The 144,179-nt window shown below is 39.4% G+C and overlaps 1 protein-coding gene across 1 annotated transcript; it reads left to right on the top strand.

The window, feature by feature from the left end:
• Nucleotides 1-30,861: 30,861 nt before the first annotated feature.
• On the top strand, nt 30,862-135,183 carry MTCL1 (microtubule crosslinking factor 1). Its single transcript, XM_070747538.1, has 15 exons — nt 30,862-31,316; nt 51,449-51,673; nt 54,891-55,049; nt 76,745-76,804; nt 84,865-86,190; nt 88,075-88,230; nt 101,510-101,602; nt 102,690-102,920; nt 103,959-104,147; nt 106,343-106,510; nt 107,567-107,815; nt 111,363-111,665; nt 115,899-115,930; nt 116,293-117,832; nt 134,029-135,183. The coding sequence occupies exons 1-15, from the start codon at nt 31,137-31,139 to the stop codon at nt 134,209-134,211; spliced, it is 5,094 nt and encodes a 1,697-aa protein (XP_070603639.1). The 5' UTR covers nt 30,862-31,136; the 3' UTR covers nt 134,212-135,183.
• The last annotated feature ends 8,996 nt before the right edge of the window (nt 135,184-144,179 follow it).

The following is a 144,179-nucleotide window of genomic DNA, read 5'->3' as shown; positions in this document are numbered from 1 at the left end:
GCTTCTCAATGCAGACATACATATTATATTTTTCTACAAAGGACTTTGTCTGTGGTTTTCTGATTTTCTTCATTTCCTTCTTGAGTACTAGGTGTGTATCCCTAAGCTATTCACCTCAGAATTTTCTTGACAATATTTCACTAGATTTCTTAACTACTACCACCATTAACTCTCTTTATTTGCAGAGGTTCGTGTCAATTACTTGCTTCTGGTCTGTCTGCTCAACTGCTTTCTTCAATCAGGAAATTGTGAGTTTTAGTTCTGCCCTAGGCATGAAAAGCCAGCTGGGTGACTGTGCCAATCACTCTTAGCCCAACTCACAAGGTTGCAATTGTGGAGAAAATAGGAAGGAGATGTTTGTCATCTTGAATTATTTATAAAAATAACAAATACGGGATTTTAAAAGTCGATTTTAAAAAGAACTATTTTTTTTCTAAAACTTTGTGTAGAATTTAACAATTGGTATCACAACACAGAAAATCAGTTGTGCTATATCAGTGGTCCCCAAACTGCGGCCCCTGGGCCACATGTGGCCCGCTGAGGCCATTTATCCGGCCCGCTGGTGATTGACAGTAGCACAGGGAAAAGAGAGCAAGAAAGAAAGAAAAGGGAAAGAGAGGGAGGGAAAGAGAAGTGGAGAGGAATGAAGGAGGGAAGGAAGGAAGGAAGGAGAAATGGAGGGACAGAAGAAGGAAGGACTTTTTTCTCTTAACATACATTCAAACAATACAGTGTACCATCTAATTTTCCATGAATAAAATGCGGTATTTTGTTAGTAACTAATATCAATCATCAAAAAAGTTGCAAAAGTTTTTCTAATTTTGTCATCCAGTTACATTCATTTTTTAAATTAAATTCCCTCCTTAATGTTCCTTCAAAAAGTACACCAATTATTTTTCTAACTTATTAACCATTATGCCAAAGTGCTTCCTTCTTTCTTTATACATTTTTCTATAAGCCAAGAAAATATTGTATAGCCAATCAGATGTTAACAAAAGAAAATTAAAAACGAAACATAAACATATATGAATTTCAGACTTCTTCCCACCCTCTAAATCAGTGTTTTTCAACCAGTGTGCCGTGGCACACTAGTGTGCTGTGAGACATGGTCAGGTGTGCCGCGAAGCTCAGAGAGAGAAAGAAAGCAAGAGAGAGAGAAAGAAAGAAAGAGAGAAAGCAAGAGAGAGAGAGAGAAAGAAAGCAAGAGAGAGAGAGAGAGAGAGAAAGAGAGAGAGAGAAAGAAAGAAAGCAAGAGAGACAAAAAGAAAACAGGAGAGAGAGAAAGAAAGAGAGAAAGCAAGAGAGAGAGAGAAAGAAAGCAAGAGAGAGAGAAAGAGAGAGAGAAAGAAAGAAAGAAAGCAAGAGAGACAAAAAGAAAACAGGAGAGAGAAAGAGAAAGCAAGAGAGAGAGAAAGAAAGCAAGAGAGAGAGAAAGAGAGAGAAAGAAAGAAAGCAAGAGAGACAAAAAGAAAACAGGAGAGAGAGAAAGAAAGACAGAGAAAGCAAGAGAGAGAAAGAAAATGAGAAAGAAAGAAAGAGAGAGCAAGAGATAGAAAGAGAGAGAGAGAGAAAGAGAGGGAGGGAAGGTGGGAGAGAGAAAGACAGAGGGAGGGAGGGAGAAAAAGAGCAAAAAAGAGGAAGGAAGGAAGAGAAAGAAAGAGGGATGGAGAGAGAGAGAAAAAAAGAAGGGAGAGAAAGAAGGAGGGAGAGAGAAACAGAGCGAAAGGGAGGAAGAGAGAAAAAAATTTTGTCCAAACTTTTTAACCACCCACCCCCCTCAATGTGCCCCAGGGTTTTGTAAATGTAAAAAATGTGCCGTGGCTCAAAAAAGGTTAAAAATCACTGCTCTAAATAGTACATTCCCATTTTGTTTTTTACTTTAAAATAAGGTATGTGCAGTGTGCATAGGGATTTGCTCATAGGGATTTTTTTATAGTCCGGCCCTCTAACAGCCCAAGGGACAGTGAACTGGCCCCCTGTGTAAAAAGTTTGGGGACCCCTGTGCTATATAGAGTAACACACTGAGGAGGCATTCTGATTTTCTGCAGTTATTTTCAACTATAATTTCCACAGTCTCTCTTAGTCATGCTAGTTGGTCTGACAAAATTAACTAAGTTTGAGTTTACTAGGTGACCTTCTTTGCTATAATCTAAATTGATAATCTAAAGCAGTCATACACAGGATGCATTCAGTTCAGTAACTAAAGTATAAATCACGTATCATGTTTAAGTGTTACTGATCTGGGCCATGCAAAAAACATTTACGGTACCTCAAATCACAGAAGAGAAAATCAGTTGACTTAAATGGATCCTCCAAGTCTGTTTAAATGCATGCTTGTGTCACAGCCCTGTAAAGTTTCAGGTGGATAATACATTTCATAAAAACAAACCAATGGCATTAGTGCTTGTAAAAGAGGTTGGAATACCTTACTAGATATAACAGAGAGCTTTCTCATGGGAAACAAGGTCATCTCCATGGGTAATGGATAAGGTTGGGGAAGGAGTGCCCGGAGAGCCCACCAATTGACCTAATTTGTCCAACGTGGCCTGTGGCACTTGGAAATGGGTTGATTTCCTATTTTAATTTTACTGAAACCGTGGGAAATATTTAGAATTGGTTTTCCTTTAACCTGTACCAATATGATGTACTCAATAAAGAAGACCTTTTAGAAGGAGCCAAGTCTCAGAGTTCTGATTGCTTGGACTTGGAACCTCCACACTAGGATTGTGGCAGCAGGAATAACTTGCATTAAGGAAGTCTCATTTGAAAATAAAGGAGGAGATATGCATGTATCAAATAGATCATGCTAAGTTTGGAACAGACAAAACGGAAGTGGGGGGGAGAGAGAAATAGGAATGCCCTGAGAAATCCTGAAATAGGACAGTGGGGAGCACTTTAGCAATTAAAATCAATAGCTCTGCCAGGAACTTGTTTTTTAAAAATGAACCATATCATTTAAGCCAGTCTGGTATATTTCAGCATGGTCAGCCATCTCTGAAATGGGCTTCTATTTTTGGAAGATAAAGTACATAACATTTCTAGAATATTTGATGAAGAAAAACCTTTAAAAGCCGCATGTCCTTAGCTTCAGTTTTCTTACTGTCAAATTGTATTAATGCCTCAATTTTATCTGTACCTAGAGTTAAGCAGGACGTAACAATTATTTTATTATATTAAAGACTCCAGAGCAATAAAACAGAACATGTGCTTTTATATGTGTGTGTGTGTGTGCATACACACACACACACAGATGAAACTCGAAAAATTAGAATATCTTGCAAAAATTCATTTATTTCAGGAATGCAAATTTTAAAAGGTGAAACTAATATATGAGAGAGATTCATTACATGCAAAGCCAGATAGTTCAAGTCAGGTGTTATGGCTTAATTAGCTGATTAGAGTGAACCTGGAATATTGCATCTTTCACAATACAGTACTCTAATTTTCTGAGATTGTGGATTTGAGATTTTCAATCACAATTATGACAAATCACGATATTCTAATTTTTTGAGTTTCACCTATATGTGTGTAGGTGTGTGTATACACACACGCACACACATATACACACCATGTTTCCATGAAAATAAAACTTGGACTTATTTTCTTCTGGGGCCCAAAATAAGCACCTGGTTTTATTTTGGGAGGATCCTCAGTTTTTCTGTTCCATGATTAATATTTAATCTGGCTAGTAATATGTTATACAGGAAATAATAACTTCTGCAGCCGCTTGTGTCCGCCGCCGCTCATGGCAGGATGCAGCATGGCACGTGGCACCATCGCCACTGCTCACAGCAGGAGGCCACATGGTGCATTCCACCAATGCTGCCACTCTTTGGCAGGAGGCTCTGTGATGTGTTGCAACATTGCATGTGCGAGCAGTAGCACTGGTATGAAATCCCTCCTGGTGTCCTGCCACAAATACAGTGATCCCTTGATTATCGCGGGAGTTACGTTCCAAGACCTCCCGCGATAATCGATTTTCCGCGGTATAGCGGCACGGAAGTAAAAATACCATCTGCGCATGCGCGCCCTTTTTCCATGGCCGCGCAAGGGCTTGCAGGTGGAGGCGGGGAGCGACGAAAGTGCGGAAGCCGACAGATTGCTTTGAATGTCGGCTGCCCCGGCCCCCCAGCACCCGCCCGCCCGCCGTTCGCCGCTCGCCCGTTCACCCGCCTGGCCGGCTGCTCGCTCGCCGCTCGCCCGTTCACCCGCCCAGCCGCTTGCCCGTTCACCCGGCCGGCCGCTCGCTCGCCGCTCGCCTGTTCACCCGCCCGGCCGCTCGCTCGCCGCTCGCCCATTCACCCGGCCGGCTGGCCGCTCGCTCACCGCTCGCCCGTTCACCCGCCCCCCCCGGCCGCTCGCCCGTTCACCCGCCCGCCCGGCCGCTCGCTCGCCGCTCGCCCGTTCACCCGCCCAGCCGCTTGCCCGTTCACCCGGCCGGCCGCTCGCTCGCCGCTCGCCTGTTCACCCGCCCGGCCGCTCGCTCGCCGCTCGCCCATTCGCCCGGCCGGCTGGCCGCTCGCTCACCGCTCACCGCTCGCCCGTTCACCCGCCCCCCCGGCCGCTCGCCCGTTCACCCGCCCGCCCGGCCGTTCGCCCGGCCGTTCGCCCGGCCGCTCGAGAGCAAGAGGGGAAGAGATAGAGAAAGAGAGAGAAGGAAAGAAAGATGAGAGAGGGAGGAAGAGAGTGTGAGAGAGGAAGAAGCAAGATAGAGAAAGAGAGAGAAAGAAAGATGAGAAAGGAAGGAAGAGAGTGAGAGAGAGGAAGGAAGAGAGAGAGAGGAGTGGAAGGAAGAGAGAGAGAAATGATAGAAAAAAGGGGAGAAAAAAAGAAATGAGAAAATGATTGAAGCAGAGAATGACAGGAAAGAAAGAGAAAGAGACAGAGAAGTGACTCTTGGTGATGACGTATGACGTCATCGGGTGGGAAAAACCGTGGTATAGCAAAAAAACCGTGGAGTATTTTTTAATTAATATTTTTTGAAAAACCGTGGTATAGCGTTTCGCGAAAATCGAGACCGCGAAAATCGAGGGATCACTGTAGTGGCAAGTTGGCATGATGCATCATATGGCATTCTGCCACGAGTAGACATAAGCAGCCATAGAAGAAGTCAGGCAGTGGCACAACAAGTGTCGCGGTGTAGGAGCCTGACTGTGGCAGTCCTAAGGTAAACAGATGCAGGGCATTATTATTATTATTTATTAGATTTGTATGCCGCCCCTCTCCAAGGATTCGGAGTGGCTCACAACAAGGAAAACAATACAATGAATACAAATCCAATATTTAAAAACAGTTTTAAAAACCCTTATAAAAAAAATGTCATCCCAAACAAACAAACCATGCATAAACCTCAATAGCTAAGGGGTGTGCTAATTTCCCCATGCCTGGCGACATAGGTGGGTTTTCAAAAGTTATTTGGGACAGCTCTAGCCCCCAACTTAGCTTGATTTTTACTCATGTCTCTTGACCCACCTGTACATCCACATGGTGGTCAGGGCTTAACTAGGGCTCATTTTGGGTGGGGGAGGTATGGTTTATAATAGGCAAGAGCATGAAAATCAGGCTAGGGGTAGGTCATATTTTCGGGGGGAAATGGCACTCTAAAATCATCTATCAAAAATTAAAAAAAGCTATGCTTTATGGGATACTGGGTTAGTTTAGATGAAAAGTCTGAAAAAATGGTTGTCAACTATTATGTTTGTACAAGTTTAACATGCTAATGAGCAGGAAAATGCATAACAAGATTAAAGGAATTTATATGGAATAAAATATGAACAAATGTAAGATTGTGCAAAGGAATTCAGGGTTGCTGGAATACCATGCCAGAAAAATGGAGAAAGTACAGAAAAGGAAAGAGGAAGGGAAGAGAGGAGTTAGAAGAAATAAGAGAGAGGGGGTAGGAGGAAAGAGAAGTGGGGAGAAGATAGTAAGGAGAGAGGGCAGGAGGGGAAGTAGGGAAGAGAAGAAGGAGAGAGGGAGAGGAAGTGGGTTTAGGAAGAGAAAGGTGAAGGAAAGACAGAAGAAAGGGCTGTATGAGATAGGGAAGGTGGTAAAAAAGCAACCTTGAACTAATAAGGCAATAAGATAAATATAGAATATATTCATAAAGATCGTGTAAAAGACTGAAATGAGAAATGAGATGATGGATATGTGAAAATGTCTGTATGGTATTAAAAAATATAAAAAAACATTTTTTTAAATCACCAAAGTTTAACCCCAAAGGACATATTGGCCTTGGAATATTTTAAATGCAGAGGATATATATACAATAGTTGTCCTCCTTTAGAAATAGAACCATTCAGAATAGTGTTTACTGTATGGTAGGCAGTTGCTAAGAGAGTAGTTAAATGTGTTTTCTATAAAAGGGACTTCGGAAAGATGATGCCTAGATATTTAAAAGAGATATTACTCCATTGGTTGGGCATTAATTGTCTGCCTATGTTTAATATTACTTTAACCAAAGATTACTACCTTTGTTTTATTATAATTTATCCTCAGTTTTTCCCTTCCATGGTAAATATTTAATCTGGCTAGTAATGTGTTATACAGGAAATAAGGACCATGACATCAGCATACATTAACATACCCATTTTCTGTGCATTAAGTGAAGAGGAGAGAAACATTGTGTCTTGATGTACACTGGGACTAGGACAGAACTTTGCGGTACCCCACTGTTTATTTCTCTCCATGTGGATTTGAATCCACTGAGGACTACTTGTTGGGTATGGTTGGTCAGCCAGTTGTTAATACATTTGGTTGTGTAGCTGTCTATCTTGCTTTTTTTAAGCTTGTGGTCTACTTTGTCAAATGCTTTGCTGAAGTTCAAGTATACTATGCCTACTGTGTTTCTCTGGTCTATTAGTTTGGTGACAGTGTTGAAGAATGAAATGAGATTCGTTTGGCATGATTTGTTTTTAATAATTTATTTATTTATTTATTACTTAGATTTGTATGCCGCCCCTCTCCGAAGACTCGGGGCGGCTCACAACATGTAGAAACAAATCATAAGCAAATAAACCGGTGTTTGCTGTTGGTTATTACTTTGTTTGTTTCTAAGTGGTGGCAGATCTGTTTCTTAATTATTTTTCCAGTATTTTTCCAGGTATTGATGTTAAGCTGATTGGTCTGTAGTTACCTGGGTTTGGGGGGGGGGTTGCCTTTTTTGTAGATGGGGATGGGGGCATAAGGAATTTCAAAGTGGCACTAAAAGTAAGAGACATATTTTTCTTCTATTCAACCATTACTGATTCTGCCAAGCCCCAAGAAGCAAGAGCAACACTGTGGAATTAATTCTGAACCATTTCCTTTATTATTCCTCACTTATAGACAAAATATAGTCAACCTAAAGCAATTATTTGCAGCACTATAGATAAAATTCTGGGAAGAGCCATTTTAACAACTATGCTTTTCTGTCTTTTTCCTTCCTTCTGTGAATCCAAATTTCCAATCTTCTATGCTTTAACCACTGGACCAAATTGGTTCTCACTGAACTACATATATTTTTCAAAGTAAAAGTGTTTTACATACTCTCTGAAGAGGAACCACTACCACAACAAAAGCCACTGGTGTTCAAACGATAGCAACGTCTCTATTTTTGAGTCAAGTAATTAAGTATGTTTATGGCAGAATAAACAAATACTTACGTATCACTTTTTCCAGCTTGCATGGCTGGATAGAAACGCATAATTTCTTTCTAGGCGAAGTTCTGTCTTTTGCATGAGCTAGAAGAGGCTCATTCTGCTCATGTATAATAGAAAGGCATCCATTTCATCCAGCTGCTTTGTTATTTTGTGCAGCATGAGTCACAAGAACAGAGCTCAAAATTAGTAGGTGGAACTGATTACATAGGCTCTTTATTTACCTGTTATGCAGCTGCTTAGAATAGGAGCAAAAAGGCCCCGGTTATAGAAAATCAGCAAGGATGAAAGACCTAGGGTTAGGAAAAGCTTGGCCTTTTAAAATGCTCCATTTTTTTTTTCAAATGCTGTTTCTTATCATTCTTACTGAAGAGAAAGAATTTCAATCCAAATCCAATCTAGAATCCAAATCCAATCCCAAATGCAAACTAATCAATGCAAGAAGTGTAGTCAACAAGTTGTCAGAATTCCTCCTCCTCCTAGACACTGTTGTGGTTAGCTCTGGCCCAGCTCCTGCCCCAAGGAATGTGGATGTGGATGTGGGGGAGACATCCACATGCCGCAGGCCCGTTTTGCTCCCAGTAGAATCTGCCGACGGAGTCTCCTCTAACCAAGGAAGCGTGAGTGACAGGGAAGAGGGGAGTTTGGCAGACAGCCCAGGAGGAGATCAGTCATCTGTATCATCCCTGGATTCTGAACAAGAATTAATGACACATCCACGCATGTGTAGAGTGATGCATAGAAGACAACAACTGAAGGATTATTACAAGAGAAAATGAGGCCACCTGTGGTTGGGTGGGGCTGCTGTAATTAGTGCTACAGATAAAAGTGCAGCCTGGTGTTTTAGCCTCATGGTCGTTTATCTGATTCATTGTTTCATCAAGATCGTGGTTTTTGCTGTTCAGGATTGTGTGTGTGGACTCTCTGGGCTTTAGAATTGGACTCAATTTCCCAGTTATTGAGTGAGCAATTGAACTGTATTTAACCTGTGCCTTTTGTGTACCAGAAAATCCCTTTGACGTTTAAAAAGGGAGCTGTTTCTGTTTTTCTGTTTATAACAACTTTTGGGTTTTCCTTTTATCGTGTGGTGTGTGTCTTCCTGGACTAATTATCCTGTAATTACGGGCGGTTGAGACCCACCGGCAGAACAGACACCGACATCTTTGACATTATCTTTATCTGTGAAACATGGCTAAATGCATCCTACCCAGACTCCATCATCACATCAAGTAACTATCTTGTCTTTTGGTGAGGAGGCAGAGTAGCTATATTCTACAAAAAAATCACTAAATTTAAAAAACATCCAAGTTGCACATGATCTTATCCTCCCTGAAACTATTACGTATGATCTATCCCTCAATGCCACACTTCGCTTCCTACTGTGCTACAGAGCTCCTGACTACGACATCACAAATAAATTAACATCACTACTTACGTGGGCAACCTCCTGCCCATACCCCATTATCTTCCTTGGTGATCTCAAGCTACCACACATCAACTGGACCATAAACAAATGCAGTACGGAACCTATCCATACCACCATATACAACACTGTCACCAGTCTGGGACTTGACCAACTAGTATCTAACAATACCAGACTCAACAACTGTCTGGACCTCATATTCTGTAATAGCAAAAGTGCAATTTATGGTCTACAAATTATAGAACCCTTTTCCAACAGTGATCATTGTATGATTAACTTCAGCCTCAATTTACACCACTCTAACATTCACCAGAATAATGCGACACCCAGATACAATTTTAACCTATTTTTTTACCTATTCTAAGGTAAATGTAAGTAAAATCAATGTAGTGATTGCCATCTTTATATATGTGCATAAAGATGTATGTGTGTAAGAAGCATTTCATTTCTGGAGCTAGACCAATGTACAGTATTATCTACTGTGCTATATATACACTATATCTATATTGATAGAGACTCCTGTATTCTGGATTATAAATAACACTTCCCAGAGGCATTGGAGGAACAAATTCAAAAATCAAGATGGCAAGTGCAGCCACAAAATTGAAGTTTTGTTGCTTTTTCTGTCACATAAGGATACCTTTTTTGACGCACAGACTACCATGGACAACCTGAAATGTGTTTGGAGCCTTCTGAAAAGACAACAGTAACTACAATTCCTAGGCCTCGTATTTTTATATACAATGGTATTTACTGCTGTACAAGACATACTACAAACATTATTATTTAGATCAATCAACTTATCACCTCAAAATTAGTTTCATTAAATTGTTATTCTGATAGCAAAAGAAAGGGAAGAAAAGCAAAATGGAAAGGAAGAAACTGGGGTATATAATGCAACAAATTATAACATGAAGTGATAGGTAGGAAGTGAAGGTGTTGCTACCTATTAGACATTTTGCTAAAGAGAAATTATTAAAGAGAAAATGCTGATACGTTGTCTCTTTTTTTCCTAGTTTATAAACTAGGACAAATTTGACATTGAAAGATAATTGAATAAGTAATCTGATATTGACAAAAGAAATAAGTTAATGTAGATAATTTTGCTAAAGTGTAACCAGAGCATACATCAAACCCACTTCTCTATACTTTAATTTTCCTTAAAGATAACCTTTTACTAATTACATTTGTTTGAAAGTTTGGATCCTGCTGTCCTCCCATTTAAGTGTATGGTGATGCTCATTTAAAACAGAGTATAAAGGAAACTCATTTACTAAATGCAGTCTTGAAGGTTTACTTTAGGTGAAGCACAGCAATCATGGAAGAACCAATTAAGCAGTTAACTCCATAATCCCACATCTACTTGAAGTAGACTCCTATGAGATGAATGGCATATTCAGACAAAATTAAAGAATTGGATTTCAAACTTTGGCAAGGACAAAACTGGGACTCCTATAGTCAGTAAAAATATAATACAGTAGTCCCTCACCTATCGCTGGTGTTACGTTCCAGACCTGGCCGCGATAGGTGAAATCCACGATGGGGAATTTATCGACTGATAGTACAGTACTTATTTAAGTATTTATATTGTAATTGTTTTCATTATTTTAAGTGTTTATAAACCCTTCCCACACAGTATTTATTTTAGATACAGTATTTAAATACATTATTTACAATTTAAGATTTTTTTTTTTTGAAAAACCTGCCGATCGAGCTCGGCGGGCTGTTTAAATCTGCCGATCGGCTTCCTCAGAAACCCGCAATGAAGTGAAGCCGCAGTAGGTGAAGCGCGGTATAGCGAGGGACTACTGTACAGTATTTAACTAAAAGAAGCAAGATATGGGGAAATACCAGTATGAATTCTATGTTATACAAATTTATAGCATGACAAAAATCGCAGAGGTATACCATTTTTCTCATGCTATATGATAGAGTGCCAATTTCCATGTAACCATCCAGAAAATAATTTGAATGAATTTAAACAAGTTAACAATGAATGCTTGTATGTATTGAAGTACTATAGCTTTAAGCGATAGTGTTACAAATTGCCATAAGAGGGAGGCAGAAAGCATGATTCTCTTTCTGTTCTTTCTGCTGATTCAGTGAGACTGATGTAGTAAGCTCTCTGATAGTTTGATGTATTTGTAAGGTGTAATGTATGTATGATATGTAAAACAAAGACAGGCTTGTAATATTATTATTGTGTTGACGGTGCTATTTGTAAAGTAAACACTGTTTTATACACTTTAATGTATCTGTCTTGTATGACTGAATAATTACTCATATCTTCTGGATATCTAAGAGCCGGGGTGGTGCAGCAGGTAGAGTGCTGTACTGCAGGCCACTGAAGCTGACTGTAGATCTGAAGGTCAGCAGTTCAAATCTCATCACCGGCTCAAGGTTGACTCAGCCTTCCATCTTTCCGAGGTGGGTAAAATGAGGACCCAGATTGTGGGGGCAATAGGCTGGCTCTGTTAAAAAGTGCTATTGCTAACACGTCGTAAGCCGCCCTGAGTCTAAGGAGAAGGGCGGCATAAAAATCGAATAAATAAAATAATAAATAAAATAAAAATAAATATCTGCTGGAATCCCATGTTTTCCTCTGTGCATGTCTTTGATAACTCAAGGGTTCTGCACACTCCTTAACAGTAATCAATGTATGATTCCTTGATCAAGAAGACCCAACATCACCTTGGACCTCAGGAATGGTATATCAGTCTGAGCTGATTAAAAAAGCCACCTGGAACACTAAAGTGTAAATTATTTGGTGCAATACTATCTTGAGCTGTGGTGGCACAGTAGTTAGAGTGCAATACTGCATGCTACTTCTGCTGAATTCTGGCTGCATGCAATTTTGGCAGTTCATTTCTCAGCAGTCTCAAAGTTGACTCAGCCTTCAATTCTTTTGAGGTGGGTAAAATGAGGACTCAAATTGTTGGGATCAATATGCTGACTCTAAACCACTTAGAGAGGACTGTAAAGTGGTATATAAGTCTAAGTACTATTGCTATTTTTCTTAACAAAAATATTTTTGTGATTTTTTAAGATACTGTATACTGTATTTATATATCAACCCATCTTCACTGATTTACAATAATGTCTTATGCACACATTTTGAATTTCTGTCCCGGAGCCCACCTTTAATATGGAGCACTTATTTATTTATGTATTTATTGGATTTGTATGCCGCCCCTTTCCGTAGACTCGGGGCGGCTCACAACATAATAAAACAATTCATAACAAATCTAATAATTTACAATTTAAAATTTAAAGTAGTTAAGAAAACCCCATTTTTAAGCAGACATACCCACAAACATACCATACATAAATTATATAGGCCCAGGAGAGATATCTCAATTCCCCCATGCCTGACGACAAAGGTGGGTTTTGAGGAGTTTACGAAAGGCAAGGAGGGTAGGGGCAGTTCTAATCTCTGGGGGGAGCTGGTTCCAGAGAGTCGGGGCCGCCACAGAGAAGGCTCTTCCCCTGGGGCCCGCCAACCGACATTGTTTAATTGATGGGACCTGGAGAAGGCCCACACTGTGGGACCTAATCGGTCGCTGGGATTCGTGCAGCAGAAGGTGGTCTCGAAGATATTCTGGTCCGATGCCATGAAGGGCTTTATAGGTCATAACCAACACTTTGAATTGTGACCGGAAATTGATCGGCAACCAATGCAGACTGCGGAGTGTTGGTGTAACATGGGCATTTTTGGGAAAGCCCATAACTGCTCTCGAAGCTGCATTCTTTAAAAGTGTGTTGCTTACCAACTTCCAATTGATGTCACGGCAAGGTCGGACACAAGGAGTGGGTCTCTGCACTCCCATGCTGGATTCTGCATGTTGGTGGGCTCCGAGAGGAGCCAAAAGCTCTGTGTAGGGGAGGCAAAACAAAGATGGATGCCCTATGAGGTCGCAGAGAATCTCAACTCTTCTGTCTGACACAGGTTTTCCCCCCCTCTTTTCTTTCTTCTTTTTTCTAATATAATGATGGCTGGATTAAAAACTAGAAATAGAGGTAAAAATAAGAATATACACCTTTATATAAAGGACTTCATATTAACATAAATATGTGGCTTAACATTAGGATTAGTAAGAGTGACCTGACTAGAAGCCAGAATAGTGGTAGAAATAAGAATTAGGAGGAATATTAGTAGTTATAATTTCCATATAAATTGAAAATAATAATTAGATGGAAAGATAAGAGGTTGAAAGATGGTATTACTATGTATGTTCAAGAAGATCATTGGCATTAGAATGGAACACTGAAATATTGAATACCTACTTCAAAATAAACAAGTACATTAATATTAGGATTATATAAATATGATTAATGTAATAATCAACTGTTGTTATTTGTATAAATATGAACCATATCCAGAGGCCATACTGTTCATGTATTGACGTGGATACACGTTTAAAAATAAAAACCCAATAAACCATGAAAGAAGTGTGTTGCTTACCAATTTTTAATATTTGCATTCACATTACAACACATACGTCATTAAATGCAGAGATAGTCCTCAGCCTATGACCAAAAGTGAGCCCCAAATTTCTATTATTAGCAAGTCAGTTGTTAAGTAAGTTTTGCCTCATTTTTTCCACAGTTGTTCAGCAAGTCATTATGATAGTTGTTAAGTAAATCATGCAGTCTTTAAGAAAATATCGCTTTTCCCATTGGTTGTAAGTCAAAGACTATCTATGTTAGCTAGACAAGGATTTGAGTAGAGGTTTCATAATTTAGGCCTCCCCCATTGCCAGTCATCATGAAGAAGTATTGATGTGATTTTCTAGAGACTTTGTTCCTCTGAAGGAAAAGGGGGGACATGATCGAAACATTTAAATATGTTAAAGGGTTAAATAGGGTTCAGGAGGGAAGTGTTTTTAACAGGAAAGTGAACACAAGAACAAGGGGACACAATCTGAAGTTAGTTGGGGGAAAGATCAAAGGCAACATGAGAAAATATTATTTTACTGAAAGAGTAGTAGATCCTTGGAACAAACTTCCAGCAGACGTGGTTGGTAAATCCACAGTAACTGAATTTAAATATGCCTGGGATAAACATATATCCATTGTAAGATAAAATACAGGAAATAGTAAAAGGGCAGACTAGATGGACCATGGGGTCTTTTTCTGCTGTCAGTCTTCTATGTTTCTATGTTTCTATGTTCATTTGACATGCAAATTGTTCAATCCAGTTTAATCCAGTTTAATCCAGCCATCATTATATTAGAAAAAAGAAGAAAGAAAAGAGGGGGGGGGAAACCTATGGATTTGCAGCTGGCTGAAGCGTAGACATCAGAGAGTTATTGTTAATGGCGAGTATTCTGAGCAGAGTCAGGTTACAAGCGGTGTGCCACAAGGATCTGTTCTGGGTCCTATTCTTTTTAATATATTTGTGAGTGACATAGGGGAAGGTTTGGTAGGGAAGGTTTGCCTATTTGCCGATGACTCTAAAGTGTGCAATAGGGTTGATATTCCTGGAGGCGTCTGTAATATGGTAAATGATTTAGCTTTACTAGATAAATGGTCTAAGCAATGGAAACTGCAGTTTAATGTTTCCAAATGTAAAATAATGCACTTGGGGAAAAGGAATCCTCAATCTGAGTATTGTATTGGCAGTTCAGTGTTGGCAAATACTTCAAAAGAAAAGGATTTAGGGGTAGTGATTTCTGACAGTCTCAAAATGGGTGAACAGTGCAGTCAGGCGGTAGGGAAAGCAAGTAGGATGCTTGGCTGCATAGCTAGAGGTATAACAAGCAGGAAGAGGGAGATTATGATCCCACTATATAGAATGCTGGTGAGACCACATTTGGAATACTGTGTTCAGTTCTGGAGACCTCACCTACAAAAAGATATTGACAAAATTGAACGGGTCCAAAGACGGGCTACAAGAATGGTGGAAGGTCTTAAGCATAAAACGTATCAGGAAAGACTTAATTAACTCAATCTGTATAGTCTGGAGGACAGAAGGAAAAGGGGGGACATGATCGAAACATTTAAATATATTAAAGGGTTAAATAAGGTCCAGGAGGGAAGTGTTTTTAATAGGAAAGTGAACACAAGAACAAGGGGACACAATCTGAAGTTAGTTGGGGGAAAGATCAAAAGCAACATGAGAAAATATTATTTTACTGAAAGAGTAGTAGATCCTTGGAACAAACTTCCAGCAGATGTGGTAGATAAATCCACAGTAACTGAATTTAAACATGCCTGGGATAAACATATATCCATCCTAAGATAAAATACAGAAAATAGTATAAGGGCAGACTAGATGGACCATGAGGTCTTTTTCTGCCGTCAGACTTCTATGTTTCTATGTTTCTATGTTTTACCTTAGCAATTAAACATAGTTTATGCTGCAGAGATCAATTCTTGCTTATCTATTATGTAGGCTGTGTTTAATATTGGCATAATCTTCTTCAGAATTTGTTAAAATTTGTAATACATTATGATGTAATACTGTGGCAACTACAGTGGTACCTCGGTTCTCGAATGCTTTGGTTTTCGTACATTTCGGATACCGAACAAAATTTTCTGCAAAAATTTGCTTCGGTATCCCAACAAAAATTCAGATACTGAACAGAAAATTTTGTTTACTATCCGAAATGTAAGATCTGAGAGGACGGGATGAGAGAGAATGGGAGTCGGAATCCCGACATGCCCCTCCTGGCCGCCCTCTTAACAGCCTCCCAGTCTCTACCTTGTAACTGCTCCAAGCTGCAGGAAGGGTAGGGCTGGCTGCAATACTGACAGCTTTGGGGGGCTCCTTTCCACAGCGGTTCAGTTCATTACCTCCAGGCAGCTGCACCAACTTTTTCTTTCCCGGCTCCGGCGGCTTCCCTTCATCACGTGACGTTCCTGACGCTGCTGCTGCTCCTCGAAGGGAACCCGCCGGAACCAGGAAAGAAAAAGTTAGTGCAGCTGCCTGGAGGTAACGAACTGAACCGCTGTGGAAAGGAGCCCCCCGAAGCTGCCGGTATTGCAGCCAGCCCTACCCTTCCTGCAGCTTGGAGCAGTTACAAGGTAGAGACTGGGAGGCTGTTAAGAAGGTGGCCAGGAGGGGCGTGTCGGGATTCCGACTCCCATTCTCTCTCACCCCGTCCCCTCAGATCTTTATCCCATAGGAAATAGAGGAAATACTGTAGATTTAATTGGTTCCCAGCAAGTCAATGGGCTGGGAACCAATTAAATCCATTTCCATTATTTCCTATGGGATGAATTAATTCGGTTCTCGACCAAATCGGTTCTCGACCACACTTCTGGAACGGATTGTGGTCGAGAACCGAGGTACTACTGTATCTGCAGTTTGGGTCAATATTTATATGTTTGTGTTTTGTTTATTTGCTTGTTTGCTTGCTTTGTTTTGTTTTGGTTTGGTTTGGTTTGGTTTGGTTTGAAGACTTGTGTGAAGGTATTTAACATTCTTTTTACTAGTTAATATTTTTTGCTTGTTTTGTTTTGTTCTTAGGAAAGAAGTCAACATTTTTGACAAGTGGAACAAAGGAAACCTGAAATTGTCTATGCTGAATAAAATATTTCTTTTTCAAAATAAAGTACAAATAGTGATTTGCCATTGTCTTACAGATACTGAGAGCTAGAGGCATACATTGGTAGAGTTTAACTACAACACTAAAATATATAGGGTTTTTGTTATGTTGTTTTACAGAATTTTTGAACTAGCATGGCACATTTGTGTCATAATAATATGTGTGAACCCAGGTTTTTTTTAAAAAATCCATAGCTTGGCACAGCACTGGACTGATACGTCTTCCATGCTCTTATTACTGTAACACAAACAAGTTTGAAATAGTACTTTTTAAGTTCCTATGGTTAATGTGAAAAAAAACCCTTTGACAGTCTTCCTTCTGAAAGATGTAATGCAATGAGGCACCAGGAATAGTGTAGCTTTATTGCAGGGCGAGGAATTGTATAGAAAAGCATATATGGTAAAAGGCAATCCTCTGGCTTACAACTCTGAAAACCTCTTGCCAGCAAAGAAAGATAATATCTTGTAGAATGGGATATTGATTTTTCTTATGGCAGCTTTTCAAGATTAAATTTGTTAATAAATCTGATTTCTATTACATGTGAGCAATCATAAATAAAATGTGATTCACTCCAATTTGCTATACAATGTAGCTCTTGTTAATGGAGTCAGTGAAAGGTAAACAATTATTCTCTAGAAAATCTGCATTTGAATGGATTACATGTCCAGAAGTATCTTTTGCTATAAATAAATCAAGATAGGGCTATTTAAGAGTTTGTTTTTCTTATATTACAGTACAGGTCTGTGTTTTTATAAGATTGTGAACTATCAACAGAATTTGCTGAAAACAAGTGATTGTTATATTAATGTTATATTAATTGATAGAATAATGTTAATTGCTTTAGCTTTGACATCTGAATAATTTTCTGAATTTACATAAATTAATTCTCAGATAAGATACAATACTGAAATGACTTTGTATCAAGGTTTCATTCTCAAATACAACAATAAAGTATTCCTAAGCAAATTTAAGAATATTAACTAAGTATATTCATTGTAGAAAATTATAGTAATACATATATTTATCAGATAGATAGATAGATAGATAGATAGATAGATAGATAGATAGATAGATAGATAGAATATATATTCAGTCCACATTCCTTTAAACTGAGAGACAGGGAGAGTATAGTAATACATATATTTATCAGATAGATAGATAGATAGTAAATATATAGTAATACATATATTTATCAGATAGATAGATAGATAGATAGATAGATAGATAGATAGATAGATAGATAGATAGATAGATAGATAGAATATATATTCAGTCCACATTCCTTTAAACTGAGAGACAGGGAGAGGGAAGGAGGAAAAGAGAACATAGAAACGTAGAAGACTGATGGCAGAAAAAGACCTCATGATCCATCTAGTCTGTCCTTATACTATTTCCTGTATTTTTCCAAATCATTGTTCACAGAGGTGGGTTCTTCCCAGTTCGGACCAGTTTATAGTTGCAGCCTGGGTCACTAGAACTGGCAGCAACACAAGCCTCCCACGCGCCCAAGCTGGTTCTCTTGGCAACGCAATAGGAGCTGCCATTTTGTTTTAATGCACATGTGGAGAACCTTTTTTTTAGTACCACGCATGCGCAAAGAATCATTTCTGGAAAGTGACGCACATGCACAAAATATACCCTTTGCAATGTGAACCGGTAGGGAAGGTAAGTAGAACCCACCTCTAATTGTTCATAGTATCTTTCTGGGACATATGGCAAGACTGGGTCTGTTTTGTACGGGAATTGGTTTGTCCCAGAAGTCTGTATCTAGAAGGTGATATTGTAAGACCAATGGTTGATATCTCAAACTATAACATAAGATGACACATAGGTTTCCATTTTGAACCCGACTGCAGGCTCTCAAAGTTTAGTAAGCTCAATTAACAGGCACAGAAAGGATTCCTGCAATGTATTTTATTGTTGTAAAATAGAATGACAGAATCTTGAAATTATATCAAAATTTCTCTTTAGTTTTCTTTAAACCAGTGGTTCCCAACCTTTTTTGGCCATCTCTGCAAGCAAAACCACTCCAACATTCTCTTCAAAAAGTTAACTCCTACTCACAGGGAGAAAGCCCAAAAGGTCATTAACTTGGTTTAAACAATTAAACACCCATTAAAAACACATGGCCCCCCTGTGGGTTGTAGGCCCCCACATTGGGAACCACTGCTTTAAGCAAAACAAATCAAGGCAGGATTATCTTGAGCTTCTTTCTCATGCTTTTCTCTTTCTGAGGATTAAGCAGTCTCTTCTGAATCTCCCTTTTTAACAGTTCACTCATCTCTTACTCATCCCCATAGTCTACTTGCCTTCACATTTGTGCTTTTCAACTATAAGAAACTGACAGGGAAAACTGCTTGTTACAACCCAACTCCAAAAGAAAATAAGTTTATTCTACCGATCCGGATTATTGCTTTCATTGATGAATATAGATGATTAATGATAGCAATTACATTATGCCCAAATTTCCAGTAAAAAACAGTCCAGATTTCTTTTTTTGATAACCATCTTAACTGATATAGAATACCTTGACTTAAGCAAAGCCTTCCATGAGATTCTACTTCATAAGATTACAAAATGTGGGCTGGATTTCACTACCATCAGATGGATGGAGAGCTAGTTGAACAATTATACCTACGAAGTATATGCCAATGGCTTTGGGTTTATCTAGAACAAAAGTGGCATTCAGCTGGTTCAGACCACTTCAAGTGAACCGGTAGTAGCAACCTATGGGTGTGTACCTGCCCCAGAACTATGCCGGCCTATTTAGCCACATTTTCAAGCCACATGCATGCATGCAAGCCATGCGTGAAAACAAAGTTCACATGCAGAAGGTGCATGCACGACCGAAGTAAGTATGCACATGCTGAGCGAACCGGTAGGGAAATTATAAGAATCCCATCTCTGAGCTGGGAGGAAGCATTGAGTGGTATTCTGTGGGCACCATTCTGGCATGTGTACTGTTCAATGTGTATAAATGATTTGCAGAAAATAGGGGTTAGAAAATGTGGTTATCAAAACTAGAGGAATAGAAAACATTCTAAACAGCATTAACTTCAGAAGAACCTTGACAATGAGGAGAATCAGTAAGATTAATTTTAACAGGAACAATTGTGGACCCTATATTTGGATAGGAAAATCGTGCAGAATGCAGCTGCGAGAGCAATCATGGGCTTCCCAAGGTATGCCCATGTTACACCAACACTCCACAGTCTGCATTGGTTACCGATCAATTTCCGGTCACAATTCAAAGTGTTGGTTATGACCTATAAAGCCCTTCATGGCATTGGACCAGAATATCTCCGGGACCGCCTTCTGCCGCACGAATCCCAGCGACCGATTAGGTCCCACAGAGTGGGCCTTCTCCGGGTCCCATCAATTAAACAATGTTGGTTGGCGGGACCCAGGAGAAGAGCCTTCTCTGTGGCGGCCCCGACCCTCTGGAACCAGCTCCTCCTGGAGATCAGAACTGCCCCCACCCTCCTTGCCTTTCGTAAAGCTCTTAAGACCCATCTCTGCCGTCAGGCATAGTGGAACTGAGAAATCTCCCCCAGGCCTATATAGTTTATACATGGTATGTTTGTGTGTATGCTTGCTTTTAATAGTGGGGTTTTTAGTGTTTTTTAAATTATTAGATTTGTTACATTGTCTTTGTTATTGTTGTGAGCCGCCCCGAGTCTATGGAGAGGAGCGGCATACAAATCTAATAAATAATAATAAAATAATAATAAAGGCATGAGAGAATCACTCTGAGAGACATACATTCAGCAAGGATTTATCTGGGTGTCGGTGCATCATAAATGAACACGAAGCTCAAGTATCAGGCAGTTGCAAAAAAGCACGTACAATCCTAAATTGTATTAACAGAAATACAAGCAGTCATTTGGAAACCCAGGATATATGTCACTTCCAGAAGAGAAGATTGAAGAAACATATAACAGCTGCCTTCAATTATTTGGAGAGTTATTATGTAGAACATGGGGTAGAATTATTTTGCATTCTTCCAGAACAAAATATAATAAGCATCAGGCTTTAATTGTAAGGGGGCAAATTTTGGTTGAACAACAGGTAAAATTTTGTAACAATGAGAATTATTCAACAGTGGAAGATACTGTGTGAGGAGAGAGGACAGAGTTTCTTCCCCTGGATGTCCATTTATGAAATGAGGCTGCAGTAGATTCCTGTATTGCATTACATCACTCCAAAGTATCTTTTATCTCTTATATTCTATTATCAAATAAATCAATAGAATTATCTGTTTAAATTTTTAACAGAAATCATAAATGTCTATGCTGTTTCAGCACTGAGCAGCTATTTCTATATCCCACTAAGGTTTTTTTTAGGATTGGAAACTAGAGAAGGTTCTGCCACTAAACTCAGTCTCTCCATTCTAAAAAAAAACAAAAAACCACCACCATCAAACAACTTTAAGCTGTTAACACCAGTGCTAATTTTATGAGGTCCAGGCTGTCAGCAAAGTTTGTATTCAAGGGTAAGTAGATAGAACTCAGATCTATTTCACTTGCTTTACTTATCTGCACATACATCTACAAATATCTGCACATAGACCAACAAGAACAACAGCGGCAATTGGGCTCAGAGATGTAGATAGATATTTTGCTATGTACCCAAGGTTATTGTCTTCCCTTTGCACTTTTTATATTTATGTTTATAGCCTCAGTGGTGCAGTGGTTAGAGTGCAATACTCTAAGCTACTTCTTCTAGCAACCGGCTGCCAGCAGTTTGGCAGATTGAATCTCAGTAGGCTCAAGGTTGACTCAGCCTTCCATCCTTCCAAGGTCAGTAAAATGAGGACCCAGACTGTTGGGGGCAATAGGCTTACTCTCTGTAAACCGCTTAGAGAGGGCTGTAAAGCATGTGAAGCAGTATATAAAGGCTAAAGGCTATGGCTATGCTAAATTTTATATTTATCACCTGGAAATACGGTGCCAAAGTATTAAAATATTCAGCCAAGACATTATTCCAAATGAATCAGGTTGTCTTTTTATTTATTTATTTTATTTGTCATACAAATATAGTATTGTAGTATGTTTAACATAATATAAGTATAAAGTAGAGATAGAAAAGATAAAAGACACTAGAACAGGAATGGTAGGCACAAAGGTGCACTTGTGCACACCCCTTACAGACCTCTTAGAAAAGAGTAGAGGTCTATTGTAAATAATGTAAGGTTGAAGATTTTGGGCTTGTTATAAAAAATGATTTAAAACAGCAGAAGATGTTCAAATAGGAGTGCATTCATCAAAGAAGCAAGATTAATTATTTTTTCTCTGCAGAATGTAAGTTTGTACTTCTTCAGTACAAACAGAACAAACCTTGACTTTATTGATTAATAAATATGTAAAACTCAACTGCTTCTAAAAAAATAGCTAATGACCTTAAGCTTGACATCAATATGGATTGGAACAGCAAAGGAATGGATTTTGTTTTCATCTGGGAAAAGGGAAGGACTTTTTAAGTTTTGCAAGACTTGAGGACAGAGGAGGTGTACCACACTGCCAAAAAATAACAACTTTACTGCTCAGGCTTATTGTAGCTCTGGAAACTGCAAAATGGATTTAGGACTGCAGGCTGACCATCCCAGTTCTATTGATTCCACAGCTCTACTGACCCTTACTTAACAGAGGGCAACTGTCAGCAGAAACAAGGGATGGCCAACTGATTAGTTGCATCTTCCCAAGCTCTTTCCAATCTAGTGCACATTCACTTCACAAATGAATGCTAACTGTGGAATACCTAATCTGAACTATTGAATGGGCAAAACATTTTAGCTCTTCGGCTAAAAAGACCGTGTCAGAAGATCTTCCGGGAGTCTTACTCCTGGCTCAAAGATTCAACGAAGATTATAATAAGATCAACTATTATTTTTTTTCTAGATGTACTGATATAAAGAAAAAGGCAAGATGTTTGTTTGTTGGCAAACACAGTTTTCTTAAAATAAAGATACTGTACTTCCTAAGTCAAATTTCAGTTGTTGTTGTTGTTGTCTATTTATTTATGCTTTGTACAGGGAGTCCTCGACTCAAAATATTTATTTAGTGACTGTTTGTAGTTACAATGGCATTGAATCATCCCCATGGTCATGTGATCAAAATTCAGACTTTCAGCAAATGACTCTATTTATGACGGTTGCAGTGTCCCAGGGTCATGTGATCATCTTTTACAAACAAAGTCAATGGGGAAACCAAATTCTCTTAACAGCCAGGTTACTAACTTAATAACTGCAGTGATTCACTTAACAACTGTGGCAAGAAACGTAGTAAAATAGAGCAAAATGTTCTTAGCAATAACATTTTTGTTCTGGTCATAGATTGAGGACTACCTGTAGTTAATTTCGGATGGAAAACTACTTCAAACCTATCAGAAAGTTAATATTCAAGTGTCTTGTGGAAGCAACATGAGGAAGCATGATATTAAGCAGCTCATTTTCTAAAAACAAACGATATCACAGTTACCATATAAAAATCTCTCAGCTCCAACATCTCAGATCCTAGGAATGTGCAAATGTAGAGTTCACTCTGCATATCTTGGCACTTCCTTATAAATGCTCAGCTGCCAGAAAGTTCTCAACTTTTACAATATTCAAAAATAACAATCTCTTTCACCTTTAATCCATATATTCGAAGCACCTTCCAATGCTAAACACTAAACGAAATACAGTACACACACAACTGCCTTTTTTTTGAACATTTGAACAATTTCCTGCAGCCGCCCGATGTACAATACTGTGCTTTTAAACTCTCCCCTCCCCCAGCTGACCAGCTGACCTGCTTCTTTAAATAAAAGCTCCACCCCAGCCTCCCGATCCCTCCCCTTTAATTCTTGGAGCGTTGGTATGCTCCACTTGAAGCCGAGCCTTACTGCTGCCCACCGCCGTGCAGCAAAGCCCCCAGCTTGCCACCCCATTGCCCCTGTGGGTTCTGGGGGTAAGTAAAACCAGGAATGGAGGAGGGAGGGAGAGGAAGGAAGGAAGGAAGGGAGTGTCTCTACTTTGCAGAAATTTGACTTTCGCGGGCGGTCTTGGAACGTATCCCCCGCGAAAGTCAAATGACCACTGTATATATAATGGCTTAATATGATGTCCTTGGTAATTAAAAATACTGAAATAGATTCCAATTTAGCTACTCTTCTTATACAAATCCATCGACACAATAAAATATATAGTTTCTTTCATTTTATGATATTCCTTCCGTATTTGTAGTGATCCCAGATTACACTGAATTGCTGTGGTTCACAAGGTGGCTAAAGCTGATGTTGCAACAGATCTATAGGAAACAATAGCATTCCCTTACATATTCTACACAAACAACATTCTTATTTTTTGGTGGTGCAGTGATTAAGGTGAAGTATTGCAGGCAAATTCAGACCACAGCCTGGAGTTCAATCCAGCTCAAGGTTGATTCAACCTTTCAACTTTCTGAGGTCAGTAAAATAAAGATTCAAATTGTTGAGGGCAATATGCAAATTAAGCTTATATTGTAAACTACCCAGAGAGCGCTGCAAAGAGCTATAGGGCAATATATAAGACTAAATGCTATTGCCATTGCTGTTTATTATAAAAGTATCCTTGATCTGTAAAATGTTCAAAGATCTGGTTTCAGATCTGTTGAGGGAAGTTTAAAATATTTGATAAACGGACTAGGCATTCTTATTCCACCTGTGTACAACTAGCACATGAACTTTTCATCATGTACTGTAGGACAATTTTCATGCAGGATCAAGAGGAAGGATAACTTGTAGCCTATGGGAAATGACTTCATCTTCATGAGAAGAGACTGTGGATCCAAATAGCTGTGGAATTTGATAAATCCATAGACCTATTTAGATTGTCTGAATGCAAGAACCCCATATATTCCATAGGAATGCCCATTGCATGCTCTCAAATTCTAAATGTACACAATAACCCAGATGAACTTGGGACATATGATGAAAGAAAAAGGATTAGAAAGTATAACTTGTTTAGTCCAAGTCTTGGTGTGGGTTATAAAAATTACTTTTTACGCGAATTTCTTCATGACCTTTACTCAGATATTTGATTAAACTGTTCAGTCTGAAGATTTAAAGTCAAGTATTTTATCTTAGAAACAGATACTGGCAAAGTTCCTTTTCAATTCTCTTATACAGCCCCCCCCCCAATCAAGTGAGTTATCAAATATCAGGCATTGTTAACATGCTGTTTTATTGATCTAAATCTATTTTGTTGACCACAATATGTAGATTTCTCAGTAACAATCAGTTATGTGTTTTATTTCAGGTTTATTTTTATTTTCAAAGCCAAGGTAAAATGATACTACTTGCAAGCAAAATACAAAGAATAAGAATGATTCAATAATTCAAAGTTTTAAATTTTGTATGAAAGCATCATGAAGTAATCTATGACCCTGACCATGCACTGATTTGATTGGCTAATTCAATTTTCATTGAGAAAGTGATTTAAATAAAATGCCTTCTAATTAAATCTACAAATTTAATGTATAGGGTCCCGACTACAACATTTGCAGACTGGGGACGGGGAGGGGAACATTTACTTCATAATATTCGTGCCAATACTAAAGACTGACCTGAAACTAATCTTCCCTCGGCTCTTTGGCCTTCTTTAGTCCATCATTCCTCTTGATTTAGGGTTACTTTTATGGTGAAATGTAAGTACTGTATTCTTAATACAAGGAACTTTTCCAGAAAATAAGCTGGGTGTTCACAGAGTCTGCAATACCACTGGAGTAATTCATAAATTATCACAGATAAACCGAGCCAAAAATTCTAGTTACTCATAAATATTTAAAATTAAGCTTGTTTTGTTTTTCCCAGAGAAAAACAAGTGCTCTTTATTGGTGCAAGCATTTTTAATGAAATAGAAATAAAAATTTCTATATGGTAAGGTAACACATCTGAGGTTTGGATTTGTCTACAATATAATAATAATAATAATAATAATAATAATAATAATAATAATAATAATAATAATAATAAATTTATTAGATTTGTATGCCGCCTCTCTCCGAAGACTCGGGGCGGCTCACAACAGTTATAAAAACAGTATAACAATGGAACAAATCTAATAATAAAAATTATATAAAAAACCCCAACTATTAAAAACCATACAACACATACCAAACATAAAATATAAGAAAGCCTGGGGGTGATGTCTTAGTTCCCCCATGCCTGGCAATATAGGTGGGTCTTGAGTAACTTGCGAAAGAAATAATTATAATTATAATTATTCTTAGTTTGTTGCAGTCACATTTTTAGACTGAATTTGGCAATTTTATCTTTCTATGAAATCCTTGGAAGGACATAGGATAGAAAGATGTTTGATGGTGTTAACAGTATCATCATTGTTCCAGATAAAGCTGCAATTTGTAATTGACTAATGGTGATTTTGTCAATAGTCCTCCAAGTTTTTTGGGATTATATCCAAGGCACTTACTATTATTGGTACTACTACACTAGTTCATTGGTTTGACAATAGTCACCTTTTATAGTAAGAAAAAGTCAATCTATAGCTTCAAGGATTCCTGAAAGTAGCAGATTATCTATCTTCTTTTGAAGGGTGTTTTAGGAGTGTGAGGAATGCTATTGTACTGGTTCTTTTCCTTTCTCCTTGGCTTCTTACAGAATATTGACAGGTGGGAAAAGATTGAACTGAAAGCCCCCCCTCTCCCCCCCTTTGGTGGGGTGCCTTGATGTTTGGTTGGTTACATCTACATGAAAAATTTAGTTCATCTGCCAATTGGTGGAGGAGTGTCAGGTATTATCAATGTACATGTGATATAGACTGCCTGATATAGACTGCCTGATACCGTCCTAGTGCCAGGAATTCTTTGGGTCTACATGGCAAGGAACAGGCTTAAACTGAACCCTGAGAAAATCCAGTGGCTGTAGGTGTATGATTTTCCACATTTGATTCTGAATGGAGTGAGTTTTGCCTATAGAGAATTGGTACACAATTTTGGGCTAATAGCTCCTACTCAAAGACAGCAGATGTGACTAAGGATGTTTTATTTGGTGTGCCAACTGCACTTTTTCCTAGGTCACAAGTTTCTTTCCATGGTCATTCATGGCTTATTCAGCTTGCATGTGATTTATTACAACCTACTCTACATGGGATTTTCTCAGAGGACTTCCAAGAAGCTACAGATGGTCCAGACAGTAGCAGCATGAGCAGTTTTGAGTGTACCTTTGTATCCTTCATCTAGAACATCTGCTATGCAAGTTGCAATGGGTACCAGGGAGCTTCAAAGTGCAAGACAAGGTGCTAGTTATAACTTCTTAAATGCTTCATGACATAAGACCTGGCTGCCTGCGGGATTGGGTATTTACTCCATCATTTCACACTTACGATACAAAATCCAGCAGAAGTGCATTTGAATTGAATTAAATTGAATTCAACCTAATTGAATTGAATTTAATACTTTATTTGGCCTCACAAATTTATTTAAGTGTGATTAGACACACAAGGAATTTGCCTCTGGTGCACAAGCTCTCAGTGTTTTACATTTTATCCATTAATTCAGTGTTTTTCAATCTTTTTCAGATTGTGAGGCCTATTCAGGGGTGGGTTCTGACTTAGCTCACAGCCAGTTCACTTCCTTCATGAGTGTGCATGCACAGTGCTAAAACCTGACCTTCTGCACATGCTCAGAAGCGAAAAAGAGCTTCTGTGTGCCCAGAAGTGAAAAACAAGATGGCGCCGCCGAGAGAGCTAGTTTGGGGAGGGGGTGTCCAGCTGCCCATTGTTGCTGGTTTGGCAAGCGGGGGATGGAAGGGAGAGAAATTCCCAGTACAGGTTCTATAGAATTGGTCCAAAACCAGCAGGAACTCATCTCTGGGCCTATTTGTTAAAAATCCTGGAATCTCTGATCAAGAAGCAAAACTCAAGTCATAGAAAAGAAACAAAGGTTAAGTCATAGAAAAGTGGCTGTTTTGAAGTAAACATTAAAAAAAAATAGTATAGGACAGTGTTCCCTCTAATTTTTTTGGGGGGGTGGGCGGAAAAGTATAGTGTCTGAGCGGCAGTCCCTTCGGGACTGGGCAGCACAGAAATATTAAATAAATGAATGAATGAATGAATGAATGAATAAATAAATGAATGAATGAATGAACGAACAAACAAACAAACAAACAAACAAACAAATAAAAAACCCACCCTGTTTTGCCTCAGAGAATTTCAAAATAAAATATTCTACTGTGTGTCTATAACAGTGAGCTCATAATAGGGCAACTCTATCAATATCAAAATGCCACTTAAATAGTTCAGCTAGTTTCAAACTAGATTTTGATTTTCTTTCTCTCTTCCTTACTCCCATTCTTTTTCTTTCTCTTTTCCTTCCTCTCTTTTTTCTATCTGTTTCTCTCTCTTCCTCTCTCTCTCCTTCCCTCTCACTCTTTCCCTCTCGGCTTCTGGGCAGGTTTGGAAAACTCTGAGTTGATGATGATTTTTAAGTGAGCGATTGCTCACTGCTCAGCTTAGAGGGAACTATGGTATAGGACCCTTCACTAAGCATCTAATGAATTATGCCTTTTCTGTCAAGGTGCTTGCCCTTTAGAATAATATCTCCTTAGACATTCAGATTTTCCTACTTTTACAACCCCTTGAATAACTTCTAAAAAGGGTCCCCCCCCCATCCTCCAAGTTATGGGATATATCAGTTGTTCCCACCTCTTTTAATTAGAGTACATTTTATTTCCTAGTTACAGTTATTATGTTTAGTTTTTATTTTAGGTGCTTTATCTGTTTTTAATTTGTACACTACCTAGAATTAAGTTATGTAGCCTTATAAATCATGAATAAATGTTAAAAAGTCCTACATACTTTGCAACCACATATATGCTTACTTTTATACTGCAGTTATAAAACAGTTTTGCTGCATACATAGGATACATCCAAGAGAATGCCTATTTGAATAAAAATAAATATTATAATCCATTGGCCTTTAATGTTTTTAAAAATCTAATACTAGAAACAGGTTGCTTCATCTAATGACACCCACCCCTGCTGGGCAAAAGTTATATCACTTACATAATATGAAAATCATTTTATAATGTATTTATTTTTAGAAATCATACAATACATATAATTTTATTCTTTTCAAGCTGCCAAGGAAGCACACAAGGCAAAATAAGTACAATTTAAATTTCTTTGTTTCTTTTCCATCAGTGGTACTTTATTGTCTCATATAACATAGTGCCAGAAATAGCTACCCTTTGTTTTATTTTATTTCCATTATTTTATTACTTTCTTTCATTTGTAAAAAAAAAAAACTAAAAGATATCACCAACTCTAATCTACCATCTTTTATAAAAGTTTAATTTTTTTCTCCTTTGAATTCTACTTCTGATTTTAAAAAAACACCTCATATATTAGCAAATGGCTATGTAAAATAGAATGGTGGTTCATATTTTTATAAATAAAATAATTCAAAAGGTTTTTATGAAATGTGTTCAGTTCTTATTTCTATCCTCCACATATTATAGTAACATTGATTCACTAGATTAATGCCCAAATGCAACCTTACTACCAAAAGACAACATGCAGCACTTCATTCTCAACATTGGAGAAAAGGTTCCTTGGAACTAATGTAGAAACAACATCAGAAATAGGAAAAGATTTCAAAAGGTTTCTAAAAGTTCCAAATGTAACAGAAGACAACAATCAGCGTGGACCAGTAACAAAAACAAACTATCCACTTCCAGCAACCCACTTCAAAAAAATAAAACCTTTAAGGCAAGTCTATGCGTAAGAACCCCAGCGTGGGCTATTTCCCCTAGCTGTGCAGCACAATGGCGATCGTTCGATAATGGTACCCAACTACCCTCCATCCAAACATAAAACTTGTGATTGTGTCAGCATGTGTTCCAGTCGGTACACAGAGGTACGTGGATGCTGCCGATTCCGTAAAATGCTTCTCCCCCCCCCCAAACAGCAACCGTTAAGAAAAGGATTTGGTTTTTTTAAAAATTCACACCCATCCCCGTTTACAATACACTGAATTGACACAAGATCCCCAATAAATTTTAAAAAAGGACCCAAAGATCCCTGGAGGGGAGGGGGAGCGACTTGCGCCGAGAGCAGTTTTGGCTGGATGTCAGAAGGGGAGGCTCATGCGCACAGAAGGGGCAGCGTCAGTACGGGAGACAGCGGCGTTTGCAGGTCCCCCCCCTTCTATTTCAGGAGCGAAAAGCGAGGAGGAAGAAGCCTGGAAAGATCGGGAGAGAGAGATCCGAGAGAAGGCGGGGGTGGGTGGGGGGTGGAATGAATGAACGATGGTCTGCGAGCTAGCGAAGCGGAGGAGAGATCCGGGAAACAGTTCGCCTTCATGGGAGGAGACGGGAAGGGAGTCGGTGTTGCAGGCTGCAACGTTTTGTAGATCCAGAGGACTGGGAGAGGGAGAGAGAAGTAAGCTTTGCTACCGATTGTGGGCTTGTGTCCCTCCACAGCGCGGGAAAGGGAGGGGGGAGACGGGCACTGGGCGGATGAAAAGTGTTGTTGACTCACAATAGCGCCAAGGAGGAAAAAAAGTGTGAGCTTTCCGGCGAGGAAGAAGTCGGAGTGATGAGAGAGCAAGCGGGAAAACCTGAGGAAGCCGCGGTTGCTGCTGGGCTTCGCCAGGGCTCCCGTCGTCTTCGCGCCGCTTATTATTATTATTGTTCTTCCTTTCCCGGGCAAAGATTGGAGGAGCCTCAAGTGTCCGCCACTCCCTGGCTGTCCCTCCACCAGCCGGGACGATGGAGACTTTAAACGACACCAGCCTCCTCGAGCCTCTCAAGTCGCGGCCACCCTCGCCGCAGGGTCCCCACCTTTCTTTCGCCGAGAAGAAACGGCTCCACCGGGCTCCCTCCCCCGCCAGACCTTTCCTCAAGGATCTCCACGCCCGGGCATCTTCGGCCAAGCCTCCGCCGGCGCCTCCCAAGTCGCCCAGCCTGTCGGGCAAGCCGCAGCTCCAGCTGGGAGGACCCCGTCCGCAATCGCCGGGGCTCTTGGCCCCCCAGGGCCGCCTCTCCCGGCGCAGTTGCGCCCAGGGCGCAAAGGCGGGACCGGCGCCTTCTGGGGCCGGCACGCCTGGCAAAACCGGCACAGCCAAATCCGTCCTCTCCGGCAAGAAAGCAGCCCGGGCTCAGGACCAGAAGGCCCTCGCGAGACAGGTCGGGGGCGAAGGCGGCCCCCCGTCTGGCAAGACCAAGAAGGGGAGGCGGTGCGTTTCCTTGGCTCAGCCCGGCGCCTTGTCCCCAGCCTCGGCCGCCAGGATCAGCCACACGGACAGCAGCTCGGACCTCTCCGACTGCCCCTCCGAGCCGCTCTCCGACGAACAGAGGTTGACCCAGGCCGCCAACAGCGATGCCGAGTCCGGCACGGGCTCCAGCGACCGGGAGCGCGAGGCGCCGCTGTCTCCTCCCCCTCTTCCCTCAGGGCCGGGCGGCGGCCCCCAGCGCGCCTTGCCGCCTTTGGATACACCGAGCAAAGGGCCGGTCGCCACGCCGGCCCCCTCGGGCGTCCCAGGCGAGGAGATGGCCCGGGGCAGAGATGCGGAGAAAGCGGCCGCCAAAAGTGCGCAGCCTTCTGGGAGCCTGCGCCTGGGCGGCAAAATCCCAATGGTGGTGGCCTCCTACGAAAGGCAGCTCGCGGCGGACCAAGAAGAGCTGCTGAGGGAGATAGAAGAGCTGCGCTCAGAAAACGATTACCTCAAGGTAAATGGCTGGAGGCGGCAGGGAGGGGGAAGTCTGGGCCTGAAAGGGGGGAATGGAAGGGCTGGAGACGTTAAACCAGTGGTTTTTTCCCCATGCCCCACCTAAGCATCTCTAAAATCCTCATGCACCCTCACCGGACATAAAAGTCTTACTGTTCCTACTCATGTGGAGGAAGTCTAAAAAGGCCATTAACTTGGTTTAAACAAAGTTTCAATTGCCCCCATTAAATATCAAATTGTCCCCATGTTGGGAACCAGGATGTTAAACTGAGGAAGACCAGTTGCTAAGAAGCCACCTTAGAAAAAAAAAACCCAAAGGAACTCCCTAAGCCAGTGACTGCAAACCTATGGAATGGGTGCCAGAGGTAGCACGTGGAACCATATCTGCTGGCACGGAAGCCCTTGCCCTTCCTCAGCTCCAACGTGCATGTGTGTGTCGGCTAGCAGATTTTTGGTTCTCACAGAAGCTCTGGGAGGGCATTTTTGGCTTCTCAGGAGCCTCCAGGGGGATGGGGAAGGTGTTTTTACTCTCCCCCCCTCCAGGGAATCCTTTGGAGCATGGGAAAGGTGAAACACGAGCCTACTGGGCCCACCAGAGGTTCTGGCCTCCAGAGGGTTTCCAGGGGGCAGGGGAAGCTGTTTTCGGCCTCCCCAGACATTGAATTATGGGTGTGGGCACTCACACATGCATGATAGCACACGCCCACGCTCTTTCGGCACGTGAGGAAAAAAAGGTTCACCATCACTGCCCTAAGCCATTTGTTTAAGGCCTACAATTGTATTGGGGCACCAGAAGTTCCAGTATCTCCCCCTTGCTTTATTTATTTATTATTTTATTATTTGGATTTGTATGCTGCCCAATTCCTTGCGGACTCTGGGCGGCATACAAATCCAAATAATGGACTCTGGACTCTGCTTGCTTTGAAGTCAACAGTCCTGTTGTCTATGGCAGTGTTTCCCAACCTTGGCAACTTGAAGATATCTGGACTTCAACTTCCAGAATTCCCCAGCCAGCAGTCACTGGCTGGGGAATTCTGGGAGTTGAAGTCCAAATATCTTCAAGTTGCCAAGGTTGGGAAACACTGATCTAGGTCATGGTTGTCCCATAAATGCTTTTTTCAAGAGACAACTGGTCTGATTTGAAAGAGCATCTTTGGGACAACAGTCCTTTGCTTGATGGAAAATAAGGTTGGTGTATTGAAGTCCCTACAGAGCCGTGGTTTGGACATGGATGCTTCATTCTTCACCAGTACTTTTTGCCTTACTTATTCAAACAGAGTAAAGCCATTTGAATCTGATTAGATCCACAGTGTTTTCCTTTGGCAGATAGTGTATTTACTGTATTTACTTACAATTTTAGATGCTTCCTTTCATCCAGGAATTCAGGTTGATACTCCCAGGGCTTCTTTCTTCTTGTTTTTCCCTACAACATGCCTGCAAAGCAGGTTGAACTGAGAGTTGCCCAAATCACTGGTTGTGCTTTTCTGTCTGAGGTGGATTCGAACCTGGCTTTCCATGCTGCTAGTCTGTTACTTTAATGAATAACCATCCTGACATTATTTGGTTTGGTGCAACTGAAATTGGGTCACGTCAAACTTTTTTTTACATACAGACGTGTAAACTTCTTTAAAGTGTAGCTTAAATATGTTGAATTCTGAAACAGCTATGCACTTACCAACTGATGCATTCCAGAGTTGTTGGATTTCATAGTAGCTGAGCTGAGAATAATTGGGGTTGAAATCTGATATATAGTTTGGAGCAGCCTTCTTTAGAATCATGCAGGTGGATAGAGAAAGACTTGGATTTTCTTTATGAAGCATTTTAATTCCAGAAAAAAAACAGTGTAGATGAGTGTTTGAAGAAATAGAATTGTTGATGAATATATTTTTGTGAGTAAAGGAAAATGACTTTTTGAGAAGCAAGATGTGCTGTCAATTCATCTCAGTGATAGGCTTAGGCATTGGTACTTGGACTTTGCAAGGGGGATTGAGAGTATGGGATTAAGTATGGAAAATGTCAGTTTCTTCAAATCCTGCTTTGAAGTGTGACAAAAATTTGGACAGAGTTATTTAAGAAAACAGACATCTGACTACTACACAATTTCATGGTATATCTTTTATGGAAAATTACATTTTTGATATTAATAAGAAAGTGACAGGAAAGAAATTGGAAACATTAGCCTATGCATGTTTACTTAAGAAAAAACTCCAGTGCAGTTAAACTCATTGATGTGCCTAGGATTGCCACCTACTTCAAGTTTCTTATGTACAGATTCAGTCTCAGATGGTTCATAATTACATTAAACTATTTTTTTACTAGACGTTAGTTATCAGTTATGCCAATTATAAAGAAAACCGTTATTTTGTTTCTAAATTGAGGTTGTATATTTCAAAATTGTCTTATATTTTACTTATATAGTACAGTAATACAATTTGCCTATCAGCATACAATTATAAGCAAGTCCTGTTGACATCAGTGAAATAAAAATAAGAGCTGCATATAATTGAATTGAAGTTTTAAATTGTTGCATTTATTAGTGAAGTTTAAATTATATATCATATGGTATCTTAATCATATTTTGCCGGATGATTCAGTGTAGTAGCATAGTAAACTGCTACTATAATGACAGTTAAAGACAATGCTGTAAAGTCTCTTAGCCTTCCACAAAAGGGTCAAAACTTGCCTATGTAGGTTTGTGGGGGATGTGTCCACACAACCATGGGGCCTATGTTAATAATCTCTAGTTTCCCCATATTGGAACTCTCTGTTTTTGGTAATTTTATATCTTGTATTTTTAAAAAATTAATAATCTTAAAATATTCAATTCATGTTTTATTATATTAATTAAATTGTACACTGCCCATAGCCCCTCTATGAGGGTGATAGGCAGTTAAGAAGTTTGATTGATTAATAGATAGGTAGATAGATAGATAGATAGATAGATAGATAGATAGATAGATAGATGATTGATAGATAGATAGATAGATAGATAGATAGATAGATAGATGATAGACATACAGACAGACAGAACCAGATTTATGTGGATTGATTAAGAGGTTTAATAGAAGAAAGGGAGGGAGAGAGGAAGGAAGGAATTACATGGATTGGTTTGCAATGTCAACCTTGTCAAATTAAAAATTAGATTAAGCGTGATTATTTTTCATATCTACGTTACTACTTGATTATTATAAGATTAATATAACTTTTTAAGATAATTTTATTTTTTCCCTTTAAGAAGTATAATCATTGATCATTATACAAACTATAAAGGCAAAAATAGAAAAGTTGATTATGATGTTACAACAGCTGGGTTTGATATTTTTTATATCAAGCATTTCATAAAGTATTGTTTATGAAAGAACTGACAGCTGAGAGCTGACACACAACTGAAAGACTTTCTGTAGAATTGTCAATGTTTTTTATATTATGCCATATAACAGCTGCTTGGCAGCCAACAGCAAAAGCTTTTCCTGCTATGGATATTAAATGATAGGAAATTTGCCTCAGCTAAACTTCTGCCTTCCAGCAGCTGATAAAGAGGCAGAAATTCCAACAGAAAACGTGATAATCCTGCCTCAGTGTATGTTGCTTTTTGCAAGCCTTTGTTGTTATGATATTCTATCCAGAAATAACGGGATGGGATAAATGCAGTACCTAAAAGGGTGAAATATGTATAGTGGATCAGGAAGTTAGAAATGTGAATTCTCAGGTTTTCTTAAAAGGAAACCCATGAAACATATACGTTTGTTTCAGCGTGCCCATGTAGACTGGTTATGCTTAAATAATCGGTTAAACTATAAATTTAAAAAAATAAATAAATGACTGGTTCTTGGCTACTGAGAAGTGAATGAATGAATGAATGAATGAATGAATGAATGAATGAATGAATGAATGAATGAATGAATGAAGTGTATGGGATAGAGGCCTATATCATATGCTGACCACCACATCACAAATGATAGAAGCAAAAAATTTTCAAGTTATAAAAATAAATAATCCAGTTGAAAATATGTAGCCTTTTGTTTCACAGAAAAATATACTGTAGTTTTGAGTCCTGGAATAAGTTGGGGAGGGCTATGTACCGTAATGAAAGATACAATTATTGAACACAAATTAATTGGCAAGATGACCCAGTTATGAAGATCTTTACAGATTAGTTAAAGATTTAGGATTAAGAATGCTAGAATTAAGAAGTATGTCAAGTATATATAACTTTGTTTAGATGTACTTAATAATTACCTATTATATAAATGAATTTATGATTTAGTTATGCATCATGTTAAGCCAGAGCTCTGCAACTGAGCAATAACACAAGCATATTCAGTAGGGGAATGATTAAATGTGTGGTATGACACAAATTCCACTTCTTATTTATGTGCACAGTGTACTGATGCAAGTAAAAAATGGCAGGGCTTGTGTTGTTACTTCATGATACATTTTTCATCCTTTTGATAAGAATAAATAACTATGGGCAACATGTAGACAAATCTATCTTAAAAGATTAAATCATGGCAACTGGACCAAAGTTTAAACTTTGAGCCAGTTGTCATGCATTAACCTCTTAAAATACTTTTGGTCTGAATGATTGAATCTTCATTTACATGTAGACAAATCTCCTTTTTGCAGCCTTTGGAGACCACTGTTTTAATGGCACAATTTATTGATTTAAAAATGAGCACAAAAGTAAATTTCAGGTGGAGTTGATAAGCATATTCATTAGACAAAAAAAGATTCCCTTTGAAAGGGACAACATTCTGTCTCTCTGTACTTTTGCTGCCTTCAAAAAGATTGTTTGCCTCTGAACTAAGACATGCTTTGTTGAATAAGCACAATTGGCTTGTTTTAGATATAAAGCTAAGTCATAAATTATGGGTTTTAAATCACAATGGATGATTCTGTGCGTTTTACTAAGACTAAGCTAAAGAAACAAAGACTAAGTGCAGTATTTGAAGCCATTCTTGTGACTCTTGGGTTCATGTGTTACATTATCTTCCTTAATAGTCGCTAGGTGTAATGATACCTGGGAATGACCTTGAGGGATGGGGTGGGGGAAGGATCAGACAATGAGGGGGAGCCGGCAGCTGCATAAAAAGAAAGACAAAGAGATTCAGAAAGGAGCTCCCCTAACTCTGTAGAAATAGACCAGGAGAGATTTGTACATTCAGACTCACAAGGTTTGTTGGAAGAAATGTCCATCTGGGTTCATTTCCAAATGGAGAGAAAGACACTGAAAACATGGAGACTGTTGGGAAGATGGTTTATTGATAAACAGGGTCACTGGGCAAAAAGGGGCAGAGATGCTGGGAGTGCCTGGGTTTTATGCCCTCTGTTGGGTTTTGAATTTGAGCTTGTGTTCCGATTGGATGTTGGACTCCCATGGGACCATGCAGGGGTAACACTGTAGGCTGTCCTGAATCCCAGGCTTGGTGAGCTTTGCTGGATGATGATGTAATGAAAGGGCTTTGGGCAATTTCTATTATGGCTGTGTCTGAAGGAGGTAGATCTTTGTTATGTAGAATAGATTGGCCCAGGCCTTAATGGCCCATTGAGAAAGGTTTGTGTGTGTGTGTGTTGAGTTTCTACCTCCCTTTTAGGAGAAATATTCTGCCTTTTTTATATTTCCTAAAATATCCCATTTTCCTAGGTGAGGGGTAGATGCTAACTTCCTACATAGCCTTATAATAAAATAGAATTAGTTCCTGCCAGATCTACCTGGGAAGGAGATTGGTAGATTTTATTATTATTTTTTCAATGTATAGTTTCAAATTCACCAAATAAAGCCTCAGTAAAACTTGAATACAGTGATCCCTCGATTTTCGCGATCTCGTTCTTCGCGAAACGCTATATCGCGATTTTTCCCACCCGATGACATCACTCTCTTCCTTCCTTTCTCATCTTTCTTTCTCTCTCTCTTTCTCTATCTTGCTTCTTCCTCTATCACATTCTCTTCCTCCCTCTCTCATCTCAGCGGGTGAGCGGGGGCATCAGCGAGGAAGACCCAGGGAAGGTTTCTTCGGCCGCCCAGCAGCTGATCTGCTCGGCAGCGCAGCAAGGAGCCGAATCGGGGTTTCCCCTTTGTGTGGGCGGCGGGGAAACCCCGATCTTTGTCTGCTCACTGCTGCTGCGCTGCTGAGCAGATCAGCTGCTGGGCGGCCACAGCAGCAGCGAGCAGACGAAGATCGGGGTTTCCCCGCCGCCCACGCAAAGGGGAAACCCCGATTCGGCTCCTCGCTGCGCTGCCGAGCAGATCAGCTGCTGGGCGGCCGAAGGAACCTTCCCTGGGTCTTCCCCGCCGCCCATGCAAACTCCACCATCTGCGCATGCGCGGCCATGAAAAAAAGGGCGCGCATGCGCAGATGGTGTTTTTACTTTCGCAACCCTACATCGCGAAAAATCGATTATCGCGAGGGGTCTTGGAACGGAACCCTCGCGATAATCGAGGGATCACTGTACAGTTAATTAATGGAAACCAACTTAAGCTAGGGTTTAGGAAACTGAACTTTATTATACCATAATTAAAATAACTATGGTATAATGTTGAAAATAGTGCCGGTTTTGAGAGAAAGTAAAAACAAATATTTCAGAATTAGTCTTTCCAATTGTTCCTACTGCTGGCAGTGATATGGACATTATTAGGATTTGTAGCTTACTTAAATTTATTTCACGTAACAAATTATATATTACTATTATATTCAAGTGGGTCCACTGTCTTCCATGTCTTCTGTTAACTGGTGGTATTCCTCTGCTTTTAACTAGATTAGTTAAACCACAGGAGTTTTAATCTTAAATCTAGGATAGGGACACACTCTCAGGGAACAAGAAATGGTTCACAGAATTGATCAGCAAGTAATATAATAGATAATTAGCAGATACTTTCCAAAGAATATAAGGCAGGGATGAAATGCTATCGGTTTGGCCCAGTTCAGGTGTACCGGTAATGGCAGCCGCCAGTGGTTCAGAGAACTAGTAATAGTGGTAGCGCAAAGCTCCACCCACCTGCTGAGACATTTTGTTGTTTTTAACTCTGCATGTGTGAAAAACCTTCTGGGCATGTGCAGAGAGTGAAAAAGTGCATGCGACAGCGGTTCAGAACATGCTCTTCTGAACTGGTAGGAAAGGTAAGTAGATTTCACTGCTGGTATAAGATCTGTCAGAGGGATTAGAAATATGTTAACACTATGACAAGAATATTGCTGTTCAGAATTTGGATTTTGAATGTGGGTACCCGGAGAAGGATGGGGGCGGAGATGGAATAGCAACACCAGTGTCAGTTGTAACCATTTGAAAAGAAGTGAAATGGAATACCATCCTAGTTGGTGTTCTGGTTTCTGGTAGAAATTTAGTAATTACAAATAACTCTTATTAAATGCATCATTTTATGAATAAAGCAACTCCTTTTATTTCTCTGCTCTCCTGTACTTCAAACACGTTCCATACAGCCCTCGGTCCGTTATCTCTCTCTTAGCCGCATTTCTCACATTCATCTTTCTGCTTCACTTAAACAAGATTTATTTTCCTAACCACATAACTTTGAAAAACAGCAGCACTGACTGAATACAATACAAAATACTTTGGCTTACTTTAGCGTGGCAAAAACACATCCATTATTCTTTTCAGCAATGTTGAAACTCCACCCTTCTTCTCCACTGACCCCCTGATGTGCCAAATACATCACTACAATATTTAACCCATTCCTCTCCTTAATATCTTCTTCCAGACCTCTATTCTCTACGTTTCTGGACCCTTCTGAATTTAGGGTTAACCCAGCGAGCGTCTGATTCTCCCTCACTAGATCCTGGACTCATAGCCCCATCCTATGGCTGGCCTCCCGCCTGTTCTACTACCTGTAACCCCGGGCCCCCGACTACTTCATAAACACTATCTGAATCCGAGTCCTCAATATCTTCATTATCCTCCAACTGATCAGGAGTATGTACAACAGTTGGTTCTTTCTCACTCTCAGCATTACTTAAATGAAAATACAGCACAATATCCTAACTCAGATAATCTGCAATACAGTATTATAGTTGTGGCTAACCTATATATAAAGAAATAGACAATATAGTTGGGGAGTTTCATTTTTTTTAAAAAAAAAATTCTAAGTGTCTTGAAGACAATACATGCTTACTGTGCTTGTTTTTAGTAAATTAAAATCAACTTCTCTATTTAATCACTGGTGATGCGGGGCTTAAGATACAATATTTCAAGCAAACTCTGCCCATAGCATAGAGTTCAGACAAGGCTCAAGGTTGACTCAAACTTCCATCCTTTCAACATCAGTAAAATGTGAACTCACATTGTTGGGGACAATATATCAAACAATGTCGTTTGGTGGGACCCAGGGGAAGAGCCTTCTCTGTGGCGGCCCCGACCCTTTGGAATCAACTCCCCCCAGATATCAGAGTTGCCCCCACCCTCCTAGTCTTTCGTAAGCTCCTTAAAACCCACCTCTGTCGTCAGGCATGGGGGAATTGACATGTTCCTTCCCCCTAGGCTTATAAAATTTATGTATGGTATGCTAGTGTGTATGATTGGTTTTAACTTGTGGTGTTTTAAAATTAATTTAAATATTGGATTTGTTTACATTGTATGGCGATTGCTGTGAGCCGCCCCGAGTCTGCGGAGAGGGGCGGCATACAAATCTGATTAATAAAATAAATAATAAATAAATATGCCGCCCCGAATCCTTGGAGAGGGGTGGTATATAAATATTATTATTATTATTATTATTATTATTATTATTATTATTAATAATAATAATAGTATGCAAATAATACTTAAATTGTAAATCAATTAGAGGGTGCTGTAAAGTGCTGTGGGGTGGTATATATATATATAGAGAGAGTGAGAGTGAGAGAGAGTCTATGTCAATTTGCCACAACTCAGCCAACTTACCATGGCCAATTCACCACAGCCAATTTGCTGCGGCACAACTTGTGGAACAAAAGGTGCACTAATATCAAACAAGTGGTGGAATAGAATAATTAAAGAAAGGATGCTAAAGGAGGGACAGAATGAAATGTAAATGGCAAAAAATTAAATATTTATTTATTTATTTTAAATAATTAAATAGAATTGCTAAATTGTCCTGCAGTGAGTTATCCCATGGTGAGCTGGCCATGGTGAATTGATTATAGCAAGTTGACACATTCCCTGGTATATAAGTAGTGAAGGGCAGCCATTCGCGGCCCTACTGGAATGCTCCGGTGGTGGGGAAGTGCATGCATGATCACATGCACCCTTCAGCTTTCTGCGCATGTGCAGATACCGAAGTGCATGCGTGTACCATTTTGCCAATTTCCTGTATTTCCTTGCTTCTGCGCATGCTCCGGCTGCATGACTGTGCTCTCCCATGCTGCAGCGGGCATCTCTTGGCACGGTGATGGGACGACTCATGCGGGGGGCACTGTTGCCACTGATGGGGTGGCGAGATTCGGTTGCTGCACATGCGCAGAAGCTGAATCTCGCGCAAACATCCCTTTCTTTGCTTCCACGCATGCATGTGCATGCACTGTCAGTGGTGCACAGCTCCATTTCCACCGGTGGAATGGCGCTCCACTCTGTCCTGCCTGCTGCCCACCGCTATATATAAGCCTAAAAGTTATTTCTCAGTTTTAAGTGGGAAAGATACCACTGGCACTACTCTGTCTGATTTGCATATTTGTTTCATAAAAAATACTTATCAGGATCTCAAAAGCTAAGCTGGGCTTAACCTGACTTGAAGGAGAACTCATGAAGAAATTCCAGGGCTGCATGGCTAACCAGGGAAGTTGAAACCATTTATGTATTTCTAGCAAGAAAAACCAGGCATCTTGTTCATCAAATCTCAGAGAGATATAGAAGTTAACTATTTTAAATGCTCCTGGATGGTTTTTATGAGCTGGAACTTCAGCAAAGTCTGATCCTCTGGCACAGCAGTGTAGTTATGCTCAGAAAGATCTATAAATAAAAGAAACTGAGCTGATTTGGTAACCACAAATACTGTGCCACTTGACTCGCCCCTTTATGAATATTGTATTTCGAGTCTGCATTAACAAAACCTATCTGTGGCCTCATATGAATATAATTTATGAAAGTTCTGATGATTGAAGGCTCATGTCAGAATTGAGGCCAAACTACTGGATTGCAAATAGACAAAGCTTGCAAGAAAAGGCTAAATAATAACAAAAAGGACTACGATTATTTATAGAAGGTGTCTGATAGTGTCATCCTGGTCATCATTCTTATGGATACTTTACAAGGCTGGATTAGTTTATGGCCAGACAAGACATGAAACAGTAGCCTTGCCTGCTCTATTTTTATCCAGATTTAAGCAGTCCTGTATATGCTACAAAATTAAATAAAACTAGTGAAAAAGATAAATAAACTACTTATTATATACATGGTTAGAAATATAAATATTCTTCCTCTACATCCTTGTTGCATTATATTATTTAAATGACTTTTGTGGGCAGTATAGCTTCTGTTCTCATTCTTCAGATAGGATAGAGTTCAGCCTCTAACCAATATTCACCTTTTTGTTACAGAAAGTAGATAGAAGATCAGGGTTATGAACAGTAAATGAAATTGCTGGGAAATATCTCCGTTGTCTCCAAATGGCTGTCCAGTCCTCTCATGCCCTGGTCATCTCCCAATTGCACTATTGCAACATTCGCTACATGGGAATACTCTTGAAAAGTAACTGAAAGCTTCAGTTGGTGCAGAATGTGGCCACACGAGCCCTACTGGGTATCCAAGGAAGGGCACATATGACAGCTTTGCTCTGTGAACCACACTGAGTGCCAGTTTGCTTCTGGGTCCAATTCAAGATGTTGGTTATCACTTAAAAAGCTCTAAATGGCATAGGGTCAGGTTACCTACAAAACCAGCTTCACCCATCACATTGTGGAACATCCCGCCCAATCTCTTGGCCTTTAGAAATTTCATGTTATTTTTATATTTTTTAAATTTATGTTATTTTTATATTTTTAAATTTTAATGTTAGTTTTATTGATTAAATTGTATACCACTCAAAACCCCTTTCTGAGGGAGATGAGTGGTTAAGAAATAGGATGGATGAATGAATGAATGAATGAATGAACGAACCAACCAACCAACCAACCAACCAACCAATCAACCAATCAATCAATGCTGGTGCAACCTTTTGTTTAAAGCATAGCGAATGTTATCATTTTGTTTTTCTAATTGCACCATTGTAAATGATATTTGTGATTTGAAAGATTTGAAAGGCACTTGATTAAATAGTTTGATATTCACTTCCTTGACTCATGACTGAGGTTTATGTTATTATAATATATAAAATATTTTATATTCTGAGCTATTTTTAGCCAAAATGAAGTAGAAAAACTACACTTGTATTGAGTGTTGTAGATGCTTCATAGGCTAAGACTGATCAGGATTTACTGCACAGGCGGGGTTTTTTGTAAAGAATTAAGAAATGAATATTTCTCTCTTCTGGCACTATAATCTATTTTATTGTGAGGAAGATTTAATCTCACTTAACAAACTCTTTGCAAATGGTGGGGCAGTCAGCTGCTAGAGAGAAAGTTGAGGTTGGTGAACAATGCATGAAGCCTATGTGTCTTGTTAATTACAGCTGTGGCTCTACTGAAACATTGCATTGTCCAGTGGAAGCTAAGTGGATTATTTGTATAATGTGACAGTGATTGCCATCTGTAGTTCCCCAATGCACTTGGGAAAAAGGAATCCTCAATCTGAGTATTGTATTGGCAGTTCTGTGTTAGCAAAAACTTCAGAAGAGAAGGATTTAGGGGTAGTGATTTCTGACAGTCTCAAAGTGGGTGAGCAGTCAGGCTGTAGGGAAAGCAAGTAGGATGCTTGGCTGCATAGCTAGAGGTATAACAAGCAGGAAGGGGGAGATTATGATCCCGCTATATAGAGTGCTGGTGAGACCACATTTGGAATACTGTGTTCAGTTCTGGAGACCTCACCTACAAAAAGATATTGACAAAATTGAACGGGTTCAAAGACGGGCTGCAAGAATGGTGGAAGGTCTTAAGCATAAAACGTATCAGGAAAGACTTAATGAACTCAATCTGTATAGTCTGGAGGACAGAAGGAAAAGGGGGAAAATGATTGAAACATTTAAATATGTTAAAGGGTTAAATAAGGTCCAGGAGGGAAGTGTTTTTAATAGGAAAGTGAACACAAGAACAAGGGGATACAATCTGAAGTTAGTTGGGGGAAAGATCAAAAGCAACGTGAGAAAATATTATTTTACTGAAAGAGTAGTAGATCCTTGGAACAAACTTCCAGCAGAGGTGGTTGATAAATCCACAGTAACTGAATTTAAACATGCCTGGGATAAACATATATCCATCCTAAGATAAAATACAGAAAATAGTATAAGGGCAGACTAGATGGACCATGAGGACTTTTTCTGCCGTCAGTCTTCTATGTTTCTATGTTTTTAGTTCTCAATAGATCATATTAATATGTAATCTGCCAGATGACTATTGGGGACCACTAATTTAGGCTGCAGGAAATCTGAAAACACATTGACTTTGTAAATAATCATAACTGTTTTATGTTTTATATGCATAACATATTGATTCATAATGAATAAATAAAGTATATTTGAATACACGTATATTAGATTACTCATACTGTATATTCATTTATGATATTTCAAATTTATTAAACTCATTGGGATAAAATATAGAATTTAGGGATAGTTAAGTTTTCCAAAGTTTTTGATTGTTGTTTTTTTTAAACAAACCCTTGGTGAGACTGTCCCGTAAATTTAATCTTTTGGAGTCATTTACATCACAGAAACAACTAAAATTGCTTCAGACTAGATGTTATATGCAGTTTATAAAATTTATAAACATAAATGTGGAAAATTTATAAACATGAGCAAGCAGAATTTACTTGGGATAGCAACATCTTAAATACTCAGACCCAAGCTATATAAGGCTTTGTAGATAATAACAGCTCCTTGAGTTGCAACCAGATGTATAATACAGTGATCCCCCGATCATTGCGAGGGTTCCGTTCCAGGACCCCTAGCAATGATCGGGTTTTAGCGAAGTAGCGCTGCGGAAGTAAAAACACCACCTGCGCATGCACAGATGGTGTTTTTACTTCCGCAGCGCTAGTGAGGAGCCGAAGATTGGGGGCCGCGCGGCTTGCCAACTGAGTCCCGAAGACAAATGTCAAAGGCGAACTTCCGCGTTTGTCTTCGGGACTCATTGGGAAGCTGCGCGGCTGTTTTAAAACGTTGCCGCTGGCATGGGGGGCTTCCTAGCAGCCCCCCAAACCTGGGTTGGGGGTCTGGGGGGTGCTGGCAAGCCCCCCATGCCGGCGGCGACATTTTAAAACAGCCGCGCGGCTTCCCAATGAGTCCCGAAGACAAACGCGGAAGTTCGCCTTTGACGTTTGTCTTCGGGACTCAGTTGGCAAGCCGCGCGGCTGTTTTAAAACGTCGCCGCCGGCATGGGGGGCTTCCTAGCAGCCCCCCAAACCCGGGTTGGGGGTCCGGGGGGTGCTGGCAAGCCCCCCATGCTGGCGGCGACGTTTTAAAACAGCCGCGCGGCCCCCAATCTTCGGCTCCTCGCTAGCGGGCAGGCAGGCGGCGGACAAGCCGTTCACTGGCGGCGCTCGCTCGCGCTTCCCAGCTGAGTCCTGAAGCCAATTCGCTTCAGGACTCAGCTGGGAAGCGGCCAGAATGAACGGCGTGGGCGGGCGAAGGGCGAAGGGCGCGCGGGCAGGCAGGCGGCAGACAAGCCGTTCGCTGGCGCCGCTCGCTCGCGCTTCCCAGCTGAGTCCTGAAGCCAATTCGCTTCAGGACTCAGCTGGGAAGCGGCGAGAATGAACGGCGTGGGCGGGCGATGCGCGAGCGGGCGGCGGACAAGCCGTTCGCTCGCGCTCGCTCGCGCCGCTTCCCAGCTGAGTCCTGAAGCGAATTCGCTTCAGGACTCAGCTGGGAAGCGGCGAGAATGAACGGTGTGGGAGGGCGAAGGGCGGGCGGCAGCGAGGAGTTTGCGTGGGCGGTGGGGAAACCCCTCGCTGATGCCCGCCGCTCGCCCTCCCGCCAGCAAGAGGGGGAAGACCTAGGGAAGCCGCCCAGCAGCTGATCTGCCCGGGGCCATCTACGCATGCGTGCCCATAGAAAAAAGGCCGCACATGCGCAGATGGTGTTTTTACTTCCGGGTTGCAAAATCGCCATATAGCCATTTCGCAATGATCGGGGTCGCAATACCCGGGGGATCACTGTATCTCTCAAAGAGCAATACAGATAGTCCTCAACCATTTATTGAGCAGCAAGTTGAAACTATAGAAACACTTACAACTGTTCCCCAAAGTTATAGCCATTGTAGCAGCCCATGATAATTTTATTTATTTATTTATTTATTTATCAGATTTGTATGCCGCCCCTCTCCACAGACTCGGGGCGGCTCACAGCAACAACAATCCAATGTAAACAAATCTAATATTTAAGTTAATTTTAAAAAAAACCCAATTTAGAAACCAATCATACATACTAGCATACCATAAATAAATTTTTTAAGCCTAGGGGGAGGGAAAATGTCAATTCCCCCATGCCTGACGACAGAGGTGGGTTTTAAGGAGCTTACGAAAGGCTAGGAGGGTGGGGGCAACTCTGATATCTGGGGGGAGTTGGTTCCAAAGGGTCGGGGCCGCCACAGAGAAGGCTCTTCCCCTGGGTCCCGCCAAACGACATTGTTTAGTTGACGGGACCCGGAGAAGGCCAACTCTGTGGGACCTAACCGGTCGCTGGGATTCGTGCGGCAGAAGGCGGTCCCGGAGATATTCTGGTCCAGTGCCATGAAGAGCTTTATAGGTCATAACCAACACTTTGAATTGTGACCGGAAACTGATCGGCAACCAATGCAGACTGGGGAGTGTTGGTGTGACATGGGCATATTTAGGAAAGCCCATGATAGCTCTCGCAGCTGCATTCTGCATGATCTGAAGTTTCCGAACACTTTTCAAAGGTAGCCTCATGTGTTCAGAATTTAAGTTCTTGGCAACCCACCTGCACTTATGATCATTGCGACACTTCAATTCCTCTGACTTGCTTATCCCCACCATCTATGCTCTTTGGGTCCCCCGTTCTGGGGCCCAAACTACCTTAATTGACCTTTGCCGTCTGCTGCTGCTTTTGACCAAACATGTGTGGTCTTGCCCTTAGTGAGGCAGCTGCTGGCCCAAGGGTGGGTTCCATTTAATTTCACCACCAGTTCGCATTGTGACATTTCCCTTCGTGCAAATTCTCTTCCGAACATGCTCATAACATGGCTTCAGCCCAAAACATAGTTGAGGAGCTGCTCAGCTATGCTTCGGGTGAGGAAATAAAGGTTGGTATTAACCCACGAGCGGGAGGGAGGGCTTTTTTCACAGCAGAGGATGAGGAGAAGCCATCCAAACACTAAAAAAAATTGCTGAAAATTATGAAAAAAAGATGGAGGAGCACACGGCTTGGATCCTTGATGCCATCTTCAGGTCACCAGCAGGTCACTAACGGTTCAAGCAATCTGGTCCAAACTGGGAGGAACCCACCCTGTGCTGACCACTTACTTACTTACTTACTTACTTACTTACTTACTTACTTACTTACTTACTTACTTACTTACTTACTTACTTACTTACTTACTTACCCATCCATCCATCCATCCATCCATCCATCCATCCATCCATCCATTCATTTGACTTCTATGTCTCCTAATCCCAAAAACCTGGCCCTTTCCTACTTTCTCCCAATTTCTCTTCCTGCCTTCTCCTGCTGCTACCCAAGAATTTGCTGGACCTGTCAAAGTTTGCTTTAAGGCTACCATTTGTGCTGGGGGCAGGGGGCAGAAGAGGGAGTGAAGGAGTTGGTTTCTGCCATGTTGCATATCGATGTGGCTTTACCCACAGATAGGTGTTTCAATCAGCAAAAGTTTATAACTTGGAAGTTAATTTAGTAAAATAATATCTGTACTTTAAATGGTGCCATAGCAGCAATCTAGAGAACATTTGACATTTCAGAAACCAGTGAGAACTCTAGTAGTATGATGATGACATGCTCCTACCATCCATGCCTCTACACAAGTATAACAGAGCTATTCCTACTGCAAAAGTATTTTTACACACTTTTAAAAAGTGTTATATGTAATTAGGATTACAGTGCATTTTTCTATTTCATGTTTATTTTCACTCATATTTAGTACTAGTGTCAATATATATACATATATATTCTCTGAGTTTCATGAAATTAACTTAAAGGAAAGCAAGCTATGTTTAGATCATGGCAGCACTTTCAGTTGTTTTAATATTAAGCTTTTTGCTGACCATTGTTTATACATCTCTTTCTCTTATTCTGGCAAACTGCTAGACTTTTCATTTAAATAAAATAAAACTAGGTTCATAAGGGAAACAAAGAAGCTGCCAGTTCTGGCAATTTTACAACTAACTGAAAAACTTAACATGGAGCACCATGTGTATAAAAGGGAATTGTAATTTATCTTTATGATTGCCTTCTATATATAGCAACACTATGGACTATAGCACAGAATCAGCTTAATGGAATACTATGGGGTTTTAAGACAATATAGAATAGAACTGTAACTATATGCACCAAAATGTATGAAATTTCATCATAATTTTTATTTTACTCTCTTTCTACAATGTCAGTGGCCTTAATTGGTGGTAGATTTTACTTACCTTTGCTACTGGTTCAGAAATGGGAGTGTGCAGGTGCACTTTGCATGTGCTTAACACTTCTGTGCATGTGCAAAACATTTTTGATGTGGGTGGGCGGAGCCTTCCGCCACTGCTGCTACAGGTTCCCCTGATCTGTGGTGAACCAATAGCAACCCATCACTGGCATTAATGTCATAATGAAACATATTTATGAGTGGAAAAAAACAGTTAAAGATACAGTATTTCTAAACATGGATCCTGAAAGTTAGATGCCTGCTGGAAGAATATAAATAAAAGTGACCTAATTTCACTTACAGTTTATTTGTGAAGTTAGCAACCACTTGTAGTTACTGCTCAACTAATAATTTCTCTTATATTTAAATGTTTAATAGCAGTTCCTAGTAGATTTTAAGTATTTAAATTTGAAGCCGTTTAGAAGATCATGAGTATATAGATATCAATTTGGTTATATAGTAATCCTCATCTAGTGACAGCCTCATTTAGTGACTGGTCACAGTTTAATGGTGATGAAAAAGTAACAATCACAAATTCCCATATTTACCACCTTCACATATTTTAAAAGGAAAGAAAGAAGGAAGGAAGGAAAGAAAGAAAGAAAGAAAGAAAGAAAGAAAATAAGCCCAGTTGCTGTTTCACTTACTGTTTCGCTTAATGACTAAGTTGATTTTATTATTTTTATAATTATTAAAAGAGATGGAAAGTCCCAGTTATAGCATCAAAGGCATGGGAAGATGCAGTCTGTGGAACAGATCATGATCTGCTCATGTGTAAGATCCAAGTTAAAGAAATACAAGAAAACCAACCAGTTTCCGTGATATGATTTTGAATATATACCATAATTTTCAAAGAGAACATGAGGACTCATTTTGAAATCCTGAGCCTCATTGGTAAACCAATAAATCAAACATTGTGCAAATGGATCATTGCACAAATCAAGCTGGGCAATTTTCACTTGAAGCAAATGATTGTTTAAACACATTAAGCAAAGACCTAGCTCTCTGATACATTATGCAAAGACCTAGCTCTCTGGAAAGGTTCTAAGGATGTGAAAGATGGAAGGAAAGAGAAAGAGGATGACTAATAGACTCTGTTACACTGGCTATATGTGCACTGCTGGAAGATTTAAGGGTCAGATTTGGGACAAATTTATCTGTGTGGCTAATAAGAGTCGACACTAACTTGATGGCAGAAATACTGATTATTAAACATACATAAGGATCTCTCGAGGTTGCATATTGAGTTTGAAAACCATGTTTCTTTTTATCTTTTTATTTAATGCATCAACATAACTGGATAGAAAATAGATTTAATTAACACATAAAAAGAGATATTAAACTTATTTACATTTTGATAATTTATATTCAATATTTATGTGTGTGTAGAGCGGAATCTTTTCCACTCCATTCTGAGCTGCTTCCTGGACTACTGCCAAATTATCACACAAATTGTTTTCACACCTCCTACTTCCACTTATCATCTCCCTGCTATGTTTCTTTTACTTTCTGACATCTCATATGTGGAAAAAATATTTTGTGCAGTTTTTTTAAAACCAAGTACAAGTTTGTGCACCACAGGACAAGAATACAGTGCAAAGAGTAAATTTCAAATATTTATAATAATGACACATTTAAATTTTTATGTACTTCTTCGTTAAAGTACAAAACATAGAAAGTATTATAGTATATGACATACATGCTGAAACTTTTTCTTTCAAGTCATTTTGGATTTATGGCAACTTCTTCCTGCCCTTTTCTTGACAGTGTAGGAAGTTAGCATCCGTCCTCCTCTTAGAAAAATGAAATGGTGTAGGAAATATTTAAAAGGTGGAATATTATATTTTCCCTAAAGGAGAAACATGTTTCTAAAGACATAAACTCAGAACCTCAGCACCCTGTCTGCCCAGCAGATATTTTGGTGCCAACCTATCTACAAGAAGGGCCAACTTATCTATAAAACAAAAGATGTGGACCTCAGAACATAATAGGATTAGCTCTCACTCAAGATCCAAACCAAGACAAAGTCATTAAGCCATAATAGGAATTGCCCAAAGCCCTTTCATTACATCATTACCAGCAAGATTCAACCAGGCTGGGAACTCAAGACAACCTACAAAGTTACCCCTGCATGGCCCCATGGGAATTTGACAAGCAATGAGAGTACATTTCTTACACAAGACCAGAGAGCTCCAAGAGAGGCCCAGTCTCTTTCCCTCTCTCACCCATGGGAGGTATTTTTTGTTCAGGACCTAAAACGATGTGATCCTGTCTACCATTAAACCATATTTCCAAGCAATCTCCATGTTTCTAGTGTCTTTCTTTCAACTTGGAACTGAACACAGATGGACCTTTCTTCCAGTGATTGCATATTTCAGAAGTGACTTGGAAGTTCTTTTCTTCCCAAGGATGAGAAAAGTAACTGGCCTAACATCACCCAAAGGCAGGACTAGAACTCATCACCTCCAAATTTCTAATATAACGCTTTAACCAAATGTACATGTTCACAGATTATAATATAAAGTCATAGTCACTTGTAACTGCAATCAATATTTTCTATGCATTTAATCCTTCCTTCCTTCTGGAATTTGATATAGTAATGAAAATAAAAATAAAAAGGAAAACATGCAAAAAGTATCCTCTTTCATTTTCTCCTATTCCTTCCTTCTTCCCTGAATGTATTCTAAACTTGATTAAATTTTAAATATTAATATGAAGTTTTGAACATGGATGTCGTGCAGCCTGTACAGATACTAACTGAACCCTTTTTTGAAGGGGGGGGGGGAGAGAAATTAATTCAATCTGCTTTCATGCCCTGGGGGCTCTGAGGTCCAGAGCGGATCAGCTACTAGTTCAAACCCAATTGGCTACCTGCTGTCCAAGGAATAACACAATCTTGTTGCCTCATCTTAATTGCAGCAGCCCAGGGTGCCTGAGGTTGCTACAGAGCAGACCCGTGAGGTAATTCCTGTCATGGTGCTATGACAACAATGTTCGCTGCTGCTATTAAGTTGAGACAGGGAGCTTGTGCAGGACTCCTAGCAAGTTGCAAGCCCAGAGTTTAATGATTTACTTTACCTTTAAAATGCATTGTTTATATTTTGTTGTAATTTTTTTTTGTATTTTCTTAAATGTTACCCAGCTGCATTTTAATCTGGTTCAGCCCACACCTGGGACTTTTGTGGGTCATGAGCAGCCTTCATGTTTGACACATTTGCTCTGGTCTATAGAGTTGTTGTTTTCATTATTTCTTGAGAGGGAAATTATAAATCCTTTCAACATGCTTTTAATATAATTTCAAAAGGATATTTTCCTACCATCTGCACAGAAAGTAGAGATAGAACAGCAGCTATAAATGCTAGGTGTTAGAATGCAAATCTGACAAAAAACATATGATTTTCAGTGGGGAATAAGCAACTGTATAAATTTCTGTCCCTGTTTTGGGTTATGACAGGATGAACTGGATGAACTCCGGGCTGAAATGGAAGAGATGCGTGACAGCTATCTTGAAGAAGATGTTTACCAACTACAAGAACTTCGACGAGAACTAGATCGTGCAAACAAGAATTGTCGTATCTTGCAGTATCGTCTCAGGAAAGCTGAACAGAAAAGCTTGAAAGTTGCACAGACGGGTCAGGTGGATGGAGAACTAATCAGAAGCTTAGAACAAGATCTCAAGGTGAGTGAAGAACTTAGACCGAGTGGTGGTATCTAAGTCACGAATAAAGTTTTCTCCCTAATTGCAAAATGTATGTCATCTTGACATTTCAGAATTAGAAAAGAGCATTACATTTTATATATGGGAATCAAAGAATTCTTTATATTGTAAACAAGTCAATTTATTTATTACTTTGATTTCTATACCATCCCAATCTCATAACTCTGAAAGAATGCATAGATATCCAGGTGACTCCTATGGCCAAAATGTTTTACTTATAGTAGTGCTATTTCATGTATAGCTATAATTGTTTAACTTGAATGCACTTTGATGCATCCGCAGTCTGCATTGGTTGCCAATCAGTTTCCGGTCACAATTCAAAGTGTTGGTTATGACCTATAAAGCCCTTCATGGCACCGGACCAGATTATCTCAGGGACCGCCTTCTGCTGCATGAATCCCAGCGACCAGTTAGGTCCCACAGAGTGGGCCTTCTCCGGGTCCCGTCAACTAAACAATGTCGTTTCGTGTGGCCCAGGGGAAGAGCCTTCTCTGGGGTGGCCCCGTCCCTTTGGAACCAACTCCCCCCAGAGATTAGAATTGCTCCCACCCTCCTTGCCTTTCGTAAGCTTCTTAAAACCCACCTCTGCCGTCAGGCATGGGGGAACTGAGATATTCTTTCCCCCTAGGCGTTACAATTTACTCATGGTATGTTTGTATGTATGTATGTTTGGTTTTATAATAAGGGATTTTTTAGTTGTTTAGTATTAGATTATTACAGGATGTTTTTTATCACTGTTGTTAGCTGCCCCAAGTCTGCGGAGAACGGCGGCATACAAATCCAATAAATAATAATAATTTTGATAACTGGAATGTGTTCTGTATGGGAAACTTACGTTTCTTTTGGAAACAGTAGCTTGTCTAGAATACAACAGTGAAGTAGCTGACTGAGGCACCTGTCAGTACATATTGTTCAACTTATTTTGGACCACTTGATAACCATGTTACAAAGCCAGGTTTAAACTAGGTTTTCATATATTCATATATATAATCCATGTAATCATTTATTAGAATTGTATTCTGCCTTAAGTTTGCACAATTCAAGGCAGTAATGCTAGAATTATAATCTCCTGTTTTCCCATAACAACAATCCCATTGAAACCATAATAATTAATATGTCTGGTCTATTACTAAATTTATCAGAGGGAAGCCTGCTGCCTAGATTTTTCTTTTATGAATGTTGGATAAATAGTTCTGTGCTTTTCTTTCCTTTCCTTTTTGTTCGCTTGTTAATAAATATTTTAAATATGTTTTTTAAATATATATTTTAATATGTTCGTGATAAATTGTTTTGAGATAGTTAAAGAGATATGGAAATACATAAAATAAAGAATGCAAAAGAGCACGTTTCAGTATTGCATAATTGTACTTTAAAACTTAGAAACATTCTCAAATGAAATGCTATCTTTCTAATCCTAGGGAAAATTTCTGGTGAAACCGCATAGAAATATTCCTTCCATTATATGCATTTTTTAGTACTGTGTAATAAAATGGTTCATAACTGGACTTAGTTTTCCACTGCTTGAATAAATACTTTTCCATTGCTCCAAATTGTGCTGAATAAGCCTTTTGATAAGAACAAAAGACTATATGTATATACTATACTTTGATAGATACCATGTTTTTCCAAAAATAAGACACTGTCTTATATTTTTTTGAAATAAACACTTGGCCTTATTACCATGCACTCAAAAGCCTGATTAGGCTTATCAGGGGATATCTTATTTTGGGGAAAACAGGGTACTTTATCTGTAATGATACAAATGTTTTCTTAATTGAAAAAATTGGAAACCAAATTTTGTATGATTTATTGTTGGCTTGTCTCGGTTAGCTAGGCTATGAAACCTTCGACAATACCAAGCAGAGAATTTTAACAGAGCGTGGATGTGTGATAAAGCCAAGACACAGACTTAGTTAAATAAGTATTATTTACATATAAACAAAATATAAACAATCCAGAATAAGCACGAAGCAAATACAGAATAATACGCACTGAGAAATTACAAGATTAGCACGAAGCAAAATACAATATAGATAAAAGCACAAAGCTTATACAAGCAGGAAGCTTAAACACAACTCCCCCATTTGACCTAGCAAAATAATGAGCTTTTATAGCTTCAATGAGGAAGTGCCGAAACAGCCTTGAATATTAACTCTTCAACTACAAGTTAACCCTTTAAGTGCACATTAACTCTTTAAGTACAAGTTTGGTACAGTTTACAATATGCAGTTTACAATGGCAATCCCTAACAACCATGTACCCTGTACTAACATTTATTATGTTATGCTAAATATGATATTAATTGATTTTTAATACCTCAAGAACTTTAACTTGTAGTTCACATTTAACTTAAAATACAGTATTGTGGGATAATTAATTTAAGAATATTGTGGATAATATTGATCTTCAAGTCTTTAAATTTGTTTAATGCTAATATTACTATGACTACTATTACTATTAGTAATAGATATCTACAGTGATCCCTCGATTTTCGCGATCTCGTTCTTCGCTATATCGCGATTTTTCCCACCCGATGACGTCACTCTCTTCCTTCCTTTCTCATCTTTCTTTCTCTCTCTCTTTCTCTATCTCTCCCCCTCTTGCTGGCGGGCAGCGGGCGGGCAGCGGGCGGGCGGGCGGCGGGCGGGCGGGCGAGCGGGGGCATCAGCGAGGAAGACCCAGGGAAGGTTCCTTCGGCCGCCCAGCAGCTGATCTGCTCGGCAGCGCAGCGAGGAGCCGAATCGGGGTTTCCCCTTTGCGTGGGCGGCGGGGAAACCCCGATCTTCGTCTGCTCGCTGCTGCTGCGCTGCCGAGCAGATCAGCTGCTGGGCGGCCGCAGCAGCAGCGAGCAGACGAAGATCGGGGTTTCCCCGCCGCCCACGCAAAGGGGAAACCCCGATTCGGCTCCTCGCTGCGCTGCCGAGCAGATCAGCTGCTGGGCGGCCGAAGGAACCTTCCCTGGGTCTTCCCCGCCGCCCACGCAAACTCCACCATCTGCACATGCACGGCCATGAAAAAAAGGGCACGCATGCGCAGATGGTGTTTTTACTTCCGCAACCTTACATCGCGAAAAATCGATTATCGCGAGGGGTCTTGGAACGGAACCCTCGCGATAATCGAGGGATCACTGTATTATTTTTAAATTATTAAGTATGATTGTGTGCTTTTTAAAATACAGGTCGCCAAAGATGTATCTGTCAGGCTGCACCATGAACTGGAAAATGTGGAGGAAAAGCGTGCTAAAGCAGAAGATGAAAATGAAGTTCTTCGTCAACAAATCATTGAGGTGGATATATCCAAACAGGCATTGCAAAATGAGCTTGATAAATTGAAAGAGGTGAGTGGCAACAGTGTTACTTTGGGAATTAGAAATAAAGTGAAAAGCTATCATAGCATTCATCGTTGCTTACAGTGTGAGGGATATGGATAGTTTCTAAATTTGATAAATAAATAAACAGCAATTTGGATCCTATACTAACACATTAATCAAAATGTCAAACTACAGACATGGAACATTTAAATGTGATGACTATGGCTCAGGCCACCAACTACTAATCACATAAATAGACATCAGACTGATAAAGGAGAACATTTGTAGCTCAGAGTCAAACTAGATAACATCATCAGTGCTAGTAAGGAATGGAATTTGCTCTCAATTTATATTTCAATACTTGCCCTGTCAGTATTGGCGGGAGTGGTCTTGGAGCATTATTTATTGTTAGTTTGATTGGCAGTTCCTTGATTGGAGTATTGTTTACTTGTTGATTGTTGGTCTGAAGTTAATCTTGGTGTTGATCATCTGGGTGTTGATTGCTGATGGGGAGGTGTTTTGGTATTTTTGTTCATTTTTGTGGCTTGCTGATTGTCTCTTGTATAATATGTAAATGTTTTTTTTAATGTCTGTGTGCTATCGATCACCAATGGAAGGCTTCCAGAAATTCTCTATGCTTTTGGACTTGGATTGGTTTAGGACAGGGGTGTCAAACTCGCAATGACACATTGCCATCATATGATGTATTGCAATTTTTTTCCCCTTTGCCAGCATGTGATGAATCCGGCCTGTGGTCCATGATTTGACATTCCTGATTTAGGATGTCACATTTTTCCAGTTGAAACTATAGTTAAGTCTGTTCATATGTTGCAAAATTAAAGAATAGACTAACAGAGCATGAGGGCATAGGCAGAATACCAGAATCATAATGTGTGAGAATTGCATAGTAAGTGAGATAAAAGATGGTTTGGGAAGGTTTTATCCATGGGGTCACTCAACTCAACAGGGCATGACAACAAAATCCTCTGTAATCTTGACGGAAACCATTTTTATGTAACTCCTTTATATGCTTTAGTTATATAAAAATTTGGATTTTCAATTTATCTGAAAATGCAACATTTTGAAAGATTAGTTTTTGGTAACTCCACTTTTCCCTAATATAATGCTCTCCAGATGTTCATGTTATTGTATGCTGGAGAGACAAATGTCAAGAATCTAGGTGTGTAATTTACATATTTACATAGTTACAATTAAGCCTTGGTTACATAGTTTTGCAGCCCTAAAATATTCCAAACATTAGTTTTTAGCAAGATACTGTAACATTTTTGTATGTTAAATGTTTTTCAGATCTCATTCATTTCTAACTTGTTTTACAGCGTTATGTCAAGTCATTCTGCAGCTGCCACTCTATTTTTAATCCTCCTTACATTTTGTCTCTACAACACTACTGCCCTCAATAGAAAGAAGGATTTATTTTCTGGGCAACTACTATAGTGAACAGCTGATGATACTCTTTTTGTTTTGTGGGCCTTGTGAAAGTAAAAGGATCATTAAGCAAGTAACATAAAAGCTAGATTTTATTTCTGTAGTTAGAAATGCCATAACTTTTTTTATGCATGTTGTACATAGTACAAATATAGAAGTGCAAAAGTAGTTACATAATTCAAAACATTTATTGTAATAAATTTTGTTACTTGAAATGCATACCCATATTAAGAAACTTAAATCTGTGCTCATCTTTCCCCTAATGATACTAAACATGTGAAGAAAATACAAATACAAAACAACAAAAGCAATCTTTAGCATCAAGATGCTTCACAAAGCCCTGATTGTGGTTTTCTTTAGAACTGTCTGTGATATTATAGTGCTGCTACAAAAGAAGGGCAATTTACCATGGTACCAACGAGTTAGTGAATATTTATGTCAGCTATGTGCAACAGGGTCCCATCACTTATATCAGCTGAGGCGGTGCAGTGGGTAGAGTGCAGTACTGCAGCCCACTAAAGCTGACTGCTAGATCTGCAGGTCAGCGGTTCAAATCCCATCACCGGCTCAAGGTTGACTCAGCCTTCCATCCTTCCGAGGTGGGTAAAATGAGGATCCGGATTTTTGGGGCAATATGCTGGCTTTGTTAAAAAGTGCTATTGCTAACATGTTGTAAGCCGCCCTGAGTTTAAGGAGAAGGGCGGCATAAAAAATCAAATGAATGAATGAATAAATGAATCACTTGATATTTTCTGAGCTATTATTTGAAACAAATAAGGGTATAACAAGTTTCTGAACTGTGACATTCATTATTTGCATTGATTCATAAGCATCAAATAAATATTAAACTACATAGTTAACAACTTTTTGAACTGCCTTCTTTAAGAATATACGTAGTTATAAAGAATGATGAATCTGTATAGCATAATAGTTATACAGAATGTCACAATCACAGCAATGAGCATGTGTTACCTCCTAAAGGTATCCTACCAGTTCTATGTTCTGGTACATAGAGTCATGGTGGTGCAGTGGTTAGAATGCAGCACTGCGGGCTAAGTCACTGCTCACTCCAGTAGTTCGATTCTGAGTGGCTCAAGATTGACTCAGCCTTCCATCTTTCTGAGGTTGGAAAAATGAGGAGCCAGATTGGTGGGGGCAAGATTCTGACTCTGTAAACCAATTATAGAGGACTGCAAAGCACTATGAAGTGGTATAATAAGTCTAAAGGCCATTTGCTATTCTACAGGTAGACCTTGAATTACATGGCAGTTGGGACCAAAATTTCTATCATTAAGCAATGCAATTGTAAAGCACAACCATGTTGTTTATCGACAGCAATTCCTGCAGTCCAGGTTGCTGTCATTAACTGAACACCACTATCATTAGGTGAGGAAATTTCCTGTTGCCTTCCCACAACCAAATTCAGTGGTGAAGGATGGAAGGAAGTTGCAAATCGCGGGCAAACATTTAAGATCCCAATGATGAAGGAGTTTTGGTATGAACGGTTGTTGTGGTAAAGCTTCCAAAAAGCCCATTAGGCTTTCTGGCGTTGCCCCTGAATCATTCTACCAGCTCAGGAAGATGACTGACTGTTTGGGCAATAAGGTAGATGATATACCAGCAACCCTCCATTCAGTCTCCATAACACAATATCAGGTACATATCCTAAAATCTTAAAAGAATAGGCTGGCTTTGTGAAGACGATGGAATATTCAACTTACCTTTTCAGTTCATGCTTATGCTGTACTGAGAACTGATAGATGGTGCAGGGTTAACCTTGTAGCCAACTAACAACTAGAAGTTCAGAAACATAATTGAGCAATCAGACAAGGTGACATGAACTCATTGGTAGTTTCCCATTACAATGAACAAGGACATACATTCACTTTTGTAGCTAAGATTGTTTGTTTATTGGATTTATATGACAGGTGGCTTACAACATGTTGGCTGAGTGGTACAAAAATAGCCAGGTAATTATTGAAGCCTGGGAAAGGGCCCCTTGGTCAAGCAACAGGAGTGCTGATTTATCACCAGGTACTTATCAGGTACTTAGGAGCCAAAGGACTTGGCAGCACCAGGAAACAGCAGCCAATAAGTTACAGTTAATAACTGGCTATCAACACTCCAAGCCACAACCAACCAAGCACCGCATAAATGCTACACATAAAATAGCCCAAAACACACATTCTGGTGAGAGGAAAGTTCCCTTAAGGATAAGTTCCAGCATGAGTCTGAAAGCTTGTAAGACCAAACGTCTGGTCCCTAGGACTGACCCAGATTGAATCCTGCGACATTATCCTGGGATATGTGTATTTGCCTTCATTCATTGTAACCATCTTTCCAGGTCTCTGTCCCGTATCCAAGTTCATTATCCTCATTCATTCATCATAAATGTTTTATTTTGACCAGTTTGGCATTAACAGAATTAATAAGATAGAGGATAGACTTATAGGGAAATGTGGGTCAATTTTTAGTAGCCTCTTTCTTGTGTCAGTCTACTCCACTGCCATATTTTCACGGGAGAGGGTTTTTATTTTAACTTAAAACTTATTGCAGGAGTTTTTATGCCAACCACTGTTTACTGTAACCACCCTCCCAACCACTGTTTACTGTAAACTGCGCGCGTGCACATGCGCACTCCCCAAAATACCCCCCTGCGCACCCTTTTCCAAGGGTGCACACTCCCCATCCCCCTGCCAGCCCGTGGGGGGGGGCGGTGGTGGGGAGGTGCCGGCAGTAGACATGGGTGGAAGGAAAGGGAGCCGACTGCCCCTGCCTCCCCACGGTGCCTCCGACCCCCTCGCACCCCTGGCCTCTTGGCGCTCCCCTCTGCCCACCTGATCCGCCTCCTCTCTGGCTTTCTGCTCCTCCGCCTCCCGCCTTGGGGTGCAACTTCTCCTGCGGCGGTGGCTGTAGCGATGGTAGCAGCTGCGGCTTCTCCTCCTCCTCTTCTGAGCTCCCATCCAGGGGTCTGTGAGAGGGTTTTCTCCATGCGCTTTGGGAATGCCTGCCCCACCCCTCTCGCAGCCTCTTCACTGGGAGGGCTTTCGTCCTAGGCTTTCAGCAAGGGGGCTGCAGTACAGGCAAGGCAGGCATTCCCAAAGCGCTTTCACAGCCCCCTGGCTGGGAGCTCGGAAGAGGAGGAGGAGAAGCCGCAGCCGCTACCATCGCTACAGCCACTGCCACGGAGAAGTCGCGCCCCAAGGCGGGAGGCGAAGGAGGAGAAAGCCGGAGAGGGGGCGGACAGAGCAAGATAGAAAGAGAGAGGGGGAGAGAAAGCAAGTGAGAAAGAGAGAGAGAGAAAGAGGGGGGGAGAGAGAGATAGCAAGAGAGAGAACAAGAGAAAGAAAGCAAGAGAAATAGAAAGAAAGAGTGAGAGAGAAAAAGCAATATATATATAGAGAGAAAGAAAACAAGAGAGAGAGAGAGAGCAACAGACAGAGCGAGATAGAAAGAGAGGGAGAGAGAAAGTGAGAAAAAGAGAGAGAGAGCAAGAGGGGGAGAGAGAAAGAGAGAAATGACTCTTGATTTAAAGCATATGGTAAAAAGCACCCAAATAACAGAGAAAAAAACCCCCCAGGGTTTGTGTGCGTGTGTGTGTGTGTGTGTGTGAACTCTTGAACCATTTCCAATAGCCCTCACCTGTTATTGGAAATGGTTCAAGAGTTCACACACACACACACAAGGGGGGAGGAGACAGGGATGGAAAAAGAGGAGAAGATAGTAATAATAGTAATAGATTTTGGTTTTACAGTATTTTATTATTAATTTCTTTTAATAAAAAAGAAGAGATTTTTTTTCTTATTTATTTATTTGTCTGTCTGTCTGTCTGTCTGTCTGTCTGTCTGTTTGTTTGTTTGTTTATACATACATACATACATACATACATACATACATACATACTTCTATGCTGTCCAGTCCCAAAGGGACTGCTGCTCAGACACTATATTTTTCCGCCCACACCGGAAAAAAATTAGAGGGAACATTGACCCAAACCAATATTTATTTCTTTATTTATTGGATTTAAATGCCGCCCCTCCAAATATTGTGGCCATTCAATAGAAACACTGAAATTTGTGAGGCAGCAAGGATGAGAGATTTGGAGCAGTGTTTATTACATCCCAACTACGTAGGCTAATATTTATGGATTCAAAAAGCTATTCCAAGATAAATTCTCTCTTTATATTATGCTGTCTTACTACAGATTAATAGATAAGAAAAAAATCTTCTAGCAAACTGATGGGCAGAGGTAATTGCCTCTGGCAGTATTTGTAAATAATGTAGCCTGGAGCTTAATCATCAGTATGACTTGCTCCAGGTTGTAACTGGGGAAAATGAAACAATCATACAGTATAATTCTAAACTTTTACCTTGGAGCAAGTTCCATTGAACTTACATCATAGTAGATCTATATTAAGTAGATAAGTCAGTTACTTACATTACATGTTTTAAGCTGTTGTCCTTATTGTAACACAACAGAAGACTGCTCCTCATTTCATTACTACTTCTATCACTGATAGGACAATAGTAGAGAACAAATTAACTTTTTTTGTTTTTTAAAAAAAGTTGAATTAATTCGTCTCATAATTAACCATGCTTAAAAGTATTTAATGCAGCAATGCTTTATATAACAATACATATTGAGTTATGAGAAAAGAGTCAGAGGTCCACATAATTTCGCATAATTTATCTGTAATTTGGAATGACCAAATTATTTACATAGGTCTGGTGTACTGTTGAAGAAAATATTTTTGAATTATCATTAAAAAATGTTAACCTGCAGGTAAAACATTAATAAAATATTAAAAAACTATGGGATTATTTAAAATAATAAATATCTGAGTTTTAGTATCTAAAATATAACTAGACATATAGTATATGTTAACATTATAAAGTTTTATTGTTTTTAGATATGTATGTATTTCTTTGTCCTGATGAATTAGACAAAAAGAACTTAAAATTTATAGAAACGTAGAAGACTGACGGCAGAAAAAGACCTCATGCTCCATCTAGTCTGCCCTTATACTATTTTCTGTATTTTATCTTAGGATGGATATATGTTTATCCCAGGCATGTTTAAATTCAGTTACTGTGGATTTACCAACCACGTCTGCTGGAAGTTTATTCCAAGGATCTACTACTCTTTCAGTAAAATAATATTTTCTCATGTTGCTTTTGATCTTTCCCCCAACTAACTTCAGATTGTGTCCCCTTGTTCTTGTGTTCTCTTTCCTATTAAAAACACTTCCCTCCTGTAAACATACAACAGGTTTCAAATACATAATCTTGGAGTGGGAATTATTTTATAAACATACTGCTTTTCTGAACTGATGGGAATTTATCCATCGCACATTAATATAATCCTCTGAGTTTAATCCTCTAACTCAGCCTCTCTCAACCTTTTCACCCTAGAACTGTGATGGCAAACCTTTGGCTTGCGTGCCAGAAGTGGCATGCAGAGCCATCTCTCCAGGGTTGCCAACCATCGCCCGTTAATCTTCTGGTGTGCACTAGCCAGTTGGTCTTCACATGCATGCAAGTGCCAGAAATCGGAAGAGCAACTTCCTGGTGTGCACATGCATGCCAGGAATAATAATAATAATAATAATAATAATAATAATAATAATAATAATAATTTATTGGATTTGTATGCCGCCCCTCTCCGTAGACTCAGGGCGGCTAACAACAATAATAAACACAACATGTACAATCCAATAATAAAAACAACTACAAACCCCTATTATAAAACCAAACATACACACAAACATACCATGCATAACTTGTAATGGCCTAGGGGGAAGAGCTATCTCAACTTCCCCATGCCTCGCGGTATAAATGAGTCTTGAGTAGTTTACAAAAGACAGGGAGGGTGGGGGCAGTTCTAATCTCCGGGGGGAGTTGGTTCCAGAGGGCAGGGGCCGCCACAGAGAAGGCTCTTCCCCTGGGGCCCACCAAACGACATTGTTTAGTCGACGGGACCCGGAGAAGGCCAACTCTGTGGGACCTTATCGGTCGCTGGGATTCGTGCAGTAGCAGGTGGTTCCGGAGGTAATCTGGTCCATTGCCATGTAGGGCTTTAAAGGTCATAACCAACACTTTGAATTGTGACCAGAAACTGATCGGCAGCCAATGCAAGCCATGGAGTGTTGAAGAAACATGGGCGAATCTTGGAAACCACACAATGGCTCTCGCGGCTGCGCTTCCGGTTTCTGGAACATGCATGCCAGTAGTGGGTTTTACTTACCTTCACTATTGGTTCAGAACTGTGAACGTGCTCGCACATGGCTCTTCAGCGCATGCACAGAACCTTCTGTGCTTGTGCAGATTGTTTGTGATGACGTCTGGGCAGATGGGCAGAGCCTCCTGGCGCCGCTGTTGCTACCAGTTCAGTTGAACTGGAGTGAAATGGTAGCAATCACCACTGGTGCATACATGCTGGCCAACTGGTCTTTGTGCATGCATGCATGCCAGAAACCAGAAAACTAGATGACTGGTGCGCCGGTGCATGCCAGAAACTGGAAGGTCAGCTTCCGGGCGCATACATGCATACTGGGGTTTCTTCTAGTTTCCGGTGCTTCTCTCTGTGCCCACTTGGTGCTGAAAAAGTTTGCCAAAACTACCCTAGACCAGATGTAGGCAAAGTTGGCTTTTCTGTGACATGTGGACTTCAACTCCCAGAATTCCTGAGCGAATCATGCTAGCTCAGGAATTCTGGGTGTTGAAGTCCACATGTCATAGAAGAGCCAACCTTGCCTACCCCTGCCCTAGACGAACACGTGAAATAACTTGAAGTCTCAGGGAGCCCCTACATAAAAATAGAAAATATTCAAAAACTCATTACATACTGTATAATCCACATTTAATAATGTTTATTTCATCCAAAAGGCAAGGCATTGTCATTATTCTGGCTTCTAGCACACTGCAATTGCAGTGTGCTAGAAGCCAGAATAATGACAATGCCTTGCCTTTTGGACGAAATAATTCAAAATATTTCAGATTGAGCTGTATGATCTGATCGATTCTATGGTCATAAGATATGCAACCTAAATTCAGGTACGTCCTTCTCTAGTGACCATAATCAAGACCAGCAGTTATGTTGTTAAATGAAGCAGTCACTAAGTAAAAACATCCAGAACATGAACACAACTGTGCTTTCCTTTTCACCATTTTGCTGTCGTTTGGAATGGTCACCAGGTACTGGGATGGCCAGATTACAGTGCCTGCCTGTTTTTTGCACCTTTGGCTTGTATTGGCTTTCCGATCATTCCCCACCTTTTGGAATATTCATCCAAGCATTGGGATAATTTGCCAGAAAGGGATGTATGTTTATATTTACACTCACTGGTGGGGAAAGGATTACAAGGCAGTAAGGAGGCACATAAATGCAAATTCATATTAAAAGGAATACAATGGCACTAGCAACCTAAAGTCCATTATGCATGCAGGCACTGAATTTATGTGTCTGCTTACTGTCTTGTAATCCCTCCCTCTCCAATCTCTGCTCTGTGAGAAGAGGGTAGAGGGAAAAAAACAAAATCAGACACAGGAGAAATGGCCGATGGAGATGATTTGGTCCCCCCCCCCTTTTCTCCCATGTTTGTTTATTTAAGCAATCTCTTAGCTCTATGAGGAAGAGAAAAAGGAAAAATAAGTGATTTATGGAGGTAATCTCATGACCTATTTTTTCTTCCTCAACCCCCACTAGAACAGTGGAGAAATTGGAGATGAAGGATTACAAGAGAATGAGCAGACATACAATGAAAAATAAATTAGTCTATTTGTGTCACATGCTCCTAGCTCCTACCTCTGATTATGCTCAGGGTTGCCGGCATTACAGAACTGCATTCCTTTCAATGTGAATTCACCATTGTGTACCTTCTTACTTTCTTGTAATCTTTTACATTGTAAAAAGAAAAAGTAAACAGGTCAAACACAGGATATGTACTGACTATAATAGTGATCACATGGCTGCGTGATGCTGCAAAGCTGGCAAATGTGAGCATTGTTCATAAAATTCGTTTCAGCATCATAATTTTAATAAGTCATTGAAGAAGGAAGTCATTAAAGTCTAGCTGTATCCCTGATGTACCAAATCAGAGTAATAATCTCAGCATTTCTTTTCTAATTCCATTGTGCTTTAATTTTTCTTTGTCAAATTGGCTGGAAATTATGAGATTTTGCATCTAATATTTATGAAAACACTGAATTGGGAAAATGGCCTTTGCTTTCTTCCTCTAGTTTAATAGAAGTTGAAGAATCAATGAAATTCCCGGGGCTGCTGCTGCTTCTCCAAGGGAAGCTGCCGCCGCCGCCACTATCCTCTTTTCCTGGCCAGAGGGATGGAATCCGCCCGGACGTGGCAGCCCCACCCTTTGGGAGGATGGGGCTGGAACAGAGGGGTGAGTGCGAACGGGCTGGCTTGGCGAAAGTGCTCCCAGCGAATGGGCTGTGAGAGGGTTTTCTCCAAGCGCTTGGGAAATGCCTGCCCGCCCCTCTCGCAGCCCCTTTGCTGACAGCCCTGGATGAAAGCGCTCCCAGTGAAGGGGCTGTGAGAGGGGCGGAGTGGACGTTCCAGAAGCGCTTGGTGAAAGAGCTCCCAGCAAAGGGCGGCTTACAACAATAAAATAATACAATAATACAGTAAAAGTCAAATATAAACATTAAAACCCCATTAAACTAATCGAACAATTAAATAACAGTAAAAAAACTCCTAAACTAAACTATAAAATCGTACATTTATTCATACCAAATGAATCATTAGTCGGCCGGGACTGAGATGTTGATCTTAGCCATGAAAGCCATTTAGGTGTCTGAGCCAGCATTCTCTCTCAGTCCAATGAAACTCACAGGGCTTATGGGAAAAATAGGAGGAGAAAAGTCTGTTGAATGAGTTTGCCACCTTGAGTTACTTGTAAAAATAATAAAGGTAGAATACAAATAAGTAAATTTTCATTTCAATTCATTTTTTATATTTTGTCTTCATGGAAGATGTGTCACCAAGATCTGAGACATCATAACATGTTTATTATGCAGAACATTTGAAATGATGTTTTTCTGTTAAGAACATTCTGAGAATATTCTTTTGTATAATTATCTGCAATTATCACACAAGAAATCCTATATTTTAGGTCTCAAAAATGTGTCTTCTAATTGATAAAGAAATAATAACTTGGAATTAATCTTGGGAGTGAATAAGAATGTTGAAAATGTAAATCTATTGGAAATTTCAGCAAGCTTTACTGGCTGAAGCTTAATGTATTCCTTGTAGATAAAAAAGACAGACAGACAGACAGACAGACAGACACACACACACACACACACACTACTGCAACAAGTAAATGTCATGCATTATCTTAGCAACTTTTCACACTGCAAATTTTCTAGAAAAAAATCTGAAATCCCCATGGCTCATGCCATTAAGACAGCATCCAAATATTAAAGGTTAAAGGGAGTTTGCCCATAATAACTTCACTGTTCTGTAATAACATGCATCCTCATCTGAAAAATATGAGGTGTGTCTTGATTATTCATAAAATACCATTAGATCATAATAGTTACATACAACTCAAAAGTGTTTATATTAGAAGTTGTACATATCCCAGAAAAAAGTCAAATCCGAAATTAGTTGAAGTGAAAGACCTGCAGAACAAAGATGAAATAAATTTATACAGCAGAAGAACTTGCAGAAAAAATTAACAGAAAGTTTTATCCAATTTTTTTATTGTCTAAAAAGTACTTGGCAAAAACTTCTACAAACCACTTGACTTCAAGAGAAAAGGTGCCATCTAGATCAGGGATCCCAAACTCCTGGCTATTGGTCCATGGCCTGTTAGGAGCTAGGCTGCACAGCTGGAGGTGAGCCATAGGTGAGTGAGTAAAATCAAAATTTCCCTCCCCCCAGTCCATGGAAAAATTGTTTTCCATAAAACTGGTCCCTGGTGCCAAAAAAGGGACCTTGGGAGTTGCTAATCTAGATCTCCTGTAGAAGGATAGTCCAAATAATTGGTAGCACAACAAAAAAAAACACCAGTTTCTTACTGTCCTTCAAATGTTCCTTTGAAGAAACCTTCAACAATCCGACTAAGATAAGATTATTAAATGATATAACCATTTTCAAGTTGTCAAAACCTGCACTTTGAACTGTATCCAGAGACCTATTGGCAAATAATAGAGTCTGTAGCAACGGAGATATGTGTATGTAGCAGCTTTCAATCAAGCTGCTACATACACATATCTCTGTTGCTACAGACTCTATTATTTGCCACTAGCAGACTACTACATTTTCTAAGTACAATTTCTGAGTAATCTTCAAAGTCAATAGCATGCAGAGCTCATTACAACAATCTGTATGAAAAATAATTCCTAGAATAAAATTCTCACCAAAGTCCATAACTTTAAATAAAAGGGGCAGCTTTCAAATTGTCACGTTCCCTTTCTGCATCTAAGAAGATTAACTTGGCTTGTTTTTCCATTATATTGTTTTAAATATTCTATTATATCTGGAACAGTTTTCTTATTATCCCTTTAGATAAAAATCCACAGTGATCTTCATGAACAAACTCTAATAAACTCTTTTTTAATCTATCAGCCAAAATTAATGTGAATGCTTCATAATCATTATTCAGTAAAATAAAATGTTTATAGCATGGTTAAATGTTGTAATCATAGGTTCTTAGGCACTGAACATTAGGATAGAATATTGCTGAAGGGTGATGTTTTAGCCTAATGGGTGCTGTATAAACCTTATTCTTCCTCTATGGAAAGGCAGCAAAGTCCAGGCTGAGTATGCAAGCTGCAGAATCCATGATCACGTGGAAAATAATTAACTTGATATACAGCATGAAGATAACATATAGCTAACTTCCATATAAGGAAATATATGCCTTACTCTCATTCCTTTGCTAACATCAGTAAACACACAATCCAGGAAAAGGCAATGAATGGAGCTTCCATTAATTATCCATAGGGAAGTCATGAGGAGGTTGCCTTATACAGCGCATGAGTGAATGGTAGTTGGGGGATGGCTTAATGTATGTGGCGGATTGGTTATTCTGTACCACATGTCAGGAAAAGTGAAATACAATAAAAGGAGCGATCTTGATTCAATCGAGACCGTCTCACAGAGAAAATATTCTCCATTGCTTCATTTTGATGTGGCAATTATGGCATCCTGTGCCTTCCTAGAGGTCGGCCCACTGGGGAAGGGCAGTTTCCCTTCAGTTAAATATGAGAGAAATAATTCAAACTTTGTTTTTATGTATTATTACAATGTTTGCATAAAAGTAGGAAAGGTAAAGATTCCCCTCACACATATGTGCTAGTTGTTTTTGGACTCTAGGGGGCTATGCTCATTTCCATGTCTAAGCCAAAGAGCTAGGGTTGTATGATGACAATTCCATGGTCATGTGTTCGGCATGACTAAATGTTGAAGGCGCATGGGACCTTCCCACAAAGTGGTCCCTATTTTTGTACTTGTATTTTTACATGCTTCGAACTGCTAAGTTAGCAGAAGCTGGGGCAAGTAACTGGAATTCACTCCGTTATGCAGCGCTAGGGATTCAAATTGTCGACCTGTCAAACTTTCTGATTGACATGCTCAGGGTCTTAGCCACTGAGTCCCCTGAGCCACCATGTCCCCTTATAAAAGTAGATCGACAGAAATGTCGATCATGGAAGAATGGATGGTAAAACTGGTGGAACTGGCAGAGATGGCAAAATTGACAGCTTTGATTAACGACTTTGACCAATTTTATTTCATTTTATTCATTTTATAATTTTATTTCAAAACTGACAAATCTTATAATGATGCAAAATTTATATTGAAATAAATTAGTGAACATTAATGTTAGTGATGAAAAATAGTAAAATAACAAATATGATACCTCTCTCTTCAAATTGTGCTTTTGCTTCAATCTGCTTAATGTTATGATCAGTCTTGTTTTATAAATCTGTGCCTTTTCTTGTTCAGCTATACTGTATCTATGAGAATCTTTTCCCAGCCTTTCAGAAATGGTGCAGTAGGGCTGCTAATTGAATAAAGAAAATCCTCTTCTCTTACAGAGATTATGGATAGGCTTCTTTTCAGAGTGTCACAGAAGGACATGGAAGTAGGCAAGATATAATCCTGCTCATTTCTTCCATGTGGCTGTTAGAATATCTGAAAGGGAAGGATTAGATTTGGAGACCTTCTCTAACTTCTGGGTTAAATCAGAAGTCATAACAGATAGTATATAATGTTATTCAAAACAGAGGTAGATTTCACTTACTACCAGTTTGGGAACGGGAGCATATGGGTGTGCAGGCATGGTTCACGCAAGCAATGCTTTTGCACATGCGCAGAATATTTGGGCCTTCTCCGGGTCCCGTCAACTAAACAATGTTGTTTGGCGGGACCCAGGGGAAGAGCCTTCTCTGTGGCGGCCCCGGCCCTCTGGAACCAACTCCCCCCAGAGATTAGAATTGCCCCCACCCTCCTCACCTTTCGTAAGCTTCTTAAAACCCACCTTTGCCATCAGGCATGGGGGAACTGAGATACTCTTTCCCCCTAGGCCTTTACAATGTATGCATAGTATGTTTGTATGTATGTTTGGTTTTATAATAAGGGTTTTTTAGTTGTTTTAATATTGGATTGTTACATGCTGTTTTTTATCACTGTTGTTAGCCGCCCCGAATCTACGGAGAAGGGCGGCATACAAATCCAATTAATAATAATAATAATAATAATAATAATAATAATAATAATAATAATAATAATAATAATAATTTAACCTATATATATATATAATCCTATATTTGGTTTTGCATTTTAAGTGCATATGAGGACAGGTATTTCTAGCAATTATTGGTTGTTAGAGGAGACAGTCAAACAAGATGACAAATGAAGCACCTATGATTTGATCCCTGGTAATTCCTTTAAAATATAACCATAGGGATTGTCTGTGAGGCTTCTGGTCTATTGAGAAAGAAAGATATTCTGTTCTTTCTGACACTATCTCTCTAGTTTTAAAATACTCCTCTATTTCCCTGTTTCTTTATAAAATAAAATGTTCTAGTTTTAGCATTAGGGACTACTCTTAAAAAGTTTTCGTGTTTGAGCCTCTACAGCTGTTTTTCTTTTATAGGCTGCTATAGCAGAAATAAATATACATGAGTGGCATTTAAGATGCAAAGGATCATTCTGCCATTTGCATTTCAAAGCAATTGCCTCAAAAACTGCTTTAAGCATTGAGTAAAATACCTCCTTTTCTTATTGCTTCTTCTAATCTAGATAGAATACAAAAAAGCAGATAGAACTGAAGCTGAGGCTTTGACTCTGATCACTTAATAAAACTACACATGACATGCAATCAAGTCTGTGTTACATTCAACCAAAAGAAACATGATTGGTCTGACTCAAAGTATAACTGGAATGAGGGAGAGATGATAGCTAGTTTATTCTTCTTTGCCCAGGTTCGCCTGGTTTACCAGTTGCGGCCCTATTTGGACCAGGAGGCTCTACACACAGTCACTCAGGCCTTCATGATCTCCTGTCTTGATTATTGCAACGCGCCCTACATGGGGCTACCCTTGAAAAGTGTTCGGAGACTGCAAATAGTCCAGAATGCAGCTGCGAGAGATGTATACCTCGGTATGCCCATATACCAGCTATATTCCATGAGCTGCACTGGTTTCCTATTAGTCTCCAAGCACAATTCAAAGTGTTCAAAGCCCTATATGGCTTAGGGCCAGACTATTTATGGGACCGCCTCTTACTACATACCTCCCAGAGACCAATAAGAGCACGCAGAGTTGGCCTCCTCCAGGTCCCATCGACTAAGCAATGCAGGTTGGCAGGACCATGGGGGAGGGCCTTCTCTGTGGCTGCCCAGGCTCTATGGAACCAACTACCCTCCCCCCACCCCCGATGTCCCTACTGCTCCCACCCTACTGGCCTTCCATATGGCCACGAAGACCTGGCTTTTCCGGGGCCAATTATGGGGGCCATAAATTGTACATCTTTCATGGCCAAATTGTATGAATGGAATGTATGCATGTGATTATGACTGTTTTATAATTAATGGGCTTTTTTATTACAGGGTTTTGTAGTTTTAGATATTATATTCATCTTATTATTATTGTTCTGTATCTATTTGTATTTGTATTTATATTATTATTGTAAGCTGCCCTGAGTCCTTTGGGATTGGGCAGCATAGAAGTCAAATTAAATAAACAAACAAACAAACAAACAAACAAATATGTGGGAGGTAGGTTTTAGAGAAAAGATAGTGGTAGTTGCTACATTAAAAGTATTGTCTTTGTGAGATTTATTGAGATGGATTTTTAAATTTAGAAGCAATATTACATGTATAACAAGTTGAGATTTCAAATGAAACAATAAAGAATTCGCAACTAACTATTTTCACTTTATCAAGTTTATCAATGTGGTAACCAACTTCGGAAATAAACAATAGGAATTCGGAAATAAATAAAAATATTGAGTCATTAGAGCTCACTGAATTCTTACTTTATGCAGGGCATGGTATCTTTTTTAGACACTGGATAAAAAGCTCTGAAACAGTTAAATTGATTGACAGAATACAGAAAACTATATTTAAAAACTTAGAATGGTAGCAGAAAAAAATAGCACTTAGTGATTAAATTTCACTGTCTAGTTGACCTGGACATATACTAATCAGATAATAAAATATTTATGGTATGTATGTACATATGTATGCATGTATGTATGTCTATTTTAGTTTACATTTTTAATAATTTTGTATCAAATTAACTACTCCTGTCCCTTTTCAAAAATGACAACTATTGAACATTTCAGCTCACTTTAAACTAGTAGTACATGCATCTGAGAAAAAAAAATACTGTGCAGTTGCAGCATTTTGTCATATATTAAGACTACAATTCCGAATCCAAGATTTTGGTATTCTCAGTTAATCCTCCTGAGATGTGACTCCTTCTTGTCTTCCCCATTATTATTGCACCTACTACATTTCCAGGAATGCCTCACTAGGGACTATAGGACAAACATGTTTTACATCTCTAGTAGAGATGGAACTCTGCACTTTTATTTGAATTCATATTTTTTAAGGCAGAAACCTCTTTTAAAGTTTCATTGAAGGTTAAAACTATTTCTGGCTCATTTGTGTTAGGAGATTTGGACAAAATAAATATAACCAAACATGGTAGTGCAAGTGTAGTTGCAATGAACAATATTCTTTTTGTTTTAGGCAGTGCATGAATAGATGAATGAAAGTAGATTATAAAGATTATTTGAGACATGTCCTCTGCAAAGAGGATTATAATGGTTTATTCCACCTCTCAGAATTTCTAATGTTACATAGCAAAAAGCAGTAATTTCAGTCTGGAAAGGCTGAATTATTATCTATAGATAGCAATAGCAATAGTATTTAGATCTAAAACTTTAACTCAAGGGTTACACTGAATATAGATACTTTGAAAATGAATTGGACTATTTTTATGTTTTAATTTTTATTTAGAACTCTGCTTTTTTCTGTTTTTATGATACATTGTATATTGTTTTGTCTTCTGGTGGATTTAATGTGCCAGCATAGCTAGAAGCGTTTGGTTTCTTTGAATAAAAGAAACCGTGTGTGTGTGTGTGTGCGCGCGTGCGCGTGCGTGCACGCATTTGACCAGTGAAGAGCTACCAAAATTTTTACTACCACACTGTGGGCGTGGCTTATGCAGGATGCCCTGCATTTTCTTTCAACATCTTTCAGTGCAAATTGGGGGCTCTGGAGTGGAGGTCCATTTTTGCTATCCCATTGCGTCCCCCCTCCTCTGGGCAGCAGCCCACCCCTGTATATGACTAAATGTAATCAAAGTTGCAGTCTATAAAGTTAAAATCAACAAAGCTTTTAAATAAACACATATGCACTCAGTCTGCAATTTGCTTATTAGAGAAGAATGGCAAATTGGTGTCCAAATAATGTTGAAGATAAAGATTATATGTACCATGCTAAAATCTCTGACTTTATACAGAATTGTGAGAACAAAAAGGTTATTTTATTGAAAGAATTTCAACAATTCTAAATAATTGTGTCTAGATTTTTCTGAATTTCATGATTGATCTCTTTAATTGAGAAAATCAATATAAAATACACTGCTAAAAAAAAATAAAGGGAACACTTACACAACACAATATAACTCCAAGTAAATCAAACTTCTGTGAAATCAAACTGTCCACTTAGGAAGCAACACTGACTGACAATCAATTTCATATGCTGTTGTACACATTCAACTTTGTACAGAACAAAGTATTCAATGAGAATATTTCATTCATTCTAGGATGTGTTATTTGAGTGTTGTCCAAAACAGTTAACAAGGCTAGTAAATATTGTCAAATTTATAAAATTGTTAATCAAGAATTATTATAAAATACTGAATATATCAAGGGCTACTCAAATTAATAAGCTAGGTCATCACTCTATATGCTGAATTTTTTTTTTTTTAAATGAACTCTTATACTCTTCCTTACTCCCAACTCTCATTGATGTTAGTGGGATTTCAGACCTTTCCTCCCAAATTATGTAAGATGCTTCTGTTAATAATATTTGTAATTTCATTAGTGTTGATTTTTTTTTCATACAAGCCAATTTATTCTTATGTAAAGATTTTATTAAATATTGTTTCTAGTTTTGTATTTTCTGCAATATGTTTTATATATAAGCATGGTGGATCTGGATTTCAGTTAGCTTTTGTTATTTCACTGCAATAAATTGTCAGTAGGCAGCTGAGTTTTTTAAAAGGGTATTAAGGGTCAATTGAAGGTCATGAGCTCATATGATTGTCTTTAATGAAATTGTAGGTCTGCTTTGGGAAATATCAAAGGAATAGAACAGTATTTCCCAACCATGACAACTTAAAGATATCTGGACTTCAACTCCCAGAAATCCCCAGCCAGCATTCGCTGGCTGGGGAATTCTGGGAGTTGAAGTCCAAATATCTTAAGTTGCCAAGGTTGGGAAATACTGAAATAAAAGCATCGAGGAAGTTAACTTGATAGTGCAGCTACACCAAATTTTGCAACCAGACAATTCTTTGAAAGCTAACCAATGAGCAACAATAGTCTGTGGATTTTGTTATTTTCCTCTGATATATTAAATTAAAACAAAGGCGTAAAATAAGAAGCTAACCGCAAGAATGCCTTAAAAACTGAAAGAAAAGGCCCTGTATAGAGGAGTCATTTGTTAACAAGTGCTTCATCTGACAAGGGAGCATTACTCAGTGTGACACATTTCCTATCTATATGAGTATTGAGACATAGTTTTGTCCTATAGCTGCCTGTAGCTCTTTTTCTTGTGCTCATTTCAATGGTTCAACAGTTGCTTATATAGATTATTAAAAAAATAAAATTTATAGACTAGTACTGCAGACACTGAGCCAACATGACATGGTGATTAAGGTGATTAAGGATGACAAGCAGGGATGCCTAAATCCTAGTTTTCACTTAGACAAAGAAGTTGAGAGTGCTTTTTTTCAGGCTTGTATAGGGAAATTTTAAAAAAACACCACCATCCACTTACCAAACTGCATTTTATCAGCATGGTAGATTAGAGTCCATAACGTTCAGTGAAGAGCCCTCCAACTACAATGGATTAATGTTGGCTTAATTCTAACAATGCAGAGATTGCACTAGAATCAGTAGAGATATGTGCTATGTGGTTCTGGACTTTGTCAGAATTCTATTATTTATACTAATGCATTTTCCATCTTTTGGGCCAAAAGATGAGTATGGTATTACTGATTTTGCTATTAAAGTTTGCACAAAAATCTAGTCTGTTATACCAATCACAAATATAAGGAGACTGAACACCTAATTCCATTTTTAGATGGCCTGCATATTTCTTTGAGAGTTGGAAATAAACAGTTCAATGTAGAATCCATTGAATTTCACTTGCTGGGAAAAATGAAAGTTTGTTGAAAATCTGTATAGGTATGTCGACTTCCATAAGCATCTCATTATTTACAAAAATGAAGAGGTTGAATGTTACAAGTGTAAACCCACATAGTTACCTCTGGGTGCGGCTGCTAAGAACTGCTGACATAAGTGTTTTGAAATGGAGAACAGTGTAAAACTGTTGAAACTGCAGTGGAAACTCTGAAATAATCATAACACAGTTTTAGAAAACAATCTCCAAACTCTCAAGAGAAATCTTGCTAATAAATATAAAGGCCTCACCCAAAACAAGCTGTTTTCCTAGGAAAACAAAGGAGGTGTGTCCCCTTGGCCACAATTATTTTTCCACCCTGGTTGATTGTGAGAATAAAAGAAAGATTTGATAACTCTTGATAATTAGATATTAGGTATTTGATCTTGTCCAGTCTCACCACAGCATTGCTTAGCAATGACAATCCAGGCAGGTAAGGGAAGCTCAGGGAGGGTGTATAGGTAGGGAAGACTGGCTTCCTTATTGACTTTGCTGCTTACCTGCTGGTTTCCCCATTGGCTTGGCTTGTAGGAAGTCAACTGCATTTTGGACTAGCTGCAGTCTCCGAATGTTCTTTAAGGGTAGCCCTATATAGAGAGCACTGCAGTCTGCAATGTGATGAAAGCATGAGTGACTGAGTGACTGTGAGAAGAGATTACCTGTCCAAATAGGGTCGCAACTGGTGCACCAGGCAGACCTGTGCAAACGTCCCCCTCATCACAGCTGAGAAATGTTCTAGCCTCAGCTGTGGGTCAAGGAGGACTCTCCAGTTGCGGACCCTCTCTGGGGGTCAGAGGTCTCCCCCCCAAGTGATGGAAGGACAGTTGGAACTGTACCTGAGAGGCAAGACCCACAGCTACTCCGCCTTGTCGGGGTTGAGCTTGAGCCTGTTGACACCCATCCAGACCCTAACAGCCTCCAGGCACCGACACATCACCTCCACTGCTTCACTGAATTGATATGGGGTATGTAGGATTCTGATTACCAGGCAAGTAGAATTTAGTTTCATTAACACTCCTGAATCCTTCAGAAGACTTACATCATATGCTTCTTTCCTACCTGTCTTCTTTTAAAAAAAAATACTTATAAACTACTAAATTATGAATGATAAAAGTTGGATTCTAATACATTCAAATTTGCTTCACTTTCTCTGTAAGATTTATAGAAGTACTAGAAATACTAAATACTAGAAATACAGTTTTTCCAGATACATTTTCTTTGGGATAAAGATTATACCTGCTTTTATTATTATGAGTTTGTGGGTGTCAAACTCACATCGTCAGAGTCATGTGATGTATCAGGACTTTCTCTCCCTTTGCTAAACTGAGTATGGGCATGGCCAGCCCATGATGGATCTGGCTCATGGGCTGGGAGATTGACAGCCTTAACCTAATGCTTCAAGCAAAATCTGGTGGTCAAAGCAATGGAAACTGCAGTTTAATGTTTCCAAATGTAAAATAATGCACTTGGGGGAAAGGAATCCTCAATCTGAGTATTGTATTGACAGTTCTGTGTTAGCAAAAACTTCAGAAGAGAAGGATTTAGGGGTAGTGATTTCTGACAGTCTCAAAGTGGGTGAGCAGTCAGGCTGTAGGGAAAGCAAGTAGGATGCTTGGCTGCATAGCTAGAGGTATAACAAGCAGGAAGAGGGAGATTATGATCCCGCTATATAGAGTGCTGGTGAGACCACATTTGGAATACTGTGTTCAGTTCTGGAGACCTCACCTACAAAAAGATATTGACAAAATTGAACGGGTCCAAAGACGGGCTACAAGAATGGTGGAAGGTCTTAAGTATAAAACGCATCAGGAAAGACTTAATGAACTCAATCTGTATAGTCTGGACTGGAGGACAGAAGGAAAAGGGGGGACATGATCGAAACATTTAAATATATTAAAGGGTTAAATAAGGTCCAGGAGGGAAGTGTTTTTAATAGGAAAGTGAACACAAGAACAAGGGGACACAATCTGAAGTTAGTTAGGGGAAAGATCAAAAGCAACATGAGAAAATATTATTTTACTGAAAGAGTAGTAGATCCTTGGAACAAACTTCCAGAAGACGTGGTTGATAAATCCACAGTAACTGAATTTAAACATGCCTGGGATAAACATATATCCATCCTAAGATAAAATACAGAAAATAGTATAAGGGCAGACTAGATGGATAATGAGGTCTTTTTCTGCCATCAGTCATCTATGTTTCTGTCTAAAATGCATTCATTTTCTTATTAATGAAGTGATTATTGATATGACAGTGTAAAAAACTTTATTATTTTTGGACTCCTGTGTTCATTCTTAAAATTTATTTATTATACATTCTCTGTTCTTTCAGAACTCACTGAAGAGAAGAGGAAGCAGGGATATTCATAAAGAAAAGAAGGCATTTGCTCAGGTATAGTTCCCAACAAAATATATGCCAATGGTAAAACAATGTTATTGGAAGTAGCATTTAATAATTAGATACATATAATACATTTTCAGAATATAATATTTTTGTATGAAATGTTTATTTAAAAAAAAATCTTCTAAATTTTTGATCTGATAACTTTTTGTAGATAGTTGCAAAAAATTATAATATTTTTTTTTAATAACCTTGTGTCAGAATATTTGGAGCAGAAAGATTAGTCCTTGGTGTCAAGGTTATGTGCTAATGGTTATCTTAACACCAAGTGTAATTAACACATTAAAAAAACACATAGTGTGTCATTCTTTTAGAGTCTATGGCATTTCCCACCCCACCCTTGAAAATACTTGTGATATCAGGAAACCGAGTTTCTCTTGTTCAGGTGGAAAACTGAGGTCATCCAGGTTGACCCACTTGGAATTAGGTTTTAAGTTTCTGAAGCCCGGTTTTCTTTCTTCAACTGAATATAAAGTAATTGTATTTTTTCCACCTCACTCAGTTTTCATAGTAATATCTTAATACTGGGACTTAAGGACTGGGTTTCTACTTGGTGAGGGAAAAAAAATCATTGCAACTTCCTGAAAAGCTTTTATTCCTCAACAATAAAAGTATTTCTGTGGACTTGCACTACCACTGGGAAACATTCCATTGAACAGCATTGTTGAACTATGTTGCCAAGGCATACAGCCAATATACAGTGCTGTAATATTAGAAATGGATTACCATACTATGACATACACATACCATGAGATTTGATCAAATAGTGCATTTCATATAAGGGAGAGGATGCATAAATTCTTACTTTGTAACAATTGTTTTTTTTCCCCTTTTGTAATTTTATAAATCTTAATACATTGTGTAATTTCAGTACAGATTTCAATGCAACAATACTTGTTTAAAAATTATAAATTATGAACATTCTATTATTTATAAAGGTTAAAGTACTGAAAATAAGAGAAAAACATAAATATCCATCAATATAATTTTAGGATAGTAATATCGCTAGTGAAAAAGTATTTAACTTTTCATGCAACATTGAGTTTAAGATAAAAAAGGACCATTGCATATCATATCAGAATAATATTTATATGACCAAAATTTTGATCTGAAACCAAGTACTTAAGATATCCATGTATTATTCTGTAAATATGCTGATTTAATATAGAATAAAATAAAATAGAATAGAATAGAATAGAATATAATTTTTTATTGGTTAAGTGTGATTTGACACACAAGGAATTTGTCTTGGTGCATATGCTCTCAGTGTACATTAAAAAAAAGTTACTTTCGTCAAGAATTATAAGGTACAACACATAATGATTGTCTGGGTACAAATAAGCAATCAAATCATATTAGGTAACCCATAGATTTGAAAATATTGAATGTTCCGGGATATCTAGTTAAGTCATCCACCAGTGCAGCCAATATGATTCTATTTCAAAGCTAGACTTGATTCCAGGATTTGGAAAGAATCCAGATAATTTGTTTCTCTCGGACTTTTTTCAATAGGTGCACTAACATTCCCTTTATCTTCCACAAAAAGGAGTTGTGGAGGCTTGTTTCTAACATAGTTATTTCCAGGGATGGCCTCTTCAGGAGAGGCATACTACCATCTCTTTCAAAGTCAGTGGTACCATACCCTCCCATAATAGTATTGATCACTCTCTAACCCAGGCAGTCATGACCCCCAAATTCTGAAGGAGCATGGGTTGTGGCTCATATGTGGAAGAGTTCATTCTGCCTGGTACCAAATGGGGCCTGGTGCCACATTTACTTACAGGATAGAACGAGGTCCAGATCACATCACAAGATTCTCCCTCTGCCAACTCTATTGTTTGATTGATTTGATTTATTGGATTTGTATGCCGCCCCACTCCGGAGACTGGGGCGGCTAACAACAATAATAGAACAGTATACACAGTAATCCAATAGTAAAAACAATTAAAAACCCATTAAAGTAAAAACCAAACATACATTCAGACATACCATGCATAAAATTGTAAAGGCCTAGGGGGAAAGAGTATCTCAGTTCCCCCATGCCTGACGGCAGAGATGGGTTTTAAGTAGCTTACGAAAGGCAAGGAGGGTGGGGGCAATTCTAATCTCTGGGGGGAGTTGGTTCTAGAGAGCCGGGGCTGACACAGAGAAGGCTCTTCCCCTGGGTCCCGCCAAGCGACATTGTTTAGTTGACGGGACCCAGAGAAGGCCCACTCTGTGGGACCTAACTGGTCGCTGGGATTTGTGCGGCAAAAGGCGGTCCCTGAGATAATCTGGTCCAGTGCCATGAAGGACTTTATAGGTCATAACCAACACTTTGAATTGTGACCGGAAACTGATCAGCAACCAATGCAGACTTGTTGTTGCCCATAAGAAGACTTGGAGTGAGTTTATTGGCAAATGTTGCCTGAAACTTTCACTCTCACTTCAACCTGGTGTTGGTTGACCTTGCTGAGTCTCAGTCCTCAAATGAAAATGAGTCATCCTAAATAAGTCCGCTGAGACATGATCCATTGATGCAATAATGATGGAAAAGTAAGAGTTTGCAAACCCTTATGAGTGCTGTTCTTTGCACATGAAGATACTGCTTCTCTGTTGAGCTTGCTGCACAACTCAGAATTATACTGGATTACTCCAGGATCTACTACAAGAACATGTACAGCGGAGGAAATAGAATTGCACTCTTTCTGAATTTAGTTTTATTGAAAAAAAAAGTTTCTGTTCAGCAGAGTTGCAGAATGGAACTTCTTGGAAAATGCCAAGCAGCGGTCAGAACACAAAGGAAACTGTTTCTTCAGCATAAGGTAGGAATGTTGGCACTGGCCCAGTTTCCTGGGCAACAGCTATGTTGCCATTTCATTTTGCTGACATTCCAGTAAGTGCATTCTGCCTGGCCAAAAATCATTGAGGAGATAGTAATGGGATATTGTTTCTTTTTTGTTTGTATCGCCCAGGTAATCAAATATATAAAATATGTAAAATATTTTATATATGGGATTGTGATTACGTTTCAGCCTCATCACAGCTTTAGCACTGCAAGCCCTAATTGGAGTGTTTTTCATCTTGTATGCATCTAATATATATTTGAACCTATTTGGTACTCAATCTCTGTCCATGCACATGCACTCTTTAATACTGGTGTCTAAGTAGAAAGTCCTGTTTTTAGAGCCTTTTGTATAGTAACAGAGAAATAATTCAATACATATTACACATATGCATCCATACACTATATAATATGCTAAAATATTGCCTGCTATATATGAGCAGACAAAGCTATACCTGTATAAATAAGGGCATGGGATTGATAGCTCTGCCACCCTCTATTATGATGATTATTCATTCACATTGGCAGAACTAATATATTATTATTATTATTATTATTATTATTATTATTATTATTATTATTATTATTATTATTATTATTATTATTATTGTATGCCGCCCCTCTCCAAAGACTCGGGGCGGCTCACAACAGCATATAAAAAACAGTATATCAATGGGACAAATCTAATAATAAAATTATATAAAAATATATAAAAACCCCAACAATTAAAAACCCTTTCAGCACATACACACCAAATGTGAAATATAATAAGCCTGGGGGAGATGTCTTAGTTCCCCCATGGTGATATAGGTGGGTCTAATATAGAACTAATATAACCCAAGCCTATTTTTCTCAGATAATCCACCCTTGAAATTGGAGGATCACTTTAGATTAATTAAGAATACAGTGGTCCCCCGATTATTGCGAGGGTTCCGTTCCAGGACCCCTCGCAATGATTGGTTTTTCACGAAGTAGCGCTGCGGAAGTAAAAACACCATCTGCGCCGCAGCAGCGAGGAGCCGAAGATTGGGGTTTCCCCGCCGCCCACGCAAACTCCTCGCTGCTGCCGCGCCCGCCGCTTGTCTTGTCCGCCCGCCGCTTGTCCGCCGCCTGCCTGACCGCGCGCCCGCCGCTCGCCCGCCCTTCGCCCGCCCACGCCGTTCGCTCACGCCGCTTCCCAGCTGAGTCCTGAAGCCAGAAGGCAAAGGCGAACTTCCGCGTTTGGCTTCGGGACTCAGCTGGGAAGCAGCACTGGGGTTTCCCCTCCGCCTACGCAAACTCCTCGCTGGCGGCGGTGGAGGAAGGCAAATGCGGCTTGGATATCGCCGCCCCCCCTCTGCTCCAGTGCCTCCCCCCCCTCCCTGCCTGCATCTTCGCTCCATAAGACGCGGCTGATTTTTCATCCTACTTTGGGAGGAAAAAAACTGCGTCTTATGGAGCAAAAAATACGGTATATATTCAAGCTTAAAATTTAAGCTGTCAGGAAAATGAATTAATAGAAAACAAGATTACAGGTAAACCTTGATTTACAACTACAGCTGAGGTCAAAATTTCTGTTACTCAGCAAGATAGTTGTTAAGTGACATGCCTCATTTTACAACTTTTCTTGCCACACTTAAGTGAATCACTGCAGTTGTTAAGTTAGTAAGAGGGTTGTTAAGTGCTTTCCCATTAACTTTGCTTATCAGATGGTTGCAAAAGGTGATCAAATGACTCTGAGACACTGTAGCTATCATAAAAATGACTCAATTGTCAAGGCACTATGACACTATCTATCATAAATATGATTCAATTGCCAAATAAGCACTAAGTTTTGATCATTTGACCATGGGGATGCTGCAGAAATAAGTCACTTTTTTCAGTTGAAGTTGTAACCTCAAATGGTCACTGAACAAATTGTTTTAGGTCAATGACTACCTGTATGATTAGCTTTTAGAAAAACCTGATTCTGCTATTATGAGTTTCACAATCTGATAGGTAAATTTTTAAAAATGGGGAACACTTATTGTTTGGCTCATTTGCACACTATGTAACAACAAATAAGCTCACCTAAATACCAATGCATGGTGCTTTCATTTGCATATTTTACAATATTAGTTTGTTATTCTCATGCTGTGTAACATTTAATAGTCTTTCTCCCTACCATGGAAACCTATTTAGCATGCAGTTTGACAATTATTGTGTACTTTCTAATCCAGGGGTGGCTTCTAACTTATCTCATGGGTGTGTGCACGCATGCGCTGTGCTGGAAAATTAAAAAATAAATTCTTCCCCCCAAAAGCCAAAAACAAGATGGTGACACAAGCACACTGCCAGAAACTCAGCTTCTGGGCATGCTCAGAAGGGAAAAAAATGCAAAAAAAAAAGATGACGGCACCCACAGACCGGCACTGACTGAACCGGTTCCATAATGTCATTGTGATACCAGCAGTAGGTCTCTACTGGTTTGGGCAAACCGGTCTGAACCGGAAAGAAGCCATCTCTGTTGTAATCAGAGGTAGGCTCCTGCCGTTTCGGATCAGTTCTATAGAATCAGTAGTGGGAATTTCCCTCCGCTCGCCGAACTGGCAGCGATGGGTGGTTGGACATGCCCCCAAACTGCCTCTCATTTTGTTTTTTTCTTCTGTGCATGCGCAGAAGCTGGGTTTGTAGCACTGCACATGTACACACTCCTGCATGTCGCACATGAGGGAGCAAACCAGCGGTGAGGTAAGGCAGAACCCACTCCTGTTTGTAATATTTATTTGTGTATCCACACAATAAAGAAGGCTAGGTGCATGAAAAGATGGGAAATTAAACTGACCTAGATTTAATGTAAGCTATCAATAGCATTCATGTTTGTTGTAATTAAGATGTTTGCTGTGGAATTTGTTTCAAGTGTGTTTACAAATGTTTGTAAACATTTGTGTTTTTTGCTTTTTGCCGCTCTGTCTCTCAGGTATTGATGGAAAAAACCAAATTAAGAAAAGCCAAATTTGTTTTTAGACTGCTACCTTACACATGGTTATGTGACAATAAATCTTATTGAATCCAAACAGACATTTTTCTAAATAGACAAATATAATTTTATGTGCTATAAATATATAAACTTGGAATTGGATTTGGAATGTCATTTACCTAAGATCAGTGATGTCTATTGTAGGAGTCAAACCAGTCAGTCTCATGAAATCATGATTGTCCCATACCATATGCACATATATTGAAACATTGCATGCACACTTTAAAAGGATGGCACAAAAATGTTTTCATAATTTTATTGAAAGCAGCAGGAACTGTGGGTGCCCATAATTAAGCTCCTGATATGTCTCAGCTCATAGTCAATCTGCAAACAAGGTTTAAATAACATTTTTAAAAAAGTTTTATGGTAGAAATGGAACAGAAATTTTGGATATTCACAGATTTTTTACAAAAATGCATTTATCTTCTTGATTCTGTATTAATAGATTTCATTTTCAATATGGCAGTCAAAATATACAGACATTTTGTGCTTTTGAGTCAGTCTTGACTCCTGGCCATTACATGGACAAGTCCATGCAGTTTTTTGGAAATGGTTTGCCATTTCTTCCTTCCTGAAGCTGAAATAGAGTAACTGGCCTAAAATCTTTATGCCTAAGATAGGACTAAAATTCAGTTTCTAGTTCAGTTCACCAACCGGCTCTCTTAATAAACATGCCAGAAAACTATTTCTAAAATGATGTCTGCAGAGTATTGTTTTTAGTAGGCTGGTCATCAATTATTGATTAATTTTCCTGTTTTAAGAAACTTTTGTTTTACCTTTTTGAAACTGCTTTCTTGACAAAAAATTGAGTCAATACAATGAATAATATGCGTATTCAGATAATATGTAGCATTTTAAAACGTTACCTTGTTTTTTATTTCTATTTAATATCTACATTTTTCTTTCATGCTAGTAACATGCAGCATCTTGAAGAAGGCATGCCACATTTATGAAATTTTCTTGGCAACAGTTTAGAAGTCATTTGCAGATGTCATCTTCTCAGTGTTTTCTTTGATATCCCAAACTATCTTACTGTTTTGTCCAAGCAGTGAGCCACAACACTTACCATCTTGAATTCTTCGGAATCGGGCATCCCAAGTCCTAAGCAGTCTAACCTAACTTAGCTTCCAGTCCTGACAAAATGAAAAAAATGCTGCCATCTGTTCAGACTGCCAAAAGATGACATATAATAGTAGTTCTCCCTCGTGGTATGTTGTGGTTAGCTCTGGCCCAGCTCCTGCCCCAAGGACTGTGGATGTGGGGGAGACATCCACATGCTGCAGGCCTGTTTTGCCCCCGGTGGAATCTGATGGTGAAGGCTCCTCTGACCAAGAAGACATGAGTGACAGGGAGGAGGAGAGTGTGGCAGACAGCTCAGAAGGAGATCAATTATCTAGCTCCTCCTTGGATTCAGAACAAGAGTTAATGATACAGCCACGCATGCGGAGAGCGATGCATAGGCAACAACAACTGAGAGATTATTATCAAAGAAAATGAGGCCACCTGTGGTTGGGTGGGGCTGTGGTAATTAGTGAGGCTGCTATAAATAGCAGCCTGTGGGTTTGGCCATTGTGGAGGATTATCTGATCCTTGTGTTTCGTGACTGCTTTACTGACTTTGACCTTTTGTGTGCTGATTTTCCCCCGCTTTGAAACTAAACCAGAGCAAAGTGTGTTTCACTTTGTGAAAGAAGAAGGACTGTGAATTACCTCACAACTGCAAGCTAAGTATCACAGAACTGATAAGGGACTTGTACCAATTACCAGTTTGTTTGGAGACCAGTGCTCTTTGCTATACCAAAAGAGGGCTTAGTTTAAGTGAATTTTCACTATAAAGAACATTGTTTTGAATTTTCAAACGTGTGTGTGTCTGAAATTTGTACCTGTGAATTTTTGGGAGGAGTCTACCAGAGAACCCAACAGAACATGGTATAGCATGATATAGCTGCCAGGCATGGGTTAAATCCGTCTCCTCTCTGATTGGGCTGAGTCTACAAAACTTTTAGGTGATGTTATTGTTGCTATGCCCTTCAGTTTTTTCACTTAGCTGCTCAGCGCAGACGGTTGTGCCACCTTTCCTCTCAGAACTGGTGAAAATTGATTGTTATCTTTACTGTGTGTGAGAGAGAGGAAAAGAAAAAAAGAAAAAGTTGTTTTACAGAACTATGGCCAGAATATACTGTATTTGTCTTTTTCCTTTTATCTTCATATTTGTTGCTTTTATTGGCAGGAAGACAGTGCTGATTTGAAATGCCAGCTTCAATTTGCCAAAGAGGAAGCAGGGCTGATGCGAAAGAAGATGGCCAAGCTAAGCAGAGAGAAAGATGAGCTGGAACAAGAGCTTCAAAAGTACAAATCCATCTATGGCGACGTGGAAAGTCCTCTCCCCATTGGAGAGGCTGGAGGACCACCCAGCACAAGAGAAGCTGAACTAAAGCTTCGTTTAAAATTAGTAGAAGAAGAAGCTAATATATTGGGCAGAAAATTAGTAGAACTAGAGGTGGAAAACAGAGGAATTAAGGCTGAGATGGAGGACATGAGATGCCAGTATGAAAGAGTATGTCTTAACCAAGAACGTGTTTCAAGCATTCCTACCTCACCTTATGGTGACCCTGTGGAATCAGCTGCAGAGTTGCGCCATCACTTGCAATTTGTAGAAGAAGAAGCAGAACTTCTTAGGAGATCCATCTCTGAAATTGAAGATCACAATAAGCAGCTAACAAATGAATTAAATAAATTCAAGTTTGACCCTACACAAGAATCTGGTTGGTTTGATGAAAGTTCATCCAAAAGCAGTGGATCCCTACAAGAAGAACTGAAGTCAGCCCGGATGCAAATCAATGAACTGAGTGGAAAAGTGATGAAACTCCAATATGAAAATCGTGTACTGTTATCTAATGTGCAGCGCTACGATCTTGCCTCTCACCTAGGCTTGCGAACATGCAGTCCCAGGGATAGTGATGCTGAGAGCGAGACAGGAAAGAAAGAGTATGAAAGTGAAGAAAGTCATCTACCTCAACCAAGGAGAGAAGGACCTATTGGAGGGGAAAGCGATTCTGAAGATCTATATGAAAAGACATCAGGTTTTGGGAGTGAGAAACACTCAGAAGTTAGTAACTTGTGTTCCATTGATTTATCAAGGTCCAAAGAGAACTCAGAATCATTGATCAGTATCAGATATGAGGCTGAAAGACTTGAAAGAGCTATGGAACACCTTATCATTGATACAAACAATTTAATGTATGAAACAAATGTCCAAATAAATAGCAGTGCTTCCTCTGAGCAAATTTTTAAAAAAGGCGATGGGAAAAGAGGGAACAACAATGAACCAGAACTTTTAAGCACTATTAATTCGAGGATGAAACATTTTCAGAAGGAACTGCAAGCCTTCTTGGAGAAGGTTGATAACATTGGGGCTGGCTTCAAAGAACAACTGGAAGATCTTTCCCCTCTTCCACACCTTACAGAGTCCTCTAGTTTTCTGTCTACAATGACATCCATCTCTCGAGATTCACCCATTGGAAATCATGGAAAGGAATTAATTGTAGATTTCCAGGTAGGTGGATTTCTTGTTTCTTTCTATGGTTTTGTTAGTCTCTCTTGCTGCATTCTGGTGCTAATTTTACCATGTTTGTTTTGTTATGATTTTAAAATTAATTTGTAAAATATTTGTAAGTCCTTTTTTTAAACTCTCTGCTATTCTCATACAGAGGCTGTTCCTCATGACAAAAAATGGCTAATAGAAACAAACAGCATCTTAATTTTTTTTTTGTTTATTATATTGGATGCTGTATTTCATTAGTTACTGTTTGGTTGATATTTAACAAAGCACATAAGCACATTGTGAGATAAATCAATAGGAGTCCAAAATAATAATAAAAGAAAAAGCTTTTATTTTTATGTACATACGCATGACAGACCAAAGAGATAGGATAAATAAATATCGATATCACTGAAGTAACTTTCAAATACAAAATGCCATATATTTATACATCCATTCCTATACCCTTGGACCTCCCCCTCCAAGACACTCCTCATTACAAAAAACCTTCTTATATAGCATTATTGACAAGCTTTTACATCTTTTGGCTCTTATTCATGCTAGCTTTTGATGCTTTCCAACATTTTCAGATGGTCATTATCATTAATTAATTATATTTCAAGTTTATGTCTTTATCAGATAGGCTTTTCCCCGAGACTCCTACATATTGGCCAGGCATATCCTGTTTATTAAAGTTATTTTATTTATTTATTTATTTATTTATTAGATTTGTATGCTGCCCCTCTCCGAGGACTTGGGGCGGCTCACAGCATATAATATAACAATACAACACAGAAGGTAAATCTAATTAAATTTAAAATTACAATCTAAAAATCCAATATTTCCAAAAACGATCATACCAATTCAATCATACAACAATCATCTTATTTCATTGGCCAGGGGGCTGAGACCTAATTGCCCCAAGCCTGGCGACATAGATGAGAGGGTGGGGGCAGTGCGAATCTCTCAGAGGAGCTGATTTGAGAGGTCCGGGGCCCCTACAGAGAAGGCTCTTCCCCTAGGCCACACCAAGCGATATTGTCTGGCTGACGGGACCTGGAGAAGGCCAACTCTCCAGTTGTGGGACCTAACTGGTCGCTGGGACTCATACGGCAGAAGGCGGTCCCGCAAGTAATCTGGCCCGATGCCATGTAGGGTCATTACCAACAGTTTGAATTAACTGCAGATTAGCACACCAAAGAACATTTTTTTAGTATATATTCATACCATGCCTTTGTAACAACTTTTGTTCCGGTCCCGACCAGAACAAAGGGTCATGTGAAAGAATAGGGGGCTTTTTATTCTTCTCTCTCACACATAGTTTCTCTTACACTGTTAATATGAAACATATTTCAAAAGATCTTGCCAAAATAAAAATCCAAAATGAAATATACTTTAAAAGCCCGCTTTTAGTTCTTTTACATAAGTAAGGGGCGAATAAAAAGGCCCTGTAGCTTACAAAAGACTGCCTTTCATAATGCATTTCCCTGGATTCATACTCTCACAGCTGCTGTACTGAATAGGGATTTTTCTGCACAGCACAGAGAAGGTTGGAGGAGCCTTGTTTTCCCATATACTCCATAACTTATACGCTTGCTGTTGGTTTGACTCATGCATCCCCATTGCATGCGCCTCATAACCAGTATTTGCATTCTTTCCCCTCTCTCTTTTTTGCTTTTCAGATGTTTCAGCCCATTATTTTACTCATCCTTATTTTAGTTCTGTTCTCCTCACTTGCTTATGACACTGCATTTAAGTTGGTTTTTCTGTTCATGCTTTTTTTCATCTTGTAGTTTTTTCAATTGCCTACCTTATCCATTTTTGTTTGTTTGTTTGTTTAATCTCCCCTGTCCTGATTTGTTTTCTTTATGTTACAATCCCCACCCATGCACCTAACAGTCCAAACAAAAGGATCAGATGGAATGGCAGCGCAGCCCAGACCATGGAGATGAGAAAGAGATTCATCAACAACAAGGCACAACAGAACCACATGGCAGAACTGATGGCGACCTTAAATTCTACAGGCCAGAAAACAAGAATTGTTTCAGTCTAGAGGTTAGCACAGCTGAATAAAAATTCATTGAAAGAGAACAGTAATTATTTGTCATAGAAGCCCCGGGCAAAATAGAGGGAATAATTCCTTTGAGCCCTAAAATTTGTATTTAACATGCCTGATGTTGACTGGAATATCCCCAGTGCCCTTACATGCAAAAGTAAGAATATAGTAGAGGCCTTTACAGGAGCAGCTCTGGCACAGCTGGTTAAGACACCAACTAGAGGGGAGAATATTCTAGATTTAGTTTTTACGAATGGGAATTGGGTTTCAGATGTCAAGGTGGGAGAAAATTTAGGTTGCAGTGACCATCTATGTTTGTGGTTTGATGTAAAAACTCATTGTGAGCAATCCTATAATGCAACCAAAGTATTGGATTTCAGAAAAACAAATTTTAATGCAATGGGGGAATATTTAGATAATGAATTAAAGGGGAGGGATAATATGGCAGGAGCGAGCACCCAGTGGACTGTATTAAAAAAGGCCATCTTAAAAGCCACTGGACTGTATGTAAGACAAATAACTAAAGGTAAAAGGAAGAAGAAACCGCTATGGTTTAGCAATGATGTAAGGGCTATAGTCAATGAAAAAAAGGCTGCCTATAGGAGGTATAAAGAGTCTGGAAGTATAGCTGATAGGGAGGTGTATAAAATGAGACAGAAGGAGGCGAAACAGATAATATATGCTGCTAAAGCCTTAAAAGAGGAAGAAATTGCCAAATCTCTAAAGAAGGGGGATAAAACCTTCTTCAGATATATTAGTGATAAGAAGAAGAAAAACTGCGGCATCACGAAGCTTAGTACCGGGAAAAATACATGCATTAATGGGAATAAGGAGATCGCTGACCATTTCAATAGCTACTTCTGTTCAGTTTTCTCAAAAGACACCTTACAAAATAATACTATAGAGGGATATAGCATTGCTTCCAGCTGTACGGATTCAGCTCCAGTGATCTTAGAAGCCGATGTCGTAGAAGAACTTGAACGATTAAAGATAAATAAGGCAATGGGTCCAGATGGCATCCACCCCAGAGTTCTTAAAGAACTCAGATCTGTCATTGCTACCCCCCTGACTGATTTGTTTAACCAATCCTTGTTAACAGGAGATGTTCCTGAGGATTGGAGAATGGCCAGTGTTGTGCCTATCCACAAGAAGGGCAGTAGAGAAGAAGCTGGTAACTACAGGCCAGTTAGCTTGACATCAGTTGTCGTTAAAATGATGGAGACTCTACTCAAAAAGAGGATAAATCAGCACCTAAAAAACAATAACTTATTGGACCCAAATCAGCATGGCTTTACTGAAGGCAAATCATGTCAGACTAATCTCATTGATTTCTTTGACTATGTCACAAAGGTGTTGGATGAAGGTGGTGCCGTGGATATTGCCTACCTGGACTTCAGCAAAGCCTTTGATACGGTTCCACATAAAGAGCTGATAGATAAATTAGTGAAGATTGGACTTAATCCCTGGATAGTTCAATGGATTAGCAGCTGGCTGAAGCATAGACACCAGAGGGTTGTTGTGAATGGCGAGTATTCTGAGCAGAGTCAGGTTACAAGCAGTGTGCCACAAGGGTCTGTTCTGGGTCCTATTCTTTTTAATATGTTTGTGAGTGACATAGGGGAAGGTCTGGTAGGGAAGGTTTGCCTATTTGCCGATGACTCTAAAGTGTGCAATAGGGTTGATATTCCTGGAGGCGTCGGCAATATGGTAAATGATTTAGCTTTACTAGATAAATGGTCAAAGCAATGGAAACTGCAGTTTAATGTTTCCAAATGTAAAATAATGCACTTGGGGAAAAGGAATCCTCAATCTGACTATTGTATTGGCAGTTCTGTGTTAGCAAATACTTCAAAAGAAAAGGATTTAGCCGTAGTGATGTCTGACAGTCTCAAAATGGGTGAACAGTGCAGTCAGGCGGTAGGGAAAGCAAGTAGGATGCTTGGCTGCATAGCTAGAGGTATAACAAGCAGGAAGAGGGAGATTATGATCCCGCTATATAGAATGCTGGTGAGACCACATTTGGAATACTGTGTTCAGTTCTGGAGACCTCACCTACAAAAAGATATTGACAAAATTGAACGGGTCCAAAGACGGGCTACAAGAATGGTGGAAGGTCTTAAGTATAAAACGTATCAGGAAAGACTTAATGAACTCAATCTGTATAGTCTGGAGGGCAGAAGGAAAAGGGGGGACATGATCGAAACATTTAAATATATTAAAGGGTTAAATAAGGTCCAGGAGGGAAGTGTTTTTAATAGGAAAGTGAACACAAGAACAAGGGGACACAATCTGAGGTTAGTTGGGGGTAAGATCAAAAGCAACATGAGAAAATATTATTTTACTGAAAGAGTAGTGGATCCTTGGAACAAACTTCCAGCAGACGTGGTAGATAAATCCACAGTAACTGAATTTAAACATGCCTGGGATAAACATATATCCATCCTAAGATAAAATACAGAAAATAGTATAAGGGCAGACTAGATGGACCATGAGGTCTTTTTCTGCCGTCAGACTTCTATGTTTCTAAATATTTTAATGAAATGGAAATCTGACCATTTTTAGCATTTTTTTCATGATACAGATAGCTCTCATTTAGCAACTGATTCATTTAGCGATCGTTTGCACTATAAAGGTGATGGAGGCAAAAACTGTTCTTGTATTTATGATTTTCTGAGAGCAGGATGTTCTACAACAAGAGGGCAGCAGCAGAGAAGGCTCTGTTCCTAGACACTGCCGGTTGAAACTTTTTACTGGTGGGGTCTGCAGGCTACCTTCCTTGCTTAATTGAGTGAGATGAGATGAACTGATGAGACAGGGAAAAGCCAATTTCATAGATAACTTGACCCTAGGCCCTATAGGGCTTTATAGGCGATGACTAACCCCTTAAATTGAACATTGAACCTGGAAGCAAACTAGTATCCATTGCAGTTCATGGAACAAGGATATTATACATGTCCTTCTTCAGGTACCCAGTATGGCTCTCGCAACTGCGCTCTGAACCAGCTAAAGATTTCAGTTATTTTTCAGGGGTAGGTTCATATAGATTATGTTGTAGTAGTCCAATCGGGAAATGATTAGGACATAAGTGACCAAGCATAAAGTCTCCCTACCTAGAAAGGGCATCAATGGTGCATTGTGGAATTGGGGAAATGCCCTCCTGGCCATGGCTGCCACCTACTCATTGAGCAGGAGCCATGAGTACTAGAGGACTCCTGAGTTACACATCTGATTTGTCTGGGATAGTGCAACCGCCTAGAGTCCAGAAAGAGTTGGGCAGCCTATAAGTGTTATAGATAGATAGATAGATAGATAGATAGATAGATAGATAGATAGATAGATAGATAGACAGACAGACAGACAGACAGACAGACAGACAGACAGACAGACAGACAGACAGACAGATGATAGATGATAGATAGATACATACATACATACATACATACATACATACATACATACATACTGCATCCAAAACCAAAGAAGATAAAGTCCTTGTACAGAGGAGGCAAGTCATAACCATTCCAACTTACTAGAGATCAACTGAAATCTATTGTTCCCCATCTCCAGGCACTACAAAAGGATGTGCAGTGGACAGATGTGCACCCACGACAGAGATATACTATATGTTTGGGTATCATCAATATGTTGGTGATACTTCATCCCATGGATATGGATGAACTCACCTAGCAATTTCATGTAGATGCTATACAAATGCGAGTTTAAATGGGCGTTAAAATCTAACCCATCTGAATTTAAATTGAGCAAAAATTGATTGTATGTTCATCTCTTCTAATTTTTTAGATCAGAACACAGCTTTCAAAACATAAAGTTCTATGATCACTTTGAAGACACTAGATTGTTAGGTCTTATTTTAGTCATATATGCTATATTGATAATTGCCATAACAATTGCAAGAATATTCTTACTTGAATGTTTGGTTGATAGTGTAACCTGGAACTAGCCAGTTTTGTACATTTAGCTGTGAATGACTGCAAATGTTTGTTGTGGAATAGCACTTAGCTCGTTTTGTCAATTGTACAGTCCTATAATCTGGACTGAAGTGACTGAAAAACAATGATTTCATTCATTGATGTCTTTCCTAATGTAAATTTTCAATACTCCAATCATTTTTATAAGGAATTAAAGGACACATAATTTCTTAAATTTTGAAGCAACATTTTAAATAAAAAGTCTGTCTGAAGGAAGACAAATATGTGAATTCAATATTTGATTTGCTGGCCATTAAGTATACAGTGGTCCCTCGATTTTCGCGGGTTTGAACTTTGCGAAACGGCTGTACCACGGTTTTTCAAAAATATTAATTAAAATATACTTTGCTGTTTTTTCCCTATACCACGGTTTTTCCCGCCCGATGACGTCATACGTCATCGCCAAACTTTCATCCGCCTTTAATAAATATTTTTTTAAATAAACTTTAATAAATAAACATGGTGAGTAATAATCTAAATGGTTGCTAAGGGAATGAGAAATTGCAGTTTAGGGGTTTAAAGTGTTAAGGGAAGGCTTGTGATACTGTTCATAGCCAAAAATAGTGTATTTACTTCCGCATCTCTACTTTGCGGAAATTCGACTTTCGCGGGCCGTCTCGGAACACATCCCCCGTGAAAATCGAGGGAACACTGTATTATAAATTGACTTTTTAGATTGAAGGCAGGTAAATTAAAGGATCTGGGAGCAAAACACGTAGCATTCTGATTTGCCAGTCTTGGACTGATTGATTAAATTGTGATTTAGTTATACTCAAAAATAATGAAAAATACATATATCTTCAAGACAAAAAGAAACATATTAGCAGAAATATACCTTAGAAGTATGTTAATAAATTAAATGGCTTACATTGTTTATAAACATGATCTCTTAAAAATGTTCTAAGCTCCAAAATTGCCAACTTCGTGCTAGGTTCCCTCTTTATGGAAGAAAAACATGTAAACTGTACAAAAGGAAGAGACTTTATATGTTTTCAAAAAAAGTAATCAGTTTATTCAAAACACTTGCTAAAATGCAAGAAAATATTACTGACCTGTTATGGTGGAGTAGCTTCAATAGCTTTCTTGATCCTGATAGTAATGTAGATGGGGGTGGGAGTTCCATGTCAGGTCACCCTTGGTGATAGGGTAAATGAGTGGTGTAACATTAACAGCAATCCACAATAAGGAAAAGAGCAGGTAAAACTCATAAGCCTTAGGGAAAATAATGCTACTAAAAGAAGGAATTCCAAACTCAAACGAAGACAGTGGCAAAGGATTTCTGCACAGTTCCAAGAAAACTGTGACATGGCTGGAACATTGAGACAAGTTTATATGATAGATGAAGAGATTCCAAGTAAAAAAACATTCATTTTCAAAATAGAACTGGAGATGATAATGTAGTTAAATCAAACCTACAAAGAAATCTAGTCGGTAGTAAAAGATGATTTTCTCATTGCAGGAGACGCGGAGTAACGACACGGACACGAGCTGGATTTAAAACTGGGTCATTTTATTTAACATAAGTTTGCATAATTTAATAATTAAATTAGCATAATTAGCATAATTAACTTATGACCCTAACGAGGACCCGCAGGGTCAAACAATTGCTTCCGGGGCGGAAAATGACGTAGAATAAACTTCCGGGGCAACTTATGGGCGTAGCTCCATGCTAATCCAGGTGAGGGACCCCTCCCTCACCTGAGACTTTGCCATGCACTTGCATGTGGGAGGTCCTGCCGGCTAACCCCTAAAAGGGGACTTAAATGGGCGGGACCAAAAGACAGGTTCCCCCCAACTGCTCAGGTCGCCAATACCACAAGCTTGGAGAAAACCTGTCAATCATCCCCAAAGATGCCCAACGGAGAACACTCAGTTGCTAAACCACCACCCAGTTTTCCGCCCCTAACCTGCCTTACCCAAATGAGCAAAGGTAAGCCTATTAACCTAAACAGGTGCAAGCACCCCCTAACCGCTTATCCCTCTCTACAGTGTGGAATAGGCGAAAAAATGGCCATAGCTAAGAGGCCAGACCGCCAAAAATTCCTATTCGGCCCCCTAAGGGCGACCCAGAATAGCACACTGTAAAATAGGGAGGACGGGCGGGTGTCTGCTCGCAATGACAGTCCGGGCGAAGGCTGATCCCGGGCCTGCCCGCCCTTTTATAGGGCTGGCAGGCCCCGCCCGGACACGTCATTGATCAGGCCACCCCGGCCTGATCATCGGCCGAAATCTCGCGATCTCGCGAGATTTCGGCCGAGAAAACATGGCGGCTACGCCATGCGTCCTGTGTCTTCCCTAGCCCTCCAGCAAAAGGCGCCGGTGAGTGAGGTCCACCGGCGCTATTTTACAAGGAGAGATGTAACTGAAATATATGGAATGTGAGAAGAATGAAGAAAGCAAAATATCTTTTGTGAAATGACAATATTTTTGAAATAAATGAACAACTCAGTTAATATAATATGTATCACAGCCTGAAGCCTGCCAAAGAATGATAGTGATAGTTTAGAAGGATATTGCAAGTACTGTATGTGTTTAGTTATAACTCAAAAGATGTCCTTCAACATTAATGGTGTACAAGAATGTACACTTCTTAAGGGGGCAGTGGTGAAAAACACTAAAAGATTGTTAAGTACAAAATTGAAAAGGGATAAATGCAATATTAGGAAAGAGCATACTACTACAACTCGGTGGCTGGAATGTAAACATTAGAGAAATTGAAAAATCTGGAATTACAGAAGAACTGGGTTAGGTAAAATGTAATAATGGAGAAAGTTAACAAGAGTTTTGCAAAGATAATTCTTTATTTATTGAGATAATCAGCTTCAAGCCACAACTATGTATAATTTACACATGGGCATTATGGGATTTACAACATGAATATAACATTTAATATGTAATAGGAAAGAGAATATAGAGAATGGCAATCATTGAGCCATAGCATTCTGAAATGCATATTATAAAACAGACCATATACAGATGCCATGCAGAAAAGAAACTAAGGAGCTATAGAAGAATAAGAGACATCATAAAAACTAAGTATTTTCAAAATTCCAGAGAAAAGATTCAGCTGCTTTTCAAAACAATTTATTTTATAAGAGCCAAAGTAAGACATAAAATTATGCATGACAATTGAGTACATCTACATCACATCAAACAAAAAGCAAATAATGAAAAAAAGATTTCCAACAAGCAGAAGAGATTAAAGAAAAAAAAGTAAGATCAGAGTATAGTATTCATGAAAAAAATCAAAAGATAGATCTAGTACTTATGGAAGAAATCTAATAGAAGTAAATGAAATTAAAGGAAGATGGAAAAGCTATACTGAAGCTCTTTACAAATTGGGTTGTGGAATCCTAGAACAATTTGTCCAGACATAATGCGTGAAGAATTCTTCTTTCCTACAAAATGAGATATGACAGGCAATGGACCAGCTGTCAAATAAGAAAGAAAGCACCAGGGTCAGATGAGATGCCCATTGAACTATTTAAAGCTGCAAGAGAACAAGCAATTAAAGTGCTAACAGCTGAGAGAGTAAATTCTCACACTGTCAGAAACAAATAGCCTTAGACCAAAAGTCTTCAAACTTGGCAACTTTAAGACTTGTGGACTTCAACTCCCAGAATTCTCCAGGCAGGTTTGGGTACCCCTACCTTACACTGTATAAGTTAATGTAGAAAGTGTAGATTGGAATATTTGGATTTGTTTAAAAATAATAATCAGACATAGACATGTCTACGGAGAGGGGCAGCATACAAATCCAATAAATTATTATTATTATTATTATTATTATTATATTTACCAGTTCACACAGAAGCCTGGGTCTCCTAATATGCCTTCCGATTTTCCCAAAGCATCTATTGTTTTTTCAGACTCTGATGTAGTGGGAACCAAGTTAGATAACAGGGAAATAATGCATTTATTGCTTAGATATAAATCAGCTTTCACAGAATATTTGACTACAATGACTACATTGAGCCAGAAATTTGCTTTCCCTATAGCTTCTGATCCTCCTGGTGGATAATACTAATTTGAGATGTATTACTGATTACAAAGTCAGAATCTCACCCAATATATATCTGTCCAGAAGAGATGGAGATTTCTCCTCCCAACTCTCTCTGGGCATTTTGAACTGGAGAAAATGAAGGTTTGAGTAGAATTTCTTTCCATCCAAAGAAGAAAATGGAAAAGAGCTCTTCAGCCTCAATAGAGATCATGAGAAAATAAATAAAATAAACCTTTATGGAATATGGTGTGACAGAAAATTCTTAAATAGTTATAAGCAAACAAATCAAATAACCATTATCAAACAAGAGAGAGATGGAAACTATTCCTTAATCCTGAGAATGGTATTTACCGTGTTGGAGAAAATGGAGAAAAGAGCATAAAAATATGAAAATTTGAAAGATTTACTTTGCTTCAGCTTTGGTGTTCTTGAAAGCCTTTTTTAAAAAATATTCTGTGACAATAGCTGTATAACAACAAATACAAAATAAAGATTCTTGTCTGGATATTGGAAAAGATTAATGTCATACTAAGAACAGCAATGCACAAGATATGGAAATTATTAAAACATTGGAGTAATTGTTGCACATAAAGTTTTACCTAACTTCCTACAAAAAAGAATAAATCTATGTATTAGTTAATGATAAAGAAAATACAAGAAGTTAAGTTTATTTATTATTTATTTATTTATTTATTAGATTTCTGTGCCACCCTTCTCCTCAGACTCAGGGAGGCTCACACAAGAAAAATAGAAAACATCTAGAAATCTAAACCTAAAAACATGCTCAAACTCCAGCCAGTCGCTCACATTCACCCAATCATACATATACATTCATTCATCAGCTGGGGCTAGATGTTTAACTTAGTGGCCCCTAGCGTGTCAGCAGAGATCAGTCATTAAAGCCTTGGGGAAGGTGGGGAGGGTGTGGGCGGTATGAATCTCTAGAGAAATTGATTCCATAGGGCCAGGGCTGCCACAGAGAAGGCTCTTCCCCTAGGCCCCGCCAGGCGACATTGTCTAGCTGATGGGACCTAAAGAAGACCAACTCTGTTGGACCTGACCAGCTGCTGGGATATGTGAAGCGGAAGATGTTCCGTAGGTAATCTGGTCCAATGCCATGTAGGACTTTATAGGTCATAACCAACACTTGCGTTTAGAGACCAATGGGCAGCCAATGCAGCTCATGGAGTGCTGGAGAAATATGGGCATATCTCGGAAGGCCCATGATGCTCCCACAGCTGCATTTTGCACCACCTGAAGTCTCTGAATGTTCTTCAAAGTTAACCCCATGTAGAAAGCGTTGCAGTAGTCGAACCTCGAGGTGATAATTGATAGTTTTATTTTCTTAAATTCAAGAACATGGACAGTATGCTGGGAGAGAGAAGTTTAATTCTGGAGGTGGTAATGACAAACGTAGACGATAAAGTATAAGGATATACAGTATAGAGATTCTCAGTTATCCAGGTCATGGTTGTTGCAAGGTCCTTTTTCAGGAGGCAATTGGGCTTTCTTGTTTCTTCCTTCGAAAATGTTTCGCTTGTCAGAGCTGAAGAAACTTCTTGAATGAGAAGTGAAATGTCTTCAACTGAAGAAACAGGAAGATCCAGTTCCCCCTTGAAAAAGCATCTTTGGGATAAAGTATAAGGGTGTTTCTGTGGCAACAAATGATGAAGCAGCAGTCTTTCCAATTGAAATACAATGCTGCAAAAAGTGGAGATAGAAGAGAAGCAAAAGAGAGAGATCGGACCAGATTATAATCCGAACAAGAGCTCCACTGACTGCAAGAAGAATCAGTCAGTTTTGATTTTATTAAAAAATATTTCATTTAGATAATAGCAAGAAAAAAACACAAACTTTGTATATCTTATTCACCGAGAGGGGCGGCATACAAATCCAATAAATAAATAAATAAAAAGATTAAAGCTGAAAGAAACAATTACTCATGATAAGATTGAGGGAAGTTAAAGAAGGAGACAATAGATAAAGCAGATAGACGGAATCAAGGTGGTGATAAGAATGTCTTTAGGAAAACTGCAATGTTATCACCATAGACAAATAGAGATAGCAAATATTCATTCATGGACTATTTAAAGTTAAACCTGATGTATTGGCCACTAACTAAATAATGTAGTTAAAGGAACTGCAACTATTTATTTAAAAAGTATATTACATGGTTAAAGCGTATCGTAAAAAAAAGGGTTAAGAATTGTAATTTTGGTGACATTCAGCAACATAATTCCATTATAGCAACAGTTATACTGGTGATAAGCTCATCAAACATAGTGTAACACATTTCTGATTTCACACCACAGGTAACTGAAATGTTCTTTTATAAAGGTCAATGAAACTGCAGTTTGTTCATATGTCAGCATAATAAAATTAACCCTTCAAGAGGAAAAAGCAAGGATCAGTTATGCTGTGTAATTCAAGCAAAGATCAGATAGCATCTGTAACTACGATGTCCCAATTAATTAACCATTGTTGAAGCATAAACCAAAAAAAAGTAGATATTATTTCTCTGCCTAAAAAATATGCCCTTTAGTATTCAAGCCCATTGGCAGGAAAATAAATGATCAGGTTTAAAAATATGACTATTATTTAATGTACTTCCCTCTTTATTTTATTTTAGCATTAGCTTCTCAAATTGAGAAGGGTGGATGTAGGACTCTTATCTAAACTTTTCTGTTTTAAGATTAAGGAATTAAAAATGTCAGTGAGCAAAACGGGCAGAACTTTTAAAGACATTTTAATTTAAGAATTAACTTATAGACTGTAACATATTTGGAAGTGTAAAATATTTGCACTCCCTGATCCTACACACATGCTTTATTCATATCTGAACTTGTCATATGCGCCCACTTTTTAATAAATTTACATAATCTCTTGTCCAATTACAATTAATCTCCACATATACACAACTATAGCATGCGATTCATTATCTTCACTGGAAGTGGGATTGACATACATGTGTTCATGGGCTTGTTTTATTACCAAGAGAGAACAAATTGATTTGTCATCTCTCTACGCATCGGATACATTTTGTATCTATTAAGTTATCATAGAAAACAACTAAAACTGAGATTTTTGATAAAGAATACACTGTCTAGATTTGTATCTTCTCATTCTTTTTCATTTCTTTTCAACTGAGAAAGCAAGTGCCATTCTGGAGTCTTCTAAACTGATTTAGCTGAAGATACTATTTCATCTATTTTCCATTTATTTCCTATTTTCATGAAAATATCTATTTTCCTGGTAGCAAAAATAACTCTATGATCTATGGCAGTGTTTCCCAACCTTGGCAACTTGCTGGCTGGGGAATTCTGGGAGTTAAAGTCCAAATATCTTCAAGTTGCCAAGGTTGGGAAACACTGATCTATGGCACCTATGGCACGCATGCCACAGGTGGCACGCAGAACTATATCAGAGGGCACGCAAGGCGTTGCTCTATGTCAGCTCCAGTGAGCATGTGTGCACTAGCCAGTTGATTTTTGGCCTTGGGGAAGGCCATTTCATCCTCAGGAGCCTTCAGGGAAGCTTCCTGAAGCCCCACAGTGCAAAAAACAGCACAATGGCCAAACTGGAAGTCCATTTTTCCAAACTTCCGGCTTGCCCGTTTGGTCATTTTTTCACCATCCCAGGCTTCAATAGGCCTGTGCACATGTGCGAGGTCTGGGACAGATGGGGATTGTGCACATGTGCAGGGATGCATGGGGTCAGTGCGCATGCATGGGGAGGGAATGGTGTGGGCACATGCACATGTGCTAGCACATGCAGCCACACCCTTTTGGCACATAGACCAAAAAAGGTTCGCCATCACTGATCTATGGTATCCAAGGTACTACTCCATAATTTCATTAACGTTAGCTATGGAACTACTCTAACAGTGGACATTCATTCTTAGAGAGAGCTATATCATCATTAGATGATCCAGTGACTTTCAGCCAATTATTGGGATAACCAAACTACCTGATATTGAACCTTCGGCGGTGATCTACCATGCAAGTCAACACATTTATTTAATTTTAATTTTATTTATTTGTTGGTTTGTTTGTTTATTTATTTATTAGATTTCTATGCCGCCCTTCTCAAGATGACTGAGGGCGGCGTACAACGTTAAATATAACAATATACAAGAAATCTAAATAACTATAAAAATATAACAATTTACTAAAGAACCACATTTTAAAAGATCTCATATACACTCACACACATTCATCCAATCCAATCATATCTAGTAATGGCCGGAGACAGTCTCATCACTCACACCCCCCATGCCTGCCGGCAGAGGTAGGTTTTTAAAGCTTTATGAAAGAACAGGAGGGAGGGGGCGTTATGTATCTCTGGAGGGAGTTCATTCCATAGGGCCAGGGCCACCACAGAGAAGGTTCTTCCCCTAGGCCCCACAGTCGACATTGTCTGACTGACGGGACCTGGAGAAGGCCAACTATGTGGGACCTAACTGGCTGCTGAGATACATGAGGCAGAAGACGGTCCCAAAGATAATCTGGTCCTAACCAGCACTTTGAATTGTGCCCAGAGACCAATTGGCAACCAGTGCAGCTTAATGATAGTTTGTGATGGTAAATTAGTCCATGAAATGTCTACATTTTCCATACTACACACATGTTGTACAGCAGATGACACTTCAGTTGCATTTCAAAACCCTACAGCATAATTGATTGGCTCATCATATACAGCTCAGCTGATCTGTCTTCTCAGAGAAAAAGACTTCAATTCAGAGTCAGAAATAGATGCAGTAAGTCACAAAGCTAACAATCAGCTCAGCAAGATATTGAATCTTCCTCCAGGACAAAAAACAAATGAAATAAATAAAATTCACTATTCACCAGCATTTTAATTTTTAGGTACTTACTTCAATAAGTAATTTGGTCCTAGGAGTATTGTATTGATGAAACTGAAAGCAAAATAAACTTTAAAGCGAGTTTCAGAAATGATAACTTTCTGTAAGTGTTTTTGTGCACTTCAAAAATCCATATGTATATCTGCATAAATAACTATAGTTACAAATAATCTCGCTGTCCATACCATAGCTAAAGCAAATCCTTATGTGGATTTTAAATATACATTCAATCAAAGAATGCATAACCAGATTCATCAACAGAATTTTTTGTGCAGGTTTTTCCACTGATTAAGAAGCATGTGTTTGAACACTGTTTGATTGTATAGTTTTAAGTCTCAGTGGTATATAACTTAAAGTTTTGTTACTTTTGTAAAAACTGTTATTGTGCTTATGAGCTCAGGGACTGCCGTGTTTTACCTGTACAGAATGTATCGATACAGGAGCTTCAGGCTCAACTAGAACAGGAGGTGAAATTTCGACAAGAAGAGCAAGAAACCTTTTCAGAAAGAATAATTCAGGTAAATACATTAAATAGTGACTGGAAGAAAACTTCATCTGGTTCGCTTACTATTAGAAAAAAGTGCCATATATTTGTGAAAAAGTGTTCAGACATTATATATGTTTCGTTGTGGATAATTAATTGCTGAAACAGCTTTAAGGGACAATTGATTTTTTAAAAATCAATTGTATAAATAGAAATCAAATTCTGGCTTCAAGTCATATTATTTGGAAAATGGATTACATGATTACAAGAATATTATTGGTTACAGGAATCTAATATGGTATAAAGTTTTCTCATTCTCACTTTGATTTTTGTGTGTGTGTGCAGTTTCATATATTGTGAGCTGCTTTTATAATACTAACGTAGGTAATTGGAATTTACTGAAACTAATTAGCATGTGGAAATTATTTTTCTAATAATTTTTATAAAAGAATTTTGCATAGAGAATCTAGAATTTGCTATCTTTTAAAATTATTTTACTAATATGATTTATTATGGATGGTTTTAGATATAGATAGCATCAGTTGACTGATGGATTACAGAACTGTAAACCTTTATCAGTGATTGTTAATTAATTGACTATACAGTATGCAGTATGTGTATGTGTCAGAGGTGGGTTCTGGTTTTCATTGCTGCTGGTTTATTCAGGGACATACTGCGCAGCGATGCGCATACGTGTGCACAGTAGTTTGCAACAAAATGCAACAATTTTTAGTTGAAAATAAAGTTAGGAATTGTAGTCCCCTATATAACAATATCAAGTCCAGGATCATGGATGCAACACATTGAAATAATTCACTGAAGAGACAGAGAATACAAATGCTTACATTACAGAAATCTAATCCAGCTTGTTACAATAAATGAGCTGTGTAATTTTTGTTCCAGCAGGCTATTATGGTTAATTAAATTAAGTCTTCAACCTGAGGTCTTTGGGTTTCTTGAGAGATGGATCCCTTGGTAAAATCAAGTGGTAGTAATAAGAATTGGCAATCTTGTTTTTTTGATCAAATGGATATGGGGCAGGGGGGACAGATTCCAGTAACAAGCTGCTTAAGGGCAATACAGTATTCTATTCATGTTGTGCATACTTGTTCTGTTTAAAGTTGGAAGAAGAACATCTGCAAAACTTGCAAAGAAAAGATTTGGAGATACAAAGCTTGACTTTGCAGAACAAACTGGAAGAGAAAACGTGGAGTCAGGAGAAAATTCTGATGGATCAAGAACTCAGACATTTCAAGCAGAACATTTTTATCCTATATGTGAAATTAAAATGGTTGCTAAAACATTGGCGGCATGGCAGGCAAATAGAAACGCAAGAAGAAGACATTCTTGAGGTAACTGTTCCATATTATTTAATGGAGTAAAGCTAGAAATGTGGTGATAATAGTTTTATTATAGGCAAAATCATATTTTAAGAAATAATGTTACTTCAAGTTCAGATGCCAAAACTACCTCCGTTGTGGCATTGTAATTTCTTGTCACAATGTTTTCAAGCAGAAAAGATATCAACCTGGTACTTGAAACTAACTAGGCTTATCAAAGAAAAAAGCATATTTATTTGTGCAGATATCCCAGGTTAACTGTTACCTTTAAATTTTAAAGGTGTCATAAGACAATAACTTTACAAACTCAACATTTTTCTGCCTCTCGTGCGGTTTAGGATATCTTTCTTCAGAAGAACCAAATGATACTTTACATTAGAATTTTAAAATATTGTGTGCGGAAATAGAATTATAATTTACTCTGTTCATTATGAGTTTTATATTAATTAAAAGCAGGAGCAATAAAAATAATTACATGTATATAGCAGCATATTCTTTTTAAATTCACTTAATAATTCACTTAAATTCATATTAATAATTTTATATACTGTACTATTGTATGTCACCAATATAGAGGAATCAATACAGTTAATTATAAAGCCTATTGTGTTAATTTTTGCCCAATTCTAGAAATTTCAGAATCTCAGGATTTATTGAATAAGATTAAAATAATGGTTTGTTTATTTATTTATAGAACTTTAATATTGAAGTTTATTAATTAAATTAGTCTTTGCAAACTACAGTACATTCCTTTAACTGTTAGCACCATAATTCCAAGTTTACTCTCAAAGAATTCTGAGGGTACTAAATGTGGGAAGCCTAATTAATACAAGTCATGAACAAACTATACATTTAAAAAAATAGGGAGTAACTTGTTTGTAGGATGTAACAAATTCTTATCCACTTCATCAATTTGATTTCATAAACAGTTAAGCATCCTGAGTTCATAGAAAGAAATAAGGAAAATCTAAAAAATAGGTAGTTATTTCATGTAGGAATTTCTTTCTTTCATATAGAATTGTATTTATTTTAATTCATTTGCAATTTTAGGTAGAACATCTTGATCCCATGCTAGAATTCACCTTTCAGTCTGAACAAAAAGGTGACGAAGAGGGAGAGGAAGAGGAGGAAGAAGATAGTGTTTTTGCAATGAGAAATTACTCCCCTCATTCCACAGTAGAAATAAGCAGCCATGGACCACAACTACAGACAGCAGAGGTGTTACAACTACAAAAGCAGGTATCAAGGCAAATGTACAGGTGCTTATTCTGTTATGAGAGTTATCTCTGTGATTTTGTTGTTTTATCCATTCTGTTTATTCTATTTTGTATTGTAATCTCAAATAGATAGTAGTGCTGAGAAAAGTATATCACTGAATGGTGGTATGCAGAATGTACATGTTTATTTCACCTAAATATTTCCATAGCAATTTACTTCTCAATCACTACTATAAGAATTAATTCATTTTAATTTTTTTCTCACAAATGTATTGAGAGAGTTTCCAGTTTGGGGCATGACCTACATACAGATAGTGTTTAGACATCAAAATAAAGCAAGATATTAATTAGCACTCTCCTTTCCAAATGCCATCACTAACTTAAAGTTCAAGCCAGTTTCTGTAAAACAAAATATACTGCTCAAAAAATAAAGGAAACACTCAAATAACACATCCTAGATTCGAATGAATGAAATATTCTCATTGAATACTTTGTTCTATGCAAAGTTGAATGTGCACAACAGCATTGATTGTCAATCAGTGTTGCTCCTAAGGGGACAGTTTGATTTCACAGAAGTTTGATTTACTTGGAGTTATATTGTGTTGTTTAAGTGTTCCCTTTATTTTTTTGAGACATGTATTTCATAGTCTTGGGGTTAAAACTGAAAACGCTTTCTGTTCAATCAGTGCTGAACAATGATATAATTAAATAGATATGTATAATTATGTTGAACATGAAAATTGATATAGATAGTAAGAAAAACATGTAAAAGCTGATATAAATAGAAATATTTCAGTTTGTTTATGGGCAGCAAGCAATAGCATTTCATTTTTCCAGACAAATAATATAAATAGGTTTAAACTAAAGAGCATTTGAATTTACAAGATATTAATGGAAATGACATTCCACATTTTTAACCTTGAATGATATCTGCATATTTTCTTGAGATAAGAGTTTAAATTGTTTTGTGAAAAATGGTATACTATCAAATCAAGGATATATTTTACAATGACAGATGTCTCTATGCAATTCTTTGTGCTTCTTCTGTGCAAACACAGAAGGGACCTTGTAGGTCTTCCAGTCTAACCTCCTGCTGAGGCTGGAAATCCTACATCATTTCAGACAAATGGTTATCCAACATCTTCTTAAGAACTTCCAGTGTGAAGCATTTACAACTTCTGGAGGCAAGTTATTCCACTGATTAATTGACTATCAGGAAATTTCTCCATAGTTCTAAGTTGCTTCTCTCCTTGATCAGTTTCCGCTCATTGCTTCTTGTCCTACCATCAGATGCTTTGGAGAATATCTTCACGCCTTCTTGTTTGTGGTGGCCCCTGAGATATTGGAACATTGCTATCATATCTCCCCTAGTCCTCACTGCTGTCTTCTAGGGTCCAGTGCACACATGCATGTCAGCCAGCTGGTCTGCAAACACCAGCTGGCCGGCACGCATGTGCACACCGGAACCCAGAAGGGAGCAGCTGGCCATTGTGCATGGATGCTGGACCAGCTGGCTGGCATGTGTGTGCGCAATAGAACCTGGAAGAGCAGATAGCCGCTGTGTGCACCAGCCACCTGCTCTTTTCCGAGTTTTGGTGGTTCAGCACGTGTGCATGTGCTCCAGTTTCAGCACTTAGTGCTGAAAGGGTTAACCTTTTTTTAAAAAAATGTTATTAATTTTTTATAAATGCAAAAACATTACAACGACAAACAAAACAAAGAAAAATGACATAAAACATACATTTAGGAATTTTGCATTCCCTGCTGATTACTGAGCTAACTGTAGACTTCTCTTCCTGTTGTGTGTGTTAGAGACCAATATATTATATACCCTTTTTAAACAACTAATTGATTGTTCTAAAAAGTTCAATCATGTTATTAAAATTTACTATTAATTGGGAGAGGTGCCAAGTCTTTCCTGGACTTGTTGAATATTCCCTTTTTTTCCAGATTATCTTCTTTTTTGAAGCCCATAACTATATTGAAAAGAGAAAAGCTTTGATCCCATATCCCAAAGGTACTATATCAATGGGCTTCTTGGATGAGAAGTGAAATGTCTTTTTAAAAAACACCAAGTCCTGTTGCCTGTTGAAAAATCACCTTTGGGACAACCATGATCTAAATGACTGAAAATCTCTGTAGACCTGATCCCATAGTTTGTAAAGTGGTGGTTGAATGACAATATACAAGAACCTCAGATAGTTTTGCTTTTTTCAGGCAAAGGATAATAGCGGACTGTTGCAGGCCCTGAAAATATTGTTGGATAACTTCCAATCAGAACTCCAAGACAATAAGCAAGAGCATCATGATTTGCAACAACAATATGCCACTGACAAAGCTGCATGGGAAATGGAATGGACTAAACTGAACTGTCAGCTGGAGCAGGTATGTTTCCTCCGCCCCCCCCCCCCCCATAATTTCAATCAAAGGGCATGACGCTATACGTGGGATACAGCTCCATGCAAATATATGTTTAGGACCTGATGATTTCATCAACAGTTTGAAAAACTGAATGCCAATTTGGTCTAGTGATTAAGGCATCAGGCTACTCCTCCCTTAGGCATGAAGTCCAGCTGTATGATTTTGGGCCAGTCACTTTCTCTCATCCCTACAGAATGGGACTTTTTACCTCCTCCACTTCTCCAAACCTATTTTGTCCCCAGCCTTCCACCCCACAACCATTCGATGCTGCCTGTTCTCCCTGGTCCTTTCGCCGAACAGTTTCACCCTGGCCTTTTGGACGCAGGGGACACTTTCCTGTCAGCCAACCAGAGGATTCATTCCTTTTCATTCCCTTCCACTCTGTCTGCACATGTGTCTGGAAGCAGCCTTTTTAGGAGAAGGAGAGGGAGTTTTACATTTTAATTTGATTAGAAGTAAGGCAGAAATCAAAATAACAAATGAGTGCAGTTTCCATGTCTTTATCAAAAAAATATCTACTTCATCGAATCTTTTCTGGTTCAGTGATTCTAAAACAAAATCACATCCCCTCCTTAAGAATCCCACCCCATTCTTCATTCCTTGTACTTTATAGGAGAAGGAACAGGAGGGGGTAGCCTCCCTCTCCCCCACCCCCGTGCTCTGTGTGTGTAGGTGCTTTATTGGAGAAAAAGTTTGGGGAATGGAGATTTTATAATATCCTTCTCTTGCCACGCCCACCAAGCTACACCAAGCCACACCCACAGGAATGATAGTAAAAAAAAAAATTGAGTCCCACCATAGATCAGACTTAAGATACATTTTAAGCTATGAATCATAAACTTCAGTGAAATTTTTAATTGTATTGCAATCTTAAGCTACAAATTAGATAAACATTGTTCCCATTTTATAGTTGTTCTTTCAAATCAAAATGTCAAAGCTTATGTTGAATTTGGTAGCTAATCCTGTTAATTTCTATGAAAAACTATTGTTTCATTTGGGAATTTTTGTTTTAATACACAGCTGGAAGGCAAGACCGAAAAAGCACAGAGTCAGATTGGCATTGATGCCACATCAGCTTTCAAAAGGGAAAGAGAGGAACACAAGAATCTCTTAGCAGAGAGTCATCGATTAGTAATGGACTTGCAATGGCAAATTCAGCACAATGAAAAAAACTGGAAAAGAGAAAAAATGGAGCTCTTAGAAAGACTTGACAAAGATCGGCGAGAGTGGGAGAGGCAAAAAAAGGATCTGCTCAGGAAGGGAGAACAGGTAGGTTATGATATTCTGATTAAAACAAGATACATCACAGGATCTCTGTTTCAAAGGAGTACAGTGATACCTCATCTTACAAACGCCTCGTCATACAAACTTTTTGACATACAAACCCGGGGTTTAAGATTTTTTTGCCTCTTCTTACAAACTATTTTCCCCGCCGCCGCTGGGATGCCCCACCTCCGGACTTCCTGAGGCTCCCCTCCATGGGAAACCCCACCTCCAGACTTCCATGTTTTTGTGATGCTGCAAGGGAATCCCAGCAGCGCAAAAACGGGCACTTCGCTGGCAACGGAAGTCCAGAGGTGGGGTTTCCCAGCGAGGGGAACCTCAGTGAAATCACAGCATTGCAAAAACACAGAGGTCCGGAGGTGGAATTTCCTATGGAGGGGAGCCTCAGGGGAATCCCAGCAGTGCAAAAACGGGTGCTTCAGCTGGCAAAAGGGGTGAACTTTGGGCTTGCACGTATTAATTGCTTTTCCATTGATTCCTATGGGAAACATTGTTTCGTCTTACAAACTTTTCACCTTAAGAACCTCGTCCCGGAACCAATTAAGTTTGTAAGACAAGGTATCACTGTATTAGATTTATGCTTTCAATAAAATATGTTAATCAGAAAAAAAGCTTCCAGACTCCTTTTAGTTTGTTGCCATCATAGACTAAGATGGCTCTCTTTCTACAAAGTCTACAACCAAATCAAAAGCACCCTTACTAGTACCTGGGAAATTTGCAAAATACAGTATTACAATTCTTTCTTGGGTGTTTCATTCCTGTTGAAAATATTGTTTTGTTGCTCAGACAAAAATAGCTTCACTGTTGAAAACCAAAATCCACAGTGATTATGTTTATGAGATTGTCATCACAAGTAAAAACACAGGAAAATATTTGTAAACTCCAGTCTAGCTACCTTACACGTGGTCAACTATAGGGGAACACAAGCGTATTTTGAAGTTTTTATAGCTTTGTATATGGAACCAGGAGACTTAGGATTTTGCAATCATTATAGTCTTTTCCAACAAAAGCAGCAACCTCTTCTATCATGTTAAAAACCAACCAGATGCATGCATTTTCATGAACTAGCGTTCACTTTATTAGATACTTTTTCCCTTTGTTTTATAGGACACTTAAGTTTCAGAAATGCCTGCTTTAAATAATTTTGTTATAAGTCCTTATCTTAGACAATGTTTTCTTCGTTTTCTAATTACGTGTAATATTACTGTAGATGTGTTTAAGATGTTCATATTCATAAAAGAAAATTGTTTTTATGCATTTCCCAGCATTTATAACCAAAAAAGTCAAGGAAATACTAGAATGTTTAATTCTCATTGAAGTACTTATAATGTAAGTACTTATTTATTTCAGTGATGAAATTTCCTACGTGAGCTATCTTATATCTGATGGCCAAAATATAGGAAAAAATGGATTATCTGGCCCATATCTTATAATATATCACTCTTCAATAGAAATTTTATACAGATAGAAGTTTTCATAGAAGATATTTTCTAGCCTGAATTTCTGCTCATAAATTATTTAAACTAGATTTTGTGCTCCTAATTTTCATAATGACTGTTCCAGAAGGCTTAATAGTAGTCTCCAAAGATTCATGTGCCTAATCACTAATATTTTATTTTATAAACAAACTTTAGTTATAAATGTAATATAGATTTCTACACTAATGAATACAAAAGCTGAAATTAATAGATCTTCTTAACTCCATTAAAAATACTGCACAATCACTATATATCTTGTTGGCTTTTAAAATCATACTAAAAATATTTTTCTACCACTAGCTGATTTTTCCAGTCTCCAAAATGTAATACTTTGCTTATCTTCCAATAACACGTAATAAAGAAGACTGGACTATGGATGGATCAGTTATAGAATAGCAATTGGAAATCTGGAATTTTCCTTATATAATAACAATGTAACCAAATTTGTATGGCTGGGTGGTCATATGTGAATTCAGTGTATGATTAAGGGGGAAAAAGAGGATAATAATTTGAAACATTTCAAAATAAATGGGAGGCAGCATGATGTACTAATTTAGGTGTTGTCCAGGATAGTCATTCACTCTCAAACCACTCTACTTCACATAAATGTAAGAATAAAAAGAAGGAAGACCCTTCATTTTGAAGGAAGGCTGGATATAGCAAATGTAACAAATAACGACTTAACATTAACATTTTAAGAGCATAGCTAGTATGCCCATTACTTAGCTTTACTCTTAGTTGACTCGTTATCCTGGCTGCTATTTGTACTTACTTGTTTTGTTGACGTTTTTATTGTTTTAATGTTTTTTAAATTGTTTATTTTAAAAAAGTTGTTGTAAGCCTCGAACAATTCACTTGCTTGTGTTGGGCGGATATGGAAATGTAATAAATAAATAAATTTATAATCCTTAATCTTTTTATTCTGACAATTTAAGTTAGATAAATGAAAAGAGAAACATTTCTAAAAATACAAACCATGCTTCATTTGGGGTAATTGTTTTAGCTTATGTATTGTTGACCTATATTTTAAAGGAATTAAACTATTCCCTTTCTTTCAAATTTACAGTTATAATGTCTTCTGAGACATATCAAATCTAATTTTATCCTATCTGTGACTACAAGATATTACATGTTTCACAGATAATTTCTGTTATTATCCAGTTATGAAGATGTTCTTTTATTATTCCAGATTGTTACATATAAACAAAACCTAATGCCAAATAATAAATGCCTAGATTGGTTTTAAATTCAGTGTATTCAATTCAGACTAGTCAGCATTCAGACTCACCCTATATCAGTATACATCTAGAAAGAGTTGGACTACCTTAAATGTTGGTACTAACTCCAAGTGGAATGATGTCCAATATATATTCAATATGGTATCTATGGCATACTACCGATAGAAAAAATAACAGTCTAAATAGAACAATGCAATAGGAGTGCCCGCAAAGTCTAATTCATCAGTTAGACTTTTTACCACATTAATTTATTCCCTCAAATTTTAATCCTAAAGCATAGGATAACAGGAAAGTGGTAGGGTGCCAGGGGGGCGCAGCAGGTAAGAGTGCTGCACTGCAGACCACTGAAGCTGACTGTAGATCTGTAGGTCAGCAGTTCAAATCTCATCACCGGCTCAAGGTTGACTCAGCCTTCCATCCTTCCGAGGTGAGTAAAATGAGGACCCGGATTGTAGGGGCAATAGGCTGGCTCTGTTAAAAAGTGCTATTGCTAACATGTTGTAAGCCGCCCTAAGTCTTAGGAGAAAGGCGGCATAAAATCGAATAAATAAATAAATAAACAAATTTTAATTTAATAATAGTAATGCAATTCTTTCCAGCATTTATTCTAATATTTTTACTTTGATACTGCATAATTTTAACCTCTACCTTTATTTAGGCTTGGTACAATAATTAAGTTTCATATAAATAATGCTAATGTAAAAAAAGATAAAAATAGCCTGTAATACTGATGAAGACCTTGCATACTTTATATCTCTCTTAAGAACTCTTAGGTCTCTGTATTAATATCTTGCCTATTATTAATCTCTTTCTCAGCCTCCAAAAGTAAATCCATCAAGGGGGGACAGCATCCTTTATGATTCAAAAGAAACTGCCTTTCATCCATTTTCACACCAAGGGAGCCATCATGTGCCTCATCCATTGGGGTCAAGGTCCTATTCTGATTCAGAAGCCATGCAATTTGAAGATCGATCACTGTCTAAATTGAAGGAAAGTGACAGATGCACTGCCACAGAAAACTTATTTCTTGATACCTTGTCCCTCGATTCCCCAGATGATTCCGATGAACCACAATCTCAGAATGTGGAACAGGAGAGGTTGTTAACTTGTGTAAATGAGGTAATGTGGCTTCTCTTTTATGCTATCAATTATATGACAATACTGCTATTGTGACAAATATTTTCATCAATGCCTATAGTTTATAAGCCAGTGGCAACTTCATCCTAATCGTATACAAAAACAAAGCAGCAATATATTCAAATAATATTTCTAAAGTACAGTAGTGAAACTATTCAAATAATGGGTCCTCAGTCATTTTTAAGAATATAAACGGGTCCTGAGACCAAAATGTATGAGAACTATCAGCCTAATCCTTTTTTTTAAAAATTGATTTTTATTTACATATAAACAGTTAAACAGATAAAAATTCACAACTTACAGTACATTACGTACAATACAAACAAAAAATTAAAAGACGCGCATGTAGTATATCTCCTCTCCCCTCCTTAGGGTGGCTTAATTGACAGCCTCCTTATTTTAATTTTTAGCGATATTGTAACCAATGCTTAATCAATAGTATATAATTTGTGATTTATAGTATGCAATACAGTGATCCCTCGAGTTTCGCGATCTCGATTATTGCGAAACGCTATATCGCGATTTTTCAACCCGGAAGTAAACAACACCATCTGCGCATGTGCGCCATTTTTTTTTCCTATGGCCACGCATGCGTAGATGGTGGAGTTTGCTTCCCCCTGGCCAGATCAGCTGCTGGGTGGCTTCCCTGGGTCTTCCCCCTCTTGCCGGGGTTTCCCCTTTGCGTGGGCGGCGGGGAAACCCCAGCGTTGCTTCCCAGCTGAGTGGCGCGAGCAACGGCGTGGGCGGGCGAAAGGCGGGCGCGCGGACATTGGCACACGAGCGGTGTGGCGGCCGGACAAACGGCGGCCGCTCCTGGCGGCAGCACGAGCAACACGAACGGCATGGCGGCCGAACAAACGCACGAGCAACGCAAGCGGCGTGGCGGCCAGACAAATGGCGGCCGCGCCTGGCGGCAGCACGAACAACACAAACGGCATGGCGGCCGAACAAACGCACGAGCAACGCAAGCGGCGTGGCGGCCGGACAAATGGCGGCCGCGCCTGGCGGCAGCACGAGCAACACAAACGGCATGGCGGCCGAACAAACGCACGAGCAATGCAAGCGGCGTGGCGGCCGGACGAATGGCAGCCGCGCCTGCCGGCAGCACGAGCAACACGAACGGCGTGGCGGCCGAACAAACGCACGAGCAACGCAAGCGGCGTGGCGGCCGGACGAATGGCGGCCGCGCCTGCCGGCAGCACGAGCAACACGAACGGCGTGGCGGCCGAACAAACGCACGAGCAACGCAAGCGGCGTGGCGGCCGGACAAACGGATTCTCCTCCGACCTGCCCTCACCTTAGCTTCCAGCTGATGCTTCGATCCTTGGAAGAGGCCAGAGCGCCTTTCTGCACCACACTCTGCGCTCGGGTTCCTTTCCAGAAGATGGAAGTTTCTCTCTTTCCATCCTTTCTAGCAATACAATACTCGATGGTTAAAATGGTTTTAACCATCGAGTATTGTATTGCTAGAAAGGATGGAAGGATGGAAGTTTCTCTCTTTCCATCCTTTCTAGCAATAAAATACTCGATGGTTAAAATGGTTTTAACCATCGAGTATTGTATTGCTAGAAAGGATGGAAAGAGAGAAACTTCCATCTTCCGGAAAGGAACCCGAGCGCAGAGTGTGGTGCAGAAAGGCGCTCTGGCCTCTTCCAAGGATCGAAGCATCAGCTGGAAGCTAAGGTGAGGGCAGGTCGGAGGAGAATCCGTTTGTCCGGCCGCCACGCCGCTTGCGTTGCTCGTGAGTTTGTTCGGCCGCCACGCCGTTCGTGTTGCTCGTGCTGCCGGCAGGCGCGGCCGCCATTCGTCCGGCCGCCACGCCGCTTGCGTTGCTCGTGAGTTTGTTCGGCCGCCACGCCGTTCGTGTTGCTCGTGCTGCCGGCAGGCGCGGCCGCCATTCGTCCGGCCGCCACGCCGCTTGCGTTGCTCGTGCGTTTGTTCGGCCGCCATGCTGTTCGTGTTGTTCGTGCTGCCGCCAGGCGCGGCCGCCATTTGTCCGGCCGCCACGCCGCTTGCATTGCTCGTGCGTTTGTTCGGCCGCCACGCTGTTTGTGTTGTTCGTGCTGCCGCCAGGCGCGGCCGCCATTTGTCCGGCCGCCACGCCGCTCGTGCGCCACTTGTCCGCGCGCCCGCCCTTCGCCCACCCATGCCGTTGCTCGCGCCACTCAGCTGGGAAGCGGCGTTGCTCGCGCCAGCAGCGGCGGCACGAGCGGCGCGGCGGCCGGACAAGCGGCGGGCAGGCGGGTCCTCAGCTGTTGGGCGGGGGTCTTCCCAAGTGCGGAAGTAAAAAACACCATCTGCACATGCGCGAGGGCACGCATGCGCAGATGGTGTTTTTACTTCCGCACCACTATATCGCGAAAAATCGAGTATCGCGAGGGGTCTTGGAACGTAACCCTCGCGATACTCGAGGGATCACTGTATTACATTCTTTAGTTCTTGTTTTACAATTTGGAATCACATATTCCATTAACTAAACATAGAAAAGAGTTGTATTTAATTCTTAAGTAGTTTGTATTTATAACTTTTATTGTCACGCAGCACTACTAGTAGTTATTCTTTTATTCAACCATGAGTAAAAATCATTCCATATTTGATAGTATTTTGAGTTGTCTTGTTCTTTTAGCTCCATTGTGAGCTTGTCTGATTCAGCACAGTCCAACATTTTTTTTATTAAGTTTTGTTCGTTTGGCATAACTTCATTTTTCCAGAATTGAGCTATGGTTATTCTTGTTGCTGTTATTAAATGTTGTATAATATAATACTGTTCCTTTTTCATCTGTTTTTCAATAATACCAAGCAAAAATAGGCTAATTCTTCTGTCCACTAACCCCCCCCCCCCCCCAAAAAAAAGGTCAGGTTCTGCTTTACAAAATTTGGCAGGTTGTAATTCAATTTGGTTCATTAGGCTTCAGAACAAAAGTGGAATCTGAAAGGACACTGGGAAGCTTGATTAATTATAAACATAAAAAGCATTGCTGACTTGGTCATATCTCCACCCATAATAAAGTTGTCAGTCGGATAGACTTTACTTGGAATCTAGTCATTCTATTCAGTAAACTTTTCAAGACTTAAAATTAAATTAACCCAGACTTAAAATTAAATATCCAATAATTATTTTGACCATTATTTTAAAGCAGCACCAGAAGCTCTACTACTGCCTTTTGGTGTAGAATGGTTTGCTGGGAAAAAAAGGTGTTCTGGGGCTTTTTTAATTTGGAAAATGGGTGTTCTTTATTCATAGAGAATGTATTATTGGCACTCATGGTGTTTCTGTGGTAGTGGATTATTTAGTTTACTTCAAAACAAAAGATATAAAAAAGATGCTACTCTTATGTCATATGCATTTTTAAAAAAGGTATATGCTATCAATACTAATAAAACTCCAATGTGTTTCAATGGTTTTTTTTCAACTTTGAGATGCCATGATCCCTTAAAATAATGAATCATTTTGCATCCTGCCCCCTCCCTGACGACATTGAATTAAAGAATTACAAATTCTGTAATTGTCTAGAGCTTCTTACACTTTTCTATGTGAACTATCAGGGCATCAAAATCCTCTCAGCAGCCATTATGTAGATACCCGAATATACCAAGACCGTCATACCTGTACCCGTGAAAATCTACGAAAACACACACACACACACACACACACACACACATATATATATATGTGTGTTTGTTTGTTTTTATGTCGGATCACCCTGGTATATTTGAAGGAACGTCACAGCTCCTTTTTGCCTCTAGGCCCAACCCAGGGCCACTTCAAGGCAGTTAATTTATTTATAGCCGACAACTATATTCTGTATGTGTCAAATGTTTTTGTGTCAAATGTTTAAAAAACATTTGACAGCTAAAAAAAACCAAAAAAACATTTCACACACACACACACACACATATATATATATATAACATGTTTTTGCTATTATTATTTTTTTTGTTAATTAAGGGAGACTAGGATAGCACTATTTCGGCCTTGTTCTGGCCTCATCAGCTAGCCATACCCTTACTGGGATTTGATCCGGCAGCTTCTGCCTTGCAAGGCAGAGAATTAACCTCTAGGCCACCAGATCTGATCCCTTCAGCTTTGTACCAGGGAGGGGCTATATGTTCTTTCTGTTGGATCACCCTGGTATATTGAAGGAACGTCACAGCTCCTTTTTTGCCTCTAGGCCCATATGCAAGATCCAAAATTAACTCTTAATTTTCCTCCAGGAAGAAGAAATGCACAAGGGAAATCTACAAAGGTGAGTAGAGACAAAAGAACAAAATGACAAATGAACTCTGTAATATATTAACACATTTACCTACATTTGCAGTGAGTTCAGATGTATTTGAAAATTATTGGAATCTTTCCAGGATAGTTGTTTGGTAGCTGTGTTTTGTTTTTTGTTTTTTGTTTGTTATGCACAAGCATTCAGTGCTTAAAATGAAATTCACAGTTTAAAGTAGGAATAAACCAGTATTTTTTAAAGGATTTTCATATGATTTCTTTCTTCTTTCTTTCTTTCTTTCTTTCTTTCTTTCTTTCCTTCCTCCCTCACTCCCTCCCTCCTTCCCACCCTTCCTTCCTTCCTTCCTTCCTTCCTTCCTTCCTTCCTTCCTTTAGGGCAATGTCAGTTTCCTCCATGTCAGAGTTCAAGCGTTTGATGGACATTTCTCCCTTTCTTCCTGAAAAGACTATACCATCCTCTAACACTAAAGAAGATACACCTCCATTATCTCCTGATGATTTGAAATACATAGAGGAATTTAACAAAAATTGGGATTACAACACTACTGGAAACCAGAGTGGAACTTTAGAAAGGCCTTCAGATACATGGGCAGAAAGGACAGAAATGGGAAAGGCAGGAAATAATTCTCTTCAAGATCCATTCCAACCATCTTCATGGTATCTTACCACAAGTGTTACTATGACAACTAACACCATGACGAGTCCTGAACACTGCCAGAAACAGCCATCAAGAAGTCACATTGTCACAGAAAAAATAGGAGTTAGAGTCTTCCATAGTCCGCCATTGGTTCGCAGGTTTGATAACTCGCTTGTCCCTGGTAGTGAAGGGAAAAATCAGCCTGAGACAGACTTTTTGTTTCCCACGACCAAAGCTAAAGGAAATGTGGGTGAGATCAAAAGTGCTTCATCAGAAATGTTTGGAAGATGGTCTGGCTGTGACCTCTCCAAACATCATAATGATTTCCTAGAAACTGGCCTTCATCCAATTGAACGTCCAATCTGTAGTACAATGGGTTTTGCCTCATCCTTGCACAATCTGGAACTGTCCAAAAACATGAGCGATGATATGAAAGAAGTGGCTTTTTCTGTTAGAAATGCAATACATTCGAGCTCAACGGATCTCCAGTTCAGAGACACAGCTTGTCAAACTAATGGAATGAGAACAATGGGGACGCAGACTACTCAAACTATCAATGTGGGCTTACAGACAGACACTTTGCGTACAATCACTAGCAGTCCACATAAATGTCTGACACCAAAGGGGGGCTCTACACCTATTTCATCTCCATCAAGAAGTTTAAGAAGCAGGCAAATGGCTACTGCCATTGAAAAGGTCCAGGGCAAATATGAACGAACATGTTGCTCTCCAAAATATGGCTCCCCAAAATTACAGAAAAAAGTTTGTTCCAAAACAGATCAGCCAATTAACCGGACATTACCAAGCACACCTCAGAAAGGATATAGTGAGTCTGCTTGGGCCAGATCCACTACTACAAGAGAGAGTCCAGTTCACACTACAATAAATGATGGCCTCTCTAGTCTATTCAATATCATTGACCATACTCCTATTACTTATGATACTTTCCAAAGATGCTCCAGGCCCAGCAGCCGGTCAAGGTCAGCAGAACCCAGGCCAGAGCCTGGGTCTATGCAAGATACATGCACGGATATACGGGGCAGGTCACCCAGTCCTCTCCGTTTGGGTACAGAACCACCAAAAGATGAAACAGGTGAAATTACAAGTATCAGGCAAGATTTATCTGCTCCGCCAGGATACATGCTAACAGAAAATGCTGCCAGAATCCTGAACAAGAAATTTATAGAGAATGCCTTAGCTTCACATACCCCTCCAAGTCTTAGCAATCAAAACTATCACACAAAAGAAGTAGTTACAGTAGAACCAGGATCTATTGAGGTAATAAGTTTTATCTTTATAATAATAAAACAAATGAGAAATGTTCCTATAGTTTATAAGTTCTGCTTAATACATTGTTTTAACTCAAAAAGAAATTGACTGTTATTATATACATTGTGAATTTTTGAAGACCTTGATAACATCATTACTTTTCAAATGGATTTTTGGAGACGTAATGCTTCTATATAATAAATCACAGGGCACTTGATGTTGGATTTCTAAAATGAAAATAATTTGGTGGTGGTGGTGGGGATTTCCTGTCTTTTGGAATTTTTGCATTTTTTTTGCCATTGAATATTGCCAGAGCTTCTTGTGGGTCCTAATAATGCACAAAATAACTGTTACTGAACAAATAACACCAATGTTTGGTGCTAGTTTCATTTATAAAAAAGGAATTCAACAATATAGAACAATAATTATTCCTTGATTTAATCAATTCAATTACAGTGATAATTAAGGTACTTATTATTATTAATTCATTGAACAGTCCGAATGATTTATGTATATAAATTTAGCATCTTTGACTTTCATTATTGTAATAATGAAATTCTCACCATACAGATTGAAACCATGCTTTGCTCAAAATAAATTTTGGACAACTTTTGTTATCTGGCGGTGTTTTTCATCAGACTCCTACATAAAGCTCTGAGAACAATCAATTGCAAAGATACATAAAAAATTAGCAAATTAGAAACAATATATGAATACTTTTTCACAAGACTACGTATTCTTGTCATGGTTCTCCTATCTGAAAGGTAATCTATCTATCTATCTATCTATCTATCTATCTATCTATCTATCTATCTATCTATCTATCACCACTATTGCAATATCAAACTTCAAATATGTTTTGCATATTTGGTATGGTATGGTTAAAATTTGGTTAGAATAACTGAGGGGTGCATATTAATATAAATTACTTTCTATATGGCTTAAACACTTAATTCTTGCAGTTTCCTAAAGCCTAATATCGTTTACATGCTTTGTATTTTAATTCTCTAGTACCCATTTTTAATTATTTTTAACGCTCATTATGAATAGGGGATGGCAAGTAGAGGAGAAATGAAGGGCGTGAACTTTAACATTATCTAGAAGATAATGTTTTTAGATATAACACAGCTCCCATTTTATACCATCCTAAGATAACTTAGCTGCAAGGAATGGCTGCCTAGAATGTACATTGATTAAGCAGAATTGAATATGAGGTTACCATAAGCTATCAGACCCAAAACAAATCTGATCCTATATACTATACAGGATACTATACTATATATTTGCTAATTTAATTTCCACACTAAACTAGTTTCCAAACTAGTACAGAACTCAAACAGTAGTACACTGAAACTGATATAGGTAATGTAGAGCAGTGTCTCCCAACCTTGGCAACTTGAAGATATTTGGACTTCAACTCCTAGAATTCGCTGGCTGGGGACTTCTGGGAGTTGAAGTCCAGATATCTTCAAGTTGCCAAGGTTGGGAAACACTGATGTAGAGATCTGTGGAGAAAGGAAGTGCAAATGAAGTCTTCTACATCACATAGTTGAGAGGCATTCAATAGAATTGGCATATACTAGCAGAATAAAATGTCCTTTAAAAAAAATGTTTAGGTATAGGAATAGAATAAGAGGAGCTACATTACAGTATATAGCAGTGATGGCAAACCATTTTTTCCTTGGCTGCCGAAAGACCATAATTCAATGCTTCCATGTGCCATGTTCTCGTGCTCATAAATGCATGACCCTCCCTGCGCTGCCCCATCCCCGTGCATGTGCCCATGGCTCCCCCGCTTTCCCATTTCCTGGCTTCTGGTGGGCCCAGTAGGCTTGTTTTTCGCCCTCCCAGGCTCCAAAGGCTTTCCTGGTGCCTGATTTCCAGTGGGCCCGGTAGGCCCGTTTATTGCTTTCCATGGGCTCCAGCTTGTATGCCAGCAGATATGGTTCCGCATGCCACCTGTGGCACACATGCTATAGGTTCCACATATATATAGAATATATGGCTCCGAATGAAATTTCATTAGAATAGCTAAACTCAGTTTAATATATTTATTTTAGAAGTGCATAAAGCTAGTCAATCTTTAATGGATAGTAATAGAAAATATCTCTAATTTGCACTGATAGATTAATGCATATTTAATAGCAATAGCGCTTTGACTTATATATTGCTTCATACTGCTTTACAGCACTCTCTAAGCAGTTTACAGAGTCAACATATTGCCCCCAGCAATCTGGGTCCTCATTTTATCGACCTCAGAGGATGGAAGACTGAATCAATCTTGAATTTGTCAGGATCGAACTCCTGACAGGGGACACAGTCAGCCTGCAATACTACATTCTAACCACTGTGCCACCCCATTTATAATAGGGTGTTTGAAGTATTTTAATGTTTCTATTCATTAAATATTGACTACCACAAGTTCCCAAAACTTTTATCAAATTATCATAAATAAGGGAGAAAGCACAGCTGATTATTTTTAATGCAGTGATTCTTGTTATAATTTTTTTTTACTGGACCTTATTAAGATGAGAACAGCTTCACATGGATTGATTTATAGTGGAATTCTATGGATTTTTTCTTAGAAGAATTACTGAATTCAATTTGTCTTTCTGTCAAGTGCATATTGTTTTTTCTATCTGTATTTTTTATTTATGTATTGAATTTCTGTTTATTCCAACACTTTTAACTTACAACAATAAAGTTGTAGAAAACATAAAAGGAATATAACTAAAGGGAATATTAAAATTAAGTATTAATATTATGAACAATTGAAAGCTTGGCTGTTCATGCCATTTGTCTAAATTCTAAAGTGTGTGAGTCAAATAAATACATACTTTTCTTGGAGAATATATTCAAGAATCAGTAAATCACACAGGATTCCCATATATTATTATTATTATTATTATTATTATTATTATTATTATTATTATTATCATCCAATAATGGAGCTTCAAAAAATACTGTTCTGCCGATTTGTGAGGTGATTCACAATAGGAGACATGCTACATCAGCAAACCAGGTTTTAAACTGGTTTGCTGCCCCGGGTCTACGGAGAGGGGCGGCATAAAAAATTAATTAATTAATTAATTAATAAACTTTTGGGCTTTAGGAGGCTATACCAGCACCTCTCCATTTTGAGGAAATTGATAACTAGTGGAAATTTCTTTTAGAAGAGTTATTATTGACCTCGGCATCTTGTAGCACCTTGAAGCCTGGCAACCGCTACATTTTGCACCTGTTGCAATTTCTAAACACTTCTCAATGTTTAGCCAGGGGTGGGCTACTGCCCAGATGTGGGGGAACGCAGTGGGATAGCGAAAATGGAGCTCCACCCCAGAGCACCCAATTTGCACTGAAAGATGTTGAAAGAAAATGCATAAGTCACGCCCACAGTGTAGTAGTAAAAAATTTGGTAACCCTTCACTGTGTTTAGCCCCATATGAAACACATTTTAGTAGTCAGTGCAAATTGTGGTCAGGGGTAGATAACCATAAGTGACCAGGGTTTGATTAGAAAGGTTGGTAGTTGTATTTTAATTGCAACTGTGTAAATGTGTTCCTAATCACAGCCATCAAATGTAAATTTAGTGATAATTGTATATGGAGAAAATCCATTCAAAACAGGATTACCTTCAATTTATTAAATTGACTAACTGCAACAATTGAATTAATTAAGTCTATTTACAAATCTTGTTTAGGCCAATGTCCTATTACAGTAGAACCCCGACTTACGAGACTAATTGGTTCCGGAAGGAGGCTCGTAAGTCGGAACGCTCGTATGATGAAACATTGTTTCCCATAGGAAACAATGTAAAGTCAATTAATCCGTGCAACAACAAAAAAAACCGCTGCCGCCTAACGCGGAAGTTAGCGTTCGGCTTCAGGAGACAGCTGCGAAGCGGCGCGCGTGTTTTAAAACGTGGCAGCCGGCCTGGGGGGCTCGGGGGGAAGCCCCCGAGCCCCCCAGGCCGGCTGCCACGTTTTAAAACACCCGCGCCGCTTCGCAGCTGTCTCCTGAAGCCGAACGCGGAAGTTAGCGTTCGGCTTCAGGAGACAGCTGCGAAGCAGCGCATGTGTTTTAAAAGGTTGCAGCTGGCCTGGGGGGCTTGCCAGCACCCCCCCGAGCCCCCCAGGCCGGCTGCAACCTTTTAAAACACGCGGGATACGAGCGCCAAGGAGCTGTCTCCTGAAGCCGAACGCGGAAGTTAGCGTTCGGCTTCAGGAGACAGCTCCTTGGCGCTCGTATCCTGAATGTGAGCTCGGGAGGCGAACAAAAATGTCGCTCCCCTCCCAGCACTTATCTCGAGTAGCTCGTAAGTAGAGCTGCTCGTATGTCGAGGTTCCACTGTAATTTAATTCTTTGTTCCCATGTGCAGCTGATATAGTAACTTAAATTTTCTAAACATGTGTAAATTAAGTGCAAGCTTTGAAAAATACAGCATCAGAATATAGATTTTCAAAAGGTTCTATGTGATTAAGCTTATAATAAGAATCCACTTACTGCAAAAGTTTTTAAAGCTGTGGTTCCCATTCAGAATTTCTAGGCTACAGTCTGAAATGGCATTCTGTGTGAAGTAAAGCCATGTGTTGTCAGACATATGTTTTGTTTGTTGGAAAACATTAATTATTTTTCTTTGCTAATCAATTACAGTGGTACCTCGTGATACGAACCCCTCGTGATACGAACCCGGGGTTCAGAAATTTTTTGCCTCTTCTTACGAACTTTTTTTTGCTTACGAACCCACTGCAGATCGCAAAATGGCACTCCGCTGGGCACCGCCGCTCGGCTGTCACCTTTTAAAACAGCCGGGGGGCTTCTTGGCGTTCTCCCGAACCTGAACGTTTCGGGTTCGGGAGGCCGCCGAGAAGCACCGCCGCCCGTCTGTCACCTTCTGAAACAGCCGGGGGGCTTCTTGGCGTTCTCCCAAACGCCAAACCCAGAAGTTCGAGTTCGGGTTCCGGAGGCCACCGAGAAGCGCCCGGCTGTTTTAGAAGGTTACAGCCGGGTGTCGCCACTCAGCAGAGCGTTGTTTTTGCGATCAGCGGCAGCACTTTTGGCTGATCTGGAGGCTGGAAAGGTCGGACATCAAAGCTCTGCCCATGGAATTCCCTATTGGGATTCCCTACCTCCTTTCCAGCCTCCAGATCGGCCAAAAATGCTGCCACCGATCGCAAAAATGGCGCACGGCTGTCACCTTCTGAAACAGCCGGGTGCTACTCAGCGGCCTCCGGAACCCGAACCCTAACTTCCGGGTTTGGCGTTTGGGAGAACACCGAGAAGCCCCCTGGCTGTTTCAGAAGGTGACAGCCGTGCGCCAGCGCTTCTCAGCGGCCTCCGGAACCCGAACCCGAAAAGTTCGGGTTCGGGAGAACGGCAAGAAGCCCTCCGGCTGTTTTAAAAGGTGACAGCCAGGCGACGGCGCCCAGCGGAGAGCCATTTTGCAATTTTTTTTCTTTTTGCATGCATTAATCACTTTTACATTGTTTCCTATGGAAAACAATGTTTTGTCTTATGAACTTTTCGCCTTACGAACCTACTTCCGGAACCAATTAAGTTCGTAAGACGAGGTATTACTGTATTTTGAAGGACAATTCTGCTGTTCTAGCATGGGCCTTGCTGATTTTGAATGCTTGAATGGAATGCTATTTTATGAAGTTTTTAATATTTCATTTATGTGATTTCCCACTGCATTCCTAAAATGATTCAGTTCGGAAACATTCTGTGATATATAATGAAACATAAGCATGTCTGAGAAATGCCGATATGTATTTTATCCATATGTGTTTTGTCCGTATGTATTTTGTCCGTATGTGTTCACACATACACATAGGTAATTTATGAGGCATAGATGTAGATGTTGATATATAGATTTATTTATTTATTTATTTATTTGTTTGTTTGTTTGTTTGTTTGTTTGTTTATTTATTTAATTTTTATGCCGCCCTTCTCCTTAGACTCAGGGCGGCTTACAACATGTTAGCAATAGCACTTTTTTAACAGGGCTAGGCTATTGCCCCCACAATCCGGGTCCTCATTTTACCCACCTCGGAAGGATGGAAGGCTGAGTCAACCTTGAGTCGGTGATGAGATTTGAACCGCTGACCTTCAGATCTACAAGTCAGCTTCAGTGGGCTGCAGTACAGCACTGTACCTGCTGCGCCACCCCGGCTCATTATAAAATGCTTAGGAGTAGATATTCTTTAACTTGTGCCAAGAGTTAGATAATAAATTGCAGTTTTAAAAGTAGTTGGGCAATCATTTCATGACATTAAAATTATAATATTAAGCTAAATATTATGCTGAAATATGGATAACACTGAATTTTTTAGTCTTGAATTAAATAAAAACATTTTTCCAGTTTGAGCTAGGAAAAAAAACCAGTCATCAGATTTTTTTTGGAAGAATCTGAAGAAAGTTGCAGAAAGTTATATTATCTGACAAAAGGCTAACTGATATAGTATTCTTTTTCTCCTCCTTTTTCTTCCTAATAACATAGTTTTGCCGTTTTAACCTCTGACATAATTTTATAGGGATAGTGTATGGTAATATATTGTTTTCTTTACCTTACAGTATTTCATTTTCTCTTTACTAAATCTCAGATGCAAGAATAAAATGGTAAATTCATGTCTACTAGACATAGTACCATATAAATACACTTTTCCTTATCTTGCGGGGGAGGGGCAGGTGGGATAAGAAGAGAAACTTTCTCATTTGGAATGAATTCTGATTTAAATGAAAATTGTAGCAGTTTCTAAAAATTATATGTACTCTTTACAATCACACTCTCCAATGAGGGTGTGCCTGCATTTGCTTTCTAATTGTAATGTGAAGTTTATCTCGTCTTTATTCTAACCTTGCTGATTTTTAAAAAGGTACTAATAAATTAAATCTGGAGAGTGCTTCAACGCTGATTAAAAATTTCTTGTTTAATATTCATTCCAATCTGCTTGCTTTTTTCCCCCTGTCTTGTCTGTGTCCAGAACCAAACTGTCTTACTAACTGCCCCTTGGGGACCCTAACCCTGCCTGCCTCACTACTGTAAGTCTTTCCTACCTTTGTTTCCAAAAGTCTTTACTTTAAAAAAGAAGAAAAACAGCAACTTTTACTTGATGGAAAAATATAAAATGCAGAAGCAACAGCATTGCTGATATTAGCAAAAAGCAGCATTGGATTTGAAATGGTTAGCAAGCATTTGAGTCCTGGATTGTCATCAAAATAGCTTTTATGGATTAAGATTTAATCTGCTCTAAAATCATACAATCTAAGTGTTTCATCTTAAACCAGATTCATTCCATGAAATATTGTTTTCAGAAATGTTAGATTTAGGGCTCTTCACATAATAATTATATTCAAAGTTCAAGGGAATATGTTTTATCTTTGCTGTTTTATATTTCCAGGATCATTTTTGCATCCACTTGGTGACTTGTAGTTTCAAATTGTCAGCTAATGACAAAATGCTATAATTTACTGTTCGTATGGTAATAATGTAAATTTATCTATAAGATCACAGTCTGTAAAAGTTAGTTCTAGAAGTCAAAAAGCTAGAAGTAAAAAGGCAAGAATCACAGGTTCAGTATATTTAATATTTAAGGACAAAAAAGACATTCGGGTTTCCATTTTATTCATGGGATGAGTTGCTGCATCTTAATTTCATCCGTTTAAAATCTTTCACTATATACAGACTTAACATGTTTATCTTAAGTAGAAAGAAAACAAGACATATAAGAAAAATAGATAACATTATGTCATTGTCTTATTTCATTCTAAGAGTATGCACAAACAAACGGAATCCAAGAGCTATGATTTCTGGGAACTTTTCCAGAGTTCCAATTCACAGAAGAAACCAATCCCAAATGTTTTCTAGTAACGCCAGTTATGTATATTATTAATATATTGAAAGAAGCATAATATACTTGAAAACATAGATTGGGAAGGTAGAATAAATAGCTTACACATGCTTTTTTCACAGTCAATCATATTTTCCTATATTTAAGTCACATCGTTCAGTTGAAAGTACAATGATACCTCATCTTACGAACCCCACATCATACAAAGTTTTCGAGATACGAACCTGGGGTTTAAGATTTTTTTGCCTCTTCTTCTGAACTATTTTCACCTTACGAAACTGCCGCCACCGCTGGGATACCCCGCCTCCGGACTTCCGTTGCCAGCCGAAGCACCCGGATTTTGCGATGCTGCAGGGGAATCCCAGCAGGGGAATCCCACCAGCGCGAAAATGGGCGCTTCGGCTGGCAACGGAAGTCCAGAGGTGGACTTTCCCATGGAGGGGAGCCTCAGGGGAACCCCACCAGCACAAAAACGGGCGCTTCGGCTGGCAAAAGGGGTGAATTTTGGGCTTCCACGCATTAATCGCTTTTCCATTGATTCCTATGGGAAACATTGTTTCGTCTTAACGAACTTTTCACCTTACAAACCTCATCCTGGAACCAATTAAGTTTGTAAGACAAGGTATCACTGTATGTCTAATTAAGAGCGTGAAGGCTACTTATGACATATCTAAAGTAAACAGAAGCCACAAAAAAACTCTTCAAATTACAGACCAGTATGCCTGTCATTTCGCCCTGAAGTTTCATTGTGTTGTCTCATAGCAGAGTGGAAAAAGTGTTCTTGGGAGGTATGAGAGAAGAATCAAAGAGTGTACATTCCCAGTAGAGTCATTTAAAGGTGAAAGTCCTCCCAGCTGCCCAGTTAAAGTAGTAAGCACCTAGTCCTAGACCATAGGTGTCAAATTCGTGGTGTTATGTTGCCGTCATATGATGTTTTGTGACATTTTTCTCCTTTGCGGAGGTGGGATGGGCATGACCTATACGTGAAGCATGACTCCTATACTGGCAGCAGATGACTTTAGTAACAACAGGGAAGGAATTAATTCATACTGCATAGGAAAGAGGACTTCTGTACTTTTATCAATAAACATGGATAGAAAATATTAAATGAGTGCTAAATCATGAGCCTCTCAGGTCAAATCATCATCCAGCCTATAATATTACAGATAACCAATTTCATAATCCGACCACTGATGCAGAAGAAGAAGAGGCTGTTGAATTTTATGATCCAATTCAATTTGAAATAAGCATAACACAGAAGCAAGATGCCCTCCTTATGATTAAAGACTGAATGCCAAAATTGAAAATATTAAAGGAGAAAATTTAATTGTATGGCTTAGGGAACCTAAATGAAGGAGGAGGAGAATGTACTGATTTATTCCAATCTAATGTGCACAATATAATTAATAACCACCAATACAGGTTAGAGACCTACATGGAAAAGGAGATGCCAAAAGCTAGCTTTAGAAAATGCTTAGGAAAACAAGACATTATTGCTGAGATATATTGGATAATTGAGAAAGCCAAGAATATCCAAAAGAAGGCAGTACTGTATGTGCTTCATTCATTATACAAAGGCCTTGTGTTGATCACATCAAGCTATGGATTACAGTGTTCCCTTGATTTTCGCGGGGGTTACGTTCCAAGACTGCCCGTGAAAGTCGAATTTCCGCGAAATAGCGGTGCGGAACTAAAAACACCATTTTTGGCTATGGACAGCCAAAAACTACCCCCACGCACGCTTTTTCAAGGAGCCGGGCTTGAAATTAGGGCGGGGAGCGACAAAAGTGCGGAGGCTGGCAAAGATTGCTTTGAATGTCGGCTGCCCCCGCCCCCCCCAGCGCCTCCGGCCCCTCGCCGCTACCGCCCACCCGCCCGATCCACCCCTCTCACCGGCTTTCTTGGGACACGGGTCCTCCTGCAGCAGCGCTGGCGGCTACGGCTTCTCATCCTCTTCATTCGGCCGGTAGCCGCTCTGAGCGCTTTGAGAATGCCCGCCCCGCCCCCCTCACAATCCCTTAGCTGAGAGCGCTTTCGTCCCAGCTATCAGCGAGGGGGCTGCAGGAGAGGTGGGGCAGGCGTTCTCAAAGCGCTCAGAGCGGCTACCGGCCGAATGAAGAGGATGAGAAGCCGTAGCCGCCAGCGCTGCTGCAGGAGGACCCGTGTCCCAAGAAAGCCGGTGAGAGGGGTGGATCGGGCGGGCGGGCGGTAGCAGCAAGGGGGCCGGAGGCGCTGGGTGGGCGGGGGTAGCCGACATTCAAAGCAATCTTTGCCGGCCTCACAGAGAGGGGGAGAGAGAGGGAGAAAGAGAGAGAGAGAAAGAGGGGGGAGAGTGGAAGGTAGAGAAAGAGAGAAAAATTATAGAAACAGGGAGAAAAAAAGAGAAATGAGAAAATGATTGAAGCAGAGAATGACAGGAAAGAAAGAGAAAGAGAGAGAGAAGTGACTCTTGGTGATGACATATGACGTCATCAGGTGGGAAAAACCGTGGTATAGAAAAAAAAACCGCAGAGTATTTTTTAATTAATATTTTTTGAAAAACCGTGGTATAGCCGTTTCGCGAAGTTTGAACCCGCGAAAATCGAGGGATCACTGTATACTGTTTTAAAAAAGTAATTCTAGAACAGCTCATGTCCTCATGTGAAATTTATAGACACTCCTAAACCATAGTACAGACAGAAAATGGCAAAATATATTGGCTTCTGATTGATATATAAGTGAGACAAAGTTATATACCGGTATTTGCTCCTTACTTATTCAGTTTATATGTTGGGAAATCAGACTGGAAGATTAGCATGTTTTAAAAACTGGAGGAAGAAACATCAATAACCTGAACTATGCTACTGGCCCTATTCTAAAGCCTGAAAATGCAAGGGATCTGCCAGCCCTAGTACTAAAGGTCAGGAAACACAATTAAAGAATACCAACAGCCATCCCTAAAATTGACAAGAAAGGCATTGAACGGGTAGATAGCCTCTGAGAATCAGTTTTGGCTAGTGAGAGCCAGTTTGGCATAGTGGTTAAAGCAATGGGCTAGAAATCAGAGTGTGAGTTCTAGTTGTGTCTTAGGTGCAAAATCAGCTGGGTAATGTTGGGCCAGTAATACCCTCTCAGCCTGGAATGAAGGCATTGGCAAACCCTTTCTGAAATCTGAAAACTACAGTGACTAGCCCAGGCAATTACCAGTCAAAAGCACCTCCACCCACCCCAAGATAATTTCAGCATTTTAGAATCAATTATCAAGAGTAAAGGAACAAGCATTCAGGAAATAAGCCGCAGAATAGTACTTGATAGAGCAATCATGAATGCGTAGGTGGCTGTATTCTTATCTTCCTTGTTTCTTGAAAAGCTTTTAAAACAAAAAGTTTATAGATTTGTTTTTTAAAGAAATCCTAGCTGAATTACATTCATGTTTTAAATAGCTTTAAATGCTGGAGAGATCTTGAAGAGTAACCATTTAGACTGATTACTATATATTTAGCTCTTGTTGAAAGCTTGATTCGCCAACACCAGCAGTTCAGGGAAATATAGCCTACATGTGAGAATTATATACTATCTTCTCATTTTCATTTAGAATGTGTTTAAATTTTATTTTTGTCTGTAAAACCACCTGATCCTTGCAATAGTTTAAACACAGCAGAATAAGTACAATTTTTTCTTTGTTCATTTCATAACATCTTCTGTTTCCATATGCTCTTTCTCCTGTGTGCTATTCTGTATGGAACTGCATGAAGATGCCGAATTTTCATGGACTTCTCTTTGAATAAACAAGTTAGAATAGTATTTGGTCTCTTTCAAAGCACCTCATCACGTACCATTTCCTATAATCTGTATTCCTTCTTTGTTCCATATTTGTACCATAGTAGAAAAAATACATCACTTTATTTAACGTGTTTTTGACACTTGCCATCCTATAATCCTACCTGTGTGTTAAAAGAGTCCATTTTACATGTTGCTGGGTACATTTTTTCTTTTACATTTTTATCATGTCACTCTCACCTGCAAAAGAACTAGAACTTTGTGAACACACCTATTTATCTCAGCAAATCCAACACTTTTTTCCTTTTAGGAAAAAGCTCAAGGGCTTCTGAAATTCTGCTTTTATAATTTTACACCTCTGAACTTTATTTTACATCGTAGCACACTGTGAAAAATGGTCTGTTCTGTGTGAAAACTCAATCCTTGTTAAAAATCATTATCGGCTCTGAAATATAAATAAACTGCTACTGTAAAATATTACATCTTTCAAACAAAAGTAGGTCTTGATATTGTGCTAATATAAGCTAATATAATTTAATAATTAAATAACCTTCCATTACATTTAATTTTCCAGTTTTCCTCTTTAATATACTCATGTTGCAGAGCAAATTTATACAACTGCAGAATCCAACTTGAAACACTCTGGAGCTGTTTAATTAAAAATTCTAAATGAGGCACCAAATTTATATCTACAGTGTTATTTAATTGTACTGTCTCCAATTTTTAAAATGAAAAATAATCAAGAGTTCTGGAAGCAATAAGGAAGATGTTGATTTTCCATAAATACAAAATATCTAAGATTGTCTTTAACTGAAACTGTACATAAAATGAAATTTGGGTTGACAGAATTAAAGTTACCGATATGAAAGCAACATGGTTATTCTGTTAGTACCCTGTTTCCCCGAAAATAAAACGTACCCCGAAAGTAAGGCATGTCAGAGGTTTTGCAGAATTTGCTAATATAAGACACCCCCCAAAAAATAAGGCGTAGTCAAGTTTACATACGGTACGGTGGAAAAACATGCGGTACCATTCAAAGCTGTTCATAGCGGTACCGTAATAATGTGGCATCCCCTGCTGGCCCCTTCTATCGCTTTGTACCATCCAGTACAGCAGACACAGTCTGCTGCTGTCTCACTGCCATTACAGTCTCCACTACAGTGCATAGACTGTAGTTCCTCTGGTGGCCATAAGGTGCAATAACGGGAGTTTAGTTTAGTTTATTTGGATTTGTATGCCGCCCCTCTCTGAAGACTCGGGGCGGCTAACAACAATAAAAAACAATGTAACAAATCTAATATTAAAAAGTAATCTAAAAAACCTCAATTTAAGAGACCAATCATACCAACAAACATACCATGTATAAATTCTATAAGCCTAGGGAAAAGGGAGAAAAAATTTTCAATTCCCCCATGCCTGACAACAGAGGTGGGTTTTAAGGAGCTTGCGAAAGGCAAGGTGGGGGCAACTCTGATATCTGGGGGGAGCTGGTTCCAGAGAGTCGGGGCCGCCACAGAGAAGGCTCTTCTCCTGGGTCCCGCCAAATGACATTGTTTAGTCGACGGGACCCGGAGAAGGCCAACTCTGTAGGACCTAACTGGTCGCTGGGATTCGTGCGGCAGGAGGCGGTCCCGGAGATATTCGGGATGAAGGGCTTTATAGGCCATAACCAACACTTTGAATTGTGACCGGAAACTGATCGGCAACCAATGCAGACTGCGGAGTGTTGGAGTAACATGGGCATGCTTTGGGAAGCCCATGATTGCTCTCGCAGCTGCATTCTGCACGATCTGAAGTTTCCGAACACTTTTCAAAGGTAGCCCCATGTAGGGAGTATACTGTTGTACCATATAAGTGCATCGTTTGTGTGTGTGGGCGCCATACTGACAGGTACCGTACCGTAATCAGTGTACCGTACGGTACACTTTCTTTGGGGGTGTCAGCATTTCTGCCTGTGAATTTGTCTTATTTGAGAATTATAAGGCACCCCCAAAAATAAGACGTAGCACAACTTTTGGAGCAAAAATTAATATAAGACAGTGTCTTATTTTGGGGGAAACACGGTAGTATGTGTTGATCAGCAGCAGTTTATTTAAGAGTGTTTTAAATTAGTGGTGATGATTTGTGATACAGGCAGTCCTCAATTTATGACCACAATTGAGCCCAAAATTTATGTTGCTAAGGGCCACATTTGTTCAGTTAGTTATGCCCCATTTTACTGTTTTTCTTACCACATTTGTTAATTGAGTCACTGCAGTTGTTAAATTAGTAATATGGTTGTTAAGGGAATCTGGTTTTCCCACTGACGTTGCTTGTCAGAAGGTTGCAAAAAATGATCACATGACACCAGGACACTAACCGTCATAAATGTGAGACAGTTGTCAAGCATCCGAATACAAATCATGTGACTATGGGGATGTTGCAAGGGTCAGGTGCGCAAGTCGCTTTTTTCAGTGCCATTGTAACTTTGAATGGTCACTAAATGAACTGCTGTAAGTCAAGGACTACCTGTATATCAGAGCTTGTTGCTCTTTGGCTCAAATTTAACATACTAAGAGTTTTTACATTCTGTCTGTTTTTCAACTAAATATTATGTTTTAATTTGAAGGCTGTAATTCTTAAATAGCCTAACTCATGGCCAACAGTACAGAATTGCTTACGGATGCTGGGATGAGGTTTTACATAAAATAAACCATCTGATTATCTATTTTAGCTACATTTTGTATCTTAGATAGATTTCATAACAATGATGATAAATATGAAGGAGTCTGTGTGTATGTGTGTGTGTACATCATTTTCCAGGATATTTATTTGTTTATTTATTAAATTTATGTGCCATCCATCTCATTATAGACCATTCTGGGGAGCTTACATACATTAAAACTAGTACACATTAAAATAATAAAAAAATAAAAACAAATAAAAAGCCTTAAAAGATGAGGAAAGATGAGGAAAGAGGGAAAGAGTAGAGAGTGGGATCTTTCCTAATCAAATAGCCATCTCCAGAATGGTTCCCCAGGCCAATTGATGGAGTAAAGTCTTCAGGCCATTACCGAAGATGAAACGACTGGGTGTGGATCTCATCTTAGGGGCTATGATGTTCCAAAGGAGAGGAGACGTGGCAGAAAAAGCTCTTCCCCTGGACCCTGTCAACCCGAACATCCTTGAGTGATAGGGTTCACAGCATGCCATCAGGTTCTTCAAATAACCTGGACCTATGCAGCGGTAGCTGGAATGGTAAATTGCGCTCGCTGCCACGGCTCATAAGTGCTTGCAGGGCCAGCGCGATTTGCTTCTGCACCTGTGCAGGTAGCAAAATCATGCACGGAGCTGCAGGTGCCCCTGTGTTTTGGCATGCATGGAAGCAAAAAACCTCACCAAAACACAGGTGAACCTGCAACTCCGTGCGCGATTTTGCTACCTCCATAGGTGCAGAAGCAAAATCGTGCTGACCCCGCAAGCACTTACGAGCCACAGCGGCAACCACAATTTAGCATTCTGGCTAGTAGCCCACTGCTGGACCTATGCCATGAAGAGTTTTAAAGGTGCTAATCAACACTTTAAATTGCACTTGGAAGCAAACCACCTTCTAAATGTGTGTGTGTGTGTGTGTGTTTGCATGTGTGTATTGACCCAAATTTGAATAGCAATTTGTGTTCTTTTTGGGGGAATGGGGATTGCAAATTTAGAGGTTGCCCTCAACTGGCTAGAAAATTTATAAGAAAGCATAATTGGTGACACCCTTACATCTTTTACAGCTATGACACTGTTCTTCAATTTTGTGGGAAGGATTGAATTTTACCATTATCTTGTTTTGTTTATTTATGTGGTTATAGAATGTGAATGAATGATTATCAGATCGTTTAAGTAAAGGTAAGCTACATTTCTCTAGAACAGGGGTGGGCAATTAATTTTGCTAGGGGGCCGCATGAGAAATTGGGATGGTTTTAGAGGGCCGGACTAATATAATTAACTCAGTTCTACCCAATACTGTATATTATTGGGTAGAACTGAGTTAATTATATTATAATTATAAATTATAATTATATATTATATATGTATTTATACATTATATTATATTATATATTTCTCCTTCCTTCCTCTATTTCTCCTTCCTTCCTTTCTTCCTTCCTCCGTCTTTTTTCCTTCCTTCCTTCCTTCCTTCCTTCCTTCCTCCTTCCCTCCATTTCTCCTTCCTTCCTCCATCCCTCATTTCTCCTTCCTAGTTGGACCAGCCTCTGCGAGCCGGTCACAAATTGTGGGCGGCCCACATGCGGCCCCCAAGCCGCCACTTGCCCAGGTCTGCTCTAGAATTGCTGACGTACAATCCCAGCATTTTATTTACATTATTCTTGTTAACTGGACTGTTGAGAGCTGAAAAGTATGAGAATTTAAAGGATTATAGATTGCTTTACTACGTACCACTCTTTCATTCATTCATTTTATTGTGTAAGTAGGCCAGACCGAACATTTCAAAATAATATGCAAATATGCTTTTTTTCAAGTTATATATGTACATATTTAAATATTGTCTTCCTCTATTGTGCAATGTACGAAGTAGTAAATTTGTTCTTTTTCATTTTCCTCACAATAAAGGAACTACCTTGTTCTGCACTAGCTCCATCCTTAGAATCCTGCTTCTCCAGACCTGAAAGACCAGCAAATCAGCGCCCACCTTCCCGTTGGGCTTTACATTCTCCTACTGCCTCACTACAAAAAGACTATATAAACCAGGAACTGCTATTAGGGAATTCAAACCAATCACACAAACCTGCATGAATTATCACTGAATAATTGACTCTCTTTTGTATGATGGATCCATTAATCATGGCCAGTCTCTATCAGTGAGAAGAAACCAGTGTTCAAAGAATGTTCTAGAATGCAGCTTCTTAGTATACAACTAGAGAAACCCGTGATGTTTCTAGAATGAAACAGCTAACGTGCCTGTTAATAACTTATTTTTTCATAGCTCAGAAAACTATTTTTGCCGCCATCTTTTCTACACACAGTATATTAACTAAAAGAGTCTAAAAATTATACAGATAAAGGTAAGATTTTAAAATAAATAAATTTCATTTTCAAAGAGACGGTGATTCTGTTCTCTCTCTCTTGCTCTCTAACTGCTGACTGCCTTGTAATACGTTTGCACTGTTGAGATTTAGGTTATTGGGCTATTTTTCTGCCTCCTTGGTTTAATATCAGATTTCTTAATTTTATTCATTTTGGTTTCATTTAAAAAAAAAAAGAAATTTCATAAAGGTGCTTTAGCACGACTGAAGCAGTAAATGTTGTTAGTGAAGGAAACCCTTGAACTGGTTGACTAAAATTATCTTAAATTAGAAGGGAATATAGAGAATATGAAACGCTTAGAAAAGGGAGGAGGAAGACTGGAAGTGAGCTGTACAGAAAACATACACTCAAGATCTGCATGTCTCTAGATTGTTAGCACTTTAGTGCATGTACACAATGCTTCAGTACTCTCACTGTCTAGATCTCAATCTCTTTCACTGTTATATGATTGTGAATTTATATGTACTGTACTTTTAATGTCGGTATCCTTGCATTGATTGTACAAAAGGGTTTTTAAATGGCTGTCAAATAGTTCAACTGAATATGTACTGTGTCTATTAAGAAATTCCCTTCTTTGGGAAAAGCACTGAGAACTCTGGGCATACTAAACTGTAACTGGTCTTGTTTTAAGAGTCTCTTGAGACCATGTGGTGTGGAAATAAACTCCTCAGCATTTACAGATCCTTGGAGTTTCTTGAATTTTGTTATAATGATGCACATTTGCAGCAGAGGTGGAGTAACGACACGGATACAGAGAGCTGGATTTAAAATGGGTCATCTTTATTAATTAAAATTTGCATAATTTATTCATTAAATTAGCATACATTTAATTAAACTCTAACAAGGACCCGCAAGGTCAAACAATTGCTTCCGGGGCGGAAAATGACATCAGAAAAACCTCCGGGGCAACTTATGGGCGTAGCTCCATGCTGATCCAGGTGAAGGGCCCCGCCCTCACCTGGATCTCAGCCATGCACCTGCATGTGGAAGGTCTCGCCGTCTAACCCCTGCAAGGGGATAGAGATGGGCGGGAGCCAAGGACGGGTTCCCCCCAATTGGTCAGATCGAGCTAAAGGCACCATGACCTTTGGAAAGAACCTGTCAATCATCCCCAAAGATGCCCAACGGAGAACACGCAGTTGCTAAACACCACCCAATTTTCCGCCCCTAACCTGCCTGCCCAAATGACCAAAGGTAAGCCAATTAGACTAATCGGGGGGGGGCAAGCACCCCCTAACCGCCATCCATCACCACAGTGTGGAATAGACAAAAAACGGTCACAGAAAATGCTGGGACCGCCAAAAATTCCTATTCGGCCCCCTAAGGGCGACCCACAGTGGCACACTGAAAGATAGGGAGGGCGGGCGGGTGTTCGCTGCTCGTCGTCAGGGGCGAAAAGGAAGCCCCGAACCTGCACAGCCTCTTATATAGGGCTGGCAGGCTCCGCCCCTGATGACATCATCGGCTAAAGCCAATGACCAGAAAATGGCCGGGATCTCGCAAAATCTCACGAGATTCTGGCCTTCAAGATGGCGGCTGCGCCGAGGGCCGTGTCTCCCTGGCCCTGCGGCAAATCCAGGCCGGGGTTGACTCACCGGCCACGTAATTCAAGCAAATCATCAGGTTTTCTCAAGACAACAGAAAGAAATACAAAATACAAACAATGCCATTAATAGTGTGCATGTAAAAGACAATTATTAGTTATTAGGATGACACATGTTTTTCTTCATATTTCTTTTGATAATTATTGTGTATACATGAGTAGCATTTGATAATGGGAACGTGTTAATCATATCCATCAAATAGTATAAATTAAAAGTCAACTTTAAAACAGATTTGGATCTTTTCACACATCTGTTGTAAGAAATAACATGAGCGAAGAAACTTGGTGAGTAAATTCTGTTGGCACTTTTGATATCGTTAACACATAGAAACTAAGAATGACAGTGTTTTTTTTAAATTACAAGAACATTCACCCTGCTAGCTTGGCAGTCAAGACTGCAAAGCAGATTGGAACCATATGATATTGGAACTATTTTTTCCACTCTCCCTAATGCCATATTCTCACATTAGCATCCCCAATGTTGGCCCTCATCCCTGACTGCCCTTTTGATGCTGCCGTAGCTCAGTCTGGTATGTTGAATATATAAAGAAAAAGGTGAAAGAATAGTAGGAAATGTGATTTCATAAAGTCAAAACTGAGCAAAAATATACGGTAACCTCTAGATATGTTTCATTTATTTACATAGACACATAAATACCCATACAGTTGTACATATGTAGAAGTGGGAGATGGGTATTTGGGTCTCTCAGAAAGCTGTGGAAGTTTTAGAATAATCTTACAATGCCTGAATTGCAAACAATTAAAGATGGCAACAACATTTATTCATTTTCCTGTTGTCCTCTAGAAAGGTATGGTAAGCCACTAGAGATGGGCAGAAAAGTTGTCTAAAATTGTTTGTATAGAAATATTTCACAAGAAGTGTTCTCCACTGCTCTGCTCGCAACAGAATTCCTTGTGCCACCAGACTTGAAATTTTGGGCTCAGATAGCTTAGAGCTACGTCGCCTTCGTTCTAATCTAAATTTAGTTCATAAAAGCATCTGCCACAATGTCCTACCTGTCAATGATTTCTTCAGCTCCAACCACAACAATACACGAGCGGACAATAGATTCAAACTCAATGTAAACCATTCAAAACTTGACTGCAGAAAATACGACTTCAGCAACAGAGTGATCAATGACTGCAATGCACTACCTGACTCCGTGGTTTCTTCCCCAAACCCCAAAACCTCACCCTATTCCTAAGAGATTTGTAAGGGCAGGCATAAGTGCACCAACCTCGTCATTAAATGAGGGAAATTCTGGTCTCAATTGGCATCAAAGTTCAAGGATTACTTGTACGCTCCATATGGAAGACAAACAGTAAATATAATACAGTGGTCCCTCGATTTTCGCGGGTTTGAACTTCGTGGAACGGCTATACCACGGTTTTTCAAAAATATTAATTAAATACTTTGCGGGTTTTTTCCCTATACCATGGTTTTTCCCAACCAATGATGTCATACGTCATCGCCAAACTTTCGTCCACCTTTAATAAATATTTTTTTTAATAAACTTTAATAAATAATCATGGTGAGTAATAATCTAAATGGTTGCTAAGGGAATGAGAAATTGCAGTTTAGGGGTTTAAAGTGTTAAGGGAAGGCTTGTGATACTGTTCATAGCCAAAAATAGTGTATTTACTTCCGCATCTCTACTTCGCAGAAATTCGACTTTCGTGGGCGGTCTCGGAACGCATCCCCTGCGAAAATCAAGGGAACACTGTAGTACACTAGTAATCAGAAGCAAGAGACAAGAGATACTGTGCACTATTAGCCTCTGTTTTCAGGCTTTTAACATTTGAAGAAGCAGATATTCCAGAATAAACAATACGAACATGGATCCCTAAAAGCCGGGTTCAGTCCTGGATTAATCATTTAATAGAATATGTACATTTATTACTTATTGAGTCTTAATGTTAAGTCAGGTAATGGAAGGGCTCAGAGGTACAATTCTTGAGCTGTATTTTAGGACATTACATGCTTCAGTCAGGCCCCGGCCAGACACAATGCAATACTGTAATGCTCTAAAACGCATACCAATTAAACCCATTGGTTGATGAAGTGTGTTATTTACTAAGAGCATAAAACTGGAATATTACACAACAGCTTCCCCAAAAATAAATCCACCAGTAATTAAATGTTCATTTGAGATAAATGAGAGTGTAGCAAAGAACAGCACAATGCATCGCCAAAGATGTTGAAGACCTAGCAAAGCTAAAAACAGAGACGCTTAGACAGTATTCTCATCCATACTCGCAGCACATGAAGCAGGCTGGAGTTTGCATCTTCACTTAGTGGGATGAACGAGTGGGCTGAATGAGGCTTGAATCTTTTGAGATCCAACTTAATTTAGCTGGTCCAGTTCTCCCCGTACCCCCGATTTCATGCACAGGGTATTTTTTCAATCAGCCTCTTTGAGAATGAAAGAGCTGCCTATCAGATGGAAACATGGAGATATCTTCTCCAAGTCAGCTGTCAGCAAAAAGACCAAACAGAGCTCTAAAATATTTATTTATTTATTATTTGTATTTATATGCCACTCACTCCAAAAAGGACTCAGAGCAGCTAAAAATAATCATAAATATAACAACAATAAAACTATAACAATAAAACCAGCAATACAATAAAAACAATATCCTACAAAGCCGCCGCCGCCTATTCCCCCCCCCGTGCACTAACATGTTGAAGGCGTGCAAAGCTATGATGTCCCAGATCGCAGGAGGGGAGCTCTTCCTCGGTCAGACAACAGCGAGGCCCTCCCGAGGCTTGCCCACTGCCCGGGCCCCACGCTGGGGGCTGCCCCTTGGAGCTGGGGGCGATGGACCTAGCCTCGGCTTACTTGGCCCCAGTGTGGCCGAAGCGCGGGGCGGAGTTGGCGGCTGCTGCTGCTGCTGCTCTGGGCCTGTCCCCAAGCTGAGCTTCCTTCGGCTTCCTTGGAAGCAGCAGGTGAGCTTTGCAGGTGAGCTTTGTTGTAGGGCAGGGAAAAAAAGAAAGAGAGAAAAAATAGAGAAAGGAAGAGAGAGAGAAATAGAAAGGAAAGGGGGAAGAGAAAGAGGAAAAGAGTGAGAGGGAAGGAGGGAGAGAGAAAGAAGAGAGGGGGAAAGGGAGGGAGGAAGAGAAAGAAACAAAAAAGAGAGGAAGGAAAAGAGAAAGAAAGGAAAGAAAAAGAATGGGAGTAAGGAAGAGGGAAAGAGAAAGAAAATAAAATCATCAATTTAAAATATATTTATTTATTTATAAGGGAGGGCAGGAGAGAAGGAAGAGAGAGAAAGGGGGGAGAAAAATAGGGAGAGAGACATAGAAAGGGAGAGAGAGAAGGGAGTGAAAGGAAGAGGAGAGATAGAAAGGGAGAGAGAGAGAAAGAAAGCAAGAGAGAAAGAGGGACAGAGAGAGAGGGAAAGAGAAAGAAAAATGAGAAAATGATGGAGAGAGAGGAAAATGAAACAAAGGAGAGGGAAGAGAGAAGTGGAGAGGAAGGAGGGAGGGAAGGAAGGAAGGAGAAATGGAGCGAGTTTGTTGATTTAAGTTTTAATTTACTTGTTAATCAAGAAGTATAATTTACTTAATTACTTAATTACTTCTTTATTTTAAATATTGTATTTGTTCCCATTTTGTTTTTTACTTTAAATAAGGTATGTGCAGTGTGCATAGGGATTTGTTCACATGTTTTTTTTATAGTCCAACAGTCTGCGTCACCTAATTATAAAAAGTAAATGTGAAATGTATTCCTGCAACTGTTCCACGAGATATAAAGAGTTCTATTCCAAATTGATTCTGCAGTAATATTCAACAGAAGTAGTGATTTTTTCCCCTCTGCCTGTCCTTTGCTGCTAAAAAATTGGTAGATTTTTTTCCCTCCAACTGAAATAGAGAAATGAGAAAACCGATTAGCGCCACCCAAAAGAGAGAGAAAATGCAGCCTAAAGGATGTCTGAATATTCATGACCCATCTCTCTCCCTATTTTTAAGAAAGAACAGAGGCAGACTTTACAACATACAGAGCTGGTTAATGACTGAGAAGTGAGGTTCTCTAGAATCACTGAACACAGCTGAGCCCTCAGATTAATTGTCAGTCATCCTGAAATAGTAAAATGCGATAAGATAAGCAGCTTGTCTAGTCAGTCAAAGAAACTGCAGGAGCTACTGACAGTAATTGGAGGAACTACTGAGTCAAGAGGCAGACTGACCAGAAGGAGCAAGAAAAGAAAAGAAAAGGTCAAATATGAAAGCTTCTGTCATGATCTGAAATTAACATTAATTCAATGTTAGGTTCCCTGTTACCAGGTTAACAAACTTGACAACAGCAAAGGTATTGGCCATAGAAAAGTCCTGAGGTGTTAAATAGCTTTCTTTCTTGATGCTGGACAGCTATATTTCTCTATTATGAACAATTTTAATCTGAAATATTATTAAGCTTGAAAGACATTTACGGTGTAATCTTGCGTGGAACTTCTCAAAGCTAATTCTGCTGAATTTAGTGGCACTTATTCCCCTCTAAATATAAAATCCAGTTATAAGGTATAATCCAGGAGTGAAATGCTCCTGGTGCCTGTCGCTCCTCGGAGAGCCGGTTGTGAAGGTAGTGTGAGGCTCTGTCCGCTTGCTCAGATGCTGCCATTTGGATTCATTCATTCATTCATTCATTCATTCATTTATTGGATTTGTATGCTGCCCCTTTCCGTAGACTCGTAGACAGAATGCTTTGCGCATGCGCAGAGAATAAAAGAACCCAGATGGTGTGTCTGGGCAAATAGGCAGAGCATTGCGCTGCCTTCGCGACCAGCTCTCTGATGACTGGTAGGCACCAGCAAACCAGGAGCATTTCATCCCTGGTATAATCTAAAATACAGATGGTAAACTGAATACAGTGGTACCTCTACTTACGAACGTAATTCGTTCCGTGACCAGTTTGTAAGACAACGCAATTTTTCCCAATGTAAAAGCAAATAATGTGTGCAATTGGGGAAACTACAGGAAGGGTGGAGGCCTTGCTTCCTCCTAGGAGATTCCTAGAGAGGCCCCACAGAGGCTTCTCCCCACCTTTTCTGGCCCTGTTGCCTCCCAGGAGATTCCTAGAGAGGCCCCACAGAGGCCTCTCCCCGCCTTTTCCAGCCTGTTTCCTCCCAAGAAATTCCTAGAGAGGCCCCACAGAGGCTTCTCCCCACCTTTTCTGGCCCTGTTGCCTCCCAGGAGATTCCTAGAGAGGCCCCACAGAGGCTTCACCCCACCTTTTCCGATCCTGTTTCCTCCCAGGAGATTCATAGAGAGGCCCCACGGAGGTTTCTCCTTGGCTTTTCTGGTTACAGTTTCAGAGGCTCGGGTTTGTAAGTGGAAAATAATTCTTGAGAAGAGGCAAAAAAATCTTGAACACCCAGTTCTTATCTAGAAAAATTCGTAAGTAGAGGTATCACTGTAGTGCCAAACTGTAACTCTAGTCAGCCTAATCAAAGATGAGGGATGATGGGAAATCCATTTCAGTCCCATTGGGAGCTTCTCAAGGTCCCATCCCCAAAACACCAAGTATAAAGGCACCATGACAGTGTATGTGTCATAATGAAAATCACACAAATATCATGAATTATATCATTTGAATTAGTTGCACTGTAATACAAATGAGTGTAATTTGTGCAATGATCTCCTACAATGTCCCTTGCTCCCCATTGCGGATGCCCAAATTCCTACGCTATCCTAAATAAGGCGATGTCTGCTTTTTAAATAAATTGAGTCTCTTGGTACTATTGCATTAATTATTTACACTAGGCCTTCTTAGTCCAACCACTCAGGAATGTATTGGAATTTCTAGGCATTTCCACAAGAAATATTAATGCTAATTAATTAATAATTAGTGCCAGGTTGAATATTAATGCTGGAGGGTGCCAGGTTAAGTTCAACCAATATGTTAAAGAATTAAGCAAAGAGTTATTATTTATATGAATACACTGCTGAAGCGGGGCATATTCATCTCCACTTTGGTAATAGCGGTCTAATGAATTCCTGCCTATGTATTTATAATTTCCAGGGTTTTCATAGGTAGAAACCTTCAAATGTGGAAACAAAATATGTGCCTATTGTTTTCTACCTGATTTAGGGCTGAAAGAAGAGACCCGGAAATGAGGCAGCCAGCACACAGGGGACCCAGTTAACCCCAGATGAAAATGCAATTCTATATATGCATCAGCATTATTTTCAAAACCTTGATGTGAATAACTGGTGGTTATCAGGTCAAAGATACCAGACTGTAATAGGAAAATAATGTTTCATGATTTCTGAAGGATTAAACCTGAGGTCACAGGAACACAATTTACACCAACTGAGGTTTTCCAACCTAAGGGCTCAGCATTAATCGTCCAGCCATTTAGTAGCTTATCTTTTAAGTGAAATATAATTAGAGCATCTTTCTAAAACTGCTAAATTATTTAGAATCCTTTCTTGGAAAAGTCCAGACAAGGGAGTATAGCAAATAAAGTTTCTAAGTGTTCTGTCTGGGTGCCCCCAGACTTCAACACCAACTGGAAAAAGCAGCCAGACACGCTGGTAAAAGCAAAAGCACTTTATAGTTTGAAAAATAAACACAGAGAAAAACCTGTTCTTCCCAACAGGCAGGCTATGAGACTTCACAGCAGAGTCCTGACGGCCAGACAATACAGCAGACGTCTTGCTGGCACACCCACCACTGTAGAGAATAAGACCCACACCTTTTTCCCCCAAGGTTTCAGTATTCAAAGTCACAAACCAGAATTCCAAGACGCCAAAGATCACAGCCAGGTCCCAGGACTCCCAAAGATAATACTCCACAAGCCAGGAAGGGTGGGTCTGCCTTTTCAGCCTTTCCAGAGAGCACCACACCCAAACCCAGCTGTTGCCTCTTTAGTGCTGAAAGTACCTGGCTAATTGTCCCCTTCGTTGTGTTGCTCTTCTCTGCCGGAGATCGATGATTGCTTGTGCATTTTCATCTAAGGAATCCAGGCTGCTTGCTGGGGAGAGCTCCCCCTCGGGGGACTCTGGCTGTCCTCCCTCTCCCTCAGCCTGAGATTCCTCCTCCCCGTCTGCCTGAACCTCCTGTTCCTCATCCTCCCCCTCTGAGCAGGAAGCGGGCAGAGGATCAGCCGTTCCCTGAGGGGCCACAGACGGAATCACAACACTAAGCAAATACCTAAAAGATTTTTTTTTTTTTAAAGACAAAGATAAAATCAATCTCCTGTGCTGATTGAATTAAATGACTGCTATTTAAAAAAAAACATTCAGAGAATCCTCAGGGAAGAATTTAAAATATAAATTAATTTTGTTTGCAAATCACAAACAGTCTACTTCATATTTTGGATTGGTGTTTTACTTACAAACCGTTGCATGAAAGATCATAAAATGGGGCAAATTTCAGTTAACAACTGTCTCATTTAGCAACAGAAATTTTGGGCTCAAGGACTATCTGTATTGTACATAGGTCAAATTCAAGATGGAATTTCAATAGAATCCCCCCCCCTCCATTTCCAAATTTGAGTTAGTCCAAGAGACTGCCCAGCCCCAAACTGGAGGGGGAAGTGGAGAATAGGTTCAGGACAAGCCTAGAATCCATCAGGATAGTTCTAGTAGGTTAGAAGGTTGTGGCTTTAATTTTGAAAGATTCTATCCATCCAGATAGAATTCAATTCAACTCAATTCAATTTATTAGATTTGTATGCTGCCCCTCTTCGAAGACTCGGGGCGGCTCACAACAACAATAAAAACAGTACAACCATGGAACAAATCTAATAATAAAATTACATTAAAAAACCCCAACAATTAAAAAACCATACAACACATACATACCAAACATAAAATATAAGAAAGCCTGGGGGAGATGTCTTAATTCCCCCATGCCTGGCGATATAGGTGGGTCTTGAGTAACTTGCGAAAGACAAGGAGGGTGGGGGCCATTCTAATCTCCAGAGGGAGTTGATTCCAGAGGACTGGGGCCACCACAGAGAAGGCTCTTCCCCTGGGGCTCGCCAAATGACATTGTTTGGTCGATGGGACCCGGAGAAGGCCAACTCTGTGGGACCTTATTGGCCGCTGGGATTCGTGCGGTAGAAGGCG

Source organism: Erythrolamprus reginae, chromosome 3 (assembly GCF_031021105.1).
Source record: "Erythrolamprus reginae isolate rEryReg1 chromosome 3, rEryReg1.hap1, whole genome shotgun sequence".
Lineage (NCBI taxonomy): Eukaryota > Metazoa > Chordata > Lepidosauria > Squamata > Dipsadidae > Erythrolamprus > Erythrolamprus reginae.
Note: the sequence above shows the minus strand (reverse complement) of the source record. Positions and strands in the feature narration are given on the sequence as shown.

Coding starts and splice junctions, on each gene's coding strand:
- MTCL1 (XM_070747538.1), top strand. CDS start 31,137: ATGGCCCGGGGCAGAGATGCGGAGAAAGCGGCCGCCAAAAGTGCGCAG. Junction 88,231..101,509: donor AGAATTGTTTCAGTCTAGAG/GTTAGCACAGCT, acceptor TTACCTGTACAG/AATGTATCGATACAGGAGCT. Junction 115,931..116,292: donor CACAAGGGAAATCTACAAAG/GTGAGTAGAGAC, acceptor TCCTTCCTTTAG/GGCAATGTCAGTTTCCTCCA.